The sequence below is a fragment of the Tiliqua scincoides genome, chromosome 2, assembly GCF_035046505.1.
Source record: "Tiliqua scincoides isolate rTilSci1 chromosome 2, rTilSci1.hap2, whole genome shotgun sequence".
NCBI classification, from domain to species: Eukaryota; Metazoa; Chordata; class Lepidosauria; order Squamata; family Scincidae; genus Tiliqua; species Tiliqua scincoides.
The window spans coordinates 107,286,170-107,430,348 of record NC_089822.1 but is presented as its reverse complement, the minus strand read 5'-3'; the positions used below and the strand labels follow the sequence as shown (position 1 = coordinate 107,430,348).

General features: G+C 44.4%; 1 protein-coding gene and 1 pseudogene across 1 annotated transcript; both read left to right on the top strand.

Annotated features, from left to right (window-relative positions):
* Nucleotides 1–53,946: 53,946 nt before the first annotated feature.
* On the top strand, nucleotides 53,947–120,296 carry TRPC4 (transient receptor potential cation channel subfamily C member 4). The gene is made up of 10 exons (XM_066614636.1): nucleotides 53,947–54,324; nucleotides 69,677–70,195; nucleotides 93,035–93,371; nucleotides 99,855–99,994; nucleotides 104,762–105,075; nucleotides 107,475–107,670; nucleotides 112,963–113,157; nucleotides 114,659–114,700; nucleotides 116,874–116,963; nucleotides 119,592–120,296. Exons 1-10 carry the CDS (start codon nucleotides 53,947–53,949, stop codon nucleotides 120,294–120,296), a joined length of 2,916 nt encoding a protein of 971 aa, XP_066470733.1.
* LOC136642461 (5S ribosomal RNA) lies at nucleotides 99,110–99,229 on the top strand (annotated as a pseudogene).
* Nucleotides 120,297–144,179: the final 23,883 nt, after the last annotated feature.

Here is a 144,179-nt window from a genome sequence, read left to right as displayed (position 1 = left end):
AAGCAATTTTAATTACTCTGTTCTCAGAGGAACGTTATAAATTACACTTTTGTGAACTCTGGCCCCCTTTTTTCCTGGAACAATTACATCTTATATTACGCATGCGGATAATTTTATTACCAATTCCTCTACTGCTCTTTTGTTTGCATGCTGTAAGAGCTCCTCCCTGAGACCTGGTACAGTGTCACAGCAAAGAGTGTTCACAGGGAAGTCCCCAGTTCATACATATTCTGTTGGCATCCTTCAGTCTCGGAAGACTATGGTATCGCGCTCTGAATAATGGTTCTGGAACAGAGTGTCCTCTCCAGTGTGCGAAGCCTGGGTAAAGTAGATATGGAGGATAGACTGTTTCCCATGCAGCAAATGCCCCCTCTCCATGTTGCTGAAATGGTCCAATGGAAAGGCAGAGGCCAATACGGTTGGATCCAGCGGCGTCGCAGGAGTTGCCAGAATGTGACTGTGTTCAGCCATGAACTGCCTCAGGGACTCCGGCTCCGGATTTTGCCTCGAGGTTGACTCCTGAAGCCTTTTCCATAACTGGATGTAGCCACAAGGCAGTGGAGGTTTGGGATCAGAGTTTTCCTTCTCTCAGATGAGCTGCCTTCCCAGGCTGACGAGTCCCATCTACCTGGTGGCTGTTTAGTCGCTTCTTACGACAAGTACAGCCAAACTGAGGGCCTATTCTTATCCCCAGCCCCCAGGGGATTCATACATATTACTACTGCCATTATCTCACTAAATGACCTTACATATACTCATCTGTAATATGGGAGTCATAAAGGGTGACCCTAGTGTGAGTGTGCTGATAGGGCCCAATTGGGTCCTGCACATGAGGGCCCACCTGCTAGTGTGGTGAGTGGATTGCCTGCTGCCCCAGCTGGCACTTCACTTGTCAGATGATGCTCATGAGGTCAGCACAGTGAGCAGACTGTCTCTGCTTGTTGGCCCTCCCATCTTCCCCTGTCTACGTTTGGTCCAAAAAGGGCCCCCTGCAAGCAGTTGGCGGTGACAGCTTCGCAAGCATATGCCATAGGCCATGGGCATAACTGCCACTCTTTCTAGTGAGTGGGGGGGGGACCACAGGAGGTGAGGGCCCTGAGAACAGTGGTGTTGCATCGGGCCCTGCAGCTCCGAAGGTCAGTAGTGGGAGTTATAATGCTGGCCTACGTCATAGGGCTGTTGAAAGACTGCATATCAGGAACTGCAAACACTCACAAAAGTGCTACAGAACTGCTAAAAGTGATTACTTGCATCAAACAGCGACTAAAGACATTGTCCCTTTAAGTAACTCTGGCTCTCCTGGGGTAGTCAGAACACATACTCCCTGATCTTCTGTTGGAAATGAAATCCAATCTTCCCACTAACTGCTGAGGACGTGTGAGCATTACAGCGGGAGATAGAAACACAGGCAGTGATAGTTACTGCCAGCAGTAAAATGTTACTGAGAAGGCTTCCTAAAGGAACCTGAAATCTTTGATCTGGCAGGAGTCTTGCAGAGAGCACTGTGGGAAAGCAAACGCTGCATCCAGTAGAGCGATATCTCAAACAGCACACAAAATAGATTCCTCGAAAGTCAAGGACAGCACCGTTCGAGACATTGTCGCTCTAACAGGCAGGAAATGGCCAAAAGGGTGCTGATTGGCCCAGAATGGATGGGATAGAATGACTGTCAATCAAGCTGGGCCCAAGAGCCCTGTAATGAGTCAGCACTAAAGGAAACAGCATTATGCAAGGTATGGCTGTATATAGGGTAAAATTTAAAAATATTACAAGATACCGACGCCTGCTTACCTGTCTCAGACCCCCTCCCAAGAAAAGATAGCCAAACCTGTAGTGACCATCAATACAGTGTCACAGAGAAGGGGGGGGGGAAGAAGGAAAGAAGAAGACAGGAAAGCATGAACTTAGGGGATAGCTTAAAAATTAACTGCTCTGCTAAAATGTCAAGGTAGTCCTATCAGTTGGCAATGTTCCTTGGCAAACTAACAAAGCTTCTAGCTAGCTAACCACAAGACACCTGCAAGAGATGAACTTCAGAAGACAGCACACATTTTAATTAGATAAGCAAGCATCCTTGAACAAGTCAGAGTGAGACAAGGCTATTCCCCTTTTGAAAGTAAGGAGGGGGCAAAAAGATGAAAGGGACGAAGTGGAAGAGTACCAGAGAAACTTCTGCTTTTGGAGACTCTTTGTCTGAATTGCAACTGAAATAGAAAAAGGCACATATAGACAAAAGCTAGGACAAGATTGTCTTGCCCCAAGTTGTAACCCACATTTGGGGACATCGTAGTCATTAGAAGCAGGCCACAGGGGACTAAAAGTTATTTGATTTTAGAAAAGTTTAAGAGATACTTAATAAAAGACAAGAAGCCCTAGTTTGGCAGGGAGGCCCCACAGATGTTCAATGTTTACATTAACACAGGGGAAAGGTATGCAGATAAGATAATGGTACCAGGCAAAGTACATTGTGTCATCTCTTTTAATGAGGTTGGTAAGACCTGTCAATTAATTTTATTTGGATTGATGGATGTGAATAGGTGTCTCTAATGTTATCAATAGCCTATTGGGAGTTTGCCCCATCTATGATGTGAAATTTCAGCCAATGGGAATCTTTGCTGATCTCTTGACTAAAATATGCAACTTGTCCCTTGAAACGGCCATGGTGCCAGAAGATTGGAGGATAGCAAATGTCACACCAATCTTTAAAAAGGGAAGGAGAGGGGACGCAGGTAATTATAGGTCGGTCAGCCTAAAGTCTTTTCCAGGAAAGGTGGTGGAATGCCTCATCAAAGATAAAATCTCAAAACACATAGACCAACAAGCCTTGCTGAGGGAGAATTAGCATGGCTTCTGTGAGGGTAAGTCTTGCCTCACGAACCTTTTAGAATTCTTTGAAAAGGTCAACAGGCATGTGGATGCGAGAGAACCCATAGATATGATATATCTGGACTTTCAGAAGGCGTTCGACACAGTCCCTCACCAAAGGTTGCTGAGAAAACTCCACAGTCAGGGAATTAGAGGGCAGGTTCTCTCATGGACTGAGAACTGGTTGAGGTCCAGGAAGCAGAGAGTGGGTGTCAATGGACAATTTTCACAGTGGAGAGAGGTAGAAGGTGGAGTGCCCCAAGGATCTGTCCTGGGACCTCTACTTTTCAACCTGTTCATAAATGACCTGGAGACAGAATTGAGCAGTGAGGTGGCCAAGTTTGCAGATGACACCAAACTTTTCTGTGAAGACCAGAAGAGATTGTGAAGAGCTCCAGAAGGAACTCTTCAAACTGGGAGACTGGGCAGCAAAATGGCAGATACGTTTCAATGTAAGTAAGTGTAAAGTCATGCACATTGGGCCAAAGAATAAAAACTACATATAGGCTAATGGGTTCTGAGCTGTCTGAGAGATCTTGGGGTGCTGGTGCTCAATGAAATTGTTGACCCAATGTGCGGTGGCAGTCACCGCACAGTCACCTTCCCTATGGGAAGGCAGTCACCTTCCCTATGAGGAAAGGCTACAACGTTTGGGCCTCTTCCGTCTAGAAAAGAGGCACCTGAGGGGGGACATGATTGAGACATACAAAATCATGCAGGGGATGGAAAGAGTGGATAGAGAAAGACGCTCTTTTCCCTCTCACATAACACCAAATCCAGGGGACATCCACGAAAGTTGAGTGTTGGGAGAGTTAGGACAGACAGAAGAAAATATTTCTTTACCCAGCATGTAATTAGTTAGTGGAACTCCTTGTCACATGATGTAGTGATGGCATCTTGCCTGGCAGGGTGGCAGTATGCCTTTAAGAGGGAATTGGACAAATTTCTGGAGGAAAAGTTCATTACGGGTTACAAGTCATAGTAGATATGTGTAACCTCTTGGTTTTAGAGGCAGGCTGCCTCTGATTGCCAGATGCAGGGGAGGGCACCAGGACACAGGTTGTGTATGTTGTCTTGTGTGCTCCCTGGGGCATTTGGTGGGCCACTGTGAGATACAGGAAGCTGGACTAGATGGGCCCTTGGCCTGATCCAGCAGAGCTCTTCTTATGGGGAGGGCTCCATGTACCAATGGGGCCCCCCTTAGATCCATGCCTGGAACAAATGCAACTCAGTATGCAATGTAAAATGTATTTGTCTACATAGAAATAATATGCAACTTCTCCTTTCATTTTGTACACCAGTGGAATACATAGGCTTGCATCCCTGCAAAAGTAAAATATAGCACTGTGACGCAGTTTATATTTACTTTTATTGAAAGCCTTTCATTTACCAATGACACACCCCTCCCCAGACCTCCTTTTCCCCACCAATCATTCTTTCAAAAGTGAGAGGGTGGGCAAACTGCTGACTCAGGATGGTCAGTGCCCACTCTGGCCCCTCTCTAGCTATGGCCCTGGCATCAAAGGTTCTTGATCATGTGAATAAAGATGGTAGATGTTCCCCAATATTTCCCAGCAGTTCTCTGGCTGCTCCAAACAGTCTGTAAATGTTTGATATTTGCTTGTGATACCCAAAGATCTCTAATAACGACATTTGATATTAGACCATTTATATTTTGCAGTATTTCATTACTGACATGCAATGATATTTAGTATTTGACAGTATCGGCAGCTGACATGCAATGGAGTAACACTTTCCATCTTCAGGCACTAATCTGTATATCAACATTTGTCAAGCAGCCTTTGCACATTTCAGCATACATGCTCAGTTTACTTGGGACAGTGCTGGACTTCTCATTGCAAACTAACAGCACGTCCTAGAACACACTCTGCTTGCATTCAGTGGCTGCGCATTACAGAGGAAGATGATAGCAGAAAGCAAACTGTGTTTCCACTGTTTTACTCATTGCAAAGCCCTTCCAAAGAATCCTGGGTTCCCTGGAAAGTAGTTTGTCAGTCATCATTATATTATGTTTGATAGTATTTGATGATTGGCGTACACAGTGCTATATAATTGGCAGCATAATCCTATACATGTCTACTCAAAAGTAAGTCTCAGTGAGTTCACTGAGACATACTCCCAGGTAAGTGTGAATAGGATTGCAGCCTAAATGCAATGATAAATAATATGCAGGGATCCTTTGAATTAGACCAGGGGTGTCCAAAGTTTGTGGCAGGAGGGCCACATCATCTCTCTGACACTGTGTCGGTGGCCAGGGGGAAAAATGAATTAATTTACATTTAAAATTTGAATAAATTTACATAAGTTTACATAAATGAATATATTAAAGATGAACGTATATGACTGAATGAAGGTCTTGCAATAGCTCAAGGCCTATAAAAGGCCTTGCACAAAGCAAGACTGGCCTTTCCTTTGCTGCCACTGCTGCATCATGGACGTGAAACAGCAAGCAGTGAAGGAAGCCCTCAGCCCACACGAGAGGTCAAACTGCTGAGAGCAGTTGCATCGGACCAGTGTGGGCTCCAACAAATCTCCAGAGGCCCAGAGGCTCATTGGAGACTGGGGCCTACTTGAGGGCCGCATTGGGAGTCCTCAAGGGCCGCAAGTGGCCCCAGGGCCGGGCTTTGGGCACCCCTGTATTAGACAACAAAGGGATTTCATGGTCCTGGGATTATTAGGTCATGAGATTTTATGTTTGAAGCATGCCAAATCAAAACACTCAGGAGAGGCCAATAGGTCTTAAGCATTTTAGGGCACAATCCAAACCAGGTCTACTCAGAAGCAAGTCCTATTTTGTTCAATGGGGTTTACTCTCAGGTAAGTATGGTTAGGATTACAGCCTTAGTTTAGTTGAAAATTTTGATTTTTTTTTCCTTCAAAAATTTTTCATTCAGAATTATGGATGTTGAATATGGAGACCTAATTGGATTGTTTCATTCCAGAATTTATTGGTTTGCACACAAGATTCTTAATGCTAAAGATAAAGTAAAGGTGATCCAAAGTATTTTACTCTTTCCTCACCCTCCTAACCTCCCCAGTGAAACATGTTTGTATTTCTTATACAAAGAAAGCACCTCATTCCCTGCCAAATTCAGAAACAAGAAGAAACAGATAAATTATAAAGGAAAGGGGGTGAAAAAGGGGAAAGTGATAGAAAAATAAAAAAAATGGACAATGTCAATATTCCCTTTAGAGTAGTGTTTCACAAACTGTGGGTTGGGGCCCACTAGGTGCGTTGCGAACCAACTTCAGTTGGGTCCCCATTCATTTCAATATTTTATTTTTAATAGACATGATGCTACCATGGTATGTGACTACATCTGGGGAAATGTTACAGATCTGTACTTTTAACAGGCTATGTATATGCTTTTAACAATGATAGTAAATGGAACTAACTCAAGGGAACTGTGAGTAGGATTGCAGCCTAGGATTTTTAATCATAGCTTGATAATGATGTCATCTTCCTGCTTGATGATGCACTTTTGATCATGACATCACCTCCAGTGGGTCCTGACAGATTCTCATTCTAAAAAGTGGGTCCCAGTGCTAAAAGTTTGAGAACCACTGCTTTAGAGAACAGGTAAATTAGAGATTCAAGATCTTAAGGAAGTTCCCCCCTCTCTTGACACTGCTATTGTTGTCCTCATTCATGGTGACATTTCTTTGGCTGCCTGATTGATTCACTCCAATGCCCACTGCTCAGTTTTGTTGTGAGAAGCCACAACAGCAGACATTTAGCAGCAATACTTGCCAGAAGGTACCCACGTCCCTTGTCAACAGTCATGCTCTCCCAACCACAGGGATGCGTCTTAGAGCAACAGGTCTGGGACTCCATACTCAGACTATTCAGTGGTGTCACTAGGGTTTGTGTCACCCTGTGCGAGACGCCAGTGCCTCACCCCCCATGCAGTGGGCAGGGCAACACCCCAGGTGGTGGGCATGGTGATATAACATCACTCCACCCCCACTGATTTTTTGGCTGTACCTTTCGATAGAACAAAGATAGAACACATTCTGCATGAAATGACGCATTGATTGATATATAACATGATGGTATTTTTCCTCCAAACTGTGATTTTAGTGATTTTGGTCACTAGTGGTGTCTCTCTCTCTCTCACACACACACACACACACACACACACACACACACACACACCCAGGTGTCAACTCACTAACACCTTATTGCAGAAGTTCTCAAACTTTTAGTTCTGGAATCCACTTTTTAGAAAGACAGTCTGTCCAAGAGCCACCAGAAGGGAAGTCATGGTGGAAGTAACATCATCAGGCAAATTAAAATAAATAAGTATAAATAAAGTAAAACAAATAATTAAATAAGTAGAAGCCAGACCTGGTCCACCAAGTGAATTTCTTCAGTAGCCTGCCTGCAATAACACCCCCCCCCCTCCAAAATCAGTAAGGTTTTCAGCCCTACCCAGTGCCCAGTTCAATTTAAGAACTTCTGTTTAAACCAGATCACTGTCAGGATCCACCTGGCTTTGCAGGTCTCAAAAAAGTTCATCTTATCAGCTGAAGCCTCTGTTTTGATCCTTTTTAGTGGGGGAGAGGCTTCTGGAGCATTTGTTGAGCTCCAGTCCCATCTGATGAGGATCATTCTGGTGGCCTCACATTCCCCTTTGCCTGGTCTGACCATCAGCCAAGGCACGTTTGCTTACTCGCCAGTAAACGCACAATACAGCTCACTTTCACTTTCCATAGAGATCCATGCATTTTTGTTCTCTAGTGTTTTGGCCATAACTTTTGACAGAAAGGAGATATTTCACTCTGGTTTTTTGCATTGCGTTCCGCTCAAAATTCTGCATCCAATGGTATATAATATGAAGGGGTTACTCCTAACCACCATGATTTTAGCGTGTCACCCAAGTGCGCGTCACCACCCTTGCACGTCACCCGGTGTGGACCGCACCCCCTAGCAATGCCACTGAGACTATTGCAGAAAGGTGTTTCAGGCTTTGCTCAGCGGGACTTCCTTCCAAAGTCACCTGCTGCGTCACATTGGGCTCTGCCCCAGAGATTTAAGGGCCAAATCTTATTCAACTTTCCAGCTCTGGTGTAGCCACAATGCAGCCCTGTGATAAGGTAACATATGTTCCCATGCCTTGAAAACGCCCCAGTGACTGCCCCTCCCCCACAATATGCAGCGCACAACCCACTGGAAAATTGGATAGGATTGGGCCCTAATGCTCTTTTGCCACACTAACAAGACTTGTGGTTGGAGGCCCCACATATTTGGCTTTGCTGCCCATTTGCATATTGGGCAGGAGGTCTGGTCTAGAGGGTAGAGCCTCCATTTGGCTGAAGATAACATCTGAAGGTCGCCAGTTCGAGGAAGGTCGCCAGTACGAGGCCTTGTGCACAGTGCACAAGGTCGCACAGTGCGACCTTGAAGCAGCTGACAAGCTGAGTTATTCCATCTGCTCTGAGCGTGGGAGGATGGAGGCCAGAATGTGAAACCAGATCAAGAAAGTAACACCTGAATGTTGTGGTTCTTGTAAGATAGAACATTCTTTCAAATTGTAAAAATCCCTACGGGGATTTAATAAGCCTGCCTATGTAAACCGCCTTGAATGAAGTCTTGAATAAAGACCAAGAAAGGCGGTATATAAATACCTGTATTATTATTATTTGCTGCTGCTGCTACTCTTGGAAGGAAAGAAAACCTAAAAGGCTGATTGCAAGAGAAGATCTGCGGGGAAGGAAGCAGACCATGAAACAGCAGTGCACCGAGAGATGTCCCCAAATAGGCATCTCTAATAGGCATCTTCCCAAATAGGCATCTCCAGCAGGTGCTACCAGCCCAGTCCCCAAAGGGCAGCGGCGCAGGACTGCTGAGGCCGCCTTCTCATGAGTCAGAGCCCAATCTTATGCACGTCTACACAGGCGTAAGTCCCATTACAGTCAATGGGGCTTACTCCCAGATAGGATTGCAGCCCCACAGCCCGATCCTATGCAGTCTACTCAGGAGTAAATCCCATTAGGGTCCATGTGGCTTACTCCCAGGAAAGTGGGGATAGGATGGCAACCCCAGAGCCCACGCCTATGCATGTGTTCTCAGAAGTAAGTCGCATTAGAGTCGATGGGGCTTACACCCAGGAAAGTGTGGCTGGGACTGGGCTGTCGGATCCCCGGAGTTCTGCGCGCTCCGGCTCACTGCAGCCCTCTGGGGGTCTCCTTCCCCGAGATCCGTGTCAAGGGGGATGAACCCGGGTGCCTTCCGCGGACGCAGCCCTAGCTCCACCGCTAAGCGGTGGCTGGCAGCTGCTACTACCAGTTGCAAGGGCTGCGGCGTGGAGGGCGGGCGGCGTGGCCTTTCGGGGAGGGACTGCGGCGCCGTCCCCCCCAGATCCTAGAGGGGGCGCCTTGAGAGGCCGTGCCCGCCCCAGCCCACCCCCCGAGGCGCGCGCGCGGCGTCGTGTGGAAGCAGCTCCAGAGTGCAAAGTCTGCCCGCAGTAGCAGCAGCGCGGGGAGGAAGCGCCTCGTGGGAACAGCGGCGAACCTCGCTTGTTCCTTCGCGCCTGCAGGAGCCGGCATGGGCTTTCCCCGGCGAGCCGGAGCCGCGCTCTGCCTCTCCCGCTCATCTGCTGCGCGGAGGCGAGGAAGCCCCCGGAGCTGCAGCCCGACGGGGGGAGCCTGAGAGGCGGGGGCGCCCGAGGAGCAGCAGCTCCAGGGCTGGAGCAGGGCGGACCGGCCCAGGTACTGCCGCGGGGGCTCCGGCCACCACCTGCGCGGATTGGCCACCGAGGGAGGCGCGGGCGCCGGGACGATGCAGCTGCCTCGCCGAGCCTGGCTCTCCATCTCACGCCCAGTAAGTTCCTCTGCCTCCTTTGGACCTCCGGCGGGGAGGGGGGGAGAGCTTTGCCCATCGCCTCCCCAGGAGGACGCTCCCTTGCTCTCTTACAGCCCAATCCTGTACATGTCTACTCAGAAGTCAGTCCCACTGAGTTCAATGGGGCTTACTCCCAAGTAAGTGTAGACAGGATTGCAGCCTTACAGCCCAATCCTACGCTTGTCTACTCAGAAGTCAGTCCCATTGAGTTCAGTGGAGCTGACTCCTAGGAAAGCATGCATAGGATTGCAGCCTTAGAACCCAATCTTGTGCATGCCTTACTCAGAAGTGCGTCCCATGAGTTCAGTGGGGCTGACTTCTTGCATAGGATCGCAGCCTCGCCGCCCCGTGTAACTTTTGCTCCCGAAGAAGCCGCGACGTGAGAGACTGAGCTGTGCCCTGAAAAGGGGGCTCTCTGGGAGGGGAGAATTCCGGCGTCATCACGATCATCCCTGTACCTGGTGCCTCCCAGACATACACAAGCAAGCCCAAGCATAGCCGAAGAAAACAGCAGGTCCCTGGCCAGATTTCCACTAGGAAACCGCAGGGGGAGGCAAGGGGAGCTGGTTGGGGAGGACTTGGGGCAGCCAGTGCAGTGCTTATCTGGGGGGAAAGGGTTTGTAATGCTGAGCCCAGCTGCCAAGCGAAAGGGGAGGAAGTGCTCCTGAGCAACAGAAGAGTGCATGCCCCTCACCACTGAGTACCTACTCACAGCCCAGTCCTATGCGTGTCTACTCAGAAAGCAAGTCCCATTATAGTCAATAGGATAGGTTATAGTCCTATCTGCACATACATATCCAGTATGTGTGGATAGGATTGCTCTGAAAGTCTCCTGCTGGTCAGAGATTGAGGGCCAAACTACACAAGACCACAAACACATAATGTGGCTTTCAGTGTGAGTGTGTGTTTGTGAGTTCCAACTCAAGGCAGATTGGATCCTCAAGCCCTTCTTCCAGAAACTGGGCACTAACTGCAGGTAAAAACATTTGTGTCTTAGAATTTAGCATATGGTATTTTCATCCCCTCTCCCTTCTGACTTTACTTTAAATGCTTACTGTGTGTTTTAAGAAGAAAAAAAACACAAGCAGAAATTATTGCTGGAGATAACTTGCCAGTTGACAGTAGGGAGACTGTATGTGCTCAGAGGGTAAGAAATGGCTAACAGAGAGGGTAATTGGGAGCGGGTCTCAAAGAGAATTCTCTGTGAGTAGCCAGGCTCCAGGACACTGTTTTCTTGGATATCTTATGTAGGGAGGTTAGCTTGTCTTTACTGTCATTAGAGGCTACAGTAGGGTCACATCACACTTTACAGCAAAAGGTGGGTCGTCCCCCCCATGTTTTCCCCTGAAGCTCACTGCATTATTTCTGTTCTTGGTGAAAACATGCCGTAAACCCAGGCCTGGGTGCCCCCATCCACTTTCAAACATGCGCATGTCTTTGAAGCTCAAGAAGTGACACCACTTATTATTTATAGAATTGCTAGTGAGAACAGTTTTATTCCCATTGCTCAGTCAGGGGTTTGAGGTTGACAGACTGTGATTGTTCACAAGGCCACGAACTGGTTCATGCATTACAAGTACCTGTACATCATTTGATCTTTCATCATTCGGGTGTTCAGCACTTGCTGCAACTCTTAGCTGTATGTACTGGGCTATCTCCATGGTGTTTATATGTTTGAGTAGAAACTAGATTGGCCTTTTCAGCCACACTAGACGCTGTGCCAGAACCACCTTTCAGAGCGCGATACCATAGTCTTTCGAGACTGAAGGTTGCCAATACCAAGATGTTCTGAAGATTTATTTCATATCTACAGTTATTAATCCATATTACTGAGATCTGTAACACTCCACATATATATATATATATATATATATATATATATATATATATATATATATAGGCCCCAAGCCCTTGTCTGAGTGGGAATTTGAGCCTGTTTTTTTTCCAAGTCCCATAGAATTCAAAGAAGCATGCTCATTACTTTGCTGTTAACTTATGACAGGTTTACAGACACACACATGCAAAATAGATACATATAGATGCGCAGAGCTTCTTTAATCTTGGTTATGAATGATTTTGCAATTCAGTCAAGAAAGAAAACAGGTTTGCCATTGCTGGTCACCAACAGGACTAGCGAAAATGCAGTAAGATCATTTCCATGTTCCTATGGATTGCCAACCCTCACCCCAATGATTCTGCTTTTTCATTTGAGCTACAGTACTTTCTAATGGATTCAGACACCACAGTGCCATAACTATCAGGCAGGAGAATTACACAATCCTCCAAAATGTTGTGTTGGGCTGCTGTTCTTGTTTACCTGAAAATATTGGTCTAGAGAAGGATGAGAAATCAGGACTAGGAATAGAATAGTCAAATATTATGGTGCAAAAGCATTCCTCTGAATTGGCTTGAGAGACAATGAGCTGATATGAGACGGTGTTACCACCATGTTACCACTGTAAACAAGCGGTGAAATCAGGACAAGGAATTTTGAAGAACAGAGATCCCAGTGCGAGGTTCTTTGAGGCATACAGGTAACAAATGAATCCTAACTAGAATAAGTGTGGTTCTTCAATATTACAGTCACCTGTTGATTGGCAACTTGTTTTGAACAACAAATGAGGTTCAACTAAATAAGGTTCAAATCCCTGCTCAGTTCCATAACACTCTTCACCAGGTGATCTTGAATAAATCTTTTTGCCTCTACCTGGTCTACCTGGGTCTAGATCAGGGTTTGCCTTAGCTGCTTATAAAGTCAGATAGGGGTGGGGAGCAAAAGTGGCATTTGGAGGAGGAGAGCCATTTTGTTGAGAACTCTCTCCTCCCCCCCCCCCATACTGCTGTGGTCCACTCTGTGGTCCAAACTCTTTTTTCCCCTTTTGGTTTGGGAGGGGGAGGGAGGGAGGGAGTGAACCTTGGCAGGGAGAAAAGTGCCTGGGCTGCCACTATTCTTTTAAAACTGTCTAGTCACTACAGATGCTGTTTTTGTCTGTGTTGGGGAGGGGGGGCAGATCTGCATGTAAATAATAATAATAATAAATAATACAGTTATTTCTATACCGCCTTTCTTGGTCCTCAGATTTCTCCTCGGACTTTATTCAAGGCGGTTTACATAGGCAGGCTAATTAAATCCCTGTAGGGATTTTTACAGTTTGAAAGAAGGTTCTATTTTTCAAGAAACCACAGCATTCAGATGTTTCTTTCTGATCTGGTCGCAACATTCTGGCCTCCATCCTCCCACACATTTAAATAGATTAATGTAGTTTGAGCCTGTTGCTCATGGTTTTACTGAACCCTTCATGGCTGTGAACTGGAAGAGGGACAGCACAGCAATGTGGGGACAGATGAGAGGGTTTAAAAAAAATAGCATTTGTTTTATGAAGGGCTCCTTCTGATGTTTTCCTCGGCTTCTTTTCTTTTCCTGGTGACTTTTAACCAAGATAGCTGTTAAACATCTCTTTTTTCCCAGTTCTGAAAAAGAAATCTAAATTGTTCCAACTAAACCTGCCACTAATCTTATGCGGAATCTTGTAGCGTTCAGTCCCACAGAATCATTCTTTTCTGTTTTGCGTGCTAAACCCCAACTACTACAGGAACCTGCCAAGGCAGAAAGGGAGCCAGACAAGAGAAGGAAGTATGAGGTGGGTTATAGCAAAGGACTTTGGTGAAAGGAGCAATAGAGACTGACTTATATGGTAAGCCGAGTGGCTGGAAGAATTCATCTGTTCATTGCATGTACTTCTGCAAGCAGCAAAATTGGCCGGCAATGTTACAGGCATTAGAATCATTGTGATTGTTGTAGCTGGTGCTCTGGAAAATTGGATAACCCTGAACAAGATACACTTCAGAAGAGCAGAACTATGAAATGCCCCATTGGGCAGTGTGGGTTTTTCTAAGGTAGTGCCTCTAATATCCCTCAATTGATTCCCATCCAGCACACATACCAACCAAAACATGCATTTATCCAGACATGCCTAATAAATGAAGCAGCGAGAGTTCACAGTACAGGTATAACCTAATTACCCATGAATTTTTCACCTTTGTTTTATCTCAACGTGATAAGAAAGGCCCTGTAAATTAAAGGAAAAAAATCGTTTAACACTCACTCGTCTCTCACTTGTTAATGTGAAAGAGGGCAGCCGGCTGACAATCCATCAATCATTCTCTCTCCAGACACTTTGAACAGCTTCACTTCGAGGCACTCCCTTCCCCCTGAATGCTAAATGGCAGTGATTATCACTTCCTCCATTCTCCCCTCCCCCCCCACTCTGTGGCTCCTGGTGAAGGGAGGGTTTGTTGCCTCCCAGTGAAGCCTTTCTAAGTACCTGGAGGGAGACAGACTGACTGATACATTACAAAGGTCAGCAAGGCTGTTTTTAAATTGCCTAGCAAAGGGAAATTGTTTTTTTAATAGATTTGCTTTAATATGATTTTTGCCATCAGCTGAGCTCTGGGAATAGAACCCTCCTGAATAATGAGACTCAACCTGTATTAAGAAAATCACTGCTCTGGATTAAACTTTGTGTTGCCTGATATTTGCATCCTAAGGAATTCTAAAGGAACAGAGACAATACAGTATTTATTTTTTCACATGTTTATACCGCGCTTCCTCCTAGGTAGTATACATGTTTCCTTCCCTCCTTTTGTCCTTACAACAACCCTGTGAGGTAGGTGAGACTGAGAGTGACTGGTCACCCAGGAAACTCTGACTGAGCAGGGATTTGAACCTGGATCTTCCAGGTCTAAGTCCAATTCCTGAGCCACTACACATCATGAAGGTGGGATGGGTGGGACACCCTGGAAAGCGTCTAGATCAGCGTTTCTCAACATTTATCCATCACTGTACCACTTTGCATGATCCACCTATTAGAAGTACCACCAGAAGTAACTGGTGATGATGTGATTGCCAGTTACTTTTGGGTTGAGAGGCCAGATGCAACATGACAGACACCAATAAGAGGGTCAGGATGGACAGGAGGGCTTTTTAGAGTGCGGGAAGAGCACATTGTGGAGTTCAGCCCGCCAAACCTCCTACTGATGTTTGACATGTCACATCACTTGTCTTGCTGCCGGGCAGCAGATGTCTGGGGGTCCGACAGGTACCTCCAGACACCACCTCAAGTACCACTGATGGTACCCGTACCACTGGTTGAGAAACACTGCTCTAGGGTTCCCCATAGTGTAGCTATCATCCAGAAGATGGGGTGGTCAAGAAAGGAGTCCCAAATCCCAAGGAACTAATTCTCACACTCTGCCTCGCAGCCTGGTGGCAGCACACAACAACAGTCAGCTGATCAAGGATCAAATGCAGAAGGCATCCTGAAATTAATCCGTTGGTACGAATAACCCCTTAAAGTGGGAAACAACCAAGTGACTGAACAAAGACAAACTACCAGATCAGCCTGCTGAGGGCATTGTCAAGAAGTTGGAGACTGAGCAGGAACTGAAAAGGTTATCTAAGGATGGTGACCACCTTGGTTGGGAGTTCAGGGGATGGCAAGTTCAGGAAGTACATAGGCTGAGGCCATGACCAGTGTGTTGGAAAGAGCATATCTAGCAAGGCACGGCCACACACATTCTCATCTCATTCACAGTTATACACCATGACACGGCTTCATTACAATGTTCTTTGTCCTTTTGTATAATTTTTACCATGTTATAAAAGAAAAGGTTATGATCCATATAACCGTTTGAAAGTTCAGTTTTCAGTACAGCTGTCCAAGCTGTGCTTTCACCCAGTGGTCTCTGTGTTTTCTGGCTAGCACCGCAACAATGAGAGCAGCATATTCGGGCTAGCAATGACTAATTGCCTGTTACCGGGGAATGCTTCAGGAGAGGGAATGGCAGGCAGGGTGATCTACCTTAGATGCTTTCTTCAACAAGAAGCCTGCAATTTCCAAGGATGGGACATCTTGGCTTCATCTTCCACTGCTACCATGACAGCAATTGCATAGTAGGTGGGAAGCTATATAGTCGGCAGAAATGCACTGTAATGCATTATGGTCATGCCAGTAATGCACTGGTGAGCTGTAGTCCCTGTAAGGGAGGGCTTCTCAAACTAGGGTGTTGCGACACCACAGCCTGAGGGCCCTGGCCTCTGCCCCCTTAAGGGGCGGGGGCAGGTAGCGACATGATCCCCAGGATCGTGTCCCTAAGGGGGAGCGCAGGGACTGGCATGTACTTATCAATCCCTGCAGCAGCCTCCCAGGGGGACCATCTGCAGGGCCCCCCAGCCTTCTAAAACTGAAAGAGGAGTAATGGTGCTCCACTTCCGGTTTTGTGGAGGTGGAGTGCGATTGCTTCACTTTCACTTTCTAAGCTTCGTGGAGTCCTGCAGACGGTTATGCAGGACTCCCCGCACCCCCGGGAGACTGGTGCAGAGACTGGTAAGTACATGCTAGTCCCTGCACCCCCCCCCCAGTGATGCGACCCTGGGGATTGCATCGCTGCCTCACCCCGCCCCCACAAGGACTTACTGCAGCTCAAACTCTCCCTGAGCGTTTGAGAACCGCTGCTGTAAGGGAATTGTGCCAGTGCCCGGACCCCTTCTCTTCCTGCACAGCATAGCAACTGTGTTGCAAAGCAGCCTCTAGGCACTTGGTGATGACTTCACCTATCATCACTGAACGTCCAGTCTGTCAAGCTTTGTGCTGCACTGAGCTGAGCTTTGAGCTGTGCAGCTTAGAGAGACCACTGCCATTGAGCATAGTCCTGCGAACACATCTTCATTAGAACTGTGGAATAACTAACTCCCATAGCAGTGGTCTCCAAACTGTTCAATGGGAAAGCTGTCCCCAGTGCTTACTGTTCCGTGGGGGAGCCGTCTTTCCCTACTGCTGATCTCAACCAAAGTAAGCTCCAGTCCACTGCACCTGCCCCGAAATCTAGGCACAGTGGCTGCTGGAGCAATGAAACTCAGAAATGGCAGCCTGGAGCTCAGTTTGGGGTAGAGTGGTAGGGAAGGATGGCTCCCCTGTGGTGTAAGTGCTGTTCAAGTGGGAGAGGGAAATGGCAGGGCACTGGATCTGGCCCACAGGACAGGGTCTAGACAGCCCTGCCCTATAGCACAGTGTGTGTTTCTCTCTCTCCCTCTGTGTGGGTAGCCTGTCAATTTCACCTCTGCCTTGGCTGCTTCAGACTCAGTGAAGCTGTGCATGTATGAGTTTTCTCATTCACCGCTGCTCTTTGTGACCCTTGCGCATCATTCTCTGAATTTAAGCAAGATACTTAAGCAAGATGACAGTACAATCTTTTTAATAGAAGGTATTGCTGTATTTTGTTCCACGTATCCTTACCCTGCTTACCTATTTCTCAATAAATAACTGATTCTTTGTAGTTGACCTGAAGTGTGGCTGTGTGAAGTATGAGGTGGGTTAAGTAACTTTTGGAAGTTCCTACTGTCTACAGAGGTGGTGGTCCTTATGCATTGTCTGGTACTCTGGGTTTCAGGAGGGCACTGCTGTGGCTTCCCACAGAGCAAAAGGCAGGCTAGTAAAAGTCTAAGAGGCTTCCTCTTAACCCTCAGAGCAACTGAGGTCCAAAAAGTCTGATGTTAGAAGGAGGGTTGACCCCTGCTCTGACAGCTCACTGAGATGCTGCGTGGGAAACCCCTTGGTGAGTTTATCACCAAGCATCAGTAGGCCAAACAAAGCAGTCAGTGACAAAAGAGCTGGGTTATGGCACTCGGTCTCATAATTGCATAGAGATTTTTTGTGTGCAGTGTTTTACTGATGCCCTTATTTGCTATTATGCTTTAAAAAAAACACTAAAAGTTGTAGATATCCTTTTTTCTGGTTTTTACATGTGCAGGCAAGCATTTGGACATCAGTAAAACAATGCACAAAAATTCATTTTTGTGCTATTATATACATATTATTGGTTTTTTCTAGAATTTTATAAATGTAGGTGTGTACATTGATAGTGGGGGGGATGCAAATAAAGAGAAGGTATAGCTTGCTTGTAAGGGTTTATCATTCCCTGATTTCAGAATTAGTTTTAGAAATTCTTTGAACTAAACCAGAATTTAGGAGAACTGGAAGACAGGGCATGGAGAACTAGAGGAATAAAGGACCGGAATGTATGAATCTGCCCACTCTGTGGGGCATCTAGGGAGCTCTGTTGTGGGTTTTGTGGGAAATGCAGTTGGTGGTAAACTAATGATGGGGCCTTTTCTTTTGTGGCTCTTGCCTCTGGAATTGACTCCCTTTGGAAATCAGGACTGCCTTTTCTTCTGGCATTGCAGAAGAAAGTTACAGTCTTTTTGTTTAGTTATGTTTTGCTTTAGCTGTTGCTTTTAAATCCTTTAAAAAAATCAGGCTCTTTGTGCTATTTCTTTTCTTCTTGTTTTGATTTAATTACTGTTTATATTTCATGTTTTTAACCGTCTAAGCCATCTTGTGCTCCCCTTTCAGGATAGGAGAGGAGAGATATAAAAATTTTAAAACCAGTTAAGAAATAAACAGTAACTGCTCTGTTCCCTGCTCTGCTTGTTGATTGACTCGGGCTCTTTGATCTAGCTGTGGATTTGACTTCCCTGTAGTACTGTCAGAGTACATCCTAGAGATGCTATTCATGCCTTGAAAAAGTTCCATGTTGGAGAGATTGCAGCTGCCCTCTTTACATCCCTTCCTTCCCGATCTACAGCAATAAGCAAGACTTCCGTTTTCCATGTGGCAAGAAGTAGAAGGAAAACAGGACAGGAGCTACAGTAGCTGTAACTTTCCCCTCTGCCGTAGAACTTCTAATATATGTATATGTAGCATCTCTGGTTCGGGACTGGTCCAACCTGTTCAGGTGTTACTCTCTTTTCTCATTTGACTCAGTGTAATGTTATCTTACGTTACAGGTAATTCCCAGGATGGAGTGCAGGTTCCAAGTGGGGGTGCATGACAATAAAGTGCCCCTGCATGAATTAGTAGAGTGATCTGAATTTGGATGTGTTCCATTGAGCTTGCCCTTACTTGAATTGGAGTGCACATCCTCTCCCCTCCAAGTTCAGTCAGAAACCACAAGTTTATAAGCCCACCTCCTCCAACATCTGACCACAGATGACATCCATTCATGATATCCATGGCTGCAGAGGCTGCCACTGGATTCTGTTCCCCATCCCAGACCTGAAAGCCCTACATGATTGAGCTGGCATGGATCCAAGTAGGCCCATAGTGAGTACTTGGGAACAAATGTTCCCTCCAGCTGCTTTCCTGTCCACGCAGAGCACAGCAGTGCCTGTTTCAGTGGTGCTGTATTGCAGCAGGGGCAGTCTCATTAGGATTGGGCTGTGATAGCTCTACAGTGATTTGATGGGCGAACCTGCACCTACCCAACCTAACGTTTGAGCAACAATTCAGGGGAAGAAGACCTTCTTTCAAGCACCTTCATTGCAAAAACACCCGCAGTGAATATTGCACAGGAAATCGGAAGCTCTTTCCGCTGCCCGTCACTTGCCCAATTCAATTTCATTGCTACCAGGTCCCCACACACTATTCTGACTCACTAGCCAACTCCCCAAACACATCAATGCTCATCAGCTCCTCCAGTCAGCTCCCTCCTCCATAAATATATGACCAAGGAAAGAGCAGCTGTGACTGCTTCGCTCACGCAGTCTGAGACGAGCAACTGATCTCGCGGTTTGTTTGCTTTCCATCACATGGAGAGAAGTCATCCAGCAGAGGCGGTGACTGTCAATGCTACAAGAAGCTATGCCTCAAAATCCCTGTTTATTACTCTCTTCATCCCACCCTCTAGGCAAGAAGAGAGCCTGGCAGTGCTGCACCTGGCCATGTTTGTTTGTTTTTTTGCCTGAGAGAAGGAGATCCTTGGCTTAGCTTGATTTCCTTCTCTACTCTAACAAAAGGTCCGGTGTCATTGTGAAGGTGGTTGAGTCAGGGCTCTTTCCTTGAATGGCCTAGCTGGAGACACATTTCTTCAGGCACAGATTCAGCACCTTCCATCATGTAAAAATGATGTTATTGTTATTCAGTGACAGACCTCCTATTATGTTTGATGGGGCAAATGCGCCAGGCAGGAGCCTCTAGGACCCCATGGAAACCTCTCTGAGGCTCCTGACAGGGTTGGAAACTGTGCTTCTGGTTTTCCAGAAGCATAATTTATAGCATTGGGGAAGCTCAGGAAACTTCCCTGATGTGGGCTCAGGTTGCTTGTGGCTTCGTGAGCCTCAGGTGAGTGGGAGGGGAGTGGATTTGGACAACAGCCTGTGGGAGGCGCCATCACAGCCCTTTACCCCAGGGCGCGGGGCTGGGGAGGTCTACCACTGTTGTTATTGTATGCTGGGCTGCTTATAGACTGCAATTCTGGATGTAGCCAAGATCCTGGGAATTGCAGAGATGTCTTTGTAGGGTTTTTACTATTCCAAGCAATGTTTTTTCTGGAGCTGAACTGTTATAATTTGCTCAAGACCAAGAATGTTAAGGTGTTTCTTCAGACTTCCAGGCACTACTTTCAGGCACAATATTGACCTTCTCCCAGAAGTGCCTGAGTTCTATTCGCTGGTCTTGATATCTTGTGATTTTCTTATGTTCTTTATCTTCAGTTGTCACCTGAGATTGTAGTATCAGTGATCCAAACTTGATTTTTATTTTTGTCAACTACTGTTACATCTGGTATATTTTGTCCTAGATGTTTATCTGTCTAATCTGAAGTCCCGAAAGATCTTTCCTTTGTTGGTCTTGGTGATTTTATCTGGTTTGTGATCTCAGGAATTCTGTTGTGGATTTAATGGTGTAAGACATTATTTGGATGGCAGAGCTAAGTGCTCCATCCTAACCCACTTTCTAGCACCAATGCAGCTGCAGTGTAGCCCTGAGGTAAGGAAATAAACATTCCCTTACCTTGCGGAGGCCTCCGTGACTGATCCCCCACTGCAGAATGCAGCACACACACAGTTAGCACAGCTGCATCAGTAGTAGAAAGCTGGATAGGATTGCGCCCCAACTTTACTATTTATATTGCTTTTAATTTCATTCATGATTGTTCAACTTAACTGCTGCTGGGTTAAAGATGTTTGCTTACAGTGTGAAGTAGAGAGCGAAGTTTATTTTTGCTGCAGTATCTTGGTGTATGTCACTTCCTAAGGCAAGAGTTCCTAATGCTTTGCTTAATCTTCTTTGAAAGGTTCAATGCTCACAGAAGCTTGCCTGCCGTGGAGGCAGAAATGCAGCTTTTTCTCTTGCAGTGTTGTGCAGATTCACACATGGACGTGGGGGTTTCTCCTGGAGGAGCACAGCACTCAAGCAGATTAATGGAGAACAAACTTCCCTGTAATTTTCCCTGTTGTCTCTAGTTCCTCACATCAATGTTTATAGACTGAGGGATCATTTGGAAGACATATTGATCAGCCAGCCAGCCCCATGTGATACTGGACCGGTGTGCTGCCCCAGTCCTGGTGAGAACAGCAGCTCCACTGGGTGCCTGGAGAGGCCTGAAGTTGTTGCTGCCATGACTAACCACTGGATCTGTTGTCCTTTCTTTCTGGCCTTCATTAAGTTGTAAGGGTCTTGGGGGAGGGAGCAGGGGAGATGGTTGAAGGCAGAGGGGGCTTGGCATTCTCACAGCCATGGTCTCTGCTGCTGCTTTCCCTCTGCCCCAAGGTGACTTTCTCAGTGTCTGGAGTCAGGAGGAAGAGGAGGCCACAATGGAGACAGTTGGGCTTTTGTGAGTGATCCCCTCATTCAGTCATGCATGCTCTCATGGGATGTGTGAGATGCCCTTCCCTTCTGTTTATGTCTGAACTCCTTTTCTTTGGCGCACCTGGGTGTGATACTGACAAATTTGCATGAGCAAAGTCTTTCTGCTAAACCATAAACACCAGGGCTATCAGCCAGTGGTACCGCCAGGTCCCAGGGGCCTTGGAGCAAAGCCCTGTGCTGGTCTTCTCATTACACCCCCCTACCTATCTCATTATGGTGCCCTGACCACCACCACTGCCACATATGCTGACGGCTAAAGGGTTACCTTGACTAGCTGGCATCCAACATAGCATGCCACCCCTGCAGACGATCCTAGTAGGCCTGAAATGTGGCGGTTAATTTGGGGTGGCCAGGCAGAATTTTTATTGTCAGAAATCTCAAGATCTCAGACTGTTTATATGATTATTTATGGGAGTGATGAGGATCACTTTCTTCTCGAAAAGTAAAGCTACTGTAAGGAGTCCTTTGAATTGCAAAGCTTTGTGTATTTGAGTGTGATCTTCACTACACTCTTTGAATCTTACTTCTGAGTAAATGTACATCAGAACAGGTAGAATTGTTCTGTACTTCAGAATTTCCAATCACTTCAATACTTTTTACATAGATCTGTGGCTTGCCTGGTATAACTCTTCTTAGCCTGAAAATATGAAGCCGGTTCAGGCATGTGTAAGAAATACTTGTTTAATGTTCATTTGTGTTCATTAATTTTATGTTCCTTATGTTTTGATTTATTTAGTTTCATTTGCTTCTGAGTTCCCCATTTTTTCCATTTTCCATTGGTTTCAATGGAAGGCCCAGCTACACTTCTGCTGCCTGTTACTTTCTTATTTTCCAGTCAAACGGCAGGGTATTTTCAGGAATTCTATTACTTCCTCAGGGCAACAGAACTGCCAGATTTCAGACCCATTGGAAAAAGGTCCTCATTTTAAAGGCAGGTAAAACAGGTACAGGGTATAAGATTCCCTTTGGTTTCAATGGTAAATCCAAGCGCTAGTCTCCTGAAGCTAATTTCAGTGGGTTCCATCTACTTGGCATGAAAACTTCATGCCACTCTACAACTCTTTCAAAGGGTCTGACCTGTCAACTTTCAGAGAGACAGGACAAAGAAGCCCCATTTTATATGTAATTTGTTGGCATCCTTCAGTCTCAGAAGACTGTGGTATCGTGCTCTGAATGGTGGTTCTGAAACAGGGTCCTCTCCAGTGTGCGAAGCCTGGGTAAAGTAGGTATGGAGGATAGACTGTTTCCCATGCAGCAAATCCCCCCTGCCTTTCACACGACTTCTGTGAAAGTCGTCTTGTGTTGGCATCCTTCAGTCTCGGAAGACTATGGTATCGCGCTCTGAATAGTGGTTCTGGAACAGTGTCCTCTCCAGTGCACGAAGCCTGGTTAAAGTAGATATGGAGGATAGACTGTTATCCATGCAGCAAATCCCCCCTCTCCACATCGCTGAAATGGTCCAATGGAAAGGCAGAAGCCAATACGGTTGGTTCCAGCGGCGTTGCAGGAGTTGCCAGAACGTGACTGTTTTAGGCCATGAACTACCTCAGGGACTCCGGCTCCGGATTTTGCCTCAAGGTTGACTCCTGAAGCCTTTTCCATAACTGGATGTAGCCACAAGGCAGTGGAGGTTTGGGATCAGAGTTTCCTTCTCTCAGATGAGCTGCCTTCCCAGGCTGATGAGCCCGGTCTACCCAGTGGCTGTTTAGTCACCTCTTACGACAAGTACAACCAAACTGAGGGCCTATTCTTATCCCCAGCCCCCAGGGGAGATATGTAATTTAAAAGGCAACAATTCCACTGCTCTCTCTTCCCCTCCATTTGGCCTTATTGCAGTGGCATATTTAAGGTATGACAAACAAGTGCACAGGCCTTAGGTGCCACTTGAAGGGGGGTGCCAACTGCTGTGTGCGGGCATTCACAGCAGTAGCTGGGTCAATTTTCACAGCGGTGGCTAAAGCAAAATCGCTATTTTGTCCTAGCAGCCGCTGTGAGTGCCCATGAGCTCCAGCCGCTTCATGACTCAGGAAGCATTTATGAAAACCTGGAGGTGACATCATGACATTGTGTAGTGTCACGTGACATCATAGCGTTGCTGCCTTGGGTGCCACAGTCTCTGGGTACACCACTGCCTCATTGAGGCTTATACAGAGTGTGCAGGCACTCCCAAAAGTTAATATAAAAATGAATGAAAACCAAATCAAAATAGAAGGGATTTGCAATCGTTTTCATTTAGTATGATTTTTCTGTTAATGTTCAATGCAAAATGAATTAAAACAAATGGAACACAATTATTTTCATTCCCACTTGTGTTAAAACAAATCCACAAGCAGAAGCTACTTTCTTGAGCAGGCTGTGATGGCTCCTGCCTATAATGTAAAGCATTTCTGGAGACAAGCAGTGCAGGAGGTACAGATTGGCCACAAATTTAGGAAACAATAGTTTATGGGGATGGATCTGAGGTATTTTATCTCACCCTTGCACCTGGAATTTTCTTGTAAAGCTTTAAGAACTATCTCCATCACTATCCCTAAAAAGAATAGTTGCTAAGCACCCTCTCATCTTGGGCTATATAGTATTATCTGTTGCCAGCACCTTCTGGCTTCTGAAGGGCAAGGTGTGAGAGCAGGGACCTTCAAACTATGGCCTGCGGTGTGCCAGTGTAATCATCTTGGGCGCAGGAGTGGCAAAGCCTTACCGAAGCAGACTCTTTCTTCATGCCCAGTCATTGCAGAGCCTTGCACTGTTTAGCTACTTCACCCAGGAAATTGGGGCACACCTTTATGGGGTAATTTGCAGTAGAAGTGGCTGCCCTTCAGGAGGCTCGGCAGTGATCGGGTGCGAAGAAAGGAGGCTGCCGGTCGCAATGGTAAAGCTTTGCCACTGCTGCCCCTGAGATGATTGTGCTGGTACAATGGCTCTGGCCTACCAGCTGGAATTTACAGGCCCATATGTTAGAGCAGGGATAACCAACCTTTCAACTTTAGGGCTCCTGGACCAGCAGGCTTGTCATCCCACAGATGTACCTGCTGAAATTCCCTCTTTTACACAATAGTTAAAGGTCCAGGAGCCCTAAAACTGAAAGGGCCCCTACATTAGAGGATCACTTGCTCACTATATGCTGACAGACAAGATTGGGAAGACTATTTTGCTCTCCCCAGATGGTCTGAGAGCAGTATGCCAAGATCCTTGAGTCCAGAACTTACAGAAGATGTTGGATGGATATAATATTTGACCATATTGTTGGGGATCCTTGGGCGTATGTTGTGTTGACAGAGTTTCATTGGCAGTAATATACGTTGCTCCAAAAAAACGTTTGCATTGCTTGTGCTGCTTTATGTCAGATATAAAACTGAGAGCAAAGAATCGACTCTGTCATGGTTCTGAGACTGTGTTCCAGCTTTGCAGCCCAGTTGTTGAAAGGCTGGGAAACTTGGTGATGATACTCCCTGAGGACAGGAGCTGGGATCTCAATGCTTGTGCTTAAGTCCTTAGGGACAGGAAAACCAAAAGTGACTTTTTATGCCTTTAAAAGGTATTGTGAGGGCCGGGGAAACCCTCAGTGTTTTCCCTGGTCCCAGTAACGCCCTTTAAAGGAATAGAAATGTCACATGGTTTTGCCGAAAAACCGGAAGTCATTTTTTGGTATTGTAACAGCCATTCTGAGGCCCAGAGGCCACAGGTGTACATACACAGCCTCTGCAGGGCTCAGAAGAGCCTCCGGAGGGTGTGCAGGGGGGGGGGCTTGTGCATCCACGAGTACGAAACCCTAGATACGGGATCCACAAATGGGGGACCGCCTGTACATTCACTTGTATTACATTTGGAAGTAATACTGGTGGAAGTCATGTTGGCATCAAACCTATATATCGGCATAATTTTCACAGAGTAGAGACTCATGCTGGAGCCTTGCTAAAACTTCAGCATTGTTTGATGTTGTATATAGAACATATCCTAAAATTAGGACTGCCAAACTAAAACCCTAAGATCCTGTCTTTATCTTGTCACATTTCCAAGGCAACCAGAGTGGATGGAGCTGCTCCATCTTTCGCACCTCCTGGCCTATTCTGTGATTAGTCCTTTCACCCACTCTCCACCTGCCCCTTGCAGCAGACTGGATTGCAAGCTCATTCCACAATAGGAGGAGTGAAGGTGGAGGTGCAGTACCTGAATCTGGTGCTGCCAGTCTCCTGAGCTGGTGATGTTTCTAACAAGCTTGGGAAGACTCTGTGCATACCAAATGCTACATTGCTGCACTGTCCCCATTATTAGGATCAGCATGCACCCTCAAATCAGATCCCTGCTCTGTTCTTTTTAGTAGGCATTCCCCTCGATGTGCAGGTGAAGCAAAGTGCTTGCAGGAGGATTCTGCAACTGGATTACAAAACACAACTTGTACATCACGTAAAAACATTTGCACGCAGGTTTCCTGAAGGAAGGGGGAAATAAATCCACTGAGCAGGGAACAAATGGGTGTTGGGGTGGCCCTGTCCTCTGTTTCACTGGGGAATGACAGAGCACAGCACACCTCTATCACCAAAAGGAGTCACGGAAGGTGTAAGCCTACAGGCAGACTAGCTGGAATTTGTTCTTTTCTAGAACATTGTATCTGCCAAGGGGACAAAAAATTAGACTTTGCAATATACTATCTCATTTGACAGCTTCTTATTGCCTGCTTTTCTCTCCAAGATAGTTTTCTTTTTTTTTCTGAAGTAATGATGCACTAGAGACTTTGAAGTTAGATAACCCGGAAGAGATAAAGCTGGCACAGATTGTTGTCTCCCCCCACCCCAGGGTTGCCTGTCATAATTATAAGAACCTGTCGGATCATATGTCTGGGTTCACAGTGCCTTGTTCTCCTTGAGATCTGTAGATTCCAGCCTATTGACAGAACTGTCCAGTGACAGCTGACAGAAGTTTCACACATCTACAGTTGTCACTCGCACTGGAGGCATACAATAAATGATGGAGGCATCATTTCATAAAGTCAGCATTTATCCAAAGTATGAATTAATGATCAAAATTATGAACATGGAATACACAGATGACACAGTACTATTTTTTCTTTGAAAAGCCATTGCGCAAAAAGTGATGTTTGGGGGAAAAAATAATCTCCATTTCATGAGTTAAAACACCAAGACACAGTGGCATATTATCCTGATGGCAAAGGCCAGGGAGGGTCATGAGAATCCAATGCTTAAAAGGAGAGAAGACAGCATTGCCCTTATCAGCCTGAGTTCTACGTAACTTGGTAACGCAGCCGGTAGTAGTGCTCACATAGGAATTATTTCAGTAGATGGAACTTCTTTTGTGGAAAAAGAAAATTGCACCCAAAAGCTGCAGATGCCAGAGCAAGTCTGTTTATAAGCATCATAAAATGATAACTCTATTACTAGAAAGGAAATGGGGGGGGGGGAAGAGATTCTGAAGAAGCAGGCCTCCTAGGAAATGGCAGATGATGGGATTAACTCTGCCTTCCCAGAATGAGGCAGGCGCCACCAGGCAAGGCAGAAAACCACTGGGCTGCAACCATCTCTCCATGCATTTATAAGGTGTGCTTAATCCCTGCTGTTGCTAACATGTTTGCTGTGTGCAAACAGACTGGTTAAACTGTAGGATGAGCAGAATCCTACCAGAAAAATATCAACCTTCCTTCTGAAATGCTCTGCCCTAATCCCTTTTCCCATTAGGACTTAGATGCCCAATTCTTTTGAAGTACAGAACGCACTTCACAAAATTCTCTACAGATACAGACTAGGTCTGTGTTTTTGGTGCATTTGGTATTTCAGGTCTAGTATTTGATATGTGGTCGTTGATAGCATTTGAAAGCCATCGCAATTTACTAAATATGAATACGGACTTCATTATCAAATACTGGAACCAAATCTTTGATGCGCCACAGTTTAAGTGTGATGCATTACAAATTTAGGGCCTCCACAGTATACAGACCTTCCCTCTTTGTACATCCTGCTGCATTCATGGCAGGCATTTTGCTAGTGTGTTTATGAGACCATTGGGTGAAGCTGGTGTACTTTTGTTATAAGAAAAGGTTTAATGTTTAGAGCTTCAGCTTTAAAAAAAAAAAAAAGACAACTAACAGCCCAATTGTAATGGGATTGCTTTTGCTGCTATATAGTGTGAGCTGGGAGGTGGCTAGAGGTCTCCTTGAGGTAAGAGAACATTTGAAGATATTTACAGGCAAGGGAAGCTCTGCAGATGCTCCCCAGACCCCTCAGGACTGCAGCACTTACATAAGAACATAAGAACAGCCCCACTGGATCAGGCCATAGGCCCATCTAGTCCAGCTTCCTGTATCTCACAGCGGCCCACCAAATGCCGCAGGGAGCACACCAGATAACAAGAGACCTCATCCTGGTGCCCTCCCTTGCATCTGGCATTCTGACATATCCCATCTCTAAAATCAGGAGGTTGCGCATACGCATCATGGCTTGTACCCCATAATGGATTTTTCCTCCAGAAACTTGTCCAATCCCCTTTTAAAGGCATCTAGGCTAGACGCCAGCACCACATCCTGTGGCAAGGAGTTCCACAGACCGACCACACGCTGAGTAAAGAAATATTTTCTTTTGTCTGTCCTAACCCGTCCAACACTCAATTTTAGTGGATGTCTCCTGGTCCTGGTATTATGTGAGAGTGTAAAGAGCATCTCCCTATCCACTCTGTCCATTCCCTGCATAATTTTGTATGTCTCAATCATGTCCTCCCTCAGGCGTCTCTTTTCTAGGCTGAAGAGTCCCAAACGCCGTAGCCTTTCCTCATAAGGAAGGTGCCCCAGCCCCGAAATCATCTTAGTCGCTCTCTTTTGCACCTTTTCCATTTCCACTATGTCTTTTTTGAGATGCGGCGACCAGAACTGGACACAATACTCCAGGTGTGGCCTTACCATAGATTTGTATAACGGCATTATAATACTAGCCGTTTTGTTCTCAATACCCTTCCTAATGATAAGTACCCTTCCTGCACTTGCTGCAGGTAAGTAACAATCCCCCCTCCCATCCCAGGTAGCAGTGCAGTCATGGAGATCATGTTGCTGCCTTCCCCCTCTTCTTGCCCCTGGCAGGGACAGGTGCTTCCCCGGCTGGTGGGTCACGACCCACCAGTTTAGGAACCACTAGTATAAGGAACATCAAAAAATTGACACAAACAGTTTTTGTGTTACACAGTATCAATACAGGTTGAGTCTCATTATTTGCCAGGGTTCGCAAATCCATTCAAAAAACAATGTCCCATTTGCAAAGCGATTTAAAAAGAGCCTTGCTGACCTTTGTGGTGTAAGACAGAGTCATTTGGCAGACAAACCATCAATCGCTCTCTCTCTCTCTCTCTCTCTCTCCAGGTGCTTAAAAAGGTTCACTCCAAGCCAGCGATCCCTCCCTTCACCAATGCAAAGTAATTTTCTTTCACATGCTCAGGGGGAAGGAGGGGTTGTTGGCTTGGAGTGAAGCTGAAGCTGCCTGGAGAGAATGAGTGATGGATTGTCGGCCAGCTACCCTCTCTCACATTAAGCAACTGTTAATTTTATTAAATTTTATTAAATTTTAATTTTATTAAATTAACAATAATTAAGCAACTGTTTTCCTTTAACTTAAAGGGCCCTTCCCCTTCCCCTTCTCTTCTTCCCACATTCCTTCTAATTTGCAGTGGCTGTTTGTGTTGATCCAAATCCGCGTATAAAAAAATCTGTGTATAACAAGGTTGGACCTATATAGGAACTCAGAATCATCCACTGAAATTGAGCGTCAGTAGATTTAGGATGGACAAAATGAAGAACTGCTTTGCACAACACTTAACTTATGCAATTCACAGGCAGAAGATGCTGTGACGAGCTCATCTGTCTTTAAAGGGGAATTTAAAGAACAGCTATTAGCTGTTAGTATGATAACTAAATGAACCTCCATGTTCAGAGGGAGTGAATCTCTGAGTACCCATTGCCAGTTAGCAAAATGCTGGGAAAATCTTGTTGGGGGAGCTTCCCAGAAGACTTGTTTGGTTACTCTTGTAAATCAGAGGCTGTTGGTCATCTCTAGCAGAAATTTTCTTATTGCTTTGCTCTGTCTAAGCGCTTGTGCATTAGATGTACTTTTTTCCTACTGAGTTGTGGCGTCAGGTGAACAAAAAAAAGTGTTTCCAGTGCATCACACTCTTCCTTCCCATTGCCCTCTCTAGTGAGAACCTGCAGTTTGGGGGGAAGGGGTGGGAGCATTAAAAACACATCATTCCTTTCTCTTTCCTTCCCCAAGCCTGAGATGTTCCTATGAGGGGGTGTGCCCTTTAAGAAGGCTCAAGCTCATGTCACTGATGCAGCCTCCAAATCTGCAAACAATTCTTTTTAGACATTTTAATTTACTGTAACCTTTATGAACTGCTACAAACGTATTGTGCAATGAAGCAGGTAGAGTATCATTTTGAAAAATGTCATGAGTGTGGCACATAGTGCTGAAAGAAAGAGACAGGCTTGCCTGCTTTTATGCTGAAAGGCAGTGTTTCCCAAACCGGTGGGTTGCGACCCAGCAGGGCAGTGGTTCTCACACATTTACCACTGGCACCCACATTTTAGAATGAGAATCTGTCAGGACCCACCGGAAGGGACGTCATCAAGCAAGAAAATTCTTAATTCTAGGCTGCAATCCTACCCACACTTACCCAGGTACAAGTCCCATTGACTATCATTGGTAAAAAAAATATATATACTTAGTAGCTTGTTAAAAGTACAGATCAGTAACATTTCCCCAAATGCAGTCACATACCATGGTAGCTTATATCTATCTATCTATCTATCTATCTATCTATCTATCTATCTATCTATCTATCTATCTATCTATCTATCTATCTATCTATCTATCTATCTATCTATCTATCTATCTATCTATCTATCTCTCTCTCTCTCTCTCTCTCTCTCTCTCTCTCTCTCTCTCTCTCTCTCTCTCTCTCTCTCTCTCTCTCTCTCTCTCCACCCACACATACATACATCCATCCACCCACCCACCGTTCGAGGACACACTGCACTAGGGGAACTGGAAAAGAGCCATGCCTCTTTAAGGGGAATGGCCCAGAAATTGGCAGTAGCACAATCAGGATGTCTTTGTGCTGCTGCTAGGGAGAGAGGGTTTTAAAAACCCTTCCCTCCCTGGCAGCAGCATGATCATCCTGATCGTATTGCTGTCCCCTCACCTCCCCTGCAAGTACTTACAGGATTCCCAAAGTCCAAGTAGGACTTTGGGAACCACTGCTCAAAGCTATTTTTCTCTGCAGTAAGCACAAATGTCAAGTTCAAGGCAGGATAGTGAAACTTACATTTGGGCATAAAATGAAGGAGTCCTGTAGTTCCATTTGAAGATTTGTGCTGTTCTTCGTCCTGTTGGTATTTTGCCTGTAGGCTGGCCAACTTGTTGCTTTTGCAGAAAAGGGATGTCATTTTTGTTTTATCCATAAGGTGCCACATTTTTGGTAACACAAGGGGTTCGGCCAACAGTCTCCTGTAGCAAGAGGTAGTCTCACGAAGGCTAAGAGCACAGCATGGTGGTGAACACCACTATTTGTAGTTTTATTTGCCATGTTTCCCTGATCTGGACAGTTTAATGCATCACTTAAAAAAATTCTCAGCAGTGATTATTTTGGCTGCAGTGATGCAGTGAACCAGGCTAGTGATGGTTCACCAGGCTCTTGGGCAGGGAACATGAATGGAGAGGAAATGTTCAATGCTCTGAATGTAGAGATAATCTGACTTTAAGAACTGCATGACAGTCATCCCCCTGTATCCGCAGGGGATACGTTCCAGCGGATACCCAAAACCATGGATAGTAGTGTACCCTACAAGAAGCAGTTTATAAATCCCCACCCCATTGCACAAACAACTTATCAGAGTGGTACTCACACATTGTGAGCTTTGTGACCCAGACCCACTTATTAGAATGAGACTCTGTCAGGACCCACTGGAAGTGATGTCATGACCAGAAGTGACATCATCAAACAGGAAATTTTAACAATCCTAGGCTGCAATCCTACCCATACTTACCCAGAAGTCCCATTGACTATCATTGTTAAAAGTATATACATAGTAGTTTGTTAAAAGTACAAGTCTGTAACATTTCCCCAAATGCAGTCACATAACCTGATGGCATCAAGTCTAATATATTACAAATAAAATATTGAAATGAATGGGGAACCACCTGAAATTGGCTCGTGACCCACCTAGTGGGTCCTGACCCACAGTGTGAGAAACACTGACTTATCAGATTGCAGTCCTTCTGTTGCTGTCTCCTGTGCCTGGCTGTGTGTGCTATCTGCAAATGCAAGCAGGAGCACCAAAGGGAAGTGGGTTGGAGGGCTGAAAACAATGTATATGGGGGGCTATTGTATTTGCATTTTGAACTGTGCTTTCATTCTACTGTTGCTTAAGGGTATATTTTTTAATGAAGTAATAAAAAAAGCCACAGGAGACATTGCAAGAACCTCCAGTGTTTAATTTTTAATTAAAGAAGCCCAAATCCATGATTAAACAATTTTCCTGGGCTAATTTTTATATGCATTATTCAGACTAGCCCAGTTAGCTTGCCCTTTTCCTTTTGGGTTGTGATTCTCAATATCTTTGATAAGCAAAAATATCAGGCAGCTTAATCTTAGAAATGCACTGAGATGGGAAATGACCTTAACTGATAGCGTCCAAAAAAGCAAACAAAGAGCTAGATATAAATAGTACTTTATACTATTTTTAAAGCAAATCCAAATATATTTAAAGTCTAAGCAGTGTTGAGCTTTTTTGTTTCTATATCATCAATCACCTATTAGGAGTCTGGTTCAGTTCACCAGGCACTGATAGCCTCCAATCACTTTGGGAGGCGGGGTGTACAGAGAAGGCCTGGCCGAACAGCATTAAAATGCTGCACTGTCCTGTATGTGTTGTAGCTTGAGTGTGTGATGGAGGTGCTTCTGCAGTGTTGTTCACTAGCTCCATCCATACTGTGACTTTCCATGTGCTTCATAACAACTCCACTTTTTGCAGACCTAGGAGGGCAGACAAGTTTATCATAACTCTAGAGGTGGGCTATGTTCTGCATCATGGATCACCAAGTAGTGTAGTGGAGCATGACTTCCTGGGGCATGCACTGGAATGAAATGGGCACAGTTCTCTTTGTTCGAGGAGAGACAGTTGTGATCAGGTGGAGGTGCCAAAGCTGCCTCATTTTACAACTCTTGGCAGATACAATGCATCTTGTCCTCTTTCACCAGAGCCTTGCTGTAATTTCTTGGGTTACTTATTCAGATCGGGACCATGAATGCAGTTGTGTAACCCCTCCTTCGCAGTCTCCTGAAGAAATGGAACAGTTGAAACATGATTTAATAGACTCTGAACTTAGGAAAAATCCTTATGTGGCACTCTCCTTTCTTCTGTGAAAGTCGTCTTGTGTTGGCATCCTTCAGTCTCAGAAGACTATGGTATCACGCTCTGAATAGTGGTTCTGGAACAGAGTGTCCTCTCCAGTGCACGAAGCCTGGTTAAAGTAGATATGGAGGATAGACTGTTATCCATGCAGCAAATCCCCCCTCTCCACATTGCTGAAATGGTCCAATGGAAAGGCAGAAGCCAATACGGTTAGTTCCAGCGGCGTTGCAGGAGTTGCCAGAATGTGACTGTTTTAGGCCATGAACTACCTCAGGGACTCCGGCTCCGGATTTTGCCTCGAGGTTGACTCCTGAAGCTTTTTCCATAACTGGATGTAGCCACAAGGCAGTGGAGGTTTGGGATCAGAGTTTTCCTTCTCTCAGATGAGCTGCCTTCCCAGGCTGATGAGTCCCTGGTGGCTGTTTAGCCGTCTCTTACGACAAATACAGCCAAACTGAGGGCCTATTCTTATCCCCAGCTCCCAGGGGTAAAGTCATGAAAGTCATGGCAGCCATGAAAATTGCTGGGTGGCCTTTGACTCCCTCAACCAGCCCTATCTCACAGGGGCAGTTTTAAAATGCCATTATGGGATCTTTGTAGAAAGGATGGGGTGAAAATATGGGAAATAGGGATTTTCACATTCTCTTTTTTCCAGCAGAAATGAAGGCTGGTTACACTGTCTTGCTTAATTTCCTTTTAGTATTGCCACTGCCTATCATATGTGTTCAGGTGGTGGTCAGTTGCACTTTATAGATGAAAATTCTTCCTGCGCCAGCATCTTACTTACACAGTTGTTTCTTTGAATAATGTTACATCACAGCTGGATGGTGTAGAGTCAGACTTAGACCTGGAAGATTCAGGTTGAAATCCCCTCTCAGACACAAAGCTTTCTGGGTGACCTTGGGCCAGTCTTTCTCTCTCTCAGCCTAACCTACCTCACAGGGTTGATGTGGGGACAAATAGAGGGAAGGAACTATGTACACCACCCTGAGCTCCTTGGAGGAAGGGCAGTATAAAAATGTGATGAATAAACAAAACTCCCAATGACAGGCTGGAATAAAGGTTTGTTATAATTTCTTTGTTGACTGATTTCCTCCTTTTCCCTCAAGCCATCAGGAGTGTTTATAGCCCTTTTCGGTTTGGTCTGTTCTCAAAATGTAGTCTGGATGGATCACAGATGGAGACAAAGCAACAGCAGATTATTTGTGCTGGTAAAGATCTTACTCTTACCTCCATGACTAATATTCTCTCAGGATTTTCTAAGACCTCCTGTGAAGAAAACTTTTTCATGTCCATAGATAGCGTGTGTGAACCTAGCAGCTCATACAGTTGAAAGCATTCCTCCTACTACTCAACCCAATGCTCTCTTTTTGTAGCTGAAATCTGTTGCTGTTCGTGACTCTCTCGGTACACTGACAATGACAGAGGAAAATAATTCCTGCTAAAAGTTTTACTGCAGCCTTGCAGATCTTTGAAGCCCTCTGCCTTTCCTCTCCTCCAGGCTGCATACTTTCAGTCCTTTTATCTGTGTGCCTTGGATCATGAGCCATCTTAACATTTGAGCCATCTAACACAGTGGTTCTGAAAATGGTAGGTCGTGACCCACCAGCCTGGGAAGCACATAGCTCTGGCCCCTTAAGGGGTGGGGAGGGAGGAAGACAGCAGCGCGATCCCCAGGATCACCATGCTGCTGGGGGAATGGGATTTTTTCCTTCCCAGATGGCGTGCCAGCCTCTGAGGGGTGCGGAGAACCTGCAGATGCCTCTGCAGGGCTCCCCAGGCCTCTGTAATAGTTAAAAAAACTAAATTGAGAACCACTTCCAGTTTTCAGTTGAGAACAGGAAGTGGCCACGCTTGACTTGAGTCAGAGTCTCAAAAAGGTGCTGGGCCCGTGAGTCATGGGACAGGGACTCAGAACTCAACTAGAGTCTCTCTGCAGTGGATCAGTACATCCCGGTCTATAACCTGCTGCAATATTTTTCTTTTGTTTGTTGCTTTTTATTCTATGTTATATTGTACACTGTTTTGAGCTTCAAGAAAAGTATCTAAATCTTAAAAAAAAAAAAAAAAGTCTCCTGAGGCCTCTCTTGGGGCCTGTCATTTTCCAATGTTTATTGACAAACCAATCCTAAACTGTGCTGGTAGCTTAGAAGCAGGCTGGAGGTTTCCTTGTGTAAGGGGATATATTCCCCCTTACCCCCAGTCATCCCTATGGAGGTGTTTCCAATCCTATCCCCTCCCAAACCTGATCTGCCTCCCATTCTGGCCTCCTTCACCCAAAAACATCCCCTCTCAACTTCCAAAATGCTCTCCCGCGGTCCTCTCCCATCCTCCATGCCACCCTTATCTGCTCCAGTTGGTGCAAGGTTTGGATGCAGCACTAGCAGGTCAGCATATACCTTTGTACCAGTGCCGCTGGCTCGCAAGTTGTCGCGGATGTGTCTTGTGACACTCAAAGCTGGTGCAGGGATGGCTGCACTGACTCAGGAACCACTTAGGATTGCACTGTAAGAGGTATGCCACCTGTTGCTTATGCTTGAGCTAGGCTCCTCAGCTCGGATAAAGGATAGATAGTGAACCTCTCAAAGGAATGTAGGGATGTAGAAAGCAAAATAAAGGAGCTGGGAAGGGGCAGGCAGGAAGCACTAGCTAGTATCAAAAAATTGGGAGGGAAAATAAGCACAGAAGAGAGTTGCATATGGTCAGGAACTGTCAAAGTGAGAAATTCTGAATTGATTTGAAATTGCATGTCACGTCTATGGCTGAGTTTCCAGTTAGGTTTTGATATGTTTTGCAATTGCTTGGGATGGGAGTCATCTCTCTGTTGCTTAGGACAGATGTTGATGTTTCCATTTGTAAGGTCAAAGATCAGTGAATGTTTGATTCTCAATTTAGGAGCACAACTGGGACCACTTGGGAAGAACGTACTAAGTTGGGAACCAAAACTTTCCATGCTGGTTTACGAGTGAAATCTCAACATCTGATATCTGTGTGATGCTTTATCTAAAAGATTTAAGAGTGATAAACTTTAGGGTGTATGATTTGTAGACTGTAAGATTGGCAAGCAAATGTTTCAAACATGTTTTTGCATAGTAAACCAGCATAAATATTGTATAATCGATTGCAATGATTCTCAGACTTTTAAGCACCAGGACCTGCTTTTTAGAATGACAATCTGTCTGGGACCCACCGGAGGCAAAGTGATTAATCTGGAAATGATGTCATGGCTGGTAGTGACATCATCAAGCAGGAAGTGCTTTCCTGAGAATGCAGCAAACGCTGAAATTGCACATTTTTCCCTAGTTAGGTGGGCTGTAAATAAGTTAAAATAATTATAAATAATTACATTAAAGTAAAACAAACAATTAAATAAGTGGAGATAAGATGGGGAAGCCAGCCGTGTTCCATCAAGTGAATTCTCTTTGTAGCATGCCTGCAATAGCCTCAAGCCCCTCCCCCTCAAATTAGTAAGATTTTCAGCCCTACCCAGTGCCCAGTTCAATTTAAGTTGTTATATTTAAGCCAGTTCAATGAGACGGGACAGAATCAGTCTTAAATCCAACATGTTTTTCATTTGGACTGGACTGAGATTCAAAGCTTCCCTCTAACAGCATAAAATCCCCAGAATGATGAGGAGAGGAATTGAGGCTCACCATGGGGGGCGGGGGTGGGGGGTAGAGAAGAATCTGGAAAAGACAACAACCCTTTCCAATAAAGCAGTGCTTCCCAAACCTTTTAGCACAGGAACCGACTTTTAACAATTACACACTATCAGGACCCACCTAACTTTATAAGACTAGAAAAGAAAAAAAGTCTTAACAGTTCAAGTCCCCCCCACCACCATACCAGGGGTGCCCAAACCCTGGCCCTGGGGCCACTTGCGGCCCTCGAGGCCTCTCAATGCGCCCCTCAGGGAGCTCCCAGTCCCCAGTGAGCCTCTGGCCCTCCACTGATTTGTTGGAGCCCACACTGGACCGATGCAACTACTCTCAGCGTGAGGGCAACTGTTTGACCGCTCGCGTGAGCTGTGGGATGAGGGCTTCCTCCACTGCTTGCTGTTTCACATCTGTGATGCAGTAGCAGCAGAAAAGGAAAGGCCAGCCTTGCTTTGTGCAAGGCCTTTTATAGGCCTTGAGCTATTGCAAGACCTTCATTCATTCATAGAAGTTCATCTTTAAAATATTCATTTATGTAAACGTATGTAAATTTATTCAAATTTGAAATGTAAATTAATTCTTTTTTTCCCTGGCCTTAAATTAAATTAAATGAATTAAATTAATTCATTTTTTCACAGTGTCAGAGAGACGATGTGGCCCTCTTGCCAAAAACTTTGGACACCCTTGTACTATACTATGGGAGGGCTGCCTTCTGGAGCACTTGTTGAGCTTCACATTCATCAGATTGGGACCATTCTGGGAGTCTTGCATTCCCCTTTGCAAGACTTCCCCTTTAATGGGAGCCAAGGCACGTTTGCTTATTTGTGAATAAATGCAAACATGTATCTAGCTTTCCATAGGGCTCAGTACATTTGTCAGCTTGGAGAGAGGGACTTCCTTCTTGCGTGTTTTTTGGAGACTGTTTTGATCTGTTCGGGACCATTCCAGTGGCATTGGATTCTTCTTGACCTGCCCTTTTTCTATGGACCAGGGTACTTTTGCCTGCTCATGAATGACCATGCAGTGTGGCTCAATTTAACTTTCCGTAGCGCTCAATGTATTTTGCTCATCTGCTATCAGCTTATCAGTTGCAGCTTCGCAACCCACAGTGGCAGTCCTGGAGGAGGTCAGCGGGGGGCAAAAGCCTCAGTGCCACTCCTGTGGGGCCTGTGGGGGCAGCACCACTGCTGCCACCTCCGCCTGCCCTCCAGAGTTGTTCTGCAGTCCGGAGTCCTTCATGCCACGTTTTCCAATGGAACCTGGAATTACTGTTTAACAGCACTCCGGAGGCCTTAGAGAGCTTTTGGAACAACTGTGAATGTTTCATGAGGCTCCATATAGCTGGATGAGTCTCCTCTGAGGGGGGTGGCATGTTATGGGGGTGCTTGTTGAAGTCCTGTGCCCCAAAGAGGCACAAGAGCCAGATTTGCAACTGGCGACCCATCAACAGTCAGGTTGTGACTTAAAAAGTGGGTCATGACCCACAGTTTGAGAAACCCTGCTGTATTGTAACCTTTTGTAAGTGGTTAGAGTTGTGTGAATGACAGTGGTGCACAAAATTCCTGGCCTGTGAGTACAGTTCTAAGCTATCCCTCAAACCCAGCAATTTCTCCAAAGGAAGCCAGCAGCAGAGTGGAGACTGGGGTGCAGATTGGGATGTGTTGAGGGCAGGAAGTGCGAAGTAATCTGTGGCAGCAGCTTGGCTAATATTCTATCCCCCTTTCCTGCTGGGCAGCCAAAATTGAGCTGCACGGTGCATGGGGCTGCTGTGGTGCCCAAAATGGCTGCCGGGGCTTCCTAAGCACGCCAGGCAGCCACCAGCGGCTCCTTGGCGGTAGGGAAGTAGCCCTGCAATGGGGCTACTTGATTCTGCAGCAGCTCTTTAGCCGGTGCAGAATCAAGGAGTCCCGTGTTGGGCTGAGCTCTGCCAGTCCTGCCCTGCTCCCTCCCCTGCCATCCCTCCTCGCCATCCCTCCCCTGCCCCAGAACATCTCCTCCCTGCCTCGCCCCTTCCCCACTCACCTCCCCAACACTCAGTGGTTTGGGTGAGCTGCTGGGCTCGCTCTGGCTCTGGGCTGATATTTAGGCTCGCATACATGCCTGATGGCATGTTTATGGCAGTGTGCACCTGCAGTGAACCAGCACACTGGGCTCAGGATCAGGCTCTCAGTCTATCTGGGTCTACTTGGATTTGCGCCAGCAAAAGAGCTGGTGCAGGTCCAAGCAGATGTATTGGAAAACTGAAGGCTTACCCAGGAGGATACAGTGCATGCTCCATTGGCGCAGCTGCATTGCCAGAGTGATTCGGTCTATCTTCGTACTGAGAAGTTCACTCGTTTTATGGATTCTTGCAGGTAGTTCTCTCCCCCCTGCAACATATTGACATTTAAGTGCCATAGCAACTCAGGTGTTCATTATTGTAAAAATTTTAAGCTGACGTGAAAGGTAGACTAGAGCACCGAACAAAGACTAAGAGCAGTTTCCTTTCTCGCTCTGTGTGTCATGCTATCAGAACCGTTTGACATCTCTGCCTTTGTCTCTTACAGCAGTAATTTCATATGCAATGAAAATAAGTTCTTAAACCATGTACTTTCATTATGTGCACAGTAGACATTTAAATAATTTGAGCTTCCTGGAGGTATAGTTCAGGAGAAGGGATGCTGTATAGTCAGGATTTGTAGAGAGGATTGTAATGTGGTGTGTAGACTGTTCCCACAGTGTTGTAGGAAGAGTGTAATGCAAAATGGTTAATATATGATTTGACACTATTCATGACTTCCTCGGGACTGTAAAACTAATACTTCCCGGAGCTTTAAATGGATGCGTAGATGCGATTCGCAGTGTCCTCAGTAATGCCTGTTTAGAGACTTGCCTTAATATGAAGGGAAAACACTTATTGGCATTCCAGAGAGCATCTTCAGATTTGTCGATATGAAGTATTTTTGTTGTAGTATTGATATTTGCAGCCATGTTCTACACAGTTCAGTTTGAGAATGCAGAAAAAAAGGATTAGGTTGGAGGAGGATTTAGTACTTTGTCCCAATGTGCTTGTGGTTGTCTGAGGCCTTTATAAAACATATCAGTGCCAATCCAGAGTCCTGCATGCTGGCTTAGTGCCAGCGCGCACTGTTGCAAACATGCCGTAATCACATTTGCGAGCCCTTACCGTAGGCCCAGTGCCGGAGCTAGCCCAGCGCAAGCCTGCACTGGGCCAGCTCCGGCACTGGGCCAACATTCCACCACCTGGTGGTTGCCTGTATCACCTAGTGGCAGAGAGGTGAGTGGAGGGAGGTGGGGAAGAGGAGTTTCAGGTTGGGGCAGGCGGGGAGAAGGTGGGCAGAAGGCGTGGAGAAGGCATGGTGGGAGGAGGACGGGACCCGTGGAGCTGAGCCCCACTGGATTCTGAGCTCCATGTGGGACCGCATGGTCTGACATGGGACTCTCCAATTCTATGGCAGCTTCAGAGCTGTGGTAGAATCAAGTAGAATCATTACCCTGCAGATGCCTGATCTTGTCTGATCTTGGAAGCTAAGCAAGCTCAGGCCTGGTTAGTACTTGGATGGGAGACCGCCTGGGAATACCGGGTGCTGTAGGCTTATACCATAGTCTTCCGAGACTGAAGGTTGCCAACCATTGTGGGTTGCTTCCCTTATCTGAGGAAGGGGATGAAAGTCCTCTTTCCCCAATGAACCGCTGGCGGTTTCCTGGTTGTACGCTGGATACTGCAGCAGCCATTTTGGTGCAACAGCAGCCTCTGCATAGGGCAACTCAGAAATGGGCTGTGAGTTGGTTGCAGTTTTTCACAGAAGGTCTAATTAACAGTCATATGTCAATTAGGTAAGATGGTCAGTAGCAGTTGGTACCATCTCAACATTATTTTTTTCAACCATCTTAAAAAATTGCAACGGACCATCTCCATACACATTTGGTCCGTGTTCACTTTTATACGTTCTAGTACATAGCTGGAGAAAGAGGGGCTGCAGGTATCATGTGACAAAGTGTATTGGGCAAGATGGTCTCTTATTGGTTAGCAAATAGAAGGTGGGCAGAGAGGTGCCATGAAGGGCCCACTGCCCCAGAGTCCCCTGCAACTGGCATGAGCACTGTCTAAATGTGTACAGTGACTAGGACTGTGGTTTGTGAGCCACACACAGCTCTTTCACATGTAGTGTATGGCTCGTGGAAATGCTACGTTGGCTGAGCTCCTTTTTGCATCACAATGTAAAAGGTAAATTCAAAAAGTTCAAGCTTTATAATTATTTACCAGATATAAACTGAGAGTCCCCTGGATTAAAACGCAAGTTTAATGTTCATAGTGAGTAATTATGTGTAAGGATTTAAATGCTTCTTAAATATTGCACTTCTCAAACATCTCTCTTTCAGCTCTCAAACATTTGAAGTTTATCATACGTGGCTCTTATGTTAAGAAGTTTGGTCACTCCTGGTTTGTGTGAACATGCTAGGAAGTGTAACTGTAAGAGGGTACCAATCTTAGCACCGGAATACATGTATTATTTTGTAATAGTTCTCTGGTGTGGGGAGCACTGCTTCAGATTGAAGCTATGGTACCGGTAGGAGCCTTGTTCCTACCATGGTCCGAGTCTGGATCCTGCTAAGGCTGTTGAGGAGAGTAAAACAAATGCGCAGTTACCAGGCATGTGTTTTATGTAACATGTAGTTTGGCCTGGAGTCTTTACTCATACTGGGTGGGAGCAAGTATGGAGGAGGCAACAGCCCTGTCACTTGCTCTCAGTAATGTAAAAGGGTGTTGCTTGTGAGAGTGCAATGGCAAACTCTGTTGCATTCCCAGATCCTTGCCAGGTGCTTCTGTTCGGCATTCACTGCTGTGCTCTTTTTACTGTTGTGTGCATTGTGTTTACTTTTAAATGGTATCGTAGTTGTTGCTTTACTCTCCTATTTTTGTAAACCTCTGAATTTTTTTTCCAGAAAAGTGGGATATGAATTGTTTTTTAAATAATATTAGTAGTGGACTCAAATAAAAAAATAAAAATTCCTCTTCATACAGGTGCCAGAGGGCCTCTGCGTCTTTAAAACGTAATGCGGGCAGGAAGCTGCCCTCTGGAAAAGGGATGTGCAAACAGCTGGCCGGCATTTAGCATGAGAAGGTGCCAACTCCTTGCATTACATTAATTGCATTTGCCAGCAGGATATGCAGAAGCACATTCAGATAACTGAATTCCCAAAATAATACATATTCATCAGGAGAACAATTATTGGATCATGTATATGATTGCAGTGGTTTCATCACTATAGAAACCATTATTCCATGATTCTTGAGTCCTGATTCTATGAAATTTGTGAGGAGTGCCTGCAAGTTACTAATTTTCAATTTAATGTTGCACAAGCATTTTTTAAAAAAAAGATCACAAGTCAAAGAACTTTGCCTGACTTTGACCAACAAGTACCAGTTTCCTCCTGATGTTGAAGGCATTTATCTTCCTGTTTTTAAATTGATTTGAATTTTATTGTTGATACTGTAAATGTTAGCTGCTTTGTGGTCCTTGATGATTGTGGAGAAATGGGATATCAATAGAAAAGTAAACAGACTGGGAAAATATATAAGGCTTGCAAGGAACATTATTCAGCTACAATGAACCTAATCTTATCTCCCACCATTTCTGCCAAGCATTACACTGACAGAGCATACACTTCATGCAATGGTGATGAGTGACCAGATGGTTGGGGAGAGGTATGCAAAAATAATTACTTACCTTTCCAGAGACTGCCTGGCTGTCAGTGAGTCACCTGGGACCTATGCCTGATACCTTTGCTGGCAAAGATTGGCAGGGGGCATGTCAGGCTGAGAAAGTTGGTATATTATCCCAGTGTGAGCTATCGCCACCACGATTCATCTCCTTGTTCACTCTGCTCCTCTCCCACCTGTCCTCGAATTCCCCCCTCCACCCCCTTACCTACTCCAGTGTGACATCTGGGAGTTGCTGCCACATGTGTGGAGCCTCTGGCTGTTAGGGTCATTGTCCCCAAAATGCATAGTAGCACCACATCTTTCACAAATCACTGTGGTGATTTGGAGTTGGAGTTCTACCACTATAAGTGCCCAAGAGGATTGGGCCATAGACAACTGGAGAAAATAAGTACCTGGATTCTGGGACTTGTTCTTGTTCTTCCAAGGGACAAAGCTACACATTTTTGCACATACACAGAGGTGCCCTGCCAATGGAAACTGCCTCCCCCCAAAGGAAAATAGTAGTTGTAGGGTAAGGAAAATGGTGGTTCAGATTAGGACTGTAGGTGCAGGACCAAGGGTTAAAGCACCTCTCCACACTGTGGCCCTATTCAGATCATGTCCCTGCTGTTCAATATAGAAAAGTTAAGTATGTCATAGCTAACAGCACATTTGGAGCTCAACATTTAGTTTGGGCCTGTGAATTTTCTGCTGTGTCTGTCCATCATGGGCTCCACACATCTGACAGCCTTGCAAGAGGAGATGGCTCATTTTATAGTGCTGTGTACTTCTAAGGTGCCTCCTCCCAAGAGGATGGAGCCCATAACTGAGCACTTATTTTGCATTCAGGAGGGCTAATGTTTCATCTCCCTCTGAAAGAACCTGAGCTGGTAGAGTTGAGAAGGCTCCTGCCTGAGATGTTGGCCTGCTGCTTCAATTATACTGAATGGATAGTAATACTGGACTAGAAGCTTCAGTGGATTGGCTTGGTTGACAGGCAGTTTCATAGGTCTAGATGCATTTCCTCTGTCTGCAAATATGAAAATAGATTTCAACAGAGGCTTTTTCCCCCTATGTAGTCGTTAAATTAGTCAAGGAAAAGAGAGGCTGCTAAAATGAGGTTTCTCTTTTCACAATCCACATTTTGCTGTGTCAGAAAGCCATTCATAACAGTGTGCCTTTAGGAAGAGCTGAAGGGAGAAGGAGGCCTTTTTTGTGTCCAGGTTGCTCATAAAAAGACATTCAGACTTCAGAATTTGCTATCCAGGCTTTGCATTATTATGCAACAATTATTAAATAATTCTACTAAAAAAGTTAACAGTCTGGTGTCACAAATGGCCTATATAAGTAACAAGGTTTGACTATAGATATACATGGAAAGCAGGGGCATTACACTGAAGATGCTTCACCTTTGTGATGGCAAATATGAGCATCCCAGCAAGGAGAGGAAACAAATGAAAGACACGGTTGGAGTTAGAAGTTTGGCAGGCAACTGGCAGGAGCAGACTAGCCAGTGTTCAGGAGCTGGCAGTTCAAGCCCTGCTCTGGGGAAACATTGAACTGTTCTTCATAAGTCGAGTATTTCCAGATAGTGCATGCTGCTTGGTCTAAATCCATGCTTCACCATCTTTGGTGCCCCTGTGCACTGCAAACACAGTGTGCGACTCCTAGAAGTGACCGGTGATGACATCTTTGCCACTTCCAGATTTGGAAACTGTACAGGATGCTACAAATGGAGTCAAGAGGATCAGGGTGAGTGGAAGGGCTCACCCCATACACTAAAACCATGTGCAGGAGCTCTGCCCCCAAGGCTAAACCTCCTACCACCATTTATAGCATTCTGTGCAATTTCACTAGTGGTTGGCAATGCTCCAAAGAGTGCCTTGCAATGTCTCAGGGCATCGCGACACCCAGTTTGGGAACCCCTGGCCTAAATAAATGACTTTAAATAGGTCTTTATCTTGGAGAGTTAAATCATTGATTTACATTGCCTTGATTTAATTGGCTCTACCCTTGGATGCTATACACATTGCTTCACCCTTGCCTATCAAAGAGGACTCACAATAATTTGCTAATGGCAGTTTTAAGAAAGAAAGTGAAGCAATATTGCAAATTCTGATGTTGAGCTGCACTCTGGGCAAGGAGGGAATGACAGTTCGGCAGAATGTATGCAGAATTTGCCCTCATTTTGATAACATCAGACAGATAATGGAAGGAAAGCCTGTAAAGGGCCTTCAGACTGGAACACTGAATGTTTATTCAGCGGGCAGCTGGGCTGATTCTGCTGAAGACTTCAAAGAGGCGTTTCAATTTGTCTTTTCTAAAATGGATAAAATCTGCTCTCATGAAAAAGTGTTTAGCATAAAACAGCAGTGGTGGTTTATTGGCTGCAAAGGGCAATTATCAATTCAAGGGAGAAATATTCCCATCTACAGATGGTCATATTGAGTGCTGATGGTTTTAATTGAAGTATGGTAACTGCAAATATATTCTAGATAGGGATCTTTGAACACACGTTTTAAAATGAAATTCCTCATTAGAACAAGGGCATCCCCTAGCCCATACCGTGCCTTTGTGAATATTAAAAACGGACCTTTGCCAGTAGAGAAAGGAGCCTTTTCTCCACCAGAAGTAACATTCTGCTAATCTTCCTTCTCCTTCCAGTTTGAATGGTGACCCCTCAGGTGTGGCGCTCTTGTGCAATGCACACCTGTATGGAGTGGCCTTGATTATAAAACTATGAATGGTGTAGTGAGAATAGAGACATATTTTTCTCTCTTGTAATATGAAGGCCTGGGGAAGGTGATTGGCAGTGACTGAACCGAAGGTAGTAGGTTCAGACCTGAAAAAAGGACAATAGAAAAAGGGCACAACTGCTGGAAAGTTCTCTTGCACAGGTCTTGTTCATTTCGATGAAGCTTACAAAAGAACACCTTTTATTATCTGTACTGCTTTTGTAACCTGTTCTTCATCCAAGAAGCTGTGAACATGGTTCGTCCCCACTGTTTTATCCTCACAACAATCCTGTGGAGATTGAGAGTGTGTTAGATTGGTGGGTAAAGTGATTGACCCAAGGTCAAAGAAAAATGGGGATTTAAACCCATGTTTCACTGCCTTAGACTGATATTCTAACTCACTACCCCACAATTCCATGTGTACTGTGCTCAGAGACATTTTAACCATGACTGTGTACTATTTTCCTGCACTCTAACTCATCCAAAGGCCAATCCTATCCAACTTTCCAACATCAATGTAGCCAAGCCAACAGGGTGTACACTGCATCCTGTGCTGTGGGGCAGTCACAGAGGCCTCTTCAAGGTAAGGGAACATTTGCATCAGTGATGGAAAGTTGGCTTGGGCCCCAAGTCTTGTTCTTAGAACATTTGGTTTTTGCAGCCTGTATAAGACTTACTTCATTGCTTTCATTTTGCAATAATTTATTCTGGTTTTATTAGGTACAACAGCAATTTTCAACCAGTGTGCCATGGCACATTGGTGTGCCGCGAATGGTCCCCAGGTATACTGTGGGAGTTTGGGGGAAGGTCATTTATTAGTAGGGCCATTGGGGGGATGTGAGCCCCTGAATGGCAGCATGGTGTGCCTTGTCAATTGGTAAAAAACTGATGGTGTGACTTTAGCGCATTGTTAGTGTGCCGTGAGATGAAAAAGGTTTAAATTGATGAATTATAGAGAGGGGCAAGGAACTGTGCAAGTCACTAAAGCTCCATAGCCTCTGACTCAACACTTTCCTCCAGTTTCTGAGATTTCTGTAAACATTGCCCAGACTCTTTCAAGAGTATCTTTGAAGCAGTAGGCTTGAAAAAGAAAAGCAGTGAACCTGAATCCTTTGCTCAGTTTTGTGGTTTTTTTCTGTGCTTCTATTAAATCATAGCTTATACGCTGCCCTTATAATCGTCAGAAAAAGTCATTGTGTGGGGAAAATAAACCTTGATGTTCTGAAAGTTTGGATGCTACTAACTTAAAAGAGGAGTGCCTTTTAAATACTTCATGGGAACAGCTCATTTTAGCACGACCGGAGACTTCCCAGAAATATCTGCTCCACTGCAGTCACACAGGCAATGCTGAAGCAGCTGAAACAGACCAGTGCAGGGGGGTCCAAACATTTTGGCAGGAGGGCCACATCATCTCTCTGTGTTGGGGGTTGGTAAAAAATTAATTTACATTTCAAATTTGAATAAATTTACATAAATGAGTATATTAGAGATGGACCTTATATGAATGAATGAAGGTCTTGCAATAGCTCAAGGCCTCTGAAAGGACTTGCACAAAGCAAGGCCGGCCTTTCCTTCGCTGCCACTGTTGCATCACAGATGTGAAACAGCAAGTAGTGGAGGGAGCCCTCGTCCCACAGCTCAGGTGAGAGGTCGAACAGTCATCCTCATGCTGAGAGCAGTTGCGTCGGGCTAGCATGGGCTCCAGTAAGTCTGTGGAGGGCCAGAGGCTCATTGGAGACTGGGAGCTCCCTGAGGGACCGATTGGGAGCCCCCGATGGCTGCAAGTGGCCCCTGGGCCGGGTTTTGGGCACCCCTGGACCAGAGGAAAGAGAATATGGAAGGCCACCACTTTGGGCCTGATCCAGAGCCTGTGCACGCCTTATTGTGGGTCCAGCACCAGAGCTAGCCCAGCATGAGCTTGTGCTGGGCCAACTCTGGTGCTGGGCCCATGTCCCACTGCCAGACAGTTGCCTGGACCGCCTGGCAGTGGAGAGGTGCATGGGGGTGTGGGGGGAGACAGGAAGGAGGCATTTCAGGGTGGGGTGAGGTGGGGGTAAGGCGAGGAGAGGGCAGGGAGGAGGTGTGGTGGGGAGGTAGCAGGGCAGGACCATTGGAGGTCTGCTCCACTGGATCCTAAGCCCCGTTTCAGACCATGCAGTCCGAAATGGGACTCTCCGATTGTACGGCAGTTCCAGAGCTGCCATAGAATTGAGTTTTCCCATTGTGGGGCTGCTTCCCTTACTCAGGGGAAGGGGATGAAAGTTCCCTTCCCCCGAGGAGCTACCATGGGCTGCTCATGGCATGCTGGATGCTGCAGCAGCCATTTTGGCACCACGGCAGCCCCGCTCACCAAGCAGCCCAGAATCGGGCTGTTAGTCCCTGTAATGCTTCTGGGTTTATTGCGAGCTGTTTCTGTCTTGCACCCACTCAGCAAGATGTAATGTTGGCTACTGTTTGAGAGAGAAAGGAGCCTGCTTTCACCTACTTAGAATACGGCACTTATATAATTTATATGAAAATTTGTGGAGTCAAAGAATTGGAGCTTAACAGACGTTACTGCTGTGTTGTGTGTCATCCAGGAAGGATGAAAGGTAATTCAAAGGCAGTTTGGGAAGTTGCAGGTTGGTAGAAGGGCAAAGGGCATTCTGTGTACTTGATTGTACAGGTAGTTATAGGAACCCTTCTCAAAATTTACTTTCGTTCACTCACAGTATTTGAGAGGCAAACGTAATAGATGCTGAACGTGCAGCTCTTATAATTATGCAAATATATTTCTGCATACCTAATAACAATTAATCTATATAGTCTACATATCTTAGAATGTTGCTTTGCAGATGACAGTAGGTTCCTACAAAAATTGTGGGCAAAAGTAGACTCCACACCCACCCTCCACTCCACTCCCTCCACTCTGCAGACTCCACACCCACTGGCAGAGAATACTAGATGCCTTTTATCTGAGATCCAAAGATCGTTTTTAAGGAGAACCGTTTCCCTCTAAAATCACCAACCCTCTAGAATGCTAATCTCAGCAAGCGTTAACTTGGAGATGTTTCTCTGCCGAACTTTTGATCCTTCCTTGTTAAGAGAAGTCCTGAAAATGCCAGAGTTGACTACCTCATTATTTTGCTTGCTTTCTGTGTTCCAAGGGGAGTGGGTGGGAGCAGAGACCCAGGTCTTCTCCCACAGCAAAAATGGTGATGTGCTTGTCATCAGGTTATTCTTTTTTCAAAGGGCTTCAGAGAGGAAGCCTCAGGCCCAGTAAACTGTCTGGTCCATTTGCATAGGGGCAGATGTTAAAGGACCGTCATCTTTCCCAGTGGCTCCTCAGAGAGTACTGGGCAGAAAAGGTATAAAACGAATTTCTTTCTGTTTCCTTCAAGGGAGATGCTAGATTTCTAAACAGATTTATTATACCTGCATCCAGTGGTACTCAGTATGAAGCAACCTGCTCTATGATGTGGACACCGAGCTAGATGGTATTTGAAGCACATACATAGGCCTAGTGTACTTGCTTTATTAGTTCTTAGCCATGGCTGTGGTCCAATCCAGAATCCATCTCCCACCCTAGCTACTATCAAGGAATGCACATGCAGGCAAATTGTGTTGACCAGCTTCCTTTGAGTGGCCCTCCCCTGGAGGCTGATGTATCCAAGATTTGCTTGAGGGCTCTTTGGGATTTTCCTGCTACTAGGATCCCATCCAAAGCCCTGATGGTCCTCTAGAATGAAAAAATGACCAGGGCAGCCAATGATCTCTGCTTCATTGGTTCTGAAGAATGGCTCCCTGGTTTCCAAGGAGCTACAGACAGTGAAGCAGCTTGGTATATTTCTTGAGTGATGGTGGGGAAAAACTCTTGATGTGTCCCATTGGACATGGGCTAGAGCCTGTTCCAGGGCAGCAAAGGAGGCTTTTATCTCTACCACCATTGCATCTGCAGAGAATGTGTGGACCTTTTCCAGGTTGTCTGGAATCTTCTTCATCTGGTATCTCTGGAGGGAGAGGAGGTATATTCAGTTGCCCATTGTGATCAGTTTGCTAATTACTTGGTAGGTAAAATTGCTTCCATCTGCCATGAAAGATGGCACACTCCACATTGTCTGTGTCACTTGATGTTCTCATGACCCCTGTTGGTCCTGTAATGTGGGGTTCTTTTGAACTTGCACAGCCTGAAGATGTGTTCATGATCTTCAAGAGTGGGAGGCCATCTGCCTACCCAGTTGACCCTTGGCCAGGTTGGCTTCTCAGATCTGTTCGAGGGGCTGGGAGAGTGGCCAGGAAGGGTTGTTAATGCATGTCTGATGGAGGAGGTGTTGCCAGTGGCATTAAAATAGGCTATGATACACCCCTTCCAAAGGAAACCCTTCTTGGATGCCACTGTATTGGAAAATTATAGGCCAGGCTCCATCCTCCTGTTTTTGGGTAAGATTATTGAGCAAGTGATGGCATCTTTGCTCCAGAGAGTTCTGAATGAAACAGTCTTTCTGGATCTTTTTCAATCTGGCTTCAGAACTGAAACTCTTCTGGCTGGACAGAGCCAGAATGTTGCCATTTGAGAAGCAGCATTCAGGCTCTATTTTGAAACTCCTATTTTTATGCCTGGTAGCTTATTAAGAGGCTTCTACCAACCTTTTTGCAATGTCAGGAGCATATTAGGGGTGGCTATGATATTTTGTTATGTTGCATAGATTTTTATTATTCTGTAATTGATGCATATTGGTCTTTAATTGTTAGAAATTCATGTCCCTTTTCATAACTCCTTCCTCCAAAATGCTGTATAATTATATGAGTTTGTAAAAGCAGTTAACTGATTTAGCAGAGTAGTGAGAAACCAATCAAGTTGGACTGGAGAGTTTCTGGAGAAGACAGACTTCCTGGAAAGTTTGCCCTTTCCACAAATTTTTAAAATGTTTCAAGTGCCATCTGGAATAATTTGTTTAATGATTTGTGTAGTGTGCGAAGTAGTTAGCCATCTGGAAAAATCCATATAATATTTGAAATGAAATGTCAAAAAGTTGTCATGAAAATTCTGGCACTGACCAGCTGCGAAGAGAGAGCCTTTTAATTAAGACAGCAAACCAAACACTTTGTGCTAGCAATTTTCTACCTGTTGGCAAAATGAAGTGTGGTTTTTGCCCAGACTTAAACATAACCATGTGATGAAAAGCAGTGTTGAGCAGTTCATACTCTACTCTCTGCCCTTCACTCACTCTTCAGCTGGAGGATATGGGGGATTTACTAGGAAAAATGGTAGCCTCATCACTCCCAACCCATCAAGGTTAGGAAGCCCAGACAGAAAGAGGTTGCCTTTAAGTTCCTGTTCCTGCCTTAATGAAAGTTCCTTTCAGTTTCCGTTTTCTCCTTAACAGAGAATCCCCAAATCTGGAGGTTCCAACATTAAAATGAACCAGTAGCAAAATGTTAAAACTAAAGTTCTCACTTTAAAACTAGCTGCTAGCCTGATGGTTCATGTCGTAACTTATACCAGGCAAAAAATACAAGAAGTGTACGAAAAGGTGGAGGAATCAAAACAGTGCAATACAGGGGATAAATCCAAAGCATGGATCACTTGGCAAAAGGTGAAGGAGGGGTAGAAGTGAAGATACAAGCTAAAAACAATGAATCCTTAATGTGACTGACTGCATTCTCTCCTCTAAGGGTACTTTTTCTATCCTGAGTACTTTCTCTACCCTGAAGTAACATTGTTACTTCAGAGCTCAGGTCCCTACAGTCACATAGCAAGAGCGCACACCTTTTGCAAATTTCAATAACAATATAAATAATAGCTGATTATGAAGTCAATAATAGCTGATTTCAATAACAAAATAGGGCCACACATTCAAGCATCCTTGCTTGTGGCCTTAAAAAAACTGGGGGCTGATGATGTCATGGGTCCATCTGATTGGATGATTTATGACCACCTGGACAAAGTTATTCAACCATCTGTAAAGTTGGAAAAGTCCGTTTAATCTGAAAGAAAACGTCAACAGTTGTCATTAAAATTCTGGTGCTAACCAGCTGCTAAAAGAGTTACTTTTAATTAATATAGCAAATGAAGTGTACTGAACTTCCTGTTATAATTACAATTTATAATTCTCCTTCTGTGGAGCCCCAAACTAGGGTTATATAAACCGGAAAAATCCTTCAAACTGTCCTGTTTTTAAAATAAAAAACATTATACTTTTTCTTAATGATCAGGTTTTCCCATTTTCAAAAACCTTTATGGTCTTTAAAAACCAGCTGTTCAGCTTAAAGAATCTAAAGGCCCAATCATGTCTGGATGCTGCTGCGCCACCCATCATATCCTAAGCCTGGCCTGTTTGTGTAAAGTGCCCCCTGTGATTAATTGCGAGGCACCTAACATTCTCTATTGTAGGAAAGGGGGCTGAGAAGGAGGAATGACAGAAGCTGTATTTTTCTAGTTTTCACTCCCCGTGTTGTTACTCCTCTCTACATCAGGTCTGCCGTTGCATTTTCCTAGTATCAGAGGTGTGTCTGTCCCTTGAAGGATGCTAAGAATCTGGTATCTCTTGACAACTCCTCAACCCCCCCCCCCCATCCTGCCCTGCTCTCCTTCCTGTTTTGACCTTTCCACTGATGGGGTTGTGCTGGCATCCAGGCCGCACACACGGTGCAATACCACAGCGCTTTATTGCCATTGTGGCTGCGTCTGTCATGATATCTGTATCCTTTGTGGATAGGGTTTAATGCAGTCACGCAGGCATCATAAAATCTCATGGGTACAATACCCCTTATCTTTTAGTATTAAAAGAAGGAAGAACTCCTATGGTGAGAGGTCCCTCCTAAGATACAAGCCTGTAATCACGCACAGCTGGAGAAATGTTCTCATTGTTGAGGCCTCAATTTAAGGGATTTGGTATAACCAACCTAGAGTCAGGGAAAAAGCTTTTCTGGTGAAACTGGTTTCAAGGCACAAAATGAGGCAAGACTGGAGGTGGTCAAGAAAAACACTGAAGGATAGAAAATGATCAATAACAACATAATTTCATGGTAAAGAAATACAGAGGTATCTATCGGTCTCTGTTCTTTGACAAGATCATTACTAAAGTATATACACTAAAAACAAATGATTATATTATACTGTGATGTATATAGTGTATAGCAGCAGATCCCAAACTGTGAGTTGCGACCCACCAGTGGATTGCAAACTGATTGTTGGTAGGTTGTGAAAAGTTGTGGGCTGACTCTGGCATGTGGCACTGCAAGGCACTCTGGGGTTCTACCTGGCTGATGCTGCTGACAAAGTGAGTCACTGTGCCAAAATGTTTGGGAAGCACTGGTGTATATTATTAATAGTTGACTATAAACAAGATTGTTTGAAGCAAGTATCTCAACTTTTTTTCAGTTTGTACAGAGAAAGATTTTGTCAGCAAGCAGGTCCCACTAGTTTCTAAGGTTTTGAAGGAACAGAGAGATGGCTGAGAGATAACTGGAATTAGATTACCAGAAAGAATTTCTTTTTTAAGGTTGGGAACTGAGTGAAGAGAATAGGACAGACAGGGTACCTATCCCCAGATATTATGATTCCATAGATTAAACCTTTTTGGCAGGTAAGCTCAAGAATTTCCAATGTGTGAGATAGTATCACTCTATGTGCCTCAGCACGTGTGTAGTCTTGCCTCCAGTCTCACCAGTTTGGGATCAGGCCAGTGGAATAGCTAGGGGTGCAGGGGGTAGCAGCTGCACTGGGCATCAAGCTTTAGGGGGGTCAACAAGCTGAGCTTGACACTAGTGAACAAAATTGTGAAAATCTTGGTATGTATGAATAATACCATCATGTTTATATATCATTGGAAAGGTAATTTAATGCAGAGTGCAATGCAACAAACTGCACTGGAATATCTGTATTCTGTCAAAAGTTATGGCCAATTAACCAGAAAATGAAAAGGCAACTGCCTTGTGGAACAAAAAGTGGATTTGCTTAACTCCAAACTGACCTATGAGACTGATTGTTCTGAGTGCCAATGAGATGTTGTTATGATACAGCATGGAACCAATAACCTTTTATTTATTTACTTAATTAGATTTGATTTTGTCATGCAGGGTGGGACTACAAAATCTTCTTTGACCCCAGGTAGCAGATAGATGCCTTAGCTATGCCACTGACTGGGAGGAGGCAGCAGAGCAAGTGGACGGTGAGCTGCTGGGGGGAGGAGGTGGATTCATCCCAATTTTCACTTTTTTAAAGGCCCGGGCATGACATCACTTCCGGTTGTGACATCACTTCTGGGGCAACATTTTGAACATGGCACTGGGCTACACGATCATTAGCTACGCCACTGGATCAGGCAGTAATGCAGTGCAGTGCTGGAGAGGCAGGCAAGAAGCCCCCATAGGCCTGGGGCTTCTTATGCTCTGCTGCACGAGCACAAGGTAATTCCACTACCTGTGCCACAGGTTGGCTAAGTTGGCCACCCATGCTCCAAGGTTTATGTCTGCTGTTTGATGGTTGTGATTCTTACTCTGACTCATGTGTGGCTTTTTCTTCCCATAAAGTATTTGGTGTTTCATGCAGAGACTGTGTGAATTGGCTGATTTCTTAATATTTCCTAATATATTTCTTAATATTTCCTAATATTTACCAGGTTCATTGTCGTAGGCTCTTTGGTCGCCTTTATGTTCATTTGATTAAATTGTGTTTTATAATTATATTTATCGACCGCTTTTCAATGAGAAGCCATTCTCCTGGTGCTTCACAACAATAAAAATCCAAAGAAAAACAACAAGCACAAACTTAGAATAACGACACAATTCAACAAATACCACCAAACAGACAAGTGCTAACAAATGCTCTGTTAACAAATGTTTTGACTGAATGAAGGAGTGATTGCATTTGTCTTCTTGCTGCTCAATGCAGACACAGTTATTTCAGCGGAATTTGGCTGCTACAGTAGCACTGACCTCAGTGGGCTCTTTTCTAGGAATGTGCAACTGATGGATGCTTTTTTCCCCTTTCAATTACAGAGAGACATGATTCGGGTGGTGTAAACTATGGCCCAGTTCTATTACAAGAGAAGTGTCAATGCCCCTTACCGAGACCGCATCCCTCTCCGCATTGTACGAGCTGAGTCCGAACTCTCGCCAGCTGAGAAGGCCTACCTGAACGCTGTGGAAAAGGGAGATTATGCTAGTGTGAAGCAAGCTCTGGAAGAAGCCGAAATTTACTTCAAGATCAACATTAATTGCATTGACCCCCTTGGACGAACTGCTCTCCTTATTGCAATAGAGAACGAGAACCTGGAGCTCATAGAACTGCTCCTAAGTTTTAATGTGTACGTTGGGGACGCCCTGCTGCACGCCATCAGGAAAGAGGTTGTCGGGGCTGTGGAGCTGCTGCTAAACCACAAGAAACCCAGTGGGGAAAAACAGGTATCTGGGGAAGTTTTGCATTCTAACTTGCAAGGCAGTGTCCAAATTTGGGGGGGGGGAGGAGGAGGAGAGGAATCATAGACAACAATTAAGATCAATTGTAAGGAAAACTTGTGCACATTTAATACCTGAGATCTGCCACAGCTTGTGATGGACTTGCTGCAGTTAAGTACTTAGAGTATAATTAATTGTTTTCCTGCAACTTCGGGGTACAGCATTTCTTATAGAGAGAAAACAGGGTAGGGAATGGTGGCTGACAGTGTGGCCAGAAGAGGATGGTAAGGTGTGAAGCAGAGTTTAGGTTGCAGCAAATTCTTTTGTTTATATAACAGGAAGAGGTCCTACACTCAGAGAAGTGTGCATGCGGCAATAGCATTCCCAGAGGGGTGGGGGCAAAATGCTACGTTTTGCAGGATGCCTCAATGTCGGAGCCATTGCGGTTGGTGAGAGCAATGTGGAGGAGACCGCCTGCACATGCCCGATCTCGTCTGATCTCGAAAGCTAAGCAGGGTCAGACCTGGTTAGTACTTGGATGGGAGACCACCTGGGAATACCGGGTGCTGTAGGCTTATACCATAGTCTTTCAAGACTGAAGGTTGCCAACCAACCAACCTCCATGTTGCTCTCACTGTCTGGAATGGATCTAACGGTAAGAGGGAGGGACAGATTACAGGGTGTGTTGTCTCCCTGCAAAACTTAGTGCTTTGGAATGGTGTGACAGGGAGAATGAAAAGCCATCAGCTTTCCTTGCCCCATTCCAGCTGATGAGCTTGAAAGCACTGGAGTGCCTTCATGGTCATCATTTGAAGTGCCTTCATGCCTGTCAGCTGTAGCGGAGCGGCCCATGCTGGGGGGAGCTCTCGCAAGGCTAGCCTGCCTCGCAAGAGCTCCTTTCCCTGGCATGGCCCTGCCCCACTCCAGCTGACAAGCAGTGCCTTTGCTTGTCAGCTCAAGCCGGGTGGGGCATGTGGGGACCTCCCCTGCATGTCCCACTCGAGATGATGAGCAGCACTTTAGCTTGTCATCTGCTCAAACCAGGGGCAATGTAGCACCATCTGGGATTGGGGGTGCCTGCACGACACCCAAAGGCTGCCTGAACATGCCTTGTGGTCTGCTTGTGGCCCGCAGGCCGTGTGTTGGACTATGGCGGTATATACTGTACATGTATCTCTGTGGCCTACTCTGTTTGAATATAGAGACAAACTATATTCAGCACCCTGAAATAATGTGCAAGAGGATAAGAAAAAGATATAATGTTCTGTAATTTTCTTGTCTGCTTCAGTCCTGTTGCTGTTTTTAATAGATTTAAATGAACAGAACACTGAAGTGTCTGGAGGTCTTTTATAACTCATACAATATCATTTAATTACACTATCTCGTTCTCCTTGCAGATTCAGTAGAGAATGATGAGTAAAACATATAATTCGTTTCTGCAATTGCATAACAACAGCTGCATATTGTATTGTGAAAGCATTCAATGTATCATCTCTTTTTGCTATTGTCTGCATTGTCGTGCAGTCTAAACGAAGTGGGAAAATAGATTTTGCTTTCTCTGTCTTAAAAAAAAACAACTCTTCCTCTTGTGGTGGAGTTAACAGCAGAGGTCTGTGTGGTCTGTTATCGGCTTTTACTTTATAGTGTCTAATTTTAGAAGTAGATCATTCAGATAAAATGTCCTCATACGAGTACATTATTTTTTGGTGTGTGTGTGTGTGTGATCTGAAACTATAATAATTCTGCTTAAGCTGCACCTCCAATGAATCCATAGAGCTACCAAAACTGCAACATTTGTGAAACATTTTGCTGAGAAGGTACAGGCAGGGCTGTATGCCTGTATCAAATTTAACTTCCTTGGACAAAAGTTTGAGAAGTCGAGTGGAGGTGGGAGGGGGGAACTGAGTAAGATTTCTGATGGTCACTGGGGGAGAGTTTCAGTGTCCTGCAGAGCTCCTTGCCCCTCCTTGTTTCAAACAAAATGTACATGAATTATGGGAAGTAGCAAACATTTTGAAATAAATTGTGCGTAAGATAAATTATGCAAATGTGTTCAATTTGCATCTATTATGCACTTCACAACATTGAGAGTTTCCTGGAACACGATTAGGATTCATTGAGGCAGAATGTTAAGTTCTTTTAACTGCCGAAGCATACACTTACTCTTAATGCAAAGTTAGTGCGGATAATTACTCTTCCCATTTATTTCAGTGGAAATTGCTTGACTTGTATTTAAATCTCTCCTATTGTCACATCTGCTCACTGCTGTTTGGTTTGGCTGCATGATCAGAGAATGTCCACCCCACTTGCCTGTGCCAGTGCAGCTGTATAGGAAAAAGTAAGTGGTGGGCTAGAATGGGAAAGGTGTCCCCCATGCAACTGGCGCTCACCGATCCACTAGGGAGCATTCCTTTCCCACCACCGATCTCCCCCAAACTGCACTCTGGTCATCCACGTCTACCTGGAAATCCAGGTGCAGTGGCTGCTGAGTGACAGAACCCGAAAGCAGTGGGCTGGATCGGAGTTTGGGGGAGATCAGCGGCAGGGAAGGAAGACTTCCCTACAGAACAGTAAGCACCATTCACATGGAGGAGGGAAAAGGCAGGGTGCTGGATCCAGCCCACGTGCCAGAGTCTGGAGAGCCCTGGTCTAGAGCGTCAAGCCACTGCCCTCTGACATGCAGCATTCAGTGGCTTTCTGATACTCCAGGCCAGTACAGTAGGCACAGAGTGCCACACCTCTTTCTCCTTCTCCCAGCTGCCCTGGATTTGGGGGGGGGGGGGCAAAATTAAATAGGAGAATAGTAATGGTGTGTCTTTCAGGGGTGACAAAATCATTTCACATACAGTAGTGAACTGAGCAGCATTAATGGCTCCTGCTTAGGGCAGGAAGTGACATCACTAAGCAAGGTGTTATTAAGCAGATGATGACCAGAAATAAGCACTTTGTTCTCACACAGAAATCCACTAGTTGTAAATGACAGAAGAGAACACTTGAAAATCTTGATCATATTTTCAAGATATGGGAGAGCTTGTCCACCTTTTCAGCAGTACCACTTCTGCTGAAGCATCACTTTGCAGCTACTACGTGCTCTGTGAAGTGATGGCTTTGCAGAAGCAGCCCTGCTAAAAGAGCAACCCACGTGATAATTGAGCTCTCCTAGATCCTCCTTGGTATCTCCCTCTCTCACCTCTCTTGGTCTGCATCTTCCCCTGTATTGTTCCTTGCCTTCTGAGGCCTCCTTCCATCTCTCCCTCTCAGATCCTTGGCGGAAGTGGCACTGATGTAAGGACTGTGCTGGGAGAGCCCAATTATCATGGGAGCTGGATAAAGAGCTTCTGGGGGCCATATCCGGCTCTCTAACACCCCTGCTCTAGCTCGTCTATTGGCTCTGGAAGAGTGGCAGATCTTTAATTCGTTGGTGCTGCTCCTCAATCAAGATGAGGAACTGGAAAGAGGAGAATTTCATAAACGCTGCTATTGTCAAGTGAACCATAGACCCTCCAGTGGGAGAATGGCACTCCAAAGCTATACAGTGTAAATGCACTCCTCCAGTGGCCTTCCACATCAGCTGTTGTTGATTCTCTTTGTACACTGAACAGTGCAGAAAGGATACATTACTCTGAGCAGGAGGAATGACTTGAAGGTAAACAGATGAAAGCCTAGTCATAGTTCTCTTTGTACACATTCCTTTGTATGCCATTCAGGTGGAAGGTCACATGTTCTAAGCAAGCGACTAAGAATCTTGTTTTCTGTAACTTCAAAATAGCTTTAGTCACCCTTCAGGCATCTGTGGTGTCAACTTTATTTTACAAAGTAACTATGGCTGGTGTAAATGCATAATGCCTCCTTGCATTGACTACTGATAAGTCTGTAACAGTGCCAGTCTACTGAGAAGTAAGTTCCATTCGATGGAGTTTAATCCCATGTGCATGCAGTCTGCGTGCATAGGATTGTAACCTTAGGATTGTTGTTCTGGAGAAGACTGTCAGGATCATAATCCAACTCTTGTTCCCTAAACTATGGCAAGGTTCACTGGACCCTGGCCACAGTCCTATCCCCCACCACTAATGACGTTGCAGCTGTGCTATCAGAGCATGTATCCAACAGTGAGGGGGATCAGGAGGCCTGCCAGAGATAAGTAAAAATATTTTCTCCTTACCTTTGCATAGACCTTATGGTGACCTATGGGTCTCTTTGGACCCAAGCCAGCTATATAACTGGCGCTTGTCCAAGGAGAGAAAGGAGTCAGGGCAGGTTTGAAAAAAGGGATAGAATGCTGGCACTTGCTGGTGCTGCCAGGATCTTTTTCGTCTTGAAACTCCCCCTGTCCTCCCCCATCCTGCTTACCACATGACCCCAGTGCTGACTTAGTGGAGTCAGCACAGATGCCATGGCAGCAGGGGTGTGGAACTGCCACCACCGTGGTAAGAGCAGCAACCAGCCTGGCAGCAGAGCAGCGTACAACCATCATAGGGCCTTTTACGACAGCAAAACATGTATTCCACTGTCGTAAAAGGCCCAGAGGACGGGGCCACCAAATTATCCCTGATAAATTTTGGCCTAGCTTTATCGTATTTTTCAGGGAATTGTCTCTGTCTCTGATGCATTTATGGATGTTCTCCCCTAGTGTTCTACAGTGTAAAACAGAGCCATATACAGGCAAGCATAACATCCTGTCACGCAAATGAACATTGTAGCCAGCTCATATTGCCCAGTCCTACAAATAACTTTCTGAGCCATGTGTTCTGAGAATAAAACTGAGAGAGCAGAAGTAAAATTTTGTTGGCTTGCTTGCATCCTTAGATACCAGGGAGGGGGATTATAGGAAGGAATAGAAAAACATCAAATTACTGAAAAGCAGCCATCATAACCTCTTACGAGGGCCCAAAGGCTTTATCGAATGAAAATGTCTTCAGGGTGGTGGAAATGATTGCACGAATTTCTAAATATGGATTGTTAAGTTTTTACTGGGCTATGACAGGGTGTTCACTAGCCTTGCTAAGGTGGATGTCTTGGAGCTGAAGAGGTCCACGTATTCATCAGTTGTTTCCAAATTGTGAGGCATGGCTCTAAAGGGAGCTGCAGGGTACTCACAGGGGAGTTGTGGGATGTTCCTAGGGTTTTCTTCCCAGGTGCCACCATCTTGCGAGAATAGTGCAAGAGCTCTTGTGATCCAAGATGGCAGCACCTGTGATGCTGGTAAGTTTGGGAACCTCTGACCTAGGCCGTAGGATTGGATGTGACACTCTTTATAAATACAGTAAGAGTTGTTAGAAGAAATTAAATTCTCATGGTTGATATCATTTCCGAACCATCCACACACTTTGGCACTTCAAGACCTTCTCATAGCACCTTCCATTTGTTACCTTTCCACCAACCACTGCATGTGGATCATCAACATTCCATTCACTCTGCAGTAAACATCACATGTTTTGGGACACAGGATGACTCTCCTCTTTTTAATCCTCTTACTTTTGTTGTATGTTCGGAGAGGGCGCACACCTCTCTCAAAAAAAGGCAGAACACAGGCACTAACAGTCTCCACATTTAACCATTGCGCTGTCATATTATTCTCAGAAGTAAAACAAAATCAGATTTTCTGTATTAATCAATATGATGAGTTAAGCCTGGGTAAAATACAGGTCAACGTGGCTCATTGTGCGTACCCCCCTGTGAAGAGTAAGTGAATAAAGTGTGAGATTCTCAGGCTAAAGTGACAATCTGCAAGTGCCCTTAATTCTGATTGCTGAACTATATTATAATAATTCCTCTTTTAAAAACATTTTCCGGTTTGAACAAAAAGAGTTTAAAGAGGCAGCTAATAAATGTCAGCATTTTTAGAAACTCTTCTTGTTGGAGCATAGTCCTAAACATGTAAAAGATATGACTACCTTCTAAAATTTGTCAAATGAAAGTAGTGTTTATCAGGCTTGTTGCTGGGTGCCCCTTACCCGTTTTCCACCTCCCCCAGTTCCCCATGCAGTTTCAGACAGCTTCCTAACTCAAGGCAGATTTTTTTTATTTTTACAATTGAGATGTATAAAATTATGCAGGGGATGAGTAGAGGGATGTTCTGTTCCCTCACATAACACCAGAGCCAGGGGGCTTCCACTAAAATTGAGTGGAAGGAGAATTACAATAGACAGAAGAAAATATTTCTTCACCCAGCATGTAATTAGCTCCATAATTCTAGTGTGTGGAACTCCTTGCCACAAGATATGGTGATGGTGTCTGGCTGAAATGCCTTTAAAAGGCACTGGACAGATTGATGGAGGAAAAGTTCATTATAGGTTACATGTGATGATGGGTGTGCAAAAGCTCTTGGTTTTAGAAGTAGGCTACCTCAGAATGGCAGGTGCAAGGGAGTGGCAACAGGGTGCAGGTATTTTGTTGTCTTGTTTGCTTCCTGAGGCACTTGGTGGACCATTGTGAGGTACAGGAAGCTGGACTAGATGGGTCTTTGGTCTGATCCAGCAGAACTCTTATGTTTTTAATCACCCTTATGCTTCCTTAACTCTTAAGGAAGTATAAGGGTGGATTAAAAACATAAGAGTCCTGCTGGATCAGACCAAAGGCCTATCTAGTCCAGCTTCCTTTATCTCACAATTGTTGAGCATTGACACTAGAGTGTGGAAGATCTTGGAGCAACACCCTGGACTGGTCTACCATTGCCCCAAAATTACTTACTGGTAGCTCACATCTCCTCCTGCCCACACAAAATGTGAATGGGGAGAATCTTTTGCTGAAGCATTTCTTCACCCTCCCACCCTCAGAAGGCAATAGGAAGAGGTTGCCACTGGTACTGGGGTTGTTTAGGGGTTGGCCCATTTTGGTGGGACCTCTAATGAGCCCAGACCCCTGGCCCATGCCCCACTTGTCTGGCATCTTCCACTCACCCTGCTTGTTTGAGCTATTAGGAGAGTGAGTAGAGAAGGATGCTTAAAGGGAGTGAGTGGCAACTCAGAAGTGATCTTGGGGGGGGGGGGGAAGTGATCTCCAGTTTAGCCTACCATTTAGTGACTCTGGTGTTTATTCTACTCCCTGCTTTTTCAAAAACCAGGGAGCAGGAGGAGCAGCAGCAGAAGTGAAACCATGGTTTGGTGAAGGTGTGCCAATCAGGCGAGGGGGAGCAGGGTGCCAAAGGCAAGGCGCTAATCTACTGCCTGAGGCCATTGTCTCACTGCAGCTCATGGATGACTGAACATGGCCCCGCCTGATACGTGGCTATGGCTTTAGGTGCATAGTTGCATTCAGAAGGCATACAGGTGCACTACCCTGCAGCCACTGGCACAAATAGTGAGAAAAAGGTACGGTACCTATTCAGTAGGTACAGTACAAGGTGATGTTTGAAGACTGTGTGGCTGAGCAGTGCACATCACTGATGATCACATCATTGCTTTGAATCCGTTCAAATTCTAAAGTAGCTGGAGCGCTTTAAAAGAAATTAATATTTACTAGGGACAAGATCTGTTGCATGTGCTCACCTGCTCTTTGCTTCCCATGCACTGCTCTGTATTCAGTCCATGTTTACGATGTGAATTAGATTATCATTATAGCTATGCAGCAGCTGGGGCCTGCTTATTGCATGCTTGTGAATTCTGCTCAGCTCCTCTGGATTGAGTGGGGGGCTCTTTGTGACAATAATTCACATTGGTCAGTGCAGAAAGGTCAGTTCTGTCACTTGTGTTATGCTTTCTTCTTTGTGAGCTGTATGGGCTGTAAGCACAAGCAATAAAGGAGAAAAACAAGATTTAACTAGCAGCGGCAAAAGAACATAACCCAGGTATAGTACCTCCAAAGTGCATGTTTTTTCCTGATCGTCTGTCTCAAAGGTTGTCTGTCCAGTGGGAAATTAATTCCCTTTCTACTTTAAATTGGACTGTGTGTTTTTCTTCATAATTATACTCAACGTGATGTAGACATCAAAACCCGTAAGCTACAACATTCCAGTAAAAAATAAAACTACAAATCCAATTGAAGTCAGGGAATCTTACTTCCACAGTTCTCCTCGCTGTGAGAAAGTGGTTTGATGCTGGTCAATGACGATGTGAGTTCTGGGAACTGTAAGGGCAGGATGTGGAAATCACCTTCTTATTATCCAAGGTGATACTAATACGCTGGCCAAGGATTTATTTGCTGACATGGTAAATGAAGTGGATCATAATCATGTGTGTGGGTTGTTCTTAATGATAAATCATTAGTACATGATTAAAAAGATGTTCTAAGCATTTTTCCTCTTTCACTTTAAGGCAGTGGTTCCCAGCCTGTGGTGGTCTGGGGACCACAGGTGGTTCGTGAGACTCTGAGAAATGGTCCTCGGGGTCTCAGGAAAAAAAAGATGATCACCTTTGATCACTTCCAGTGTTTTGCCAAGTGAGCAGTCCTCTACAGACCACTGAAGTATCGGTTGTGGCTGTAGGTAGTCTGTTCTCCACCCTCTCTGGTGGTCCAGCGCTTGCTGAAGTGCCAGCTGTCCATTCTCCATCCTTTCTGGTAGTCTGTGGAGGAGCACTTACTCTGTGAGATGCTTCCCCATGGACCACCAGAGAGGGCGGAGAATGGACCCCCCCCACGGGTGACATTTCCAGTGTCTTGCCGAGCACTCCCCTATGGGCTACCAAATTGAATTGTATTTTTTTGTGTGGTGGGGATGGAGGGGATTGCATGTGGTCCATGACAATTCCAATGTTTGCCTCAATGGTCTGTGAGCTCTTAAAGGTTGGGAACCACTGCTTTAAGGTATCTGATTATGTATTGTATGTTGTGTAGAGGGAAGTGCACTAGACACATCCTAGTCTCTGCCATTTTCCAAAATACATATTACATCACTGTTTAGTGTAACTGGGTGTGCTTTTCAGAACATGTGTGACATGCACACATAGAGGAATCTGTTGCTTGTGCTGGGACCAGTGTGCCGTTGCCATTGCACAGCTTAAAGAGAAAGAAGCATTCTGATTTGGCCATCACAATATCATTGTTAACTGAATTAGAGTCATGAAACATTATATCTGTGTGGAGTTTGGTGTTTCATATCAAGGCACTCAAGAGATTTGGGAGCTGACATGATGAAAGTCACAGATCCACTGGGAAGTTCAGTGCAGAGTCCCCACTGAAATTAATGAAAACCTTGCAAAACCTTTTGATACTTCCATTTATTTCAGTGGAACTTAAGCAGGAGACACTCCAGTTTGTCTCCATAGGGTTTAGCAGGTAAGTGTGGTTTTTTGCAAGTCATCATGATCAGCTTTACCCTGTATTGAATAAATGTTGATGATGTGAATTACAAAATTTGTTGTGTCAGTTGATGGCCTCGAAAATATGAACACAAAATACTGTACTGAAATTGCTTTAGAGCAAAATAAGCAGTTTTTGAGTTAATGAACCCTGAACAGAAGCCAATAGTTGAGCATTTTCTCATGCAGCACTCTAGGATTTCCATTACAGTCTCAGATAAGCTCCGATGGTAGCCTTGGGTTAAGGCAGTAACAGTAGCACACAATCATGTAGCTGTACCAGACAGTAGAATAATAATAACATACTGAGCCAGGCAGGCACTGCTGTTCTATGGTGGTATTCTGTTTCTTTATCTCTTGCTTTTTCGGGTGAGCGTTTTAAGAGGTGATGACAGACCCTGCATTCACTGCTTCAAAACATCCCAACTGGCAGGTCTGATTTCTTCAGGTGCTAGGTATGAATACTACCATGATGTATTCCAAACATGCAAATGTACTTTGAGGTAGTGCTTAGCCAACATTGCCCCAAACTTCATCATCCTATTAACTGAGTAAGAAATTGTGGAGCATTTCAGCCACTCGAAGGAGGGGTGCAAGTGAAAGGAGCCAAGCATTCATTCCAAAGTATTTGCTGAAGAGTTGCCAGTGCTATTTAAGCTCCTTTCTTTAGTGTGGATGTTCCTTCCTACCGGAGTAGGAAATACCTGGGAATACCAGAGCGAGAGGGTTGAGGGTGCTGCTTCCTGCTCCTATCCTCATTCTGCAATGTCATGATGGCGCCACATTCTTCATGGAGACAAAACATTTTGAATATTGTTTTGCAGCTGTTCTGTGAGAATGGCTGAGGCAATAGAAATGAACCTCTTCTTGAAGCAGTCGGTCTTTGGATTAGTATCTGCTGTCAGTGGTATTGAACAATTGTATCATGCTGTTCTTGGTTCTCCCCTGAAACTTCATGGCAGAAGGGGGGGGTACTTAGGGATACATATTCTTCAGGATCCTGTCCCCAAAGTCCTTCAGGTGATCCAGCTGCTGCTGCTGTTGTCAGAGTTGGCATCATGGGTCAGCAAGGTTGAGGACCTATCTGGGCTGATCCTTGATGTCCCCCAGAGGTGGTAAACACCACCAGCATGAATTGCTCAAGGGAGCAGTTTGGGCTGTCACTGCTTTCTCTCACCCTTCCATCTGCAAGTGGGCTTCTTTGGGGCTCCTAGCAATGAAGGGCCTCTCAGGAAGTTCATTTGCTGGAGGGCAGAAGAGAAATAATAGGATGACTTGCTCTGTAATTACCTCTCCTCACTAGTCACTTGGATGCTCCTCTGGAAGTGCTCTTTATTGTCCTTTCCCTCTTGCAAAGTTGAGTCTGACCCTAGCAGGGCTGTCGCATTGGCACTATTGCTTAAGGTGAAAAGTCTGCCATCTCTTTCCTCCTAATTAACATGGGACACAATCCATTGAGAAATTCTCTGGCGTAAGCCCCACTGAAATGCCTAGAAACCATGCAAGAGCAGTTCCTTACTCTTGCACAGGGGCTTGCATGAAAAAACTTGTCAGTTGGTTGTGCCCCACAAGTCAGATTTGTCTGCTGTACCATTTGTACCTTTAATCGCATCCCAAATCTACCACCAGGGAAAGTGACTTCAGTTCTCTTAGTCCTGTACACGTTGTAACCCAGCAAGCCAAACACAAGCCATATATGGCAGCCCACCAGAGGTTCAATAAATCCCCTATTTTGGCTGCCTGCCTAGGCCTGCAAATATGGAGGGGGTCGGCACAGTATATGGCTGGTGGCCTGCATTCAGCTTAGTGGCTTCCAAGTTTACGTAGGCCTGCTTTGCCTCATATTAGTGTCTGCCTATGTGTAGGATGTCAGATGCCTTTTCTGTTGCCAACAAACTGTCTTCTTTTTTGGCTGTATAATAAATCTTTTGTCATTTGATCTGGGCACTTCTCAAAACACTGTATTCAGGTATTCGGCTAGAAACATGTCATTACCACAATCACGTCATATTTGCACCATTAGAAGCAGATTTAAAAGCAGCACCTGTGTGTTATGAATATTTGCTCCCAAAATGTCCTTCTGCACTGTATTTACTGACAAAAGAAAAAGAAAAAGCTCACACTTAAAAAAAAAAAAAATTTCTCTCAGCATCAGGGAGCAGTTACTACAAACCTGGGTTCTGTTAACATATATTGTAATTCAAGCACAGTAAACAAATTCAAAATATAAACAGTGTAAACAAAGACTACTGACTTTTTAAGAAGAAAATTAAAATTGTTACTATTCTCTATAAAACCTGCAGTGTAGTGCTGTGTGTATTTGACAAGACTTGAGTAGATTACCTTAGGGTGTGGACACCTTAGGCGCAGGGCCCAGTTGGGAACAATTGGTCCAATTGGCTTAAAGCCGGCCCTGATGTTACAGGCCAACCGCAGGCAAAGTATTGTCATTACTGACCAGCTGTCAATAGCACTGACCATTCCTAGCTTTATGGAATCATTCACTGCAAACCGGGTTACACCACCACTGTACTGTGATGTTTGCTTTATGAAGCTTCTGGGAAATTATGAATGAAATCAGTGAGAATTCTTGCCACTTCCTGTAATAGTTGCAACAGAATTTGCTTTTATACACCAATTCCCAAATCTTTATTAGTAGCACTGTTCCTGGGGGAAAAATTCAAAATCTTTGTGTGTGTGTCCCCACATAAAATAATGTGACTGAAGTTTTGATATCCCCTTTCCCCACCCCCTACTAAGATTTTGAACTGAAAGAGAATCTTTGGCTCACATATACATATACTAGCATATGCTCTCTTTTGGAACATGCACAGCTCTGAAGTCATAACAAAGCACCCAAACCTAGATGTCTGGCTTCTCAGTTGATGATAACTGTAAATGCCATCATGACTCTTCTGCAGCATGTAGACTCCTCCATCAGTGCAAAAATTCCACTGCTACACCTGCTCAAATGATTTTCTATATGGAAACAAGTTTTAACAGTCACAAGTGTTTACTTACTGTCAGACAGAACTGCTGCAAACAAATACTCTTCAAGTTTCATCAAGCTCCTTCACAGTGAGACTGTGCAATCAAGAGACTTGAGTGTGAAGGTTTCCATTATGGCTGAGATTTCCATTAGTGCAGCCTCAATTCAGCTATGGTTTTTCAGGTTGTTTACTGCTCTGAAGGATAGTCCAAACAACCTGTTAACCGTTCCATCACCAGTGTTATCTCTCCAACAGTTGGTCAAGGATGCAGATTTCACAGGGAGAGCCTTAAGGTGCCCTCCTTCTCTATTGACACTGGTCATGACAAACACATCTCTCTGAAGACGGAAATTGTAGTCATAGGAAGATCAATGGATGCTGCATACATAGCAAACTACCAGTACTTCTTCACGTCATTCCAAAACATATTTACCATTTTGGGAGATCCAGTAGCCTACATTTCAACAGATAACATGACCGCAAAGTTTCACATTTAAAACACCCATTCTTTGGGGTAGAAAATGCCCAGAGTTCCATGAAATTCTATGAAGTCTTAACCATTGTCCCAGAGGGAAGGGCATTTGCTCAACACTGTCTGAGTTGTGATTAATGTCTAGGAGCTGGACAAAATAGAACTAAACTAGAAGTACATTCTGTGTATAATCTCATGTAACATTCTGAGCTGTTGAAGAACTTCAGGAGGGAATAATGTTTGATTTGTGATACAGCTGAGCATTATAATCTGGGCAAATTCATATTCAAAACAAGTATTTGCAAACTTTGGCAACATCCTTCATTTTCTGTGCCTTCAACCCTTCCCACTGATAGTGAGTACTTAAGTGAAATGGGCAGGGAAGAATCTCATCATAGACTGATAACCATGGTCCTTTGGATTACTTTTTCTTTAAAGTTGTCTATCTGGTAGCAATAAATTCAGCTAGGTGCTCTATGTTGCGAGATCCACCATTTTAAAAAGTGCATACGGGTAAATTTTGTATTATCAAAACAAATCATATTTTCTTACCATATCTTGTATTTGCCAAAGTGTTTACCAAAACAGGTAAATTGTTTTGAGATCCAGCCTGGGTCTTTCCACCCAGATGCTAGTAATGTATTTAGATCTGAATCAGGATATTGTATATTTATATCTACTGACAGGGAATGGGCATTGCAGATGAGGCTATGTGCAATTTATAAATCAGGCCTTTAGGGCTGCTGCTGATCCACTGAACATGGAGCTCAATAAACATTCTAGAAGGCGCCTCCCCCCACTATAGTAAAAAGGATAAAAATAGAGACTTGAGCAGCTAATAAAGTGTAGCACTTTTTTCTTTTGGGGCTCATAAAGCTAAATGGGTCCCGAAAGTTTGTCATTTTAAAAAGTGGGTACCAGTGCTTTGAAGTTTGGGAAGTGTTGATCTAAAGCAGTGGTACTCAAATGTTTCCGGCCAGTGGCTCCCTTGACCCCCGTGGCTGTTGGCCATGACTCCCCATCATGTTCCTGAGGGCTGGAAGTGACATCATTAAACGGGAAGTGGCCAGTAATATTAACTATGTTAAATATATTAAATATAATATTATATTTATTATAATATAATATTAAATATATATTAACTATATTAGTATTAATTATATTAATCATATCAGATCTGCATTAATTAAATGCAGATCTTAAACATATATTATTAATACACAGCAATATACATGCTTTATAAATGATCTGCTGCTGATCACTGTTGGAGACAGGATGCTGGAGTAGGTAGATTTTGTCTGGTCCAGGAGGACTCATTTTTTTAAACTTTGTAAGCATACCAATAGAATTGTTTTATCAAATGAACTCTGTGAACACCCAGTCTGACAAACATTACACACACACACCCCTGTGGACCCCAATCCAACTAGTCATTTCTCCCATTCTCCTTGGATAGGATTGAACCCTTTATTAATTTAATGAAATTAAATTTTTCCAGCAGCTAGTGGGGAAAACAAAAATAAACCATGAAAATATATCAGAGCTGATAAGGGTTTGGTTAGGAAGCTGATTTGTCTCCTATACTAGGAGATGCACAGCTCACGTATGCATGTCTACTCAGAAGTAAGTCCCATTAGAGTCAATGGGGCTTACTGCCAGGAAAGTGTGGATAGGATTGGGCTGGCAATCACTTCAACAGCTGATAAGTATTCCCTTCAAACAGCAAGATTCATCACTTTTAAAATACAGCCTTTCCTCTTCAGTCAAACAACAAGATTAATAAATCACTTTAAAAACAGTTATCCTTTTTCTGCTTTTGGCCAAATAAAGTGTGTGCTTGTCTCTCCCCTCCCCCTTTGCCAACTGCATGGAAGCAACTTTAAGAGTCCTGATGACTGGTAAAATAGGAAGCGTTTTATTTGGGGAGGGGGAGGAAAGTGGGAAGGTTTGGAGATCAAAAGGGGGGAGTGGAAGAGGGAGGGGGTTGAAAAGAGAGATTTCACTTTGATGAGAAGTGATCTCAGGCTGGGAACTAGGAACCAACCAGACAAGGATCAGCGAGGGTTAAGGACTGCAAGCTGAGCATGCTCGGTACTTGCCAGATGGGGGTTGGAGTTGAAGAGCCAACACAGAAGGCGGCAGCCTTGGAGTGGAGGGAGAAGAGGGTGGGATGCGGCAGCAGCCACTCTCAAAGTTGAGCAACTCCCGTTTCTTCTGCTTTAAAAAAAGCGCAGAGATGGGCAGAAGATGGGCTCGTATTCTGCCCAGGGGTGTGACTGTATCGCAGTGCGAGGACATCCTGCACCTCCCTTTTGAGTTCCTGGCGTCGCCCTAAAGAGCCGCGCCTCACAGTTTGAATAACACCGATCTAAAGGAATTTCAAGACAGTTATTCTTAACAGAGATGAAGCTGGCAATTAAGTAGCACCAAAAAGAGGTACAGTCAGAAGATTAGATTAGCAAATATTCTGCAGGGGCAGAGTTCCAAGAAGCTTGTAGATGATAAGACCCAGACTTTGTGAAGATGCCTTCTTTGAATTGGTTCTTGTTACTGAGCTACAAGAGGGCTAATGTAATATCAATACATAACATTACTAATGTAATATGAAACAAGATAACTAGTATGATTAATGTAATATTATGTTTTTATTCTCTTCACAGGTGCCACCCATACTTCTGGATAAACAGTTCTCAGAATTTACTCCAGATATTACACCCATTATCCTGGCTGCCCATACAAACAATTACGAGATCATAAAACTTTTAGTACAGAAAGGGGTTTCTGTGCCCAGGCCTCACGAAGTCCGCTGTAACTGTGTGGAATGTGTCTCCAGCTCGGATGTGGACAGCCTTCGTCATTCCCGATCCAGGCTGAACATCTACAAAGCACTTGCAAGCCCATCCTTAATTGCTCTGTCGAGCGAGGATCCTTTTCTTACGGCTTTTCAACTAAGTTGGGAACTTCAGGAATTGAGCAAAGTGGAAAATGAGTTTAAATCAGAGTACGAGGAACTATCACAACAATGCAAACAGTTTGCAAAAGACCTCTTGGATCAAACACGGAGTTCCAGGGAACTGGAAATTATTCTTAACTACAGAGATGATAACAGCCTAATAGAAGAGCAGAGTGGGAATGATCTGGCGAGACTGAAACTGGCAATTAAATACCGTCAGAAAGAGGTGAGTGTGCAGAGAATATTTCAGATGATTTAGCTGCAATAATAACTGAGATAATAGGAATAGATAATATAAAGTTCAAAAGAGAAAATGGCTGTGGAGGTCTACATTATCTCTCATTTTTTAATTGATTTTCCAGCTTGGTTGTTCAGGTTGTTTAATTGGTTGTTCAGGTTATTAGGATGTAGACATCAGAAATACTGCAATATATTACTGAGCCAGCAGTACTGCTGACTTTTTTTTTTCTCACCTGAAAGAGACACTAGTGGATCTGTCTGACATCAAAGTCTATGAGTAGATTGGAGCATTAATTGCTTCAACTTCATCCACAAGCAACAATGTAAGTTACTTCAAACAATTGATTAATCTAAATATACATGCATTTTCTTGATGACAACAATAATCAAATAAATGAAGATCTACACAGCTGGCTATGGACTTAAACATTCAAAATTAGGAGATTACTTAAAATGGTTCTGTCCTTGGACCAACCACAGTGGTCTACAATAGTGCAGTAATTCTCTACGAACAAAATGACTTGGAATTGGCAAACTTGGCTTGTAAAAACGGGTTTTCTGGGTGATAGGTAAGTGGAATAACGGATTGAATCCAAAGAACCGTGACTGGAATGCAATAGTTCTCAAATACTTGTACTAAACCTTACAGAGTTTAGTTCCAAAATCGCCGGGGTTTGGGCCCAGTTTGGATTGGGACCATTGCACAGGGGGGATGGGGTTAACTCTTTTTTTTCTAAGCCCTGGGTCTGATTCACATCACCCTTTCCCAAAAAGCTGCTATTAGATATAATTAATTCTGCAGCTACTAGCCACTAAGAATGCATGAACAGGCTGCTGCTCACCTGGAAAGTGCTCCATGTCAGGGGTCCATTTCAGGTGCTTAGCTGATGCACAGGAAAGCCCCAATTCTCTGCTGCTCCTACTTCCCTCTTTCCTTACCTTGACCAAGGAGAAGCAAGGAGCTATGGTGGCAGGCATCCGCACAGAAGTATAGAGAATTGGAACAATGGATTCTAGATGTTTGGCATGCCTATGGGAGCACTCACTACTGCTTCCTCCTTCTTAAACAAACAAAAAACTGCAGCTACTGCAGTGGCTGCAGTCACGTCAAGCCCTAAGGCAGTGGTTCCCAAACTTTTTTGACTGGCGGCAGCCTTGACCTATTGGCTGCTGCAGCCCATTAGGGCTGTATTGTATAGGGTGGTGGGTTTTTTGCAAGGATTCGGTGGCTCCCCTGGCTAGTTTCCATGGCTCCCTGTAAGCCACGGCTCACAGTTTGGGAACTACTGCCCTAGGGCCTAGTAGATCATCTTTCCCCACTGGGGCTCCCTGGAGCCCTCTCTGCAGTGGAAATGGAATGCAAAGCATTGCTTTCCCTAAAGGGATACTGAGAATTGCAGTTTCAGTATAGAAAGGACTTAAAGCATTGCCTGTCTCTGTTGTGTTTGCCACTGCCTCTGCCTTGCCCATGTCCCAAGGTCGGTTTCTGTGCGGGAATAGGGAAGAGACGAGGCGGCAGCAGCGTTTTGACAGACTGGGACCAGCACAGCCCTGAATGTCATACTTGCAGCAGGCTACAATCAAACCAGTGCACTGGAGTGATTAGATGCTTACATCCTTTATATTAGCTTCAAGGCCAGCTTGAATTCAGAGTTAAGCCTTCCCATCGTCTGCATCACAGCCCCAATCCAAATTATCCCCAGTAGCTGCTTTTTGAAAAAGAAAAATAAGTGTCAGCTCTAGTTTGGGTATTAGTTTCTTGTATTAAAAACTGAAAGAAGTGTTACCATGTTCTATCAGCTGGAACTTAAAATAACCCTCCTTTTTAAAATATATGTGAGTTCGGCAAGAGACAGGCTTGCCCTTTCTTCTGCCAGTTTATTCACATTTTTGGGTTTTCACTGCATGTCCTGTGTCTCCATTTTCAGTGTGTGTGTGTATTCCTATGCATGTTATGTATATGCAATAGTTCAAACTGGCTCAAATTGGGGGAATTAGACTTTTCGGCATTTGACCTCTTGCTCTACAAGTATTGCTGACAATTTTGGAATTGTTGATGTGGATAGCCTTGACAACCTCAAAAGTCCTTGTAATTTGGCTGCCAGTAACCACAAAACCCAGCTTTTACAAGGATGTAGGGGTTGTTAAGAAATATAAGTAAACAAGAAAAAGACAAGCTTATTTTCAGTTACTTTGTTGAGGAGTTCAGTTACAGAGCTTTAAACAGTTACAAGTGAAAGAAATGCTTGTAAAAAGCGATGTTTTGGACAAGCAGGAGTTAAAACAAAGAGAGAAAATAAAGGTGTCAGAGGCATGGATTTTCCTTCCCAGCCCACCTGTGGAAAGAGATGATTTGCAGGAGACTTTGAAATACACACATGAGAATGGAGGCTTTATAAGGGAGAGGGAGAAAGAGTTGTTACAAGGATCAGAGGAAGAAGGAGAAGAGAATATCGATCCTTTTCTGCTGGGTAGTTTTAGAGTATGTTATATGTCTATGCAGCAGTAGCTGAGCTGCATTGGTCCTAATTTCAAGGGAGAGAAAAATGCAACAAGAAGGTGCTGCTCTGAGGGTGAGTGCAGCTCCAGAGCAAGAGACTTCCTGACCATGGGACAATCTAGCAAAAATGGATAGCCTGGGGGTTTTCACTGAGGAAGAAAGTGCCACCGCAGTGGAAGCCAGCCTTTATAGGAAGACACTGTCAAGAGTCACAGCAGCATGGACACCTCCTCTTGCTAGTAAAGATGACAAAACGCACAGCAGCACAGAAATCTTGGCAGATGGCAAGATGATCATGTGACAGCAGTGCTCGATGAGGACATCTCCATGGGAGAGAAGATGATAGTGTTCTGCTTTCGGAGCAGAGGTTGTTATTGGACTTTGCACAAAGAGAACAGTAGCATTTTTGGGTGAGCAATAGAATCTGGAGTTTCTCATGGGTGTGCATCTAGGAATTTCATGGGCTTGACTGAGTTTGAATGTGTCCTTCCAGGAGCGCACAAAAAGCTTGTTTGCACCCCAATCCAAGAAGTTCCTGAGGGCCAAAAGGCATGGCAGGGGGAGTGCTGCACCCATGTTCAGAGGAGTTGATGGGAAAAGCTTCTTGGAATAGGAATCTGGAATAATTGTCCTAGTGGCCGCTGGGCAGCTGGAAATCAATTTGTTATGCAGTAGGATTTGTGCTTGCAGCAAAATTTGCAAGACCTTAGTGCAGGAGTTCCCAAACTGTGGATCACAACCTACCAATGGGTCACAAGCCAGTTTTTGGTGGGTTGCAAAAACATTGTGGACCAGTGCTTGCTATGGTGTTGCAAGGCATTCTGGAGTGCTACTGCAAGGCATTATGGGGCGCTACTCAGTCAACATGATCAACAAAGGGCGCAATCCTAACCGGCACCTATGCTGGCATAGGAACCCCGGGAGGGTCACAAACATGCCGTAAAGCACGGTTGCGCCTCCATGGGAGGAAGCTGCATTGGCGCATCTAGATGTGCTGACACATGGAGGCCAGCAGAAGCCTCTGTGGCAGCTTCCTCACCTCCGCTTGTGCCAGCACACCTGCGCCAACACAAGCGGCGAGGGTAGGTGTGGGGGGTGTGGAGGAGGCAAGAGTGAGGCATTTCTGGGCGGGGGGAGGGTGGGCGATGGGCGGCCCTGGGGGCGGGAGCGCAGGAAGCCAGGGGCGGGGCTAGGACTAGGTGGTTATGCCGGATCCCAACCCCAGTCCCCGGGGAGAATGGAGCTTCAAGCCACTCTGCTCTCATCTGACTTGTGCCACCTCCAGAGGTGGTGCAGGTCCGAGGAGACTCTTTGGGGCGAGGAGCCCTTACCCAGGGGTAAGGGGAAGAGCTTCCCCTTGCCTCTGGCTGAGCCGCTGCAGCCAACGAACCTGTGTTGGATACAGCACAAGCCTCCTGGCTTGCCTACTCCAGCACAGGTTTGGATTGCGCCCAAAGTGGGTCACAGTGTTAAAAAGATTAGGAAGCAGTGCCTTAGAAAAAAGAATACCCACAGATGCCCTGCAGTACTACAGCTTGCCTTCCCCTTAATGGCCTAATTAGCACAACCTTTCCTGAGAGTTCAGCCTGACATCACCTCCTTCAGAGTGAAGTCCTGCCTAGCTCCTAAGATTATCAGTCTAAAACCAAAATGCAATTAGTTTAGACTCCACAGATGTTGGGGAAAAGAGGATGTTGGTAACAGGCCCACCTCTTTTTTTGTTACTGGCCACATGTAATAACTTTATCTAGGGTTCAGTGCTCTTCACTATGTTGTTGGCACAAAGAAAATGATGTTTCTAACAGCTACTCCTAGAAAAATCAATACACCAGTAGACGGACAGCAGCAAAGGAAACAGAGGGAACTGGCTCACCTGTAGGTGGGGATTAGATGAAGCTAGCATGTGTCAAGTAGGGAAAAAAATCATGGTGAAGAAGAAATAGTAGTTGGAGCTTTGATGAAATTTCCTAAGGAAAATAAGCATGGCTCATATTTCAAGAAGTAGAAAAAAATACAAGGCTTTCAGAGCTATTGGTAACATAAAAATCCATGTTGGCATCCTTCAGTCTCGGAAGACTATGGTATCTCGCTCTGAATTGTAGTTCTGGAACAGATTGTCCTCTCCAGTGCGCGCAGCCTGGGTAAAGTAGATATGGAGGATAGACTGTTTCCCATGCAGCAAATCCCCCCTCTCCACGTCCCTGAAATGGTCCAATGGAAAGGCAGAGGCCAATACGGTTGGTTCCAGCGGCGTCGCAGGAGTTGCCAGAACGTTAAACGTATTTTTATGTCAACAAAAATAGTACCTAATAAAAATCCACATTTTTTTAAACTGAATTTACATCAGAGAGTTGAGTTTAAAATCTCAAATAAGTTCTCACTTTTAATCCTAATCTGTGGACACTCATGGACACGCACACATATATGAACAGAGAGAAGGAGAGAGAGAAAGAGGGGCAGGAACCTAGTGGAGAGAAATGAGAAAGAGCTATAGGTGGGGACAGCAATGGCATCAGTGGAATGATGGGACAAATAATTGTGTGGACCTTGATCTGTATCGGCAACATGGTGGGAGCAAAGGTTTACAATCTTCCTTCTCCCCCCCCCCCCACAGTCTCCATCTGTAACCCCTCCCACTTCTCCCTTCAGCTGCTATTTCTGAGTAAAAGCTGTGTAATGGACTTTCTGTAGCTTTTCCTTAGGAGCTGGACAACAAAAGATGAGCTTTTAAGTCAATACTATATGGTACAGCTAACGTTACAATATTGGTTTAGAACGGGGGGGGGGAGAGAAGAGAGCTGAGCCAAATCACCATAGTCCCAGTCCACTAAGAAATAGAATGAAGTATTGATGGATGACTTGTTAAGGTTCTGCACTGCAGTATTCATGTCAGGCATATGAGGCAGAAAAGGTAGTTGTTGACAACAGCTGGTCGGCCTGACTAATTAAACACTGTATTTTTGTGTTGCTTAAGAAAGAAGAAAGGAAACAACAAGACCTTATGACAGCTATGAAAAGGGTTAATTTTCATAAATATCTTCTTAGAAGCTTCTAGAAACAACACCATGTCCTTAGAGAGAATGACTAACAAGATGTAATTTCGGTAATGAGGTTGCAAGCCTCTAGTCTGACTCCTCCAGTTTATGTCAAATTGAGACTTAGCAGGCACTTCAGGAAGCCAGAAGTAGATACTGCAGTGTGTCAAAACATGGGGCAACATGATTGTACCGCCTGTGCATGCACGCATCTGCTCTACAATGGAAGGCAATTCTGTTATTATTTATGGAACTTCCTTGGCAGCTCCTGCAGGCTGGGTGGATATTTTCATTGAGGTCTCCACCACAATCTCAATATCTCTTTTCCAGTTAGTCACTGCCAGTTCAATCTCTACCCATTGCCCCCTGTTTTGTAAGTGGATTTAAAATGGTTTTGCCCCAATGTATTCTTACATTTAACCAGTTCTGGAGTTTGTTGCCCATTTTTGGAGAGATCATTATGGAGCTCTGTACTGTCTACTCAGGTTTTCAATATCTTGAATAATTTGGAACAGTCTGAAAATATGGCAACTTCATGTCCTACCTCCAGATCATTTATAGAAGTGTCAAAAAGCAGTACAGGTGTGCACCACTTAATGATGGGGATATGTTCTCCAATCCCTGTTATCAGGTCATTAAGTGAACATTCAGTCCAATCTATTGCCTTTGTTGTGTAAATAGACACTTCCTGCTAGACACTAGCTAGCTGCACAGGCAACTGGAGATAGATTGCCTCTTCTTTGCATTAAGAGCTTCTCTGTTGTGTAAACAGACACTCTGCTGCAGGCTATGGGAGATGTGATTGCCTCATTAAGAGCATCTTTGTTGTGCTTTAACCACTGTCATGTATGTGGTCTGTTGTTAAATGAATGGTTGTTAGGTAGTACACACCTGTATATGCGTCCTTGGGGACCACGGATTACTGCTTCTATTGTGATAACTGTTGATCAGAGAATGCCATCAGAGTTTTCCAGGCTTGGATTCTGAGAATCTTGGGACTTGGAAAATGCTCCCCTAATGACAGAGAGCTCTGGCTTACAGAGAGCTCTGAGCCGAGTTCACTTCTCCTCTGTCAGTTGCTTTTTTACTTACTGCTCCCAGCAAGAGTGAGAATAGCAGCAGCAGAAGAAGCTTTTTTTCCCCTTGGCCATTCCCGTTGCTCAGACAGAGTGAAGAGCCACATGCACCTAGCCAAGGCACAGTGGCGCTTGGGATCTCAAAACTTCCCAAGAGCTGCTGCAGTGTATTTGCATTGTGGCAGCCCTTGGAAAGACTCTAAATTCAAAAGCCACAGTGCCTTTGCTTGATTCCTTGCTCTACTGTACATCAGAACAACAAGGGAAGGGAGAAAAAAGCACCGCAAGGCCTATATGGTAGCACCATCCTCATTTTCTCCACAGTATAATTGGTTTTGGAGCATGTCTGCTCTCTGCATGGGATTGCTGAAGCTTCTCCCCTTGCTGTTTTGTCACTGTCAAGACCAGTAAATGAAGGGTGAGGGGACTAGTAGGTAGAGACTGTTGGCCGGATCATTTTCCAAGTCACCTCGGGTTGGCTCAGCAATTATCCAAGTTCATTCTGAGGCAGGGGGAGAAACTCAGAACTATTTCTACTCTGGTCGGATGTAATCTCTGCAGAATTCATCCACCTTTGACAGCAATATATTCCTGTTGTCTGTTTCCTGGGGCTTGTGCAGGGGCCTGAGGGATCTGGTGCATCTGACAAGTGGGCCCTGTAGCTGTTGCCTGGGAATTACAAGGCTATGCTTGAGGGAACTGGTTTTGTACCTTAGCTGCACAGTGGACCCCTAGGTCCTGTGATCATTTGCTGGATGCAGGACTAAGTAGGAACCGCTGTGTGGTTAACAATCAGTCCTCTTCCATTTCCTGCCCAAGATGCAGCATAGTAAGTTTTAGATTCTGTACGGAATGTACCCATAGGCTGTGACTGAATGGGAGCCAGAACACACACCTGTTTCCCAGCCTGCTTGTGTATTACCTAGATCAGGAGTGTCAAACTCATTTCCTACACTGGGCTGAATAACATTCATGATGCCTACTGCAGTCCGGAAGTGATGTGATAAAGCAGGAAGTGATGTGATTAAGCAGGTCATGACCAGAAATAAGCACTTTTTCTCACTTAAGAACTCATTGGCTGCAAATGACAGAAGAGAAAATATGCAAATCTTGATCGTGTTTTCAAGATATGGGAGAACCCAATTATCACATGGGATGCCCTTTCAGCAGTGACACAGCTCAGCTGCAGAGAGCAACTGATGGTGATGTTGGGAGAGCCTGAGGGCCATATAAAAAGCTTCTGGGGGCTGTATGCAGCCCATGGGTCTTATGTTTGTCACCCCTGAGCTAGACTGTGCCTTTCTTCAGATGCAAGAATTTCCGCATTGTGCAGAGTCACAGTGTGTGGCTTTTGTGGTGGTCAAGGTGATCCAGGATGGTTTCCACCAAGTAGGCTATTACCCCTTTTCCATTATTCCATGGAATAGTTCCATGGAATATTCCATTATTCTACTAGGAGAAATGCGCTAGGGCACACAGTCAATTTGCAGCTCCTCCAGAGCACAGTTTAAGTAACATTGGTGGGGAGGCCAGGACTACTGGCTATTCTGCTTACTACAGTGCAGTTCTGGGTTAATTAATCAGAGCTAATAAGTATAATTCTGGAAGAGAAAGTGCAAAAGATAATGTTGTGGTATGGTTGAGCGCTGAAGCTCATCAGTACTGACATATAGATTAACTTTGACCGTAACTCTCATCCAAATTGAACTTTTAAGACATTGGCAAGGCTGCCTGGGACCACCTTTCACTATCAGGTTCACTGCACGTCACACCAGAGATTATAATATGCTGGCTATCATACGCATGACAGACCAATTTTTACACTCAGTCAGGGCCTGCTGAAGACACTCTGCCACCTGAGGCACAGGTTGAGATACTATAAAAGCCAACCATTTTTTTAAACCCAAACATAATTCAGAATTTTGTGTTTCTTCCCCCAATTCAGAAGAACAAAGACACATTGCCAATAGGTGTTTTTGTTTTTTAAATGATAGAGCTGAGGCTGTTATTTCATTTGAAGGAAGAGTTGCTCAAGTCGTTTACAGGCAGTAATTGATGAACAAATAGAACAAAACCCAATAATAATAATAATATGCTCAACTGTCATTTAGGATCAGGATCTTCTTGGAAGGCTCTTCCACAGCCATAGGTATTGATTTTGTCTTAACCAGCTGAAGCATTAAGTACATAAAAATGGAATTTTGCAAGTTTTCACAGTCGCATGTTGGACCAAGCAGTTTTTTTCAATGTTGTGAGTGTGTGTGTTGTCTGAAGGAGGGTTAGGATATGGTGTGTATTGACTTTTCCTCATCCTTTTCATGTCACACTATAGTCTCCTCCTTGTTTTGGCCTCAGCAGAGTTGTACTAGCATCTATGGGGCGTCTGTTGCCAGGTGGTCTTCTACACTATTGAGGCTGTCGTTCCACTGGCATATGTGAAGATACACTTGTCCATCTTGAGGACAGGATTGGGCTGTAAGGCACTGTATCTCATCCTGTTATTACATGGAAGGGAAAGAGGGCTTCTGAAACTGACACAGTGAAGGCTAGTTCCTCCTCAGTTTCATGCACTTGAATGTGCATGTGATGTTTGATGTGCCTGCCTTCATCCTGGCTTTTTTACTTTTAATTTTTGTGTACCAGGAGCAGTACCCAAACGTTTGTATCATGTGCTAAATCTACAGCATTCTCTGCTGTGTTTATACAGTACATCACAAGCCTGGTATCATCTTCCTTGTGGCTTGCCTATAGCTGCTAGTGTCTCAAACAGGGCTCAATGTTTGTACTTCCTCTTCTCCTTGGAATACTCCAGAAACTATTATTGTGTTGCCTCAAGGGGTATTTTACAATAAAATGGTTTTACGATGCCTTGAAAGTCAGACCAGGTGCTGGGAAGTGGCACAGATCTATCTTCCACTATTGTTCTGGCTAGACGAGAATGTTTTGAACATGTCCTAATCATACTGGCCTTAAATGATATTTTCCCCTACTGGTCAAAAATACCTGTCTTGTCCCAAATGTCCTTCTCTCGCACATAGAATTAAGAAACAAAGACCTGTGCGTATAACTCTTTGCACACAGAACTCTAGATTTTTTTTCAAGTTGACCTCTAGGCTGCCACAAGTTCCTTGGCAGCCAATGATAATATGGATTGGTGAGGCCAATTGGAGGTCAGGGTAGACTGAAGGCCAAATTCAAGCCTGCACTGGGTGGAGGAAAGGGAAGAGTTAATTAAACACTTCCATTTTCAGCCCCCAGAATGGCTGGGGCTGCCTTCTGACGTCTCTTAGCCTGGAAATTTGCACTCCAGAGTTGACATCCCCCTAAGAAGATACAGAGGTGTTTGCATGCCCATAGCTTTCCCCACTTTTCATCCTTGGGCCTTGATGAAGTACATCTGGTTTTTAGAGGCTTCCTGGTGCTGGTTCAGATACCTGGTGGGAATGTTCGGGGGGGGGGGTGTATCAAGCTCTGTCCATGCTTACATTCAAAAAGCTTCTTCTCCTCAAAGAGTCTGCATGTGTCCTTATCTCAGTCCAGTCATTCCGTCAATGAACCTCTTTTCTAGCAGGCTCTGTGTTTATATTAGTCCACTTCTCACCCCTACTCTCCACACCATGTCCTACAGGAGAATTGGGGAATCATATGGTCCAGGTTACATAAGAAGTAGCCTTTTGTTATTCACCTTTACATGGGTAGGCTACACTGGCTTCCCAAGTTACGGGCAGCTGCATTGGCACTTTCGCACAGGTGCAGTGCATCCTTCAGTGGTCCTTCACTGGGCCAGCAAGAAATGGATGTTATGACTTAAGTAAGTAGGTTCCAGACCCTTGGAACATAATCTGTACCTAAGGAGGGGTCTTGGTGTATACCTCTGAATATTTGCAATTTAAGACCCAGCATTGCCCTGATCATTTGCTACTTTCATTTGCCACCTTACTGCTGACAGCAGTGTGTGTTAATTTACTGGGGACGTGGGCCAATGCTCTTTTTAATTCCATATAAGCTTGAAGAGAAAAGAATGTTGTGTAGGAGAGATAATAATATTTAATTACCAGAGAAATGTATTCATTAGAGCTGGAGACTCTTCTAAATAGCTAACCTCAAGGGCTGCATTAACATCCTCCTTATGGTTCTCCAAAAGCCCACAACTCAGTTACTGGAGATTGGGCACTAAGCCAAGCTAAAAACATAATCCAAGGGGGAAATGGTTTGACATCACATTAATAAACACCTAAATGGTGAAAATACCACACCAAGAGATAAGCTTGATCTCTTATCTTCTTTCCTTCAGAGAGAGTATTGAGGACAAACATTAAAATGCACACAAACAGATTGCTAGGATTTATTTTCTGAATGTTGCAATATATTAATTGGCTCAAACTAGGTTGTTGTTTTTGATCTGCCATCAGAAATCCAGAGGTGCAAATGCCTCATACTCCCCACCATAGTCAGATATGACCCCTAAATTAATTTCAGCATGAAAAAGGTATGATTCTTAAACCAACCAGCTTAGATCCTCAAGCATGTACTCGAAGACAAAAACAGCTGCTTTAGAGTCTCCTGATCAAACTCTCATTTGTCTAATCAAGCTAGATTGAAATAAGGCCTGACTAGGGCAGAATGTCTTCAAGCAAATGATTGCAAGAAAATTGTTACCAACATCAGAATGCTAAGAAATTTGTGCTCTCTCAAAACCTAACCTTTGGAAATTTCCTCTCACCCTTTTTGATGGCGATTAACATGCTTTTCACTTCTGTATGAAACTCAGTATCTCTGGAAAAAGAACTGAGAAGAATGTTTTGAAATAATATGAAAGAGGATATTTAAACTTTAAATTCATAGTTTTAAGTTCTATGTAAAATTTGGTGTACTGTGGCCAGAATGCGTTGTGATTTTGTTTTTTAATTTAAAAAAAAAATTGCAATAGCAAAATTTGTGTATATTTTTATGAAATAGTTTTATGTTCCAGGTGTCTGAATCAAGTCTTCTAGTATATTTTCGCAAACATTTTGGTATGTAAAACATAAACATGGATATTTTTCCATGATAGCATCAAGAAGTCTTATATTCTTGTGTACAGTGGAGGCTCATTCTGTCTGCATGCCTTCTAACCAGTGCAAGCCTGAGATATTTTGTTGCGTGAGGCAAAAGACAAGACAGCATAAATATAGGCTATGTCGCCAAGTCAGCTGAGGTACACAGGCACGATCAGACCATGTCACGAATACATGCAAGGTCGTAGCCTGCAACCGTTCTTGATGGCATGTGGTCTAATCCAATAAGCACATCTGTCTGGGTGGCAATTTGGTGAGCAACCATGTCTTGGTCTTGTGAAGTGATTGCATCTTTTCTGCTGCTTCTAACCGTTTTTTGGCTTCACTGTAAGGCAGTTCTGAGATGTCCTCCCAGGATGAAGGATCAGGTATACTCTGCCCCCTGGTGATGTGGGATAGCCTATAGGCCAGTATTCCTTTGTTGACATGAGTTGAGCGCCAGATCTCTGTTGCTTTGCTCTGCCCAGTCTGACCTTGAGTGTCAGGTAGGTTAGCACTGACCTCCACCTCAGTTTCCTAAGTATTATTATTAATTATTATTAACAGTATTTATATACCGCTTTTCAACTAAAAGTTCACAAAGCGGTTTACAGAGAAAAATCAAATAACTAAATGGCTCCCTGTCCCAAAAGGGCTCACAATCTAAAAAGATGCCAAGGAATACCAGCAGGCAGCCACTAGAACAGGCACTGCTGGGGTGAGGTAGGCCAGTTACTCTCCCCCTGCTAAAAAAAAAAAAGGAGCACCCACTTGAAAAACTGCCTCTTACCCAATTAGCAGTTTCACTGTCATTTGTGGGAGAATTCCCTTAAGTGGCCCAAGGTATTTGGTGTTCAAAATTTATCAAAGTACACTGCTTATTGTACTGCTTATTGCAGCCTTGTTTGTTTTGGGGAAATATCCCTTACACTGGTAACCCAAGGTGATTCTGCTCCCCAGCTTGGACCATTCTCAGTTGGAATGTAGTGTAAGCTTTGCATCTGAACATTCTTATGTACCTCGTGTTTGGTCCGGATCTATGCCACAAATTGAATAGAGTGCTGTTGATTGCCTTCGATGGCAATCTGTTCTGTAGGTAGGACACTGTCATTATTGCTTGACACCAGTATTTGTCAGATAGCCCAGCATCTGGTAACTACTCAACTAGAGTACTGTTTTTGCTCTCTTCTGCTACTCCATTTTGTTCAGGTGTGTCATCTGGGGCACAGTATCTTGTTCCTTCAGAAGGATTTCTGCCTCCTTCCCCGCATATTCTATGATTTGTGCAAAGTTCTCTGGAACTTGTTGCTGATTGCCGTCTTGGACAGATTGGTTCACTTTTCTGATTCACAATTTAGGTGATGGTGTATCTGAAATAATCGTCAGTGAATGCCATTAAGTCTCTGCAGTGAGAGTCTTCATTGGTCCACAAAAATCACTGGATGATTTCCAAATATTGAGTAGACTTGTTCTGTTGGTGGTGGACATGTGGCTTTTTTCTTTATTCAGTTTGTGGTTGTGTGACATGATGACATCTTCAGACCTTCTGCTTTACAGTCTCATAATCTCTGAGTGCCTGTACCATGTGCCACAAGAGGATGCATTTCATGTGTTGATCTTGAGTCTAGCTTGTTTATTTTGTCAGTCTAGCTTATTTATTTTGGTGTGCAAGTCTGTAGACATAGTCATTGGCAATTCCTCTGGCTATAATCTCTGTCCCCTTCTTACTCTCATATTGGCTGAATTGCATGGTGAGGCTGAATAGTGAGGCACTTCACTAATAGAAGGCTTCCATCTAGGTCTGGGATGCATTAGACACCTCTCACAATGATGTTCCATGCTCCCTTCAGTTGAACTCTGCAGTTTAAGAATCTATAACTAATTCTCTCCCTGTGATGCTCTTTCCATCTGCTAGGAAAATCTGATTCTTTACATCAAGGTCAATCTCTGTGAAACATCCCAGGCTGCTGGTCATATGGCTGATTGCACCTGAATCAATGCACTAACCATGCGATGTGTTGCCCAGGGTGGCTGTCAAGCAACCATCCCACGCATCATCTGCAGACTCGCCTGCTGCTGCCTTCACTGTTTCTCTTGGCTTTTGGTGCTTGTTTTCTCAATACTGCTCACTGGACTGAGCAGTCAGTCCTTCAGATGTTCAGCTTTCCTGCATCTAAAACATGCTCTAGTATCTCTTTTCTGCCTTGTGGACTCATCTGTCTTGAGGGCTGCCGCTGATTTTTCACTGTCTTCACTACCTTGAATGTCCTGTCTGTGCCTAAATTAAACAACCGACTTGCTTTTAATGTATTCCACTGTCAGGTCCGACTCTGGTTTACTCTCTAGGGCAGGGGTCTCCAAACTTTTTGACCAGAGGGCCGCATGAAATATCTAGCGCAGTGCTGAGGGCTGGAAAAAATTTAAATGTAAAATTTAAATAAATAAATTAGAGATGAAACTTAGATGAATGAATAAATGAATGAGTGGGCTCATTCACTCGACCTCTCTGGCCCTCAGAACACCCTCCAGATGCAATCAGAGCACAGCTCTGGTCATGTTCAGTTGAGTGGACAGAGGCTTTCATGGGACAAGAGGCTGGCCATGGGTTGGATAGAGGCTCGATGCGGGCTGCATCTGGCCCCCGGGCCGGGGTTTGGAGACCCCTGCTCTAGGGCATTGATGAGGATAGTGTTGGACTCCAGGAGACTGTGCAGTATTGGTGTCCCTACACGGTTGTCTTTCATCTCTTCTTCAAACCCACATAGCTCTTCCACAATTTCTAACATGGCATTTATGGAGTCAATAGCAGGAAATACAGTGATTGATCTAGTCAGTACACTCATAAATCGTTTAAATAAATAAATCAAGGCATTCTGCCAATATGATATGATTGAAGAAGGCATTCTTTGGGTAGATTATGGGAAGAAGCAGGCTTAGGAAGGGGTCCTTATTTCCCACATTACAGTATATCTAAATTTTCCTACACAACACTGATTTCCACTCCATGCAGCAAAACAGTAACATGTGAAACATTCCTTAAATGACATAAATATGTCACATACCTCTTTGAGTTTCTGCTTCTAAAGCAATAATTGTATATTCTCTGATGGTTTGAGTGTCCCAGCAACTGGTTCAAAAATTCTTTGGGCTGATGTGCAAAAAAAACCCCTTAGAGACAGACGCATACATGCACCTGCACAAGCTGAGATGCTCAACATTTATTCAGGTTAATGCTGAACAGGAAACTATGCATAGTTAAACCAAGTGTCTTTGCTGCTGCATGGGAACTGATGCATTAATGGGCTGGGTAGCTGTGCTATTGAGCAAGGTGACAATGATTTGGTAAGGCTGTGAAACTAAATAGGATGATTTAGTATATTCATAGATTCAACTGGATTTTATCCTGACCGTCCACATTTGCATGTTTTCATGTGTGTGGTAGAAATCTGGTTCATCTACTATTTACTGACGTGGATTTTTTTAAATTGAGAGGCTTTATAGAGCAAATCTGGGTGATGATTAAAATCGGAAGTGTTTCAGAAATGAAAAGCACCATATAACAGAAGTGTTAATTATTATGTTGCTAGATGTTATTTTAATTAACAGGCTTCGGCACTGCTGTGTCTGCAGACCCGTCGATAATGTGGATTTCTCGCAAGTTCTTCCCCTCTGTCACCCTATATCCTATTTTGGCATCTTGTCTCTCCATTACAGTCTCAAAACTTTGGTCCTAAATGGGTTTTGTGCCGCCACTGATGTCCCCGAGGAGTTTTCGATGTTTGTCATTGTATCTCTACATTTGTTTTAGAAGAGACACAATTCTTCTTAACCGTGATAAAGTGGGATTTCCAAAAATTACATTCACCGTGCTACATAAAAACATTGTGAAGAAGAAAGGCACTCTAGACTCGCCACCTTAAATCCAGGCCATTTAAATCAGTGTTTCTCAACCAGTAGTACGGGTATCACCAGTGGTACTTGTGGTGGTGTCTGTTGGTTCTCTTGGGCCCCCTTCCATCCGGCATTGAGACCAGGAACATGACACAAATGACGGTACTCCTACTTGGTGAGCGTACCCACCAAGCTGCTCAGCTTGGTGGGCAGAGTTCCAAAGCATGCTATTCTGTGCTTTAAAAAGCCATCCCGTCCACCCTGAACCTCTTACTGGTGTTTGTCGCATCGCATCTGGCCTCCAAACCCAGAAGTAATTGGTGATGGTGTCATCGCCAGTTACTTCCAGTGGTACTTTGATTAGGTGTGCTGTGTGAAGTGGTGCAAAGGAGGACAAATGTTGAGAAATGCTGATTTAAATGTCTCTCCCCTGCTCTGCCCCATTTTTGCAGAAGGAATGCAGGGGCTCTCACTTAGGAATATGGGAAGCTGGCAAGCATAACTTTGCTGGGCATTGTTTGAATTCCTGTGGCAGACCCCCAATGGGTAAGCTCAAACTTCGTTACTAGACGACTCGACTCAAGGACACTCCCTCTGAAGTACACCTTCACTTTCCATAATATATTTCGGGGTTTATCTTATTTCTCATTTGTTACAATCTCTCCCCCATAGTTCCTTGCACTTTCCCCTTCTCAATCTTTTTTTAAAATCCTTTTTGAGATTAAAGCTCTTTTACAGCACAATCCTAGACACGTTGACATAGAAGTAAGCCCCAATATGAGGCTTACTCCCAGGTAAGAGTGTTCGGTGGGGCTTACTCCCAGGTGAGTTTGTATAGGATTGCAGCCTGAATGTTGTTTATACTGCCAAAGAGGTTGTTTTCTTGTTTTTCATGGAATTGGGTATTGGAAATGAGATTCTAAACCTCCCTGCAAAATTAGTATTAAACACATTCTTATTTAGAGGTGTTCACTCTAAAATGAAGACAGATTGGAAAAATTCCATTAGAACCACAGTGAGTTGTCTGTCAAAATGAATAAGCAGTGACTCTTTCTTAGAACAGTGTCACGGATGACTCATTGCAGCGGCAGCAACAGGGGCCTTTGGGTTTGTTCAAACACTCAAGAATGTCACTGTTTATATTATTTCTTGGCAAATAAATGTACCGTTCACCTTTAATTCGGCAATACCTATCAGGGATGGCTGAAGTCTTGCCTACTCTGTGAATCTCACTGGAATCTACTTGCCTTGTATTAAGTCGAAAATGATCCATTTTTTGCCTCCCAAACCTGGAGAAAATTGGATCATTCTCCGAGCCAAACCAAGGCTCAGAAAATAAACCCCAATCTTTCTTACCAGCCCCCCCTCACTCCCCCAAGCCCCAGTCCCACCAAACATATTACTCTTTACTTACTGATTCATCAGCAGGAACAGAAGCAGCAAACCGGAGGAAGGAGCTGAGACCAAGAGGAAGACTGTGACAGCGCGGAGGACTGTGGATGGTTTTTCCTTCCCTCCCTGCTTTGTCACCCTGATGCACTGATTTGCAGCACATCATGAAGAAAGGCATTATGGTCCTTATGACTTGGAGTTCTCCCAAGGACTGCTTCCATTGTAATGGTGGCTGGTGATGCAGTAAAGTTTGGAATTGGAGGGTAGGGTTGGAAATGGTCTTCCCTCTTTGAGATTATTCCAAAGGAAGCCCAAATTCCTCCGAAATTTGGGCCTGCCTTATAATGGGCTCACTCTCTTGCCTCCTTGCCATCCTCTTTCCCACAAAATACAGCTGATGGAAGCAAAAATGGGCAATTGACCACAGAACATTTTGGGGCAAAATGGGGCAATTGTCCTAAAATACTGCTACATAGTATCTGGACATCAGGAGCCCTGGGAAATCTAGTTCCCAAGGCTCCTGTTATCCTTATGTCAGGAGTCCTGAGAACCACATTTCCCAGTGTTCCCAGGAAACATTAGCATACACATGCCCCATTGCCTACCCACCACTATGGCTTTCTCCTCTTTCTTGCCCTATTCCTTGGCTGCCAAGGTGAGGTCTTGCACAAAGGTGAGGCCAAGGCACAAAGCAAGGCTAACCTTTTCTTTGCTGCTACTGTGGCATCACAGACATGACACAGCAAGCAGTGGAGGGAACTCTCATCCTATAGCTTACACAAGAGGTTGAACTGTTGTCCTCATGGTGAGAGCAGTTGCATCGGACCAGCATAGGCTTCAGCAAGTCTCCAGAGGGCCAGAGGCTCGTTGGAGACTGGGGGCTCCCTGTGGGCCAGATTGGGAGTCCCCAAGGACCACAAGTGACCCTTGAGCCAGGGTTTGGGCACCCCTGCTCCTCACAGATAGAAAGCAGGTGGTGGCAGACCAAGGTAAGAGGAAATGTGGGGCAGCTCTGCCTCCTCTCCTTCTTACCTTCCTGGCCTCCTGCCAGGCAGTGTGAGTACCAAATTCTGGGAACAAGGAAGATAATCTCTGCCATACTTTGCTAATGAAGTTCTAGAGCAGTATTTTTCAACGTTTCTCCTCCACTGTACCATTTCACATGGTCCATCTATTTGAAGTACCACCAGAAGTAACTGCTGATGACATAATTGCCAGTTTCTTCTGGTTGGGGAGGGCAGATGCAACACAACGAACACCATTAAGGCTCAAGATGTCCGAGAGGACTTTTTTGAGTGTGCTTTGGAGCCTCCTATTGCTGTTTGTTGTGTCGCATTCCTGGTCTTGCTGCCTGGTAGCAGGGGTCCTGCCTACTGCCCAACCCTATCCAGCTTTACATTGGCAATGCAACTGCAATGCAGCCCCGAGATAAGGGAACAAACATACCCTTAACTTGTGGAGGCCTCCATGACTGCGCCCCCACTGCAGGATGTAGCTTGCCCCTTTGACACAGTTGCATCAGTGCTGGAAAGTTGAATAGAATTGGCCCCTAAGTTATCTTGCTAATAGGTTTAAGTGTTTGTGCTGAAGTGAATTAACAGCTTGTATTACTTAGTGTAGATCAGTGGTTGCCTGACTCGCGAGCTCTGTGCTGTGCTAAATCAGTGCCTCTTCGGACCAGCATTTACCGTTCCAGCATACGGCTCAGAAGAAGCCCCTCCATTTTGTTGCACGACGATCCAGGCAGTCACAGCTGTCGCCCACTGTCCCAGCAGGTGTCGTGTCCTGATTTCTGGGCAGACGCAACTGCCTAGATCAGGGGTGCCCAAACCCCGGCCCGGGGGCCACTTGCGGCCCTCAGGGACTCACAATCTGGCCCATGCGGAGCCTCCAGTCTCCAATGAGCATCTGGCCCTCTGAAGACTTGCTGGAGCCCATGCTGGCCTGACGCAACTGCTCTCAGTGTGAAGATGACTGTTTGACCTTTTGCATGAGCTGTGGGACGAGACCTTTTGCATGAGCAGTTCCCTCCACTGCTTGCTGTTTTAGGTCTGTGATGCAGCAATGGCAGTGAAGGAAAGGCTAGCCTTGCTTTGTGCAAGGACTTTTATAGGCCTTGGGCTATTGCAAGACCTTCATTCATTCATACAAGTTCCATCTAATATATTCATTTATGTAAATTTATTCACATTTGAAATGTAAATTAATTCCCCCCCCCCCCCGTGTCAGAGAGATGATGTGGCCCTCCTGCCAAAAAGTTTGGACACCCCTGGCCTAGATGGTCGCACAACAGAGATGAAGGGGCTTCTTGTTAGCAGCATGCCAGAACGGCAAGTGCTGCTCAGATAGGGGAGGGATGCATCATTGTGCCAGATCCAACCTGTGGTGTAGATCATCACAATAGGCCACGTTAAACAATGAACTTGTATACAATATTTCTGACATGTGTATGCAGTTAATCTTGTTGAATGTAGCGAACCAGTGCAAATGAGAAAACATGCCTATCTGACAGTTCAGTTTTTTGAAAAAGGCTTCAAAAACATTTTATAATAGCCACAAGGTGGTGTAGCTGACCAAATGCAAAGTTAAAAGAGAAAACAAAGAAGAAGCACTGGTGGTGTGGTGGAATGGCTCACTGGACATGGCAATGCGATTCTTAATTAATATGAAAGGCTTCTGACATTTTTGAGATTTAATAAGCTCCAGCAGTTCTATATGTGACACTTTGGGCTCAGTCGTATCCAACTTTCCAGCTCTGATGCAGCTGCAATGCAGCCCCGAGGTAAGAGAGCAAATGTTTCTTTTCCTGGAGGAGGCCCCCACCACAGGATGCAACTCATGCTCTGTTGGCATGGCTGCATTAGTGCTGGGAAGTTGAATAGAATTGGGCCCTTTGACTCCTTTTTTCCAACTATCTGTGCACTTCTCCCCCTTTTTATCTTGTTTGGTCTGCAGTTTGTCCAATATGCTTGGTTTAAAACCTGCATCCAATCTGTTTATACTTAAAACACACAGTTACACACACACACACAGAGAGAGAGAGAGACTTCTTAGGACCAGCTCAGAAAATAAATTGAACTACTTTGAAAAAAAAAATTGGAAATATCCAACATTTTCTGAGCTGATCAAATGTAATTTGGATTACTGTTTGAATTTGTCATCACCAGACCCATAAGTCATGACATAATTTAAATTTCACACATTTTTTGGAGCACTTCTTGAATTTTTTAGGCTCTTCTTTGGGTCTTGTTTGCTTTCCCATTAGATGCAGCGGTTGCCCTTTCAGCACTGCTGCAGCCCTGGGCGCTAGGGAAGTTTAGGATTAGGCTGTTAACTTCACAGAAACATTCTCACACAGGTGGAGTCTGTGATCTTTGACCCTGAAGTCAGATTGGTTGACCCTTAAGGTCAGACAAAATCAATTGGTTTTAATGGAGGTCTCAGATCTTTGAATTATACTGTTTAATGTTTATGGGTCAAACCTTGAATCTCCATCTATTTTTATCTTTTTTTTGGCCTTATCTAGTTGCCCTCAATGTATTATGATATTATGTATAATAATAATAATGGGGGGGGGGGCATTAATGAGATGTTAAACCCTTTCCTTCATAGTCCATGTACTCCCTCCCTCTTTACCATCTAGTGTTCAGGATAAATTACCTATTCTTCAGCAGGAAATAAACTTGGTGGATATTTGGTGCCTCCTAAAGGAAAACAATATAATTTTCTCTCATATTGTCATAAAAATATGTTTCAACTTTCTTGTTTCTAAAACATTAGTTGCACATTCTTATGACTGCATAATAGACAGTATAGCTATCTCAGATCATGCATCAATGATTGAGTCCTTGTCTCTTCCCTCTAGTCCTAGGCTCTTGTTGAGACAGAGATTTAATATTTCTTAATGATTCAGCATTTGTCTCACAGATGCAAGATGAGCTTACTGATTTTTTTCATGCATAATGGGACTCCCAAGTATGTCCAATGTTATAATGTTTAACAGTCTCCAATTTGGGTACCTCAATCTCAGCCTATCCAGGGCTGTGTTTTCACTACAGCTTTAATCCACTTTCAGTGCACTTCTGTTACCCCGATGCATTTAGAAAAGAGGGGGCCAATCAGGGCCCAGTGCCAGTTTTCAGCGGCCATGGGCAGGGATAGGCTCTCCGTGATGTCTTAAACTTCTTCCTAGGTCCCTGTTTGGCAGGCTGACCAGAAACAATGGAGGCCAGTGTGTAGAAGAGGGGATTTAACCAGTGTATAGAAGAGAGGATTTTGGCAGGTGTAGCTTTTTTAAACCCTTCCGTGTTGAGCTGCACCTGCCAGTTCTTCTATACACTGGTTAAAAGTATAGACATTCCGTCCTCCATTTTATCTAGTCACCCTGGTCTTTGGTGCCTTAATGTGCAACTTTGTGTTCAATCCTTTACACACTTTTCTAGAAGTAACCACCATAGAACACAATGGGATTTACTTTTGGGTAGGCACGCATAGGGTTGGGGTGTGAAAGGAATTCAGACAAGCCCTGCAGTGATGTGTGCCTGATCACGTAGGTTGCAATTTGCCAAGTCCAAATACTATTTAAAAAAAAAATCTTATTTGGTTTCTTGGTGACCAGGGACATGGCTTGGTTATGGAAGCATGGCTGTGATGTCATCATGAAGAACTCCTACACTTTAAAATTTGCCACTGCACCTTGGATCCTGTGCCTTTACCAGCACCTAGACACCCAAATATTATGTACGTGAAACATTTGCTGCAGTGGGAATTGGGTGGTGAGGAAAGCTTTTCTCTGCCTATTTTTGTGTGTTGATCCCAAATCAGGGTCATAAATGTGCAGCAGCCCTAATGCCAGTAATGATTAGTTGTTCCTAACTGGTCTGCATATGCAGTTTGGTATGAATTGAGCCACTTTGGGTCTGGAACCAAAGCCCCAGAAAGTGCAAGGATGTGACAGGTTCCGAGTGTTGTATGTGGTCTCTACCATGTTGGAGTGTGTGTTCTAGCAAATGGCAATGTTGAACAGCACCTGTTCTGCTTCCATTTTTTTAAAATTCGAAAGCTGAGCTAATGACATTTTACTGAAGTTGCCACACTTTGAAAGGGATCTAGCATTCCTGAAAGTCACATGGAAGAGAACTTTTGTCCCATTGTGGCTTCTCCCATTGTTTCATCACTACAATGAAAAACAACCTACACTTTCTCCATGAACATAATGGCCAGATACAACAGTGGACAAAGTCCTTGTCCCTTTAATAGTTGTATACCATGGTGAAACATTTCTTAGAGATCGCCTACTCCTGTACAATCCGGCTCGTCCTCTTAGGTCATCAGAGAAGGCCTTTTTACAAGTGCCGCAGCCTAGGGAGGTACGTGGGGCAGTGGCAAGAAATAGGGCCTTCTCAGTAGTGGCACCAACGCTATGGAACTCCCTTCCCCTTGACTTAAGAACTGCTCCCTCTCTTGAAACTTTTTGGCGAGGCTTGAAGTCGCTTCTGTTTAGACAAGCCTTCTGAGTTCCTGGCCTTTTGAACATCTCTTAATATTTTTTTTGACATCTGTTTACAGGCCTGATCCTTTTTTAATTTGCTACTCTGTGCTCTTACCTGACTAGTTTTTATCTGACTACTGTTTTTATGATATGTTTTTTATCTGTTTTTAAATTATGTTTTTAAGTTGTTTTAACCTTGCTTTGTAAGCCGCCTTGAGTCCCTTTGGGGAGAAAGGTGGGATGATAATAATAATAAATAATTTCTCATGAAGGAAGTTTCAGTTTGTCATGGAGGAGGTAAGCAAACCGATACCTGCTGAAATTCCTTCTCTGTAATGCATGTAAGCAATAGAGCATGTCTATTAGGTGGAAAAGGTTTGACTATTCTTTTTCTTTTGCTTTAGTTTGTTGCGCAACCAAATTGCCAGCAGCTTCTTGCCTCTCGTTGGTATGATGAATTTCCAGGCTGGAGGAGGCGCCACTGGGCTGTGAAGATGTTGACTTGCGTCATCATTGGATTCCTTTTCCCTGTGTTCTCTGTCTGCTACTTGATAGCACCCAAGAGCCCACTGGGGCTGTTCATCAGGAAGCCATTCATCAAATTTATCTGCCATACTGCATCCTACTTGACTTTCTTGTTCCTTCTGCTGCTCGCCTCTCAACATATTGACAGGTCAGATCTGAACATGCAGGGACCTCCACCAACCATCGTCGAGTGGATGATATTACCGTGGGTCCTGGGTAAATGTATTAGTAAAGACAATACAGTTGAACTGTGTAATTCTTGAGTAATTGGCCAGCATCACTCAAACAGAAAGGCAGAGCAGGGCATTAGAAAGATGCAAATGGGCTTTTCAGAGGATCTCAGTAGATCACATCCATCTAGGCAATATCAGATCATTCAAATAAACATGATTTTTTTTTAAATGGTGGAAGGCATGGTGAAAGTGTTTCAATATGTACGGTTTTTTCATTATCCATGCTGCTAAACAGTGTTTTCTGAAATATGAATGTCAACATTCACATCTTTTGATAGCTAGTAGCTTATGCCTAAATCGGGCACTGTCTGCTGATGTTCATTTTTACAGAAATAAGTCGCGCATTAGTATGACATATCCCAGGATTTCCTGAGCAAGAGGGCATGACTGTTAACCCTTTTTTGCCCGGCGTACAGGTGTACACATATGGTCCCTGTTTCGTATATGCAATGTTGAGCAGAAATGGTTAAACCAGTTGAGTTTGTGGTGTATGCCCTTTTGGCACAACTCTATCCATACTTGATTTCATTTTACTTTTATAGTAATGTCTGCAATCTCTGGCTACAAGAATAAGACCTGTGAACCCTCGATTTAACTGAGGTCAAAAATGACAGACCTTTTTCTGCTCCATTTAAAACTAGTCAAAGATGTTTGGGACATGCATGTCTCCGCTGACTTCAATGCATTTGGATTTAGCAGACTTTCAGCATTATTTTCAGCACCCCTTCCCCCATATTAGCATGTTAAATTGCAGGTTCATGCTTTTATAGACATTCAGAAATCTGGAGAAAGAGAAGGGGAGACCGTGCTGGGCTTAACTCCGTACCTAGAAGCCAAACAGTAAGCTATTAAGCAGGTACCCTCAGGCTATCAGTCAATGGAATCCACCCTTATAGTCAGTTGAAAGCAACACCATATGGCACAATTAACTTTCCTTGAAGTTAATTAGCAGGAAGCAAATAGTCAGTAAATATTTTGTTCCAGCCAGAGCTTTTTTACAAAGGTGGCAACACTTGGCACAAAAACAGATACAAAAGTTGAATATCAAGCTATTTAAAGTAATATATCCACTATCATTTAAAAAAAAAGTGAAATGCTTCTAGATCAGCGATTTTAACCTTTTTCATCTCACAGCACACTGACAAGGTGCTAAAATTGTCAAGATACACTATCAATTTTTTGACAGTGGACAAGACTCATCATGCTGCTAGTGGGGGGCTCACATTCTCCAATGGCCCTACTAACACCGCCCCAAAGGATAAACTCCCATAGCACACCTGCGGACCATTCACAGGACATAGTTGAATATGGTTTTTCAAAAACAGATTTTAGAATGCAATGGGAGATTGAAACTAGCTCTCTAGTGTTACAAACCTCTATGCTTCCAGTAAATTATAAGTTCTGCTCCCTACAGTGAGTAATGTATATGCTCTCTTCTCAATTATTTCAGACAGGTCACAAATTTCATCAGATAATTGGAGTTTATTGTCAGGAGAGGGACAGGTCTTGTCATTTTCCAAACACTGCATTAAAAATGAAAGCAAAATAAAAACTTTCTCCTACCCTGTTGGGGTCAATTCCCCCTGATTTCCAGTATTAGTCTCTAAGTGCAGTGAAACACAGAACTAAGCTTGCAGCTCGCTCACATACACACCCCGATATTGTCTGTGAACACTCACACTTTGCTGTATGCCCCTCTGTGTTATCTCTCTGCTGGGAGGAACAAGATATGTAGATTTGCATTTGTGTATGAACATATTGCACAACATGTTATCGGAGCTGAGTCAGAACACAGGTTCATCTAGCCCAGAATTTTCTACTTTGACTGGCAGTGGATTCTCAGACAAAGGAGGTTGTTACCAGCTCTGCTACCTGAAGTCCTTTTTACTAAAGATGTTGGCAACAGAATCTGAGGTCTTCTGCACCCAAAGGCAGTGCTACGTACCATGGCCCTCCTTATCAGCAGACCACACTGCTGATCAACACAAACCACACACAACCTCCCCGTGCTCGAGGTGGTGTCCAGTGGTATGCATGGGACCCCTAGACCCCTGCTGCATGGCAGCAAGACCGGCAAAGTAATGTGACAAGCAGCAGTAGTAGGCTTGGCTCGGCAGGCAAAGCTCCAGCTTGCACCTTTTGCGCATTCAAAAAGCCATCCTGTCTGCCCTGAGCCTCTTACTGGTATTTGTCGCGTTGTGTCTGGCCTCCCAATCTGGAAGTAACTGGTGATGACAACTTCACCAGTTACTTCCGATGGTACTTCCAATAAGTGGACCGTGTGTAGTGGTACAGTGGGGGGACAAACCTTGAGAACCACTGATTTAGAGGTTCCCTTTGTTATGCAAAATCCTAGAGTGTTTATGAACCGCAGAAAGTGGGGATAGCATGTAAGCATACATCCTACACTCAGGATGTGATTTGAGCAACGGAATGTAGAAAGTACTTTAAATGTTTGATGGAGTCCTTTTTAAAAGGATGGTGGAGAAGTTGCATTTTAATAATCTAGGAATTAGATAATAGGATTCGGCAGCATTAATAAAGAGAAAAACTACCCTGAATTTCCCTATTCAACATGAGTGGAGAATGAGTGCTGAATTGCCTCTTCTTAGTTCCTTGAATTAGCCTCTTCAGGGTCCAATCCCATCCAATTTTCCGGTGCCAGTGCAGCAGTACCAAGGGGGTATGCACTGCATCCTGTGGTGGGGAGGCAGTCACAGGGGCCTCCTCAAGATATGGGAACATTTGTTCCCTTACCTCGGGGCTGCATTGCGGCTGCACCAGGGCTCGAAAGTTGGATAGGATTGGGCCCTTAATTGCCCTAGTGCCAGTTCCTTTCTCTAAAGGGGGAGACTTCAATGACTTACTTTCTCTCTGACTTGCCCAATATCATTTTCTTTTCCTGTGGGGAAGGAACTGGTAATTATTTATTTCCTTTCTCTTTTACTATTTTAATGGTGCAGTAACATTATTCCACATCACAAAAATAAAATTTTAAAAAATCAGTGAATAATAATAATAATAATAAACTTTATTTATACCCCGCCCTTCTCCCCAGAGGGACCCAGGGTGGCTTACAACATGTTAAAAACAGATTAAAACATAATTTAACAAACAGATAAAAACATATTAGAACACATTAACAGATACCATAAAAACAGTAGTCAGATAAAAAGTCAGATAAAAAAGCATAAAGCAGCAGATCATAGAGGACTCAAGCCTGTAAAAAATACTAAAAGATGTAAAAAAGATGTTAAAAAGGCCATGAACTCAGAAGTCTTGTTTAAACAAAAGGGTCTTTAGGCCTCACCGAAAAGTCTTAAAATGAAAATGAATAATGTGGGTCCCTTCCAATTCTATGATTCTTTGAAAACTCCCCCACCAAAGGAAAAGAAACTGACATAATGGCAATACAGAGCAGCTACTTGGATGTCAAATGAGATCCCTTTCAGTGCTAATCCTCCACCTGCACAATCAAACAGGATGAACCTTTAAAGAGGAAGTGTTCAATTAGCAACACTAAAGACCCTTGCTGAATGCAACATACTTATGAATAAACATTATAGAAGGATCTTGGCCATGAGAAAGTGCATTGCTAGATCATATAGTGCATACTTGCCTTTGGGGAGCCACTGACTACATTCTGCTTGTACCTGTAGTTAATTGTGAAGAGACACTGCCTCAGTAGTGCTAAAGAGCTCTAGTGTAGAAGCAACCACTGTGACTGAGAATGGAATTCATATACAATTAATATAAGCTCCCTTTTTCCATTGATATGCATTAGAGTAATGATTCCATGTGCAAATGTACCCTGAAAGAAATGAAAGGCAGACATTCTCCATTTTACTTTGTTTCCTCTTGCACTGCAGCTATGGTAGAGTTTCTGTGCCTTTAAAAGACGTTATGACAGGAAAACATTCAAATGGAGCTTTTCTGATTATTGACTCCCACAAAGAAAAGTCACACTGTTCTATTGAATTTCTTCCTCTCAATTTTCTGGACCCCTGCCAGAAAAAAAATATCACTAGCCTAGTATTACCATTTTAACAGTAGGGAAGGAGAATAGAGTGGTGGAATTGTGCTGTGGGATAATTGAGCTATGTTACGTCAACTTGAGGTGGAGTTCATAGAAGGATAAAATAATAACGGGCAGTCCAATATTCCTAAGTTTCCCCACTCTAATGCAGCAGCACCAGCATGGCTGTGCTGGCATCCTGTGGGGAAATTTAGCAGGCGGTAGGTCTCCTCTGGTAAGGGGGCATTTGTCCCCTTGCCCCAGACACCCCTATGGGTCAACTTGGACCTGCGCCAGCAACATCACCCACACAAGGAAAGCTCTGGCCTTTTTGCTAGTAATGCTTAACTGAAAAGCCATCGCAAAATGCTGTGCGGCACTCTTACAACCATTGCTGGCAGAGCATATCTTTCACTGGCATAATCCTTCAGTAGGATTGCACCGTTTATGTCCAGTTCCCACAAATATATTAAGGAACATTCTCATTTTGCATCATCTGTGCTACAAGGCATCAGGTCTTGTCCTGCTGCTGTCATCTTTCTTGCAAAGCTACAATGCTCTTAGCAGCTGCATGACACAGCTAACAAGAGAAGCCTGTTTCCAAAGATGGTGTAAGGTTATTCACTGCACCATGCTGCCTCTGCTGCATGCACCCCTCCCATCACGTGGAAGGCAGCAAGCCTGCCTCTTTACGTTTCTCCTCCTCCTCTGAATGCCATGTTTGGTTCCTGCTCACTTTCAAGTGGACCTTTTAGTGCTCTCTGCTAGAGGCAGTCCATGGTGAACTGTTGCCTGAATCCGCCTCTTAATTCTGCTGCCTCCTGACAAATACTGCCACTCATCCCTCCAATGCACACGCATGGAGCATACACTATTGATGGTGAACACCAGGAGTGCACATCCAGCCACCATGACCCCGGAGATGCCATCCTCTTCTCAGGCACTTAGAGCTTACCTCTGATGATGACATTTCACACTTCCACTGCTTCTCTAGTGGCCAGTGGGGCAGATGCTTGGAGCTTTCCTGGCAATCCCTCCACCAGCCACTAGAAGAAGAAATAGCAGCACTAGACAGTAAAGGAGATGGTAACCACACCACCCCTCTGAGTTCTATTTCCTTCTGACAACAGTAACTTACCTTCAATGACTACAGTTCTTCAAATGTCCCACGGAGGAAATTCAAGGAGCTTCCGCTACACACAAGAAGGTGGGGCCAGCCACTAGGCAGGGGAGGTGGCAAGTGGCTGCAAGGCACCCTCCTGCCAGTTTGCTACCTCCACCAGGACACCACTTATGGAAATGTTTTGAACTGGCCTCATGGTTGGGCCAACCTTGTCCTCTAGGGTGGGAAAAATTCACTGGTTGAATTTCTTCCTATGAGGAAGCTACCACAGTCGAACTCCTGCCAAAATAAAAAAAACATGATGTCCCCAACCTTCCCTACTTTCTAGACATTCATGAAGTACAACTGCCCACCTTAATAAACCAATGCCTGAAAGATGGAAAGAATATGCATTTCAGAAGACATTGGTGCAAGACTTTTCATTTTGATGCTCAATTACCACTTTCCGCAGCTCTTCATTTTAAAGTAGTCATTGATACCTTGAAATAGAACAGTTTATATTTTTGCACACTTTGCATATAAGTTGCAAGATATATTCTTTAAGAGTTCGAAGTTAGACTGGAATTACTATATCTCTAGGAGGGTTTGCAGCAACTGTTACCCTGCACATGCCTGATCTTGTCTGATCTCGGAAGCTAAGCAGGGTCAGGCCTGGTTAGTACTTGGATGGGAGACCGCCTGGGAATACCTGGTGCTGTAGGCTTATATCATAGTCTTTCGAGACTGAAGGTTGCCAACCAGGAGGGTTTTATTGCTTTAAAAGATTATCTTCATGTTTCCCCAGAACCCTTATTTTCAAGCATATGTCAGGCTTGATACAAGATTTTTCAGCAGTTTTAAAATATATTCTGAATTATGCAAGTACAGCTACCTGCATGTGTGAAAACTGATATGTGTTTGCAATTAGTCATTTCCCAGAACGAGTACATTAAATCAGTTATGACTACTTTGACACTGAAATATGTCGTTCGTAGCTCTTCAAAGATGTGAAGCACCCTGACAGAAAAGAAAAAAGATGTTGTGCTTGCCAAGTTTTAGGGAGTGTCACATACATTCATTATTGGAAAATAAAAAATTTCATGATGCTTATCCATTTAAGTGAACATTCACAGCCTGCTAACTTCACAGTGCCACTGGGCTGCAGTCAGTGGTTACAAGAGCAGTTCTTGTTCATTTTAGTAGGGCTTGTGCCCCACTAAAACTTTCCATGGATTATGCCTTAATTATTTTGGAAACTGCATTATATATGGCTATAATGATAATGATGATTTTTTTTCTTTGCTATTGTGTTTAAGCATGCTTACATTGTCTGTTTTTTATGTTGGCAGGATTCATCTGGGGTGAAATTAAACAAATGTGGGATGGTGGACTGCAGGATTATATTCATGACTGGTGGAACCTGATGGATTTTGTAATGAACTCATTATATCTGGCAACAATTTCTCTGAAAATTGTCGCATTTTCAAAGGTAATTAACATATGCATACATTTTGTTAATATATTCAATATTCGATTTATTCTTACGTATGACTCTGTTATACCTTGTTTTCTAAAATCCTTTACCTTCATATTGCCTCTCTGGTGTCATTGATTAATATGTTACCATTGCAGTGAGCAGTAACTTGGAGAGAACGCATTTTCTTAAATGGAAGTACTGAGCTCATTATCAGTATTTCTTTCCTAGATTGGAAAAGCCCTGACGAGCTGGGTCAGCATTTATAATATATTTGGAATGGTTAACCAATGGTGCAAGGAGTTGGGTTGGAGGCCCTGCTGTGTAGGCACAGAATGGTTCACGGTGGCGTCATAGTGACTCAGATCACCAACATTGAACTGGACCCAACTCAGTGGGAGAGGGTCTAGCTGGATCAGAAGTCCAGAGGCACTGGATCAAACCCCTGATACTTAGCCTGAGTCCACTGTCCAAGGTCAGACACCCCGAGCCAGGTCATCCAGTGACTCCAGTACCTGAACTGGAAACCACCAAGGAGCTACCTTCAAGGGCTTCATGTGTCCACTAACCTTACTCACCACTAAAAAAAGGGAAAAAACCATGCTTGGTAAGAAACAATGGAGAGGCAACAGCATGCCAGGATCCAAGCCAAAGAGGTTTTTACATCTCTCCCTTCGTCAGCAGGCAGACAGGATGAGCCTCTCCTCCTGCCCAGTCCCTTCCTAATTGCTGCAGTTCTTCCTAGCTCTGTATACTGGAGGCAAAAGCTCCTCAGGGTATGAGGAGTGTCGCGTACAATAGCATACAACAGTAGAGTGGCTTTGTACTTTCACTTGTACTTTTGACTTTGTACTTTTATGTCATTGCTGAATGTTCAGAGTCATGACACAGTCCCGATGCCACACAGCAATAAAAGGGGTCCGCACTTACAGAAAGCATTGCTTCTGAGTAAACATGCTGTAAATTTCCCCAGGGCTTTCCACTCATTCCTGCTTAACATGGGCAGAGCATTGCCCTCTCTCCAGTTCCATAGGTCTATCAACCGGCCCTCTTCTTCATAGAACGTGCTTGTGTGGTTCTTTGTCTCAGTGCCTCCGTGGGCTCTGTTAATTATTGTAACAGGACTAACTACTCTATTGAGCAGGGACTTGCGGTGGGCAAGGAGGTAGTTGAGGCAGAGCCTCCCCACCACCTCCCCGCCTTTAAAAATCACCACTGCATGAGGGGCCCAAGCACTTACAATCCATGTGTGGAGCACATGGCTTATGGGTGCTTGCGTGTCTCACACAGGGGCAGCACTTTTCGAAGGACTCCGGTGGGGAGGCTCTGCCTCACCTGCCTCCCCAAGCAGAGTACATCCCTGCTGTTGACTACTGTTCATTGTTGCAGTTGGATTCCAACTGGGTTTTGGGTGTTTGTTACTGCTTGCTTGGCATGATGGATGCCACTAATGACTCTGTTCAGTAGCCAAATCAAAGTCCTTTCATGTGCAAAACAGCTTATTATTCCGTGAGCAGAACACAAGCGATTTATTGGTGAAATACAAAGAAACACTGCCTTATCTGGTCTCACAAACCATTTAAAGGACTTCAGATGTCCAATTCATTTTTGGCTGCAGTTAACTCAAAGTCCTAATAATCCCATTATCTTTCAGGCATCGCTTTCCTGCAATCAGAGTCCAACTGGCTGGTTTTATTAACTCCTAATCCAGAGTCAGAATTTGGGTTCTGGCATTTATTTGTTCATATTCATTTAGCAGCTGATACAAATAATCAATTTTCTAACATATAGAACATACAAATGGTGTTAATGTAATAGGCTGCAATTCCTAAGTTGCACGAGAACCAATAAGACCCCCTCAGCTGGAAGATAGGGTTGTTAACTGTTGCCATTATAAGGTGTATTCACTCATTCTGGAATCCTGACATTCATTCTAAGACTTTTTTTAAAAACATCATTAAAGCTGTTTCCTGGATAAACTCAGTCTGTCACCTACCACATGAAACAATTCTGAATAAGAAGCAGGGATGTACCAAGTTCTGCCAGTCAGCATTCACAATGGAACACGTGATTCCAGCTCCCTGGTGAATTGGATTTTATAAACTAGAGTGATTTAGAGCCCAATCCTGTAGAGTGTGTGCCAGCTCACCGCTGGCGTGCACTGTCGCAATCGTGCCACAACTGATTGTGGTAACTGCTCTAACCTCCCTTAGGAAATAATAATTCCAAAGGTCAAGTGCTGCCACTGAAGAGGTTTATCTGTAGTTGAGACTTGCTGAATCTCCCTTAACAACAGACTAGAGAGCAGGACTTCTGCGATGATCTTAAAGGTTGAGCAAATTCAAAGTCCAGGCTATCCCCAGAGCTCTGCCGGGTGCTGCAGCACCAAAATGGCTACCACTGCAGACCACTGCTGAGGCTGCTGGAGGTCTTGTAGGGGAAAGAGACTTTGGTCCCCTTCCCCCAGGGAGAGCCCCAAGCCCCTCAATGGCGCTTCTCAAGTCTGCACTTGCTATTTTGCTGGCGCAGACTTGAGAGCCTCCATGTCAGGTTCTGCAGCCCAACACTTTGGATATGACTGAACAGGGCTCCGACAGTCCCACCCCCTCCTGGACCAGTTCCTCACCCTGCCTTTCCCGCACCCCAGAAATACTCATCACCAGCTGACACACCTCTCTGGGTGCCATAGATGCGCCTTACAGCATCTTTGCAACACCTGGTGCTGGAGATCATCACTGGCACTAGGGCTGGATAGGATTGGGCCCTCATTTGGAAATAAGCAGTCCTTAAGGCAGCGATTGTCAACATTTGTCTTCTCACAGCACACCGACCTCAGTGGTCTTCTGTGTGGTCTTTGCCTCTTGTGATGTTACTTCCGGCTTCCAGGCAGAGGAAGAGGGACAGTTTATTACCCTAGAAACAGAGCCACAAAACCTGGAACATTTTTCAGCTATTTTAAATCACTATACTTCAAACTCCCACGGCACACCTGCAGACCAGACCTTTTGCATCACACCAATGTGCTGAAAATTGCTGCCTTAAGGTAACCAGTCTATAAGCTACTGGGGGCTTTAAAGGCTAGTGCTGGCACTTTGAATTGGGCCTGAAAGTATTGCCGTATTGGCATGCGGTGCAACTGGCACAGAATAGGTGGGACCCATTTCTGCCAACATCCTGGCAGCCACATTCTGAAGCAATTGAAGCTTCCGCCTAATCTTCAGAGGCAGTTCCATGTAGGATGCATTGCAGTGTTCTATTGTAGGTATACCCAATAGGTCAGTGCTTCTCAAACTGTGGGTCGGGACCCACTAGGTGAGTTGCAAGCCAATTTCAGGTGGCATCCGATTCATTTCAATGTGTATTTTATTTTTAGTAGACTTGATGCTACCATGGTATATGACTGCATTTGGAGAAATGTTACAGATCTGTACTTTTAACAGGCTACTGTGTATATGCTTTTCACAATGATAGTCAATTGGGCTTACTCATGGGTAAGTGTGGATAGGATTGCAGCCTTTGGAATGCTTGGGGAATTGTGATATCACTTCCGGCCATCACTTCCAGGTTAATGACATATTTTCCAGTGGGTCCCGACAGATTGTCATTGTAAAAAGTGGGTCCCAGTGCTAAAAAGTTTGAGAACCACTGCAATAGATCATTGAGTCCTATTTCATAGGTCTTTTTTCTTTTTTCAATGTGTGTCGTGAGGGAGAGATAACTTCCTTCCCAGTATTTATTTGTAATTGAACAAGGTGCTAAGCTTTTGTTTGAGTTTTTTATCATGAACTGCTATTTCAAATCATTTTCTGGTCATTAACAAACAAGGCGTTATCTTCACAAAACTGTACTGGTTAGTAATGTTTCAAAACAGAATCCCAAAGCAGTATTCAACTGTGTGATTAATGTGCAACATTTTTACAGGAAGGGGTGTTTACAGGAAGGGGTTCTGTTGACACACCCTCTTTGTGCTTCCGAAATCTAACCACCAGTCTGTTTCACTGAGTGGTTCTATACACTATAGTCATGAGAGAGGAAAATGGTTTTCTCCCCACTTTCCACATTATGTACTGCACATATTTACAATGTCATGAACCAGAAGAGCTCAAATTATGAAGGAAAAGAGGTATGGTGGTGTACTGTAATAAAATAATGGTCCAACCCCTGGCTTTCCCTGTCATACCCAAATCATGCCCACTCTATAGCATTCAAAAACAGTAGTGGGAGGTGTGGTAAGGGTTATAGAGACTACCTCTCACCCCCCCATAACCCAAGCAATGAATTCCTCTGCCATGCCTCTCCTAATCTAAATCTCTAACATTCTACCCCAGTGGTTCCCAAACTGTGAATCATGGCTCCCCAGGGAGCCAAGGAAACCAACCAAGGGAGCCACAGAATCCTTATGAAAAACCCACCACTGTATAAGATTGTAGCCCTAATGGGGAGCCATGGCCAATGGCCCAATAAGTCAAGGAAGCCACCAGTCGAAATTGTTTGGGAACCATTGTACAGAACAAAACAGCACTTTATTGGTCTTGTTACCTTTTTATGTCCACTTATGAGCTCTGTGATATCCTTTCTGAACCAGGGGATCCAGAATGGCACACAAGATCTGAACATGTTCTCAGAGGAGGGGGTAAGAGCAGTTGCAAAAGACAAGCAGCAATTGTTTCAGTGAAGGTGGATGGTTTTGCGGCAACCAGAAAATAAAAGCAAGATAGTAGTAGTTTTGGTGTGGGGAAAAGAAAAAACCTCATTCACGTGACCTCACTCTTTTGTTTTCAGTATAGTGGGCTGCTCCCAAGACAGAGCTGGGATATGTGGCACCCAACCCTGGTGGCTGAGGCCCTGTTTGCCATTGCAAACATCTTTAGTTCTCTGCGCCTGATCTCATTATTCACTGCAAATTCTCACCTGGGACCACTACAGATCTCTCTTGGACGAATGTTACTGGACATTTTAAAGTTTCTGTTCATCTACTGTCTTGTGCTGCTAGCTTTTGCAAATGGACTGAACCAGCTGTATTTCTATTACGAAACAAACGAAGCCGACCGATGTAAAGGCATACGATGTGAAAAGCAAAACAACGCCTTCTCCACGTAAGTCGGCTCCGTCCCAAAGCTCAGCTGCTTTTGTTGTTGAAAAGTGGTGGATCAATGTTCTGAATCGTAAGGAAAGTAATATTGCATCACACTATTTTTGTATTCCAGAGTATTCTGTTGACCTGTACACAGGGACAAGCCAACTAGATCTTCTGCCCAATGCTGCCCCTGACCCGCCACCACTGCATGCCTGTGTGCACCCCCTCCTCCCCCAAAAACCTGAGCAGGAGAACAGGCTCCTCACTGCACTCCTTCCTTGCACAGTTCTTTTCCAAAAACAAGAAGAGTGGGACTTCCTGTTTTATATAATGGGATGCGCAAGGAAGGCACAAGGTCAGTGACGTGGATGACCTGCTTCCCTACCCTTTCGCTTCCCTTGCGGCAGTGCTCCCAAAATGGCTGCTGTGCACTCTGATGGCAGCCATTCTATGGCAGTGGAAATAGCCTCTGCTGCTGCAAAAGACTCGGCAGATTGGCATCATTGGGTCCACTTCAAAACGTGTGTTTCTGAGATCATAGAGTCCGTTTGCAATTATTTTTTATAATGAGCTGCCTTAGACAGTGTCCCCAACTTGCCGTCTCATTTTATTGTGGGGGAACTGTTTGCATCAAGCAACCTCACACAAAGAATTGGAAATGCCAGAGGGAACATTTATCTAGTCATCATTTTTCACATAGAGATTCTTTCATAGCCTTGTCTGGCATGATTTCTTATCTCTAAGATTAGCCTTAACATGAGAAGCTGCTATTGGAGTGTGTTTAATGGTTCAGGCCCACTGAAGTCTTAGCTACTTCAGATTAAGTTATAAAGCCGTTTTCACAATTGATTCTAAAAATGGGTTTCTAGGTGTACTTAATCTAATAAACACAATTTGAAAGAAAAAAAGGAGGTGAAGGGAAAGAGGAAGGCAAGACAAACCAGGGTGCAATCCAAACGGAGCCCTTCCGGGATCGGGGAAGGGCAGGCGGCAGTGGGCCAGTGGGAAGACCAGACCCGGGAGAGCACCAAGACCAAGATCCAGCACTTAGGCCGGATCCTAACTTTCCTCTCTGGCAGCCTAGCCCAGGGGTGCTCAAACTTTCAACTTTAGGGATGCTGGACCTTTAACAAGTGTATAGAAGAGAGAATTTCAGCAGGTGCAACTTGTCATCCCACAGATGACAAGCTACACCTGCTGAAATTATCTCTCCTGCACAATTTTAAAGGTCCAGGGTCCCTAAAGTTGAAAGTTTGACCACCCCTGGCCTAGCCTTACACCAGGCCACTTGGATCTGTACCACCCATTTAGGCGACACAGATCCAAATAGCCCCACAGGGGCAGCTGCTGCACAACACGGGGTAAGGACAATGGACTCCTCTTACACAGACTTGCGCTGCAACCCAGCCCAGCCCTGCTCTGGATGCAGCACAGGCCAGCTGGCCTACCTGCTCCAAGTTAGGGTAGGATTGGGCTGCCCAGTATCAAAACTGTCCAATCACATAATAATTCAAATGGAAAACCTATACTGGCTAGAAAGCATGTTCCATTTAAAAATTGTTTTTTTCCTGCTTGCCATAATGGAACAGTAACATTCCCAAATGAAGCATTTCATGCTAAAAGGCCTTCCTCTAAGCCTCATTTGCAAACACTCTCCACATCCACATTCTGCAGCTTGCCGTTTCCTTAGAGACTCAAGTGGAAAGAAAAAATGGATCCAACTCTAATATTTACTCCTGTAGCTCTGTGGACATTGTACAGATCTGCACGTGAAATATTTTGTCTTGCTGGATCCTTAAGTACTTTATAAAAGCTCCAGCACTCCAACTCTTTTCCCATATATGCCTTGGTAAAAAAGAAAAAAAGATCTTGATTCTACAGGGATCAGTATCAGATGTCTGGATTGACCTCCAGAACAGAGCACTATATGCAAATGGCCTATGCTTCTCCCATTCTGACATAACACTGGAGGCCAAGCTTGTAACAAGGACTCTGTGCCAGACGTAGTTGCTGGCAAACTTCACCAGGCTTAAAAGTAAGCTTTGGGCATTTGTAATGTTTGTTTTGAAGGAAGGAGAAGCATGTCACGTGCCAGAATTCTTTTCCAGCTTGACTTTAAAATTCTGCCTCCTTCCTTGTCCTTCAAAAGCCTCTTATGCTACTGCAGTGCTTTGCAAAAGAGCAAGATTTTCTCTTATGCCAATCCATACTGGGATCCCAGTATAACATAGCCTGGGACTGGGATCTATTGTACTTAAATGCTTCATTTAATGTTTTAAATTAAATATTTTCGTCAACATTTTGGAAGGGATATTCATCTATTTTCTGTAAGTGCTGTAGACTAGGTGCAGATCCAGGCAAGTAGACTTGGAATGTTTTGGTGAGTAATCAGAGTTCTTTTTTTTCCTTTTCCCCCAGTTTATTTGAAACCCTCCAGTCACTCTTTTGGTCTGTCTTTGGACTCATCAATTTGTACGTGACCAATGTGAAAGCACGACATGAATTCACTGAGTTTGTGGGGGCCACTATGTTTGGCACGTACAACGTCATCTCTCTGGTCGTCCTGCTCAACATGCTGATCGCCATGATGAACAACTCTTACCAGCTTATTGCTGTCAGTTCCTGGTTTGCTTTTTGATTGCTTTGAAAGTGAATGCCTGACCGTTGACTGACATTCCAGCTTGTTGAAAACAAATAAAGAATGTATATAAGACTGTCAGCTACCCTACAAACATTTATCTGCTGAGGGAAGGGATATGAATTTATCAGATGCAGGCCCTCTTGTATGTTCTAGGTCAGCGTTTCTCAATATTTGTCCCCCACTGTACCACTTTGCATGGTCTGCCTATTGGAAATGCCAACAGAAGTAACTCATCGGATGGGACGGCTTTTTCGAGCACCTAAAAAGTGCACGCTGGAGCTCTGCCTGCCAAGTCAAGTCTCCTACTGCTATTTGTGTCACTGGTCTAGCTGCCAGGTGGAGGGGGTCCGGGGGTCCTGCGGGTACCACCAGATACTGTTTGAAGTACCACCAGTGGTATGTATACCACTGGTTGAGAAATGCAGTTCTCAGTGCTTCTAAAGAAGCTGAAATTGGCCACCTGAACATGCCAGCAGATCTAGTTTTTCAGCAACTATAGAAATGAATAAGGCTCACTTCACACTATTTGATTGTGACAAGTAAAAATCAGCACTCAGAGTGTTCAGAAACAAAAGCAATCTACTTTTCTATGTAAAAATCATGCCCAGCTGAGATTTCCATCTTGTAAAGCACACTAAATTATGCTTGCTCTTCCTAGCGATTCCTCCTCCTCTTTTAAGTGCCTCAATTTCTTCTCTACTTTCAGTGCTCTTTGAACTCCTCAACCCTCCTTCCTCTCATTAATTTCTACTTATAACTTTGCTCTTTACTGTATGAACAAGATTGATTGGATGCTGGTGATCCACTCCCTATTTCTGAAAAAACCATTTATTGTCCAGGTTGGATTCTGGAATGTTGAATTGGAATGTTGAATTTGGGGACTTTTTGTGGCTCATTATATCATTCCCACCAAGTCCGTTGTTCTGTGTGAGCTTGTATTGTTTTATGCTTGAAGACTGATCATTCTGAGCGGTTGTGTGGTAGAAAGGTGCTTGGACTGAGAAGAGGTTAATACTATTTCATTACTGTATGGATTGTCATTTCGCAAACATTGTTCTCATGCATCTCGAATACATGCTGCTGATTTTTTCTTTTTTGTAAAATAATGAGTTATAAATAGAGGTGAGAGAAAACGGTTTTATTTTTTCAAGGATTTTGGTGTTTTCCAGAGTTAGAAGTGCAGAAAGTGGTGTTATGTATTTTTATTCAAAATTTACATTATAATTATAAATTATAACCACTTTAAAAGTGTACTAGGTAACTGATATAGCTCGTATCATTTCAGCAGGTGCAACCGCAGTCATTACCCATGCACCCCACTTATTAAATAATAAAAACCAAATAAAATGGGTGGAATTTTTTTTTATTTTTTGCAGATTTTGGGGTTTTTTGTGTTTTTGTTTTACAAAAATGAGAAGTGCACAAAGCAGGGTTAGGTGTTTTTATTTCGTTATCACCTTTCTCACCCACTTCTAGTTATAAAATGTCTCTTCTGGCCTATCCTATCCCATTCCAGTTGAAGTTTGGCTCAGAAGAGGTTAATAAAAGCAAGATATTGGAACTGTTTCAAGTCTAAAACAGTGTTTCTCAAACTGTGGGTCGGGACCCACTAGATGGGTCACAAGGCAATTTCACCTGAAATTGACTTGCGACTCATCTAGTGGGCCCCGACCCACAGTTTGAGAAACACTGTTCGACGATTCTACCATGGTATGTGATAGCATTTGTGGAAATGTTGCAGATCTGTACCTTTAACAGGCTACTCTGTATGTTTTTAACAATGATAGTGGGGTTTACTCCCAGGTCAGTGTGGATAGAATTGCAGCCTTTAGAATGTTTGGGTTTTGTTTTGTTTTTTAAACAAATCAGCAACTGCTTAGAGCAGTTCTCACACATTTAACACCGGGACCCACTTTTTAGAATAAGAATCTGTCAGGACCCACCGGAAGTGATGTCATGACTGGAAGTGACATCATCAAGCAGAAAAGTTTTTAACAATCCTAGGCTGCAACCCTACCCACACTTACCCAGGAGTAAGTTCCATTGATTGCAATTGTTAAAAAAAAATAGGCATAGTAGCTTGTTAAAAGTACTGGTCTGTAATAGTTGCCCAAATGTAGTCAAATATCATGGTAGCATCAAGTCTAAGACATAAAAAAATAAAATATTGAAATGAATGGGGACCCACCTGAAATTGACTCACGACCCACTTAGTGGGTCCCGACCCACAGCTTGAGAAACACTGGCTTAGAGAATTAGGAGGGTCCTTCTTTATTTTAAATAAATTTATATACTTTATTGTAAGCTTTTAATTTGCTTACTTAATTGATTTGATTTTTTAAATAATAATTTTATTTAAAAACATCAGAAATTAACAAGTACAAACTCAGAAAGTTAGAAATAGAAATAAAAATGAAAACAGGTATTGAAAGTTGAATGGCAAGTGTGGAGTTCTAAATCAACATTTCTTTGTTCTTCTGCAAAATCAAATCACATATTAGGTTATAGTATCTTAAACAGTGTATTGGTTATGTCTAAAATACTTTTTATCCACAGAAAAATGTATATATATCATCTACTCATCAAAGCCATAATTCATTAAACCCATTTTCCCCATCACACTCAGGGAGTCCATGAATGGTTTCCAGTTGTTGATAAAAGCCTTTACTGACTTCTTTTTAAGAAAAATTGTAAGTTTGTCCATTTCAGCTAAATCCCATATCTTAACCCACTATTTTTCAACTGAAGGTATCTCTGAATTTGATTTTGTTGTATAGGGCCGTTAAAAATTTTCCTGCTTGACAATGTCACTTCTGGCCATGGCATCAGTTCCAGGTTAATGACGTCACTTCTGGTGGGTCCCGACAGATTGTCATTCTAAAAAATGGATCCCGGTGCTAAATAATTTGAGAACCACTGGTCTAAAATATTGTTCTCTATATGTGTCTCTAACTCATCTGCTGGGTGTTTTTGTTTTTGTTTTTTTGGCCTCCATTGTTTACTAATGACCCATTCCTGTCAGTTCCATTCTGGCTTTTACACCATCCCTGAATTTTGCCTGGAGAGGAAATCAGATATAAATAAGGGGTATTTCACAGGTAAATAGGGCTATAGAAAGCCAATATTCCACCCTGATTTCTGCCTGAGGGAGACCCATTCCCCAAACCTCAGTGAGTCTATGAGCAGAAGCATTTTGATTTCTCTTCTCTCCTAAAATGGCCTAAGTTATATTTAGAGAGATATTTCTAGGAATGTCTTGTGTGCTCCCACCATCTCACTCCACAGAGCTTCTTCCAAACAGATTGAGGGCAAGTGCCCTCATTTTATGTTCCTAGAAACCAATGTGCAGAAGTAGACTTTTTCAAAGTTTGCTGTTCTAGTTCTAGCAACTCACTAAAACCCTCCCCACCTTAGTTCTGAATGTGGATCTGTTGACAGATATCTTGTTGGCATCCTTCAGTCTCGGAAGACTATGGTATCGCACTCTGAATAGTGTTCTGAAACAGAGTGTCCTCTCCAGTGCACGAAGCCTGGGTAAAGTAGATATGGAGGATAGACTGTTACCCATGCAGCAAATCCCCCCTCAACCTGTCAACACAGGTTGACAGATATACGTTCCACATATTAGGACATGAGCTCCTTAACAACAGAGTCAGCCCATCCAAGGTGGCGAGCTGGGGGAGGTAGCAAGTTGGCAGTGGTTGCCACATACCTGCAAGGAGTCTTGCTCTTCTTGCATGGTCAAGCTCACTCTCTCTTTCAAATCCAGGGCTGCTGTTGCTGCCATCACTTCCCCTTGTGACCAGCAGAAGGAATGCTGGGAGCCTTCACAACCCTTGCCTCTACTACACGAAGCAGCAGTGGTGACAACACTGGACTCAGAGGGAGGAGGTAAGTGAAAGTCACAGGGTTAGAACGTCTTATCTCCCTCCTCTGACTCCAAATCTGTCACCTCTACTGCTTCCTGGGGCAGTCAGCACGGGGAATGCTGAGAAACAGTGGCAGCACAAGACTTTGAGGAAGGAGGTGTATCATCATCATCATCATCATCATCATCATCATCATCATCATCATTATTATTATTATTATTATTATTATTATTATTATTATTATTATTATTAACAGTATTTATAATGTTCCTCGTGAGGCACATTAAGTTGCTAGGCAGGAACAAGGGGACCCCTTCCAGCATGGTGATTGTGCACACTGAGGGGAACGAATTTAGAGAACTTTAGCACTTTGCTCTCACCTTAGTTCCAATACTGTCCAACTGCAAGCTGTTCTTGCAGGACCAATAAAAATAATATTCCATTGGCTTTTCTGTAACTGCAACTGAATCACATTCCACATTCCCAATCACTGGAAAAGGAAAAGATCATAAAACCCTTTGCCCCCTAATTCAAATCTTATATCTTTTAGAGATTTGTTTGGGATAGTACACTGCAAAATAAAATTACAAGCAGCCAAGATATAGTTGATGGGAATGACTTATTCATAGCAATTATAATTGATTTAAAATAAATCCCATTTTTCCCTTATTTGTCATTACTGCCTAGTGTGTTGAAGAGATTCAAAAGATTGAAGAGTCAGTGTGAGAGTCAACAAGTGCTTCTTCACTGGGGAGCACTCATTGCACGAATGATGAAAGTTTGTTATCACAAAATAGTGAGATTCGCAATAATTGCAATAATACAGAGCGGTGGTTCTCACACCTTTAGCACTGGAACCCACTTTTTAGAATGAGAATCTGTCAGGACCCACTGGAAGTGATGTCATGACCAGAAGTGACATCATCAAGCAGGAAAATTTTTTACAATCCTAGACTGCAATCCTACCCACACTTACCCAAGAGTAAACCCCACTTACTACCATTGTTAAAAGCATATATAGAGTAGCCTGATCATTATTATTATTATTATTATTATTATTATTAACAGTATTTATATACCGCTTTTCAACTAAAAGTTCACAAAGCGGTTTACAGAGAAAAATCAAAGTCTGAGAAATCAATCTGATAAAAGTACAGATCTGTAACATTTCCCCAAATACAGTCACATACCAGAGTTGCATCAAGCCTAATATATTAAAACTAAAATATTGAAATGAATGGGGACCCACTTGAAATATTGAAATGAATGGGGACCCACCCATCTAATGGGTCCCGACCCACAGTTTGAGAAACACTGCTCTAGATCATTGTTAATTGTTGAGCAAGATAAACGTTTCCTTGTATCCTGGGAATTTTAAGGTGTTTTATTATTTCAGGATCATGCAGACATTGAGTGGAAGTTTGCTAGAACAAAACTGTGGATGAGTTACTTTGAAGAAGGGGGGACTCTACCCACTCCCTTCAACATGATACCAAGTCCAAAGTCTCTCTGGTACCTAATCAGATGGCTGTGGAGACAACTGCGCAGAAAAAAAATCAGGAGGAAACCTGAAAGTTTTGGAACAATAGGGGTAAGCAATACATTGCCATTTTTCTCCCTCTCCTGTCTTATTTTCTGAACAAGCTTTATCCGTAATTGAGAAGGATATAGATCGGTGGTTCCCAAACTGGTGGTTCACCAGGGGAATCAGAAGCAGGGTATTCCCTCTTAAGGTGCCGCAGCGATCACAGCACCACCGTGACCAAGGGGCTTCTTTGCATACCTGGGAGGTAATGCTGACAGAATGCAGGGAGCTTGTGGCCCCCTCTGTGGGCCACACCGCTGCTCCAAACAGCTCTTGTCTCAGATCATGACCCACTTCTGGTTTTGCCAGCATAACCTGGAAGTGGGTCATGATCATAGATAAGAACTGTTTGGAGCAGTCCGTAGATGGGGCTGCAAGCCTTCAGCACCCTGGAAAAGGCCTGCACTACCCCAGGTATGTAAAGAAGCCCCTTGGTTGCGGCAGTGTCATGATCGCTGTGGGGGCCCCCTACCCCTGCGAAGACTTACAAGATTCCCAATTCCCCTATAGGAGTTTAGGAACTACTGATCTAGATAATCTGTTTCATCCAGGACCCTCTGCAGCTGAAAATCCAAGGGCCCAATCCTATCTGGGATTGGACCAACACACACAGGGGTTTGTGACCGCAGAACAGAATTCTGTTGTTGTACAATAGTTTCTGAATGCGTGCACAGCATATCACAGGCAGCCGTTTTTAGCACACTACCAGAATCAGGAGACCTGCCGCTGGATCAGCAAAAATTTGTGCCTAAGTTCTCTACCATCAATTCACTGGTTTGTCATTGGGTCTTGTCTCAGCCCCAGTACTTTTCCTCATGCTGATTAACCAGGATTAACTGCTATCAATTATAATCCTACTGTATAATAATCTATAATTACAATTTGGGTTTTTAGGCTGCAGCTTCCAAGAAGTTCTGAACCTGTTTTAGAACTGTGTATCTGAACTTTAACCCTGCTGTCAATATTGTAATATTGTTGCTCTCTCGGTGCATTTTTAGGGTTTTTTTGCAATCTAGATCTGTATTAACAAATGTGGGCTTGTATTTGCTGAGGCTGATCACAGCTTCAGGTAGTTGTGGCTGCCTCTGCCATATGCTACTATTTTGTAACTGGCTTTGCCTCAAGTCACCACTGATTGTATCCCAAGCTACCACAATGCAGTTGGTTCTAGCTGGTATACTCCAGCACTGTGCCTAAGTACTGTCTGAAATCTGCCTACAGGTATTCTGGCTGGATTATGTGGTATATAGATAGTATTATTTACATTTACCTTGAGTTAAAATATAAACAACTTTCTTTATATGTGATGGATCGCCTCCACATTCTGATATATTGACAGTCACACACTCCTCTATAGATATTTTGATACAATCTTTTTTGATATAAACCTAATTGATACAGAACTGTGCAAGTTATTTTGGCCATTGTGGACATTTCAGCCACAAATCAGTTTGTTTTTTTTAAATTGTGCTCCCATCAACTTATATGATTTGTCCTCCACTTCCAGAGGCGTGCAGCTGATAATTTGAGACGACACCACCAGTATCAGGTAACTAAACTTTTTTTTCTTTTAACTGGAAACCAAGAGAACTAGACATTTTCACTTAGACTTGGGTTGACACAAGTAATCTGGCAGATCCAGTCTCTAAAAGCCCAATCCTATCCAGCACTGGCGCAGCGGGACTGCGTGATCCATGCAATATCCATGTAATATCCAGTTTGAACAGGCTAGAGGTCTTCCATGTTGAGCCCCAGTCTACCCAATGGGGCTAGTTAGATCTGCGCCAGCAAAATCACTGGCACAAGTCCAAGAAACCCCATGTTGAGGGAAAAGGCTTGGGAGGGGGATGGATGTCTCCTCTGCCGCCCTGCCCCCTCCCAGGCCTGAAACACTCCCCATGGTAGCCACAGGTTCCACATGGTAGCCACAGGTTCAGAGCCTTTAGCTGGAGCCTTCCTTGTCTAGCTCAACAGGCAGTCTTTATATCAGAAAAAGGCAACTAACAGTCTGCAATCTACTCTAGCCTCTAAGAGCTTCATATATGACCCTCTACATGTTCACCAATCCCAAGATCACTATCCTACTTGCTTTATCCCAATTGTGGCAAAGTCTTAAATGCCCTTCTCTCCAGTGCAAAGAGCTACAGAGGCTGTATCACAACCCTTCTCTGATGTACGTTGGCTGCTAACTCCTGGATGTGGGCTAAGGAGGAACCAAGTCTTCATTGCTGTTCACTTGGAAGAGGTTAATGAGTCTGTGTAGCCTTCTTTGTGTGGAGGTGAATCACTGTGTAGAGCCCATGTTGTGGCCCTTCCATTCAAAACACAGCTCCTGTTAAAAAAATTGTTTCACATCAACCTTGGCTTAATATCTAATGCTATAGCCCAGGGGTGCCCAAACCCCGGGCCACTTGCGGCCCTCGAGGTCTCTCAATGCGGCCCTCAGGGAGCCCCCAGTCTCCAATGAGCCTCTGGCCCTCTGGAGATTTGTTGAAGCCCGCACTGGCCCAACACAACTTCTCTCAGCGTGAGGGCGAATGTTTGACCTCTCGTGTGAGCTGTGGGATGAGAGCTCCCTCCACTGCTTGCTCTTTCATATTTGTGACGCAGCAGCGGCAGCAAAGGAAAGGCCAGCTTTGCTTTGTACAAGGCCTTTTATAGGCATTGAGCTATTGCAAGACCTTCATTCATTCATATAAGTTCATCTTTAATATATTCATTTATGTAAACTTATGTAAATTTATTCAAATTTTATATGTAAATTAATTCTTTTTCCCCCCGGCCCCCGACACAATGTCAGAGAGCTGATGTGGCCCTCCTGCCAAAAACTTTGGACACCCCTGCTATAGCCCAACCCCCACTAAGAGACCAGGAGACAGCTCAGACTTACCCCAAAGAAACCCCAGTTCCATTGTGCTTGAAACTGCTTTCTAACAGCCCAATCCTGAGCTGCCCAGCACGCAGGGCTGCAGCAGCGCCGAAAATGGCTGCCACTGCATCCATGGCACTCCAGGCAGCTGCCATCGCCTCTTCGGGAGAAGGGAACTTTTGTCCCCTTCCCCTGGGTAAACTTAGTAACCCCGCAATGGGGTTCCTTGTTTCTACAGCAACCCGAATGTCGGCATAGAATCAAGAGCCTCCGTGTCAGGCGGTCAACCCGACCGGCCGGTGTCAGGTCCCGCCCCCCTCCCCCAGCACGCCTTCTCTCCCTCCATGCCCTCCCTCCACCTCCCCCCACCCTGGAATGCCTCCTCCCCACCTTCCCCCTTGCCCCCACCTACCTCACCACTGCTCAGCAGTCTGCACGACCACAGAGCGGTGGAACTCTGGCGCTCCACCGGCACTAGCCCAGTGCCGGGCTAGCACCAGAGATAGTCCAGCACTGGACTAGCACTGGCAGAGCACTGACGTTAAGGCCCACAAATGTGCTTTATGGAATGTTTGCGACAGTGCATGCCAGTGGTGAACTGGTGCACGAAGTTTAGGATTTTCCCAGGAGTACGACCCATTGACCGCAATGGGATTTAATCTGAGTAGATGCACATCGGATTGTGCTGTGAGTCAGCTCCCCAGCTGCCAGCTCCTCCACACTGTGTTTGGACTTGTATTTTTTCTGTAGTGACATAAATTAAAAGCCAAGGCAGATATAATCTGTGGCTCGCTAAATGTCATTCTGCACAGCTGGAAGCGCCGACGAAATTGGACTGCTCTTTATCTTTCAGGAGGTCATGAAAAATCTGGTTAAGAGGTACGTGGCAGCAATGATAAGAGATGCAAAAACTGAAGAAGGGCTGACGGAAGAGAATTTTAAGGTGATTGCTCTTATGGCTTAATAATAGTGGATTAGAACACCACCAAGCTTCAAGTGAAAAAAACACCTCTGTAGTTATTTTCGGCTGGGATTTGAGAACACAGTCAAGTGCATAGTCATTTACACATAAAAGCATACATTTATGGGGTATATAAAGCAATGACCTTCGATTGTGAGTCTCTCTATACAATGTAAAAACATTTAGGAATATGTAATTTATTTAGAAATACTGGCAGTTTGTGCCATTTAATGGATGCAGTTATGTTAGGAAGCTGCACCTACACAGGAAATTTTTTTTTTTTTTGGGTGGAGGACTTTTGTGGAAAATCAAATGGCACTCCTTCCGTCTCCTAATTAATTTGGGACATAATCCACTGGGAACCTCGCCTGTGCAAGCCCCTTTGCAATGAAAGGAACCTATGCGCAGGAGTCTAGTGCTCTTGTGCAGGGACATTTTCCAGAGCATGATGCCCAATGGGTCACGTGGGTTGGGAATTTTCAAATGGAAAATGGACACAGTTATCTGGTGTGCTCCCTGGGGCATTTGGTGGGCCACTGTGAGATACAGGAGGCTGGACTGGATGGGCCTGTGGCCTGGTCCAGTGGGGCTGTTCCTATGTTCTTAAGTTGTCTTCTGAGTATATTGCTGTGCTGCCTAATGCAACGTAACCTTGGCCAAAACTATCACTTTGCTACCGTTGGGTGCAAACCTAGAAATGCAGCTGAGAAAATGCTGTTGTATCAGGTCTGCAAACCTTGACCCATCACTCAAAAGGTGCAAAAGAGAGCGACTAAGATGATTACGGGGCTGGGGCACCTGCCTTATGAGGAAAGGCTACGGCGTTTGGGCCTCTTCAGCCTAGAAAAGAGACGCTTGAGGGGGGACATGATTGAGACATACAAAATTATGCAGGGGATGGACAGAGTGGATAGGGAGATGCTCTTTACACTCTCACATAACACCAGAACCAGGGGACATCCACTAAAATTGAGTGTTGGGAGGGTTAGGACAGACAAAAGAAAATATTTCTTTACTCAGCGTGTGGTCGGTCTGTGGAACTCCTTGCCACAGGATGTGGTGCTGGCGTCTAGCCTAGACGCCTTTAAAAGGGGATTGGACAAGTTTCTGGAGGAAAAATCCATTATGGGGTACAAGCCATGATGTGTATGCGCAACCTCCTGATTTTAGAAATGGGTTATGTCAGAATGCCAGATGCAGGGGAGGGCACCAGGATGAGGTCTCTTGTTATCTGGTGTGCTCCCTGGGGCATTTGGTGGGCCGCTGTGAGATACAGGAAGCTGGACTAGATGGGCCTATGGCCTGATCCAGTGGGGCTGTTCTTATGTTCTTATGTACTCAGAATGTAACCTATCAGTCATGGGCTGGCCCATCTGGCATTACTGTTATTTTTAATGGAAATGTTTAAATATCATATTTCAATGAAGAATTCTCAAAGGGCGCAATCCTATCCCACTTTCAAGCACCAACATAAGGGTAATGCAACTTTGAGGTAAGGGAACACACATTGCCATACCTTGAGGAGACCTCCATGACTGCCCCCCCCCCAACTGCAGGATGCGGCACTTGCCCCACTGGCACAGCTATGCCAGTGCTGGAAAGTTGCTTAGGAATGCGCCCTAAGTGGTGTACATTGCAAAAAATTAGTTCCCTGTCCCAAAGCGTCTCATGATCGTAAAGGCTCAAGAAAGAACCACCAAAAAGCCATTGAAAAAGAGATACTGCTAGGCTGATTAGGGACAGTTGAATTCCCCTACTAAACATAAGAGAATCAGCACTTCAGCCCATGCAGCCCAGCCCAGGTAATTGCTCGGAACTGCAAAAGCAGGGGGGTGTTGATTACGTGGCGAATCACATTCCATGGATGGGGTTGTATTCAACTTGGTGAGTCTCAAGTTGTGAAAGACTAAACGGTTCAGAGGTGGGAATGGTGACTGCCAACTGTGTCACTGATAAAGGTGCTGATCTTCAGAGAATAATGCCAAGAGTCAGATGAATGGCATGGTTACCTCCCCAACCAAATCTGGTTTAACTACCATGGCATGACTTGCTTCTTCTAAAACATGTTAACCATAGTTTACTGGAGTGGATGCGGAGGGGAGACAGGATTTCTGAGAAAGAATTTTCATAATCCTCTTGAAGTAATTTATAGAGTTTCTTGAGAAAACCCAAAACTAGCAAAGTAGGCTGTTACTACTTCTGTGGTCAAAGAAATGTGAAAGAAAATTTTTACGGCCCAATGCTTTCCAGAATTGGCCAGTGCATGCAGCAGTTCACGACAGCACATTACCAGGTCACTCGCAGCATGCTTTGTTACCCCAACACATTATTATTCAGCGCTTATATGGTCTTTAAAATCAAATGCTGTTTTGTTACGCAGAACATTTACAGTGTACCCCCAGTATCTGCTGATCCGGCATTCCTTGATTTGACTCACGGTGGATGCTGTGCATACTGAGAGAAAGTCACTTCTGGTTTGCTTGTCAAACAGGCAGTGATAACAGATTCACGGATTCACATATCTGCGGAGGGTCCTGGAACGGATCCCCCCACAGATAAAAAAGTCAGATTGTACATCTGTTTAGCATTAACTTTCTTCTACTTTTTTAGGAATTAAAACAAGATATTTCCAGTTTTCGGTTTGAAGTGCTGGGTTTGTTAAAAGGCAACAAGCTGTCCTCAAAAATCAGCCGAGAATCTTCTTCTTTGCCAGAATCTGATGAAGGGAGTGAAAATGGAGGCAATGAGAAAGCAAAGAAGAAACCTCTTAGCCTTTTTGACCTGACATCGATGATTCACCCAAAAGCAGTTGCAAGAGCTGCTGAATCACATAACCTCAGCAATGGGTCGGTAATTATGGCATCGGAGTGCATCAAGGAAAAACAAAAGAAAGTGAATTTTGTGACAGAGTCAAAGAAATTTGGGTTCTTTCACAGACAATCCAAAAACAGCTTGACTGAGCAAAGTACAAATAAAATCTACTCCATTTCTGAAGAAGTTTCCCGCAAACAAACAGAAGAATACCATGAAAAAGACACTGAACTGGAAGAGAAAGCATTGGTGGTGAACTGTGAATTTAACAGTCAGGATCTCGCAGAAAAAGGCGCAGTCACCACTGATAAGCAAGCTGCAAATGAGACCTGGGATTCTAAGTGTGATGAGACTGCTTCTGCTGAAATGCTGAAGAGCCAAATACTGCACTCTGATCCACCCACACCAAAGGATGAGCTAGACAGTGAAGAAGATCTCAGTAGTGACTCTAGTGTGAAACAAGAGACTGTTATTCAGGGCAATTACATCACAACAAGGTTGTGATGAGCTCAGGCAGAGAACTACACAAATACATACCTGTATACAGCAAATTGCTTTGACAGGAGATGTTTAAAACTACAGAGAACACGAAGATAACAGCATTCAGAAACGGTGGGACAAGAATTTGTAATATAATTCAATGATGGATAGGAAATAGACAAGTCTGCCGTTTTGTAGCCTGCTTTAGCTTTCACAATTTCTTTTACATTTTTTATTAAATGGGAGCATCTTGTATTCTTGTACTGTTGCAATAATCCACAGAAACTTTTTAGCTATCTTTTTCAATTTGAAAAAAAAAATGCAATTTCTCTCCTGTGATGATAGTTAATGCCTATAGTAAATATTTTTCTATGCAAATAAACATAGCTTAACGAAAGTGTGAGCTTTTATGAATTTTTTTTTTAGGATTCTTGAGGATCAGGGTGGGCTTTGTGCATTTTCTGTCAATCATTTTAAACTAGTTGGACAATTTATTTAAGCAGTTACAAATTAAATTGGAAACAAACACCAAGTTAATTTATTGAAAACTGTTAATTCCTGCAATTTACCAGTAATTAATCGTTGTGGTAATTCTATGAGACAATTCTATTAGCTATTACTATTTCCCAAACTTTTTCATTTGTCCATATTTTTTTTCCTATAGCAAAAGGAAATGTTATGTTTACTGGGAGATTCCAATGCAGGGCAATCTAGTTTGCAAAATGTGCACCTTGCAAAATTGGGTCGATCCAATTGGGAACATGTTCCCAAAAGCTACTAGCCTACAAAAGTGTTTACTTGTCTGCTTTTACAGACATTGCTCCATGAACTGAAAGAACAAGAAAAACTTTCTAGCAAATTTCCCTTCCTGGTCTCCTGGAAGTTGTTCTGACTCTCTACAGGCAACTAGAAAGGTAGCTCTTGACAAGCTTGGATAACTGTGGGCACTTTCAACGTAGGAAGTGTCTTGATTTACTTCTGCTTTCCCAGTTCCAATAACTAATAACTAATATTTGATAATTATTTACAACACTACTTAGGGGCAATCCCCTTAATGTTTGTTGATGTACATTGTACCCCTTAATGTACTATGACAATCGTATTGAATCTTTTAAGATAAATCTGAACAAGTTCCTTAAGGAGATTTTGGTGGCCTCCTCTCTGACTGTTTGCACAATAAATATGTTGGCTTTCAAATGTACAGTACTATTAATCTAAGAATATTTTCATAAGTAATGAGTGATTTACTGTCAGCCACATTTTCAAAATTAAACAGCCTGTTTATTTCCTATCAGTGATTATTGTTCTGTATTGTGAAAAGCTAGCATCAAATATGCATTCACTTTTGGATATTTCCTCTAGCAAACTGACCATTCCAATTTGTGTTTGTTGTCACCATTTTGGAAGATGTTAGCTGGTGAAGCAAGACATACCTAGGGCAGCGTTTTCCTATCTTTCCTATCCCTATGTACCTCTCCCAATGGCCCACATACCAAAAGTAGCACTGTTAGTAACTGGTGATGGCATCATCAGCAGTTACTTCTGGGTTGGGAGATTGCGATATGTCTTGACAGACACTGGTAAGAGGCTGAGGGCGAGCGGGAGGGCTTTTTGAAGTGTGTGGAGCTCTGCCTGCCAAGCCAGGCCTCTTACTGGTGCCTATGTCATGGTCTTGTTGCCAGGTAGTGGATATCCAGGGTGCTACACATACCACCAGACTCCATTTCTTGTACCGGTGGTGGGGAAACACTGATCTAGAGCCAGGGGCATCTATGATGGAAATGCTAGCACTGGCTAACTGGGTGACGCTGACACCATTAGCTGTGGGGGATAATTGTCCTGCCCTGAGAAGCTGTGGCCATGTTGTTGGAGTTTAAGGCTCCAAGTTTCTCTGCGGCAGCTTTAAGGCGCCATTGCTTGATGGGCACCATGGGTGTATCAAGGGTCGCTTCCTCACTAGTGGAATCTTCACTACACCTACTGTAAATTTTCCTGTCCTCCTTGGACTTGTTGGGGAAGTGGATACATTCAGGGGTAATACAGCCATACATGAGACGGAGGACTCTGTTGGCAGACTGGTTGACCGCAGGTTGCTCAAGCTGTTTCCTTGCTCTAACCCAGGAATTTTCAGCCTTTTTCATCCCATGGCACACTGAGAAGGTGCTAAAATTGTCAAGGCACACCATCAGTTTGTTTTTTTTAAAATTGACAAGGCATACCCCATTGCCGGTGGGGGGGACACATCTGGCAGGATGACCCTCCCCCAAACTCCTGCAGCACACCTCTGGGCCATTTGCGGCACACCAATGTGCCATGGCACACTGGTTCAAAATTGCTACTCTACCCCTAGTTTTAATGGTGGTAAAGAGTGCCACAGTAGCATATGCTAGGTTGTAAAAGGGCTTCCAGGAGTGCACCATTTGGCACTTCCCATTTAAGGTTAAGACATGCTGTATTGTCCCAGCTCACAGCAGCAATTATGCCTTGGTGTGCCTGCAGCTTGTGCTCTAAGAGGGCGGTTGTTTCCTTACATGCCTTATGGCTGAAGGAGGCTATCATTTCTAGGGGTCTGTTGTTCCTGAAACCGAGCTGAGGCTTGTGCTGTCTGCATTTGCTGTTCTACAGACATAAGCTGGATTTTGGCTTCTTTTAGTGTTTTTTTGCAAAAAGCATTTTTCTCTTTTTGCTCCTGTTGCAACAGATGGGTCAAGCTGCCCTGGTCTGCGACCAAGTTGCTATGTTTGAGGCATTCTCTAGCTGTTCTTTGCACATCTCCCTGCTCTTAGCTTGGTCCCCTACTCTCTTGCAGCATATCATGTGAGCCCCCCCCCCCCACACACACACCATATAACCCAAGCAGCATGGGATTCTTGGTACTCTACATCAGCCATTCTCCACAGATAGAATATGGCCCCCTGGAGAGCCCTGGCACATTTGAAGGGGGCCACAGTCTGAAAACTGAAAAGAGAACCCCAAGGGTTTATGGGGGGCCCTGGTAACTGAGTTGATGCAAAACCCAAGCAGCATTTTATGTCATGCCACACACTTGAAGCTGCTGCAATGGAATGGAATGTTCCATTCCATGCTGGGCTTCCCTCTCTTCAAACTACCCAGCCTGGTGTTGCTGCAAACACTCTTGATGGACCGAGAATGGAAAGGCTGCCTGTGGCACCCATGTCTCTGATCCTTCTGCCTCCCGGGGCACCTGTGTGGTCCACCCGGGACTCAGCAGGCAGGTGCAGTGGTAAACAGGTATGGTGGTGCATTCTCCACCCTTGTCCATGCACAGCACCTTTGGCTTCCTCTCATAGTTGTTGGTGACAGTGGCAACAAATTCTTGTGATTTCTCTGGCATCTCATCCTTTTCCTTCAGAAGATATGCAATGGTGTATCTAGAAAAGTCATCTAGAAAGACCAAGACATAATGAATTCCACCTGTTAATTTGGATTGCATGGGCCCACAGGTACCATTGTGAATTCAATCTAGGGAGTACTTTGCCTTCCTTTCACTCCGGCAAGGGAGGTCTGATTGCCTTTGCTTCAATGCAGCGCACACTATTTCCAGTCCTCTCACTCATTCCCCTTTCTCAGGTTCACGTACGGCATTAATGTGTCAGTGTTCCACCCTTCTGTGCCACAAATGCAAGCATGCGTCGTCCTGACGTCAATTCAGGGTGAATTGACATTCACCCTGGCCGTCAATTTCACCTACACCATTGCACTCAAAACCTCTTGTATAGCACATTTGTTAAAGTGCAGGCATTTCCATTAAATTTCATTACAAACCCCAATTTGGCTAGCCTAGTAGCGCTCAGTAGATTTCCCAGCATTTCAGGCAGGAAAAAGAACATTTTCTGTTTGTACAATTGCTTCACCTGCTGGTGAACTGCAGTACAGCTAGCCCATGCCAATGCCTTTTATTTCTACTGGTGGTCCATTTCCCATTTGCCAGCATCAACACAAGCCTTTGTTATGTTTAGCAGGCTGAGTAGCTCCTGCATTCCCATTTCAGCTTTCTTGTTTGTTTAATGTTGAGCCTATAAGAAAAGGGGGAAATGGATGTGGAATACAGCCCAGTCTATAGCTGATCAACAGCAAAGTGTTCAGATTTGCCACTAGGACAAGACCATCAGAAATGGTCCATCTCGTAGTCCAGCACTCTGTTTCCAACAGATGTGGGGCGGTGATGTTGTGTATTTCCAGCATAGGGTAGCTAGAGGTATACCACCTCTGAACTTGAAGTAGTCACTGTAATCTTTGATAGAGCTTCAGGGCTTCCAAATCTAGTAGTGCATTTCTGGTCATTGGACTTTTTTGTTCTGCTTGTGTTTTAACCATTTTTTGGAAAAAGAAAAAAAAAATCACTGATGGTTTTTTGCAGGCAAGCTCTCTAAAGCAAACAAGGCCTAATTTACAGAAAGTTGTAAACAGCAAGAGATGAGGAAAATGCGGTAATGGGGTCATAATTACCTGGATGCACACACTGCATTAGTCATGCTCACCGCCTGAATATTTGGAACCCTTTGAAAATATTTTTGTTTTGCCCTTATTCCACTCATCCATTAAAAAAAAAATACAGCTCTTTAAGCAAAAACCAACTTCAGCTTTTATCTGTAGTACAACTGTATAACAGGTACAGCCCCAGATCTGCTCTCCTTTCATGATAAAAATAGAATATAAGCAGGACTAAGCCCCAAAAGAACTGAATTTGAATAAGAAGCACTGGTGCTTTTTGGTCCAAACCATGAGCTATTCTATGTGCCCGAACCTTCCCTGAGCTGAGCAGCACTGCAAGGTACATCAGTCAAGGTTTGCTATGCTGCCGGTAACCAAATGAGTCATCATAGTGGGTGGAAGCACAAGAGCTTGGTTCTTTCTTTTCCACCTCCAGAAAAATTGCCCATTCATTCAACCCCCCAGGAGTTAGACACATATTATTCCATTATTGTTCACACAGTTAAAAAGCTGAGAAAGTGCCAAGACCGGCCCAATAAAATGCATTAGCTTGGAACACAGTGGTGCTTGATAGAACGGAGAAGTACTAGCCCATTAGAGGAACAATAATTGCTACATTATATGGCATTTGGATATTTAAAAAACACATTTGTATGATCTCCTACACCACCACCACGGTGGTAATCAAATTAGCCCTTTAAAAGTGCATTTTTAAAACATAATATTTTATTAGGGCAGATTCACATGGATCCTTTGAAAATGCCCAATCACAAAAGGGGCTCAGTTGGAATTCTGTTTCTGATACAAATGAAATGAACAAATATAATGAGCACCCCACCAAAGCTGCAAAGACAAGGATAAGTTACAGAACTGGTCCCATGTTACTTTGCAAAGCAGAGAGCAGACTAATTAACTCTTGACTGAGACCTCAACTTTGGGGGCAAGTAGAGTGGGAGCAGGATTTGTATATCTAGTCTCCGTTCATATACTTGCTGGGAGTAGCACAAGGCCCTTTCTTCTATTATATGTATAATCACCCATATGAGCCAAGTTGTATATGATGAGATTGTAAAGGGGAGATTGTTTGGAAATTGCACTCATGCACTATGTATATCCTCCTCAAACAAGATGCTGAAATCATACCAAGTGGGGCACCATATAACTTGTGTGGTGGCCTTGTGTGGTGGCCTTGGGTCTCAAAGGGTGCAATCCTGGCAATGACTTGGGCCAGTGTGAGAACTTGCACCAGCCCAGCAGTGTTGCAAAAATGTCAAGCACTTTTGCATCACCTTCTGAGGAGGGAGGCCAGCCCAAGCACCATGGGGCCAGCAGATGAGGTAAGCCCATACTGGTCGAGTCAGGCTGGCATAGGGGTCTTGGGGATGGGCGGAGGTGTTTTGGGGCAGGGGAGGGCAGGCAACATATGAGCCTGTGGGTGGGCATCAGGTGAGCAGGGGATGGGGCCAGGTCCTACCCCCAGTCCCAGGCAGCCCGGAGCAGCTTGAAGTGGCGCAGATCTGAGTAGTCCCATTGGGGCTACTGCAACTTGACGTGGGTTGAGAAGAGATTCTTCTTGCCTTGGGCAGAATCACTTTTGGCCCCAACCCTGGATGCAGGGTAGGCCAGCCAGCCTGCCTACTCCTGGGCAAATTAGGATTGGGCTACTTATCCTTTACAAGTTCAGTCTCATTAGTAGTGAGAGTTCTGTTCCCAGAACTCACCTGGATGGCAAAAATCACACTAGAACAAATCAATTTAAAAAACAAAGGTCATTTGCTCATGTGATTTAAAAATAGCCTTGCTGACCTTTGTGATATTAAGATAGAGTCATTACAACAACAATCTAACAAACAGTGTCTCTACAGGCACTTCGAAAGGATTATCTTTTAGGGGGAAGGGAGGGGGTCGCTTGGAGAGAGAATGACTGATGGATTGTCAGCTGGCTGTCCTCTCTCTAACTATTGTAAAGGACTGTTTTCCTTTAATTTAAAGGGCCCTTCTCATCGTGTTGAGATAAAAATCTCTACAACAATAAGAAAAGCATTTTAAAGAGGTGCATTTTTCCCCTTCTCCAGGAATCAGCACATTCCTTCTCATTTGCCGTGGCCATTAGTGTTGAGCCAAATCCATGTTTAAAAAATCCATGTAGAACAAGGTTAGACCTGTATTTGCATGGTGGAGGAGAGAACCCCTTTACTGACACATTATTTAAGGCAGGTGGTATTGTCTGGAAGTTGAGCTGTCACCTTGCCTAAAAAAGCTAAGCAGGATCAGTTGATTGGATGGGAGACTGAGGCTGATGACCTGTCTGTACGGAGGAGTGGAGTGCGGAGGAGTCAGCTGGCCAAAAAAAAAAAAAAAAAAACATCCTTGAGAAGCCTGTCTGAAGTTTTGCTGCAGCTTCATTGCAAGCATGACTTTTGCCTCCTTGCAACCAGGCTTTTTGCAGGTATGTCTGGGAGTTCTGTAGGCTGCTTTTGAGATCCTTCTATTCTTGGGAAACCTCTTTTTGCTTCATGGCTGTTTTTAACCTCTTTTTGCTGTTGCATCATCAACTTCAATTGCTCAAGGAGTGTTGCTATTCCATCCTCCATCCAGACTCAGTCACACCAGGTCACATTTTCTCTCCACTGTCCTGAACCTGTCTGTAAGTGTTACAGACCTTACTGTCTGTAAGTGTTACAGACTTACAGCACACTTCTCTGTATGGTGCAAGAAATTCCAGGGACACAGCATTTCTTGAGTTCTGACTTCCTTTGCAGGAGAAATGATCAAAGACAGTGTCTTGGCAGCACTCGCATTGTTTACAAATATACAAGTCAAGCATTGAAACTGAATCAGAAGCTGCACTCCTTACAAGTATTAACAACCAGATATGTCTGTGAACCTCCGCAGCCCTGCACCCGGGGCAAAGCTCCGCGATGGCGCCCCCACTGGGGGCTATCGCTGCCCCCCAGGGCAGAAATCTGCCCCCCCTACTCAACTGAGGCTCACAGAGCCTCACGAGACCTCCTCCCACGCTGGGGAATCCTCCGTGAGGTTCCCCAGCGCTATAAACTGTGCTTCCTGCAAACCGGAAGCACAGTTTCCACCCCCGTTGAGAGCCTCAGAGCGGCTTCTGTGGGGTCCCAGCGGCCGACGACTGGGGCATATGCCGCAGGCAGGTCTATGGTAGGCACGTAACTGACCAGATAAATAGTGGTTTGAGAGTTGGTCTTAGACCTGGAAGATCCAGGTTCAAATCCCCTCTCGGTCATGATGCTTCCTGGGTGACCTTGAGCCAGACACTCTCAGCCTCACCTGTCTCGTGAGGACAACAGGAAGGTAGAAACTATGTATGAAAATGTGAAAAATAAATAAAATGAAATAAAATAAATACTTCACTAGTGTGCAGCTTTGGTGCCCAAGGTGCCCTGGTTCTTGAATTGCTTCCATTCATCTCCTTCATTCTCATCTGTCACCTGTCACAAAGACCAGAAGCCACACCTAGCCAAAATCCCACAGGTACTACGTGGGAGGGAGGTCACCTTACACTCTTATAGGTCACTCACATCTCTCAGATAGATGCATGTGGTGTTCTAGAAGGAGCTAGAGGAGGTTCACATTCAATTTCTAGACAGTTATTTGTTTCACAAAAACCTATCTTCCTGATATCATCAAGCGCTATCAGCTGACCTGCTGAATTCTTGGCTTCACATACAGCTGTAAAAAAATTACAGTACAGCTTTCAAGGGCCACAGAAGTGCTGCATTGATGATGGAAGCAGATGGAACTTTTGTAGTGCAATAGCTGACAAATTCCAGGGGGAGCTGATCTTTCCGGATATTGGATTATGCTCAGCACATTAGTAAGAAAATGTACTAATTACTAAACACTGAGAATTACATTTTCCTGTTTCACTGCAATATGTCTTATGCATGCTTTTTAAAAAATCTAATTCACTTCGATTTCACAGCAAATTGAAAAAGCGATATTTACTTTTGCCACTTGTGATAATCTGAAAGCAAATTTATTTCAGATTTAAAAAAAAAAAAATAAGCACATTAAATATATGGTTAAAATTAGACTGATTTCTCCAATTCCTAAACTTTTAAATGTTGAGGGTTCTGCAAAGCTTAGAAAGGCCTCCCCCATCCTGACAATCAGATAATCCGCAGGATTTGGTGTTTTCAGCTTTTGAGAGTCCACCCTGCTGCCGCCAAGAGTTTGTCGAACCTGAGTGACTTCAGAATTAGCCACATCTTCCAGAAAATACAACATACTGTTGCTGATTAAAAGAGAAGCCACTGAGGTTCTGCTGATGAGTCCCCACTTTGCGGCAGCAACCATTTTCTGCCAACAGCACTACAACGTGATCAGATTCAACGGTGGGGGACATCTAGTGCAGGAGAAGATGACAGAGAATTTCAGAAGAATCTCAGGGTTGCTTCACACATGATATTTTCTCTACAAAAACAGAAACTGAATGCAGTGTGTGTGTGTGTGTGTGTGTGTGTGTGTGTGTGTGTGTGCACAGATAGATAATTTATATATGGGTGTCTCCCCCTTATCCCTGGGGGACATGTTCCCACACCCCCTACAGATATCAAACCACGGATAAAAGCAAACTACTAATTGTGGAACCAAGCATTGTTTCTGATCGGTGGCGGCACTAGGATTTGTGCCACCTGGTGCAGTTTGCCAGCACACATCACCCCTATGATGGATCTCCACCCATGCAGTGGGCAAGGCAACGCCTTGGGCAGTGGGTGTGGTGATGTACCATTGCCCTGCCCCTGCAGGTTTTTTGTCTATAATGTTTGGTAGAATAGCTATTAGATATTTTGGTATTTGGTAGATTTGATACCATTTGGTATCAATTTGGTAGATTTGGTAGATTTGATTTGGTAGAATAATTGGTAGAATATAATTAGAGGGCAGGTCCTCTCATGGATTGGGAACTGGTTGGAGGCCAGGAAGCAGAGAGTGGGTGTCAATGGGCAATTTTCACAATGGAGAGAGGTGAAAAGCGGTGTGCCCCAAGGATCTGTCCTGGGACTGGTGCTTTTCAACCTCTTCATAAATGACCTGGAGACAGGGTTGAGCAGTGAAGTGGCTAAGTTTGCAGATGACACCAAACTTTTCCGAGTGGTGAAGACCAGAAGTGATTGTGAGGAGCTCCAGAAGGATCTCTCCAGACTGGCAGAATGGGCAGCAAAATGGCAGATGCGCTTCAATGTCAGTAAGTGTAAAGTCATGCACATTGGGGCAAAAAATCAAAACTTTAGATACAGGCTGATGGGTTCTGAGCTGTCTGTGACAGATCAGGAGAGAGATCTTGGGGTGGTGGTGGACAGGTCGATGAAAGTGTCGACCCAATGTGCAGTGGCAGTGAAGAAGGTCAATTCTATGCTTGGGATCATTAGGAAGGGTATTGAGAACAAAACGGCTAATATTATAATGCCGTTGTACAAATCTATGGTAAGGCCACACCCGGAGTATTGTGTCCAGTTCTGGTCGCCGCATCTCAAAAAAGACATAGTGGAAATGGAAAAGGTGCAAAAGAGAGCGACTAAGATGATTACGGGGCTGGGGCACCTTCCTTATGAGGAAAGGCTACGGCGTTTGGGCCTCTTCAGCCTAGAAAAGAGACGCCTGAGGGGGGACATGATTGAGACATACAAAATTGTGCAGGGAATGGACAGAGTGGATAGGGAGATGCTCTTTACGCTCTCACATAATACTAGAACCAGGGGACATCCACTAAAATTGAGTGTTGGGCGGGTTAGGAACAGACAAAAGAAAATATTTCTTTACTCAGTGTGTGGTCGGTCTGTGGAACTCCTTGCCACAGGATGTGGTGCTGGCGTCTAGCCTAGATGCCTTTAAAAGGGGATTGGACAAGTTTCTGGTGGAAAAATCCATTATGGGGTACAAGCCATGATGTGTATGCGCAACCTCCTGATTTTAGAAATGGGTTATGTCAGAATGCCAGATGCAAGAGAGGACACCAGGATGAGGTCTCTTGTTATCTGGTGTGCTCCCTGGGGCATTTGGTGGGCCGCTGTGAGATACAGGAAGCTGGACTAGATGGGCCTATGGCCTGATCCAGTGGGGCTGTTCTTATGTTCTTAGCTATATTTCAACGCTGTTTGTTTCACTGCATTCTGCATGAAATTACACATCGATTGATATATAACATGATTGTGTTATTCGAAAATACCAAGATTTAAAAAACTTTAAAAAGAGTAGTGGTTTCACCCCCCCCCGTGCGCGTCACCCAGTGCAGCCCACACACCCCCGCACCTCCCTAGCAATGCCATTGCTTCTCATGTCTGCAGCACTCTTCATTTGCAGTAGTTCTTGTTACAGAATGCTGGAGGAGGAAGGCAAAAAGCAGTCAGCCAGAATGTTGACAGGAAGTAGAGAGCTTCCTGCTTCCGTTCTGGCTGACATTCCTCCTCTAGAATTCTCACATTCCTCCTCTAGAATTCCGTGACAGGAAGGGCTGCAAAGAAAGAGCACTGCAAAGGAAGACAGATAGTAATAAGTGTGCAAGGGGTGGAGAACAGTGGATAAGTGTAACTGCGGATACAGGATCCGCAGATACGTAGGAATGCCTCTACATAGAATGAGAGAGAGAGAGTCACTTGTGAAGTATAGCATGTTTACCAGTCATATGATGTGTCTACCAGGTGCTTCACTCCACCTGCCTGTTTCACATTCCTAGACAGACATAAAAAAACAGGAAGTTCATATGTCTAATGGGCTTGGGTGGGTGGGTCTTAAGTTCTTCAGGCTCCATCCTCATACCAGCTCTGTGGAGAACATCCCTGCTGCTTCTGTTTTCTACACAGGGCAAAGCAAAGGCCCCAAAAGTGCCATTTTCTCAGACTGTGGGTAGTGGATGGGCTCACACTAACTGAGGTCTCCCATGTCCAAGGCCACCACCCTGTAGGAACGGTTTTCAGTGGCAAAATGTGCTGCTTCAGTAGCAACAGAAAAAGAAAACAGCCATTTCTGAGAAACATAAAAAGCCAACTGGAACAATAAGAAAATATTCAACGTATACTTAGGCAGAAACCGATCCAAATAATTCAAATTCAGTTTTTGTTTTGAACAATGGTTATGTCAAAGGAAGCCATCAGGGCAGAAATTTCTGTCTTTCTTCCTGAAGAAAAATTCCTGGTACAGCCTCAGCTGCAAAGTAATTACCACACCTTCTTAATATCCCGTTCCAAACATACGCACCGTGGAGAGGTATTACTACATGATTGCCATTTGTAGTGTTGAAAGAAAAGCAGCCTTATTTTAGCTGCCTTTTACGGTTTTTAATACGTCCAATTTGAGCAGTTCAATTAACTCCTGGGGAGACGTAGTGCACTGTGATCCAACTTCTGAATGCCGCTAAGTGCAAAATACTTAACTTGTCAATAAGAGAGAGAATATTTTCCTTTCCCCCGTCTGTAATTCCCTAAAAGCAGGTAATTTTTTTCTAGTGTGGAGGCATGCTGTGGATACAAACATGGGCGAGGAGCCCTCCAAGCTGCAAATGCCACAGTGCACCACACAAATGGCAATGCTAATGACTTTGGCAGCAGGTGGCCCCCAGCAAAGAAGGCATGCAGCATGTGCTTCAACACAACATCATCAGAAATCTGTTTCTAACAGGTTTCTGTTTTTTACAGAAAAACACACACATACCCCTGGACCCAGATGTGAGTTGCACTCTCACACTTTTCCACTTGTGGTAGCACAAAAGTCAAGCTGTACATTTTCACAAAGCTCTTGGTGGATTTCGTGACTTACTGCCATATCTAATTCATCTAATGATTCATCTAATCTTGCTAGCAGGAGCCCAAGTGTAGAATGATGCTGGCCTTCTTCCCAGCTGCAGACAGCTAACTGCAGCTGGCTCCCCATAATGAATCCCTGCCACTCACTCCAACTCACTCCAACTCACATGGAGGGAGGAAGCCAGGCAAGTTAGCCCTGCCCACATATTCATGTGGTTGGAGCAGCATTGCCTGGGTACCCTCCAATAATCGCATGTGACACAGTTTTGGAGAAAATGGCCATGTTTGTTGTTTGTTTAATGCAGGAGTTGATTGATCGCAGCAGGTCTTGCCTAATTGTTCATCCCCCTGTGAGGGCATCTAAACTGGAGGAGATAGTTGCGTTAGTGCCTGAAGCGCTCCTTCACATGTAACCACCCTGGCTCAGAATCCAAGATTGACTGGCAGCTCTCCTAGCTATCTCACTGCCAACCCCTGTGAAGGGGGGTCAAGGAAGCTGGATTGAGCTGCCAGCCCTGCACTGGAGAGCCACTAAGGCTGTCATTACAATGTGAGCCTGAGGGTCTACCAGCCTGCATCCCCACACTGTAAGGCCACAAGACAGATTCTGGTTGTCCTTCAGAACACTTGCTTGCCTAAGGGCAGACACCTTTATATCCCTAACCATGTGTGCAGGGGGGGAAGCTGGGCAAGTTAGTCCCTCCCACATATTCCTGCGGGTGGCACAGCATTCACAAAGCTGTTCCTGGATTTCATGAATTACTGCCAGATCTAATTCACATAAAGAAAATTTCTGCCACCAGTTGAAATTGGGGACCAAACTTGTTGAAATTCTATGAATTAGTCCCATGGCAGAAATGGATGCATGTACTAATCACTCTAGGCTGAGCTAAGCAGCTCTGCAATGCTGAAATAAATTATAGAAGAGAACATGCATTCTAAAGAAAGTGAATTTCCTGCATTTAAACCTAATGTGGCTTTGGAGGGGCAGATAAACAAGGAACTGCAACTTTTGAGATAACTCCACTAGTTTTTCAAGTAGCAGGAGAGGGCCACAGCATTAATAATATATGGCAATTCTGTTAGCATTGTTATAAAGATTATACTGTTTTTCAGTGGTGGACTTCCCCAGCCCTGCACCCAGGGCAAAGGTCTGCAGTGCTGCCCTGTAATGGAAATGTGCAAGATCCCTCAAGGAGATAGGGTGTGGTGTCAGCAGTGGCCCCTTGCTCTGGCAGGTCAGCATAGGGTGCATAGAACCCCAGGGCTCTAACTAGCAGTAGGGATGCTGCACAGCTTCAGCCATTAGAGGCAACCAGGTCATTAGGGGATAAAAGCAGCACCTGAAGAAGGGAGAGTTTGATGGGTAGTAGGAGGAGGAAAGAAAGAAAGAAGGAAAACGAACTGAACCAATGGATTAATGGACTAAGGAATGAATGGCTGATGGACTACTGGAACTGCTGATGGACTAACTGACTAAAGGATAGATGGGTGAATGGACTTCGGAGACTGATGGAACAAAGACTGCTGGAGACACTGGAGACTGGTGTGTGGCTGCCATGCCCAAGACCTGCTGAGGACCAAGGTGTTGCTGTAATGGCTGGAGAAGCTGCTGGTAGGAGAGAGGAGGAAGGAGGACCTCTCCAGGCTGAACAGGCGAGCTACCCTGGTGGTAGGATCCAGCAGTGCTGCAGGGCAGAACTAGGGTCATTGTTGAGGAAAGAAGGGGAGCTAATTAGCTTAAAGTGGGCATAATTCTCGAAGTGAAGCTTAAGACGTGGTATCCGGCAAAACATGCCCCCCACAACATACTTCCCCTGCATGCAATGCTGCCCCCCCCCCCCCACTCAGCAGAGCAATGTAGAGCCTTGTGCAACTCTAGGACCAACAGGGCAAGTGTTCTGAGGCTTCCCCAGGATCTTAAACTGCACTTCCAGAAAACCAGAAGTGCTGTTTCTGACCATGTCGGGAGCCTCAGAGAGGTTTCCCATGCGGTCCTAGAGGCATGCAAACCTAGCACCTGGGACATTTGCCCCATTCACAAAGTGCTAGGTCTGCTGCTACTGCTGTTTTTCCTCTAAGGAGCTTGTGCTTGTTCACATTTTATCTTCCCAATGGTCCTATTAGGTGGGACAGCCTGAGAAATTGTGACTGGCTCAATCAGCCTCAATCAGCTCTTTTAAGTAATACCCCCCCCCCCCACCAGTCCAAACTCCACACTTAATCAATTGCAGCACTTCCCCATGTGATGTTTTATGTGCTATTTATATCCATGTATAAACTGCACATATGCCATCTTTCGGTCAAGGCAACTGTGGAAGTTTGCTATTTAAATTACTAAAAAAAAAAAAAATCATGAAAAATCATGAAAAGAGGTGCATGTACAAAATAATGTCCCTTAAAAAAAAAAAAATCAGAAGTGGAGATCCAGTTTATTCCCAGCCTTTATATCCTAATTGCCTCATTTTGCTTAATTAAAAAAATGTAATTTTAGTTAATGCTTTGGCTATTATAGTTGCTGCTAATGATCATACTTGGCTCTACTCTGGTGAGATGCAGACCCTCTTGAGTGGTTTGGAGTTTGGTGTTAGGATTTTCTCTGGCCTCAAAAGTCCCTTGTCCCTTGCACCAGAACTTTTATCCCTCTTGTGCATGCTGGAGGTTCTTTCTGCCTTCATTGATCATCTCACATTGTATATTTTGCAGATAGTCCACAAGGTCTGTTATATTAAAGGGGTCAGTAGCTGTTGCCTCTTCCCAGTCTTTTTTCACTGGATCTAGTGGTCCTCTCATACAACCATGCAACACTCCAAATGGACATTCCAGTAGCATTTATCTGTAAGCAACTAGAACAGGGGTGTCAAACATAAGGCCCGGGGGCCGGATGTGGCTCGCGGAAGCCCTTTATCCAGCCTTTGGGCTCTCCCAGCACCACCATCAGCTGCTCTCTCAGCTGCTGAGCTGTGCTGAGATATCACTCTTGGAAGGGCAACCCACATGATAACATAGCTCTCCCAAATCTTGAAAATATGATCACGATTTGCATATTTTCCCATATGTCATTTGCAGCTAATGTGTTCCTAAGGGAGAATAAAGTGCTTATTTCCGATCATGACCTGTTTAGTGACATCACTTCCTGCTTAATGATGTCATTTCTGGCCTCAGCAGGCATCATGAATGCTATTCAGCCCTCTATATGAAATTAGTTTGACACCCCTGAACACTAAGGAATGAACAATGAACAATGTAGGGTGAATGTAGGATCTTCCAGTCCTATGAGAGCATTGCCACAAAGTTTTTTGCCATTCTTCCTAAGACTGCATTACTTTCAGCATGGCATGGAGTGGAAGTCACACGCTTAATGCCACACTCTCTCCAAACTCTCTGCATCAATGCAGACATGAAGGAACTTCCTATACTATCTGAAATAATTTCATGGAGAATTCCTACTCTGAAAAATGTTCTTAATAAAGCTTATGCTACAGTTTCACTAGGTGTCACTTAGAGAGACTGCTTCGGAGAATCTGGAAACACAGTACACTAGAATCAATATGTATTTGTTTCCCTTCCTTGAAGGTTCAGGCGAAAGCTCAATAACAGCAACTCCAATTGTGGAGAATGGCCCATTAATCACAGGTAACAGATATGACAGCCATCTTGAGGCTGTCCCAGGACTTGACATGCATGCCACACTTAACAAAAACCAGAAACACTGTGACCAATACTGGGTCAATTGAATCCTTGGGTAAGCCTTTGTTTTTGTCTCATTGATGTAAGGTACCCTGCAAAAAGGCTGTCATGACCTATCCTGAGGAATTTAGGGCCAAATTCTATCCAATTTTCCAGTGCTGGTGCAGCTGTGGCCAATGGGGTGTGCATTCCTATATCAACATCCTGTGGTAGGGAGGTAGTCATAGAGGCCATCTCAAGATTGCATTGTGGCTGCACCAATGCTGGAAAGTTGGATAGGATTGGGCCATTAATTCTGTATTTTTTTGGCACAACAAGTTTATATTCTCCCATACATTGCTATACAATCTCCTCAGAAACTCTCTATATCAGCAATTTTCAACGTCTTTGTTCTAACGGCACTGACCTCTATTGTCTTCTCTATGGTCTTCACCCCTTGTAATGTCACTTTCAGATTCTGAGAGACTCTTCTGGGTTCTGTGGCTCTGTTTCTAGGGGAACTGTCTGTAGTGACAAATTGTCTGTCCCTCTTCCTTGACTGACAGTTACCCTAGAAATAGTGCCACAGTTTTTCAGCCATTTTCAATTGCTATGCTCCAAACTTCCCACTGCACTCCTGCAGAACTTTTGCTGCACACCAGTGTGCCATGGCTAGGGGCAGTCTAAAAGGGTAAAAATGAAATATCACCGCTATAATGTGAAATTGGGCTTATAAAACAATAAAACACAATGTCCTGCTCTATTAACAAAATAACACTGACATGTACCTATTAAAGTGGCTGCAGAGCATCTGTGGTTTGTCCCAAGCGCTTCTGACTGTTTCCTCAGAGCTCTGTTGCTTTGACAAGCTGTAATCTTCTAAGCATGATCAGAAGCTGCCAAGGAAAATGCATGGAGCCCTATGGAAAGTGAAACTGAACCACAGTGCACATTTACTTGTGAGTAGGCAACTGTGCCTTGGTCCATTGGAAAGGGCAGAGGAATGCAACACCACCAGAATTGTCCTGATTCAATGAACGCAGGCCCCAAAAACGCTTGAGAAGGAAGTCCTTCTCTCCAAGCTGGTAAATGTATTGAACCCTATGGAACACAAAACTGAGCCACACGGTTGTGTTTACTCATGATTAAGCAAATGTTTAATGGTCCCTTGCTATGTTGGTGTGTTTTTTCCTGCACTTAAAAATTAGTTTGTTTCCATAGCAATTCAAGGCTATGTTTAATTCTGTCTGTTCACGTTGCTATCTTCTTAATGTTTTAATTTGTTTGTATTTGGCAGCATTAGGTTCATTGTAATTGTTCATACAACTAGCATGCAAATCTTAAATGGCTCCTGTAAGTTTAATTCAAGTAGTTGACTATGTAGTTGTTCTCTTCGGGGTGTGTGTGTGTTTTTTATTCCTGAGGCTGCTGACAGCGTACGGTCATAAAACACATATAGGTGGAACCTCAGTATCCACTGATTTGGTATCCACTGATTTGACTCACCACTGATACCAAAGTCCACCTTTAACTTCCACTAGTGCCATGTGACCTTCAAATCCTCTGAAGGGCTTTCCACACATAGAACTGGTACACATTGAATACATTGCAAATTGTCTTTTCACAAACTCTATTCAACATTTTCTCTGAAAGGTGCACCCCTGATTTTCCATGCTGGATAAAGTTTGGCTTTCTAACAGGTACTAGAGTATTTAGTTTAGTCAGCCCTGGGCAAAATGGTTTCACGTGGTCCAGTTTATGAAATGGAAATGTATTTTGTACATACAGACTCCTTAAATAATTAGGACAGTGTTTCTAAAACTGTGGGTCGGGATCCACCAGGTGGGTCATGGCCAAATTCAGGTGGGTTGCATAGCACCTAGTTCAGCCACCATTGACAATACATAGGTGAAAATGCAGGGTACACAGCTGCTGGGCAGGGTGGTCTCCCATGTCCTGAATAGGTAGAAGGATGGGATACTGGAAAGGGGGGAGGGCTGTGTGGTTGGAGAAGAATCTAAGTCTGCATTCTGCTTTGACTTCTGAGCGGGAATGTTTAAATTCTGAGTTATGCAAAATAACAGCACAAGTGTGCTGTGTAATGGGACCTTTGGCTGATCGCAGCTTAGGTTTGAAGCCTAAATTGATGATGTCACTTCCAGCCATGGCATCACTTCCAGGTTAATGACCTCACCTCCTGTGGGTCCTGACAGGTTGTCATTCTAAAAAGTGGGTCCCAGTGCTAAAAAGGTTGAGAATCACTGAATTAGGAGATTGTGGCTTACCCTGAGAATTCCACGGAGGGAACAAAATTTCTTTCACTGTTATTTTAGAGAACTGTTCCAACCCTTTTAGCAGCCCAATACTATCCCCCCCATGCTATAGCATGCAGTTGCGCCACAGAGGTGCACACTGCATGCTGTGGTGGAGAGTAATTGGGACACCTGCAGGAGCGAAGGGAAAACATTTTCTCTTATCTATGCTTAGGTCCCCAGATGGCCATAGGTCTTCTCAGACCTAGGCCTGGTTTTTAACTGGGGCAAGTCCATAAAGTACCGAGCGCAGGGTAGGGCCCCCCAAAAGGGGATAAGATTCAGCATGCACAACTGCCACCAGATCCACCCTTCCCTCTCCAACAAACTCCAAGTTTCTCCCCTGAAATGCTCCCTTACTCCCTCCTTGTCCTCTGCCCATCTCCACCACCAATGTACCTCCTCTGGTGGTAGCTAGGAGCTCTAGTAGTGCATGTGTGTGGTCGCCAGCCTTCACGCTGGCTGCCCCGTTGTGTGCATCAGTGCTGCATCTGTGGGACTGATGGAGAGGACTTTGAATGATGGAACAATAGTTCAGTTGGGGCCTTTGTTAATCATGTCCTCTTTAGTTTTTACTTGGCTGCCGTCCCTTATGCAGTCTGTCAAGTCAGCATCCCAACTGACTCTATGTCTTCTCAGGTTTCCTTTTCAACCCACTTAATATTTGTCTGCTATGTTCAGCAGACAGGCCAAAACATGGTCTGGCCCTCTCTGTAAAAGTTCCAAAACTAGAGATGCATCCAGTCTCATCTCCAAATATTTATCTCCCAAATTCTCACTTATTTGAGATCTACCAGTTCACCCTGCCCTCACCAGCTATTTTAAAATCTTTACAAGTTCAAGCTCAAGTCTTTGACAAATTCTCCACATCATCTCCCTTTGGATACTTAGGAAATCTCTTCTGACCGTGATGGAGAGTTTCCACACTGAAATAGTCTTAATTCTATGTTAGTGTGAAGTTTGTGCATTCTCAACATGTGTGGTCCTAATTCATGCTGTCTCTGTTCTGCCCTTCCTCTCTCTGCCATTTTTCTCTCCTGGCTCTCCCTGTCTCTGCAATTTGTTTCCTAATAGGTCTTTCTCTTCCTTCCATGGCTCTTTCCACTTTTTCCTGTGACAGCCTAGCTATCTTTTATCTTCCATTTTGCTTATGTTGCTGCCCAGAAACATGCTCCAGCCTATGATCCATTTCCTGTTTCACCAACAACTTCAGAGGCTCCCTCTTGCTCTTTCACACTTCTTGTAGGGCATAGAGGTGCCTTTCAATGTGGTGTCCTCTTACATTTCACAGAGGGAGAGCAACTGTCCCTCTTCATCCCAGCATGGCGTCTTTTCCAGTGGCTGTTGCTGGTGTCTCTTATCTATCTTTTTTTAAAGATTGTGAGCCCTTTGGGGACAGGGAACCATTTGTTGATTTATTTCACTATGTAAACCACTGTATGAACTATAGGTGGGACCGCCATAACCATGGATTGTGCATCCACAGAGCTGGCTCAACGTGGGTCTCAGTCTTGTTCCCACCTGAACTCCCCTGACTGCACTCCAGTCCCCTCCAGAGGGCTTTCTGAAGCCAACAGAGGCAGCACACATCTGCCTGCTACCCCTGCAAGCTTCAGAATGGCCATTTCAGATCAAAAACACAACTTCCGATTTCCCAAGGGAAACCGGAAGTGACTTTTATGCCGTATAAGGCATTCTGAAGCCCTGGGGGGCTTCCCCAGACCTCAGAATGCTTTATATGGCATTGTCCTTCGGGAAACCGGAAGTCACATTTTTCGACCTGAAACTGCCATTCTGAAACTCGCACAGGCAGCAAACAAACGTGTACTGCCTCTGCAAGCTTCAGAAAGCCCTCCAGAGGGGACTGGAGCACAGCTCTGGAACCCTTCAGAGGGCTTATGGGGTCGAAAATCACGTTTTTGTTTATCTGCGATTTTCTGTATCTGCAGGGGGTCCAAGATCGAAAATTTTTTGAAAGTACACACATATATAATTCAGTGGTGTTGACACTGAAAAATAAACACAGCTGAGACTGAACCTTCCTGGCTGTTTTTCCTGGCTCAATTGATGTTAGAGTGACTGTTTTAAATTTCTCTTTTTTTAAATTTAATTTGGAAACAATGGCAAACTTGAGCAAAGGGGCAAGCAAAGACAAGCACAATGAATATATTTTTCCAAAGTCCAATAGAAAAAATTAGATCTCTAGGTATTATCACAGTGTTCGTTTTTGGTCATGTATATTTTGCCATCATTAGCTTCTAAGCCAGTGATTTTCAACATTTTTCATTTCGCGGCACACTGGCAAGGCACTAAAATGATCAAGGCATACCATCAGCTTTTTGACAATTGACAAGGCACACTGTGCTGTCAATGGGGGCTCACATCCCCTAATGGTCCTATTGATAAATGAGCCTCTCCCAAATTCTTGTGGCACACTTGGGGACCATTCGCGGCACACCATTGTGCCACGGCACAGTGGTTGAAAATGGCTGCTCTAAGCTACCAGCAAAACATTCAGAGATGTTCTGAATGTCTTTGACATTCATACAAAACATTCATGACAAAACATTCATAAAACCTCTCTAGATACCTGTGGTACCTTAAAGCATACAGACAACAAGACGTGCACAGAAAGATGCATGGTGAAGCTATTGGAGATGCTCCAGTTCTTCTAATATGATGGCATTTCAATTCCCTGACTTGCATACTTTTTCACCTCAATTGTGAACACCATACCCTCCAACACTGTGTATAGAATCAGAATTGGAAGGAACCTACAAGAACCTACAACCTACATGCCAAACCCGTTCCAATGCAACCAGCTCAAAACAATGGGATTGGGGCTGGTGTGGAGAAGGTATGTGGGAGACAGTCTAAACCATCACACTCCTCACCTCAGTGCAGTAGCGTAGCCAGAGGGGGATGGTGTGGTGAGTATTGCCAGCTCTGCAATGTGCTGTGTAAGCAGCCCCTCCCATTCCAGGTAGCAACAGCAATACGAAGGTGCTCGCCAAACCAAACAGCATCTCCTGGGCATTGCCATCACTGCCCTGAATGACTCCAAAAATGAGTGAGAGGGGCCACTTACATGGTACACTGTGGAACCTGCACTACCTTGCTGCCTCCTCTGGCTACATTACTGTCTCGGTGCTTTTCTCTGTCATAAGAACATAAGAAGAGCCCCGCTGGATCAGGCCATGGGCCTATCTAGTCCAGCTTCCTGTATCTCACAGCGGCCCACCAAATGCCCCAGGAAGCACACCAGATAACAAGAGACCTGCAAGGCTTCCTGGGAAGTGTAGTTAAGAACATAAGAACAGCCCCACTGGATCAGGCCATAGGCCCATCTAGTCCAGCTTCCTGTATCTCACAGTGAACCACCAAATGCCTCAAGGAGCACACAAAACAAGAGACCTGCATGCTGGTGCCCTCCCTTGCATCTGGCATTCTGAGATAGCCCATTTCTAAAATCAGGAGGTTGCACATACCCATTATAGCTTGCAACCCGTAATGGATTTTTCCTCCAGAAACTTGTCCAATCCCCTTTAAAAGGCATCTACGCCAGATGCCATCACCACAGCTGTGGCAAGGAGTTCCACAGACCAACTACACGCTGAGTAAAGAAATAATGTCCCCTCTCCTTCTTTTCAATTACAGTGATTTGAATGCACACTGATGGAGAGGAGAACTTCAAGGCAGCTCCCCACACTGCAGGCAAAGGAGGCTGAATAATGCCCCTATTCTCACACTATCATTACCAGAGATACTGTCCTTCTTTCCCACTATAACACATTATTGAAGGTTCAGCTCCATGTGCTTGTTCATTCATTTTGTGATAGCCTGTAGTACAAAGAGAAAGGGGTTAAAGGAAACAGTCAAAGGAAGAAACCAAATGAAAGTAATTGAGAAGATGGTTAGAATGAAGAGGTCAGCTGGCCAGAACCTACAGAGCCAAGGAATCCTCTATTTTACATATTGATTTAAAATGAACAGTCACATTTTTGGATATGAGCCTCTAGATATGCTTTGGAAGGGAATGAGAGTCTCTTCAACCAAGAAGTTTAAGTAATGAATCTTATTGAATGTATGACTTTTCTTTTTTTTTAATGTTGAACAAAATTGCAAGATTTTTCCACTAGAGGTCTCCAGAGTAAGTGCTACATAGCCAAAGTGTGTGAGACTAATGCAAGACTTTTTATGTGAATAGATATTGATTGACAGATGGGGAAAGTATCCGGCAAGTGGAGCAGATCTAGTGCACCAGAAACTCAGCTTGGGCACCGTATGGCACCACCACCACCTTACCCTTCTGCCACATAGCATCTTGTCTTCTGGGATGGGGGATGGAGGATGCCCACGCTACCACCATTCTACTCGTACATGCTCCCTCCACCCCAGTGGCCAGCAGGGCTTTCTCCTGCTGTCCCCTGCATTACCATATGGGAAATAATGGGAGTAAAATCTGGAAGAATGTGGAGAGCGAGTATCCAGTAAGTGAAGGGGGAAGGGAAACTGGGGGGAACAAAAAGGAAAGGAAAAGAGGATTCAGATGGCTTCTAAGATGAAGTTGTATGAGGAGGTGGCAGATTTCCTAGCAACATCTTATCATACTTCACGTGAGAACGGAAGCAGTACAGGTCGGCCATTATCTGTGATACGCACAGACTTGAATACCCGCAGGTTCCAAACCCACAGGGTGGGCGGCCTGTAGCCCTATGAAACCAACTGGAGCTGTGCTCCAGTCAGGTCCAGAGACCCTTCTGAGACTTTCAAAGAGCTGAAAACCACGACTTCTGGCTTCAGAAGGGAACCCCGGATCCAACTGGAGCACAGTTCTGGCCGGGTTCAGAGGGTCCAGGTAACCCTGAAACTTTTGGTATCCATGGGGGTTCCAGGAATAGGACCCCCATGAAGAGTCGGCTTGTACTGTACTATAGTGGTGAAGGCGGCTTTGAAATGGAGGTAGTGTATGGCTTGCTGAGAGAGGGATGTTGAGTTGTCACAGACACAGTGTGCACAATATTCTCTGGACCTAGGGTGGGGCATCAGTTATTGTCTGCCCACCACCACCTCACCTGCCTCCTTTGTCTGAAGTGTGAAGAGTTCACTTCATCAACATGGCATGTTGTATTTGAAAAGGAGGGGGACAGCATAGAAGAGGAGGCATTGAGGCAAGGAGTGGAGATTGGGGTGTCAAACTCATTTCACACAGTAGACTGAATAGCACTCATGGTACCTGCTGAGGGCTAGAAGTGACACCATTAAGCAGGAAGCAATGTCATTAAGCAGATGTTGGCCAGAAATAAGCAGTTTGCTCTCACACAGAAACTCATTAGCCACGAATGACATAAGGGAAAATGTGCAAATCTTGATCATATTTTCAAGATATTATCATGCTGGGAGAACTCAATGATCACACAGGCCGCCCTTTCAGCAGCGCCGCTTCTGCTGCAGCATAACTTCACAGTGCGGTGGCTGAAAGGTGGTCTGAGAAGTGTTGTCTTGGCAGAAGGGAGCAACATGACTCCTCTTACCCTTCTTGGTCTGTGTTCCTTGCCCTATAGCATTCCCCTTGCCTCCAGAGGTCTCCTTCTGTCTTTCCCACCCAGAGCCTCTGCAGAAATGGGGGCTGCTGAGAGCCCAATGGGGGCCTGGAGAGCCCAATGATCACTGGGGCTGGATAAAGAGCTTATGGG

What these genes read in the sequence shown, in the direction of transcription:
- TRPC4 (XM_066614636.1), top strand. Translation starts at nt 53,947, where the DNA reads ATGGCCCAGTTCTATTACAAGAGAAGTGTCAATGCCCCTTACCGAGAC. An exon ending in GATATTACCGTGGGTCCTGG is followed by an intron (nt 93,372 to 99,854) that starts GTAAATGTATTA and finishes TTATGTTGGCAG; the next exon opens with GATTCATCTGGGGTGAAATT. An exon ending in AAATTGTCGCATTTTCAAAG is followed by an intron (nt 99,995 to 104,761) that starts GTAATTAACATA and finishes TTTTGTTTTCAG; the next exon opens with TATAGTGGGCTGCTCCCAAG.